The sequence below is a fragment of the Amia ocellicauda genome, chromosome 5 (assembly GCF_036373705.1).
Source record: "Amia ocellicauda isolate fAmiCal2 chromosome 5, fAmiCal2.hap1, whole genome shotgun sequence".
NCBI lineage: Eukaryota > Metazoa > Chordata > Actinopteri > Amiiformes > Amiidae > Amia > Amia ocellicauda.
This window is the reverse complement of record NC_089854.1, coordinates 19,495,464-19,599,985: the sequence shown is the minus strand read 5'-3', so window position 1 is coordinate 19,599,985 and position 104,522 is coordinate 19,495,464. Positions and strand designations below refer to the sequence as shown.

At 50.8% G+C, this 104,522-nt stretch overlaps 9 protein-coding genes across 17 annotated transcripts; 3 read left to right on the top strand and 6 right to left on the bottom strand.

The window, feature by feature from the left end:
- Positions 1-17,051: 17,051 nt before the first annotated feature.
- On the bottom strand, positions 17,052-26,112 carry slc25a10a (solute carrier family 25 member 10a). Of its 2 annotated transcripts, none has more exons than XM_066704158.1 (11): positions 25,773-26,112; positions 23,271-23,390; positions 21,771-21,885; positions 21,514-21,562; positions 20,942-20,983; positions 20,783-20,826; positions 20,514-20,584; positions 20,102-20,194; positions 19,921-19,998; positions 19,297-19,353; positions 17,052-19,191 (listed from the first exon to the last, which is right to left on the bottom strand). In XM_066704158.1, the coding sequence occupies exons 1-11, from the start codon at positions 25,860-25,862 to the stop codon at positions 19,090-19,092; spliced, it is 861 nt and encodes a 286-aa protein (XP_066560255.1). In that variant the 5' UTR covers positions 25,863-26,112; the 3' UTR covers positions 17,052-19,089. The 2 variants fall into 2 exon arrangements, with proteins under 2 accessions (XP_066560255.1, XP_066560256.1); XM_066704159.1 differs by having other exon boundaries at positions 25,837-26,111.
- Positions 26,113-27,924: 1,812 nt separating this feature from the next.
- Positions 27,925-30,233, bottom strand: mrpl12 (mitochondrial ribosomal protein L12). Its single transcript, XM_066704156.1, has 5 exons — positions 30,027-30,233; positions 29,035-29,224; positions 28,855-28,929; positions 28,586-28,720; positions 27,925-28,470 (listed from the first exon to the last, which is right to left on the bottom strand). Exons 1-5 carry the CDS (start codon positions 30,083-30,085, stop codon positions 28,354-28,356), a joined length of 576 nt encoding a protein of 191 aa, XP_066560253.1. The 5' UTR covers positions 30,086-30,233; the 3' UTR covers positions 27,925-28,353.
- A 2,836-nt stretch (positions 30,234-33,069) lies between these two features.
- LOC136749671 (methyltransferase-like 26 B) lies at positions 33,070-36,472 on the top strand. Its single transcript, XM_066704154.1, has 6 exons — positions 33,070-33,271; positions 34,579-34,741; positions 34,838-34,897; positions 35,029-35,096; positions 35,553-35,631; positions 36,277-36,472. The coding sequence occupies exons 1-6, from the start codon at positions 33,072-33,074 to the stop codon at positions 36,322-36,324; spliced, it is 618 nt and encodes a 205-aa protein (XP_066560251.1). The 5' UTR covers positions 33,070-33,071; the 3' UTR covers positions 36,325-36,472.
- A 281-nt stretch (positions 36,473-36,753) lies between these two features.
- Positions 36,754-48,699, bottom strand: hgs (hepatocyte growth factor-regulated tyrosine kinase substrate). 6 transcript variants are annotated; one of them, XM_066704147.1, is made up of 21 exons: positions 48,564-48,699; positions 47,053-47,137; positions 46,813-46,888; positions 46,598-46,690; positions 45,643-45,766; positions 45,507-45,559; positions 45,134-45,202; positions 44,802-44,926; positions 44,598-44,694; positions 43,733-43,831; positions 42,736-42,831; positions 42,560-42,598; positions 42,293-42,448; positions 41,883-42,096; positions 41,456-41,628; positions 40,948-41,088; positions 40,512-40,692; positions 40,272-40,405; positions 38,747-38,863; positions 37,969-38,064; positions 36,754-37,859 (listed from the first exon to the last, which is right to left on the bottom strand). In XM_066704147.1, the coding sequence occupies exons 1-21, from the start codon at positions 48,598-48,600 to the stop codon at positions 37,752-37,754; spliced, it is 2,313 nt and encodes a 770-aa protein (XP_066560244.1). In that variant the 5' UTR covers positions 48,601-48,699; the 3' UTR covers positions 36,754-37,751. The 6 variants fall into 6 exon arrangements, with proteins under 6 accessions (XP_066560244.1, XP_066560245.1, XP_066560247.1 ...); XM_066704148.1 differs by having other exon boundaries at positions 41,883-42,093; XM_066704150.1 differs by having other exon boundaries at positions 44,616-44,694.
- A 3,054-nt stretch (positions 48,700-51,753) lies between these two features.
- arl16 (ADP-ribosylation factor-like 16) lies at positions 51,754-58,058 on the top strand. Its single transcript, XM_066704146.1, has 5 exons — positions 51,754-52,046; positions 52,355-52,412; positions 52,601-52,717; positions 56,777-56,892; positions 57,010-58,058. The coding sequence occupies exons 1-5, from the start codon at positions 51,985-51,987 to the stop codon at positions 57,173-57,175; spliced, it is 519 nt and encodes a 172-aa protein (XP_066560243.1). The 5' UTR covers positions 51,754-51,984; the 3' UTR covers positions 57,176-58,058.
- Positions 58,059-73,066, bottom strand: epn3a (epsin 3a). Of its 2 annotated transcripts, none has more exons than XM_066704145.1 (11): positions 72,523-73,066; positions 68,928-69,779; positions 67,394-67,512; positions 66,788-66,868; positions 66,108-66,185; positions 65,526-65,612; positions 65,184-65,361; positions 62,476-62,640; positions 60,654-60,737; positions 59,930-60,163; positions 58,059-59,522 (listed from the first exon to the last, which is right to left on the bottom strand). In XM_066704145.1, exons 2-11 carry the CDS (start codon positions 69,526-69,528, stop codon positions 59,194-59,196), a joined length of 1,956 nt encoding a protein of 651 aa, XP_066560242.1. In that variant the 5' UTR covers positions 69,529-69,779; positions 72,523-73,066; the 3' UTR covers positions 58,059-59,193. The 2 variants fall into 2 exon arrangements, with proteins under 2 accessions (XP_066560242.1, XP_066560241.1); XM_066704144.1 differs by having other exon boundaries at positions 62,476-62,643; positions 72,523-73,065.
- A 2,684-nt stretch (positions 73,067-75,750) lies between these two features.
- On the bottom strand, positions 75,751-94,119 carry mycbpap (mycbp associated protein). 2 transcript variants are annotated; one of them, XM_066704143.1, is made up of 19 exons: positions 93,953-94,119; positions 86,363-86,478; positions 85,833-85,995; positions 85,477-85,583; positions 85,114-85,297; positions 84,115-84,230; positions 83,820-83,970; positions 83,370-83,488; positions 82,643-82,767; positions 82,180-82,315; positions 81,905-82,097; positions 81,488-81,675; positions 81,113-81,259; positions 80,738-80,845; positions 80,382-80,512; positions 78,841-78,956; positions 78,295-78,452; positions 77,368-77,547; positions 75,751-75,998 (listed from the first exon to the last, which is right to left on the bottom strand). In XM_066704143.1, the coding sequence occupies exons 3-19, from the start codon at positions 85,948-85,950 to the stop codon at positions 75,915-75,917; spliced, it is 2,361 nt and encodes a 786-aa protein (XP_066560240.1). In that variant the 5' UTR covers positions 85,951-85,995; positions 86,363-86,478; positions 93,953-94,119; the 3' UTR covers positions 75,751-75,914. The 2 variants fall into 2 exon arrangements, with proteins under 2 accessions (XP_066560240.1, XP_066560239.1); XM_066704142.1 differs by lacking the exon at positions 93,953-94,119 and adding an exon at positions 92,332-93,520.
- Positions 94,120-95,165: 1,046 nt separating this feature from the next.
- LOC136749665 (GTP-binding protein Rhes) lies at positions 95,166-97,277 on the top strand. The gene is made up of 2 exons (XM_066704141.1): positions 95,166-95,905; positions 96,477-97,277. The coding sequence occupies exons 1-2, from the start codon at positions 95,206-95,208 to the stop codon at positions 96,995-96,997; spliced, it is 1,221 nt and encodes a 406-aa protein (XP_066560238.1). The 5' UTR covers positions 95,166-95,205; the 3' UTR covers positions 96,998-97,277.
- A 206-nt stretch (positions 97,278-97,483) lies between these two features.
- rsad1 (radical S-adenosyl methionine domain containing 1) lies at positions 97,484-103,670 on the bottom strand. Its single transcript, XM_066704140.1, has 9 exons — positions 103,214-103,670; positions 102,726-102,877; positions 102,351-102,555; positions 101,736-102,101; positions 101,386-101,449; positions 100,915-101,062; positions 100,710-100,764; positions 100,450-100,553; positions 97,484-99,459 (listed from the first exon to the last, which is right to left on the bottom strand). Exons 1-9 carry the CDS (start codon positions 103,376-103,378, stop codon positions 99,318-99,320), a joined length of 1,401 nt encoding a protein of 466 aa, XP_066560237.1. The 5' UTR covers positions 103,379-103,670; the 3' UTR covers positions 97,484-99,317.
- Positions 103,671-104,522: the final 852 nt, after the last annotated feature.

Sequence of the window (104,522 nt, the reverse complement as noted above, 5' to 3'; positions counted from 1 at the left end):
TGACTAAAAATAGATAAATGCAGCACAATGGCATGGAATATATCTGTGCTGTTGGACCTGCAGGCTGCGCTGTGTGCATCTGAAAGGGCAGTGGTGTGTGTGATAGCCGGAAGCGCAGGGCTGACAGCACCAGGGCCAGGGGGGGGATGCTGAGAAAAGGTGCCCTGGATCAGGTGTTCCTACAGCCCAATCGGACTCCCCCTCCCTGGGCTCGGCACCGTGGCTCCTTCTGCAGGGTAATATTCACCCCCCCTATCCTGGCAGCTAGGGGTACGCTCACACATACACACAAACATGCATACACACACACTTGCTGGAGGAGGAGAGGGAGAAAGGAGTTGGCAAGAGTCCTGGCAGTGATTGTTGAAGATGATGGTGATGTGAATCGTGCCTGTTTGAAACCGCTGACAGCCCCTCCACACACAACCGACCCTGCGCTGCCGTCTGCACAGCTTTGATCTGTGCTCCAGTCCGGTGAGAGACGTTGCACAGGCCCCCCGTTTTCTCATAAACCTCCAGTTCTTGGCAGTGATGTGTCTGCCTCTTCAGACTAGCTCCCGACTGCCTCCACTTTGAAGGCTGACCAGCAGCCCTTGCCACCCAGTCGAGAGGAGAGCAAAGTACTGCGTCTCCCATTGCAGCTGGAGCGTCTCCGCCAATAACTGGAGAGACACGTCGAAGACCCTCTCGAGACACGGCCGGGACACATCAATACATCTAGCACAAGTGAAGGGAAATCACGGTCGGCCCCTCAGTTACTCATCGCGGTCCCTTCTCTGTCACAATGCATCAAGCGGCATCTTTGTTTTCATGAATAAACCCAGATCTGAATTCACAGATAAGAGTCCCCCTCTTCGCCGCAGAGGGCTTCACACCACGTCTCTCGTTTTTCAATACCCACAGAGATTCACTTCTTTAAATGGCCCTGAATCAAGGAGCTCTCTGGCACCGGCAGTGTAGAAAATCAGAGCCTGAGATCGTTTAAGAAAGATAATAATCCCACAGTGTTCTGCAGCGAGCGAAACCATGAGTCTCCGCCAGCACTGGGTCTGAGGACGCCGTTCCGGCCAGACTTGGAGCTCATTCTTGAGTCAGTGATCGATTTATCAATAGTATGAGTTCACAGGCGCTCAGGTAAGCACCGTCACGCACACCAGAGATCATTCAGAGCGATAACCCCAGCATCCTTCAGCCCCTCGGGAACCACACTTCCCTTCACTGAATGAGGGACCGTCTCAGTTATTCAGTCTGATTCAGTCTGATTCAGTAAAGACAGGGGTCTTTACAGCGGCTGATTCAGGGTGAGCTGTAAAGTACACCTGATTGGGGACCGGCCAGAACCAGGGCTGGGGACGTTCTGCCACTGCAGTCCACTTCTCCATCCGAGCTGAACTCAGTCGATACACGAACAGTCTGTGTTGCCCTGTATACTCTGGACAACAACACACACTTCACAGCCCTTGTCCGGGTAAGAGCGCACAGTGTACGTGAACAACCGCATGGGAATTGATTCCTCTCTGCTGGGTTAGACGCTGTGCTGAAATGAGTGGAAATATCCCAGTTAACGCCTGTTTCTGTGACAGAGGAACGCGCAGCGAGAGGAGAGAGGGTGAGATCTGGGCGAAGCAGGAGAGCAGGCCTACAGCCAGCCCACACAGGAGACTGCAATACCGGACACACCAACAGATGGAGCCAGCGCCTCCATCTCCTCAGTGACAACAGCTCAGCTCAGTATAGTATGAATGAAATGGCATTCATTTATTAATATCGGCGGGAACACATCTCCCTCAGAACAGATGAGAAACGCCAACTTGTTTGTTTTCTTTGCATTTCTAAAAACAACCTTATCGGCCTTGTTCTGACTTGACTGATTGAACAAGTCAAGCAATTAATAATAATAATGAAAAACACCCATCACAAACAGAACCTCATCCTCCAGCGTTCAGAAACCTAATGTAATTAGTATCGAACTAATTACTGAAAACCTGTTGGAATTGATTAAATGGAAACCTCCTCATCAAATGCAATGAATGTGTCTGGGATCCATTTAAGTGTCGGGATGATGTATTGTCTGTTTACAGCAGTAGCAGCACTAGCACAAAATTTCACATACACTCTGCAATCTGACTAAGACAACAATGACACACACACTCACACACACATACACTCACACACACACATACAGACACACACTCACACTTACACACACATGCAGACACACGCACACTCACACACACACAGACACACACGCGCACCTAAATCACCTCCTTCAGTTTGATTTTGGGGAATTTGACAGTTGTGTAGAACCACGCAAAACCGATTACCCCTCGTGAAAAAAATTGAAAGAATGAAACCAAGAACTCTAAGAAATGAAGGATATCGAGTTTTACTGCAGCTTCATCCTCCTCCTGTAACTCAATCATCGGGACGCAATTCATCAGCCAGGGTCTCACTGGAGGAAAGAAGGCAGTCAATGATAATGAAGTGGAATAAGAGCAGGACACGTCCCACCTGGCAGTGCCACATGCTGTCTTCACTGGGGGACCAGCGCCCCCTCCTGGCGGCATTGTAGCAAAGAGACCCCTGGCATGCACTGTGGCCCTGGGGACACCGCTGGGTCCTCCAACAGCCCCAGTTCATGATGTCACCCCTGCAGTGTGTGTGTGTGCGACAGCAGGCCCGCTGTGTGCCCTTAACCTTGCCTGGGGACAAAGGAGCTTTCAAAACAACTTGAAACAAAAGAAAAAAACTAAACCGGAGACAGATATAAAAATAGCCTGGGAGCAGCTAAGGACAAGCTCTCAAATAGTCCAACTCTGCATGGCAGGGTAGGGGAGCCAGTGGAGCCAGTGGTCTGCGTTTAACTGGGGAATTATAGACCCTCGAGTGACCACAGTCCATGGACCCCCACCCCCCCCGGCGCAGGGAAATCCCAAATGGGTCAAATGATGGCAGCTCCCTGTTATTCTGTTTCAAGGCCTTGACTCAGGGAAAGTCCAGTGTCTAATACAGGGTTTGGTTTCCACAGCTGGCCTGGGGAGTGGGGGGGTCAGGGTGCAGGTTTAAGCCAGGCCCTGGCCTACTGATATAGCCCCCTGTGGTGCCGGACTATCAGTGGGCATGTTTCTGATCACACTTATTGATCAGAGGAAAGCGCAGTGTGCAGTGCTTGGTGCTCACCCTGACTCGGACACAATAAAGTGGCTGATTGACTGACTGGCTGGAAGACGGCTCTCTGCTCCTACCCCCCGCCCACGTGTCCCTCTGCATCAATCACAGTTACCCTGACTGAATGGTGCCAATTAACCCAAGCCAAACTGGTCCAGAGGCACCACATTCACGTCACTTAATCCAATCACTGCGCTTCCCAAGCGGCTTACAGAGACTTAATGGGAAATACAGATGGTTTCCACTGAGCATCAGTTACATTAGGGCTCCTGTGGCCCCCGGGCAGACAGCGGGGCGACCTCCCTGACCAGCCCGGTCGCACCTCAGCCCTGGAGAGGAGATCCACAGCATTGTGTTCAAGCGTCCTCACTGGTCAACTTACATTTTGTTGATACACCCCGTGGGCGCCACGGCACTGTAGGGAGGTCCCTGTGTGCCGACTTGCTCTTACATCACTATTGATGCTTTCCCACAGCACAGAGTTGTACTTTCACAGGGCCAACATCTACAGCTGGACTTCCAACGCAGTCTGTCTCCAGGGCACTGCGGCTGAACCGTCCCACTGCCCAACTGTCCTCTGCACCAGGGGACATGGGGACACTGAGACATGGGAAAAGGGGATATGGGGACATGGAGACACTGGAACGAGGGAGCCATCTGTGGACCAGAGCTGCAGCTGCCGTTAAACACACTCTGGCTGCTCTTACTGTCACAGTATCGCCACACACTGGAAAGAGAAGTATTTTATTGCCAGGGACCCCCGGGGAGTCACACAGTGTTGGGCTGTGTGTGAGTGTGTATGTGAGTGTGTGAGTGTGTGTGTGTGTGGGGGGGGGGGGTCGTGTGTACATCATGGTAATGAGAGCTGTCAGCACCGCCATGATCGCACTGCGAGCCTGTGTGCCCTTCAGGGCATCTCCACACTGCGGTACCCCTGCCAAGACCCCCGCCAGCCTCAGCTTTCATAAGAGGCAATTCTCTACACACAAGCAGATTTCAATCATGATTAACAGATTAATAAATACAGACAGACAGACAGGCAGGCTGGCAGGCAGACAGACAGACATCACTGAAGGCTTTTTCATGGATTTATCGTGGATGAGACCGAGTCTCCCATCTCCAGTGCACTCCCGAGTCACCCTCTCCCCACCTCGCTGCCCACAACCCACCAGTGTCGTCTTACCTGCCGATGACACTTGCCACACAGCTCGATGTGTCGGAGGCATTGCACGCCAGTGTGTGACCCCTGTGGACACAGCAGGTGCAGATGAGAAGTGCATTAATGCCAGTGTGACACTCACAAATCTGGGTCATGGCTTAAATAAATATATATATATCCTGACTATCTTCTCATTCTCTGTGTCTGTATGTGTGCATATGCGTCATTGTGTGTGTGTGTGTGTGTGTTTAAATTCATCATTGTGTGTGTGCGTGTGTGTGGGGGGTCAGCGCCGTGTCTTCAGTCAGATTTACACTGCAGTCTCAGATTACCCTGTAAGAGGAGAAGCTCAACATGGTTTGTTCAGTTCATACATCCAGTTTATTCCGGAGCTACAGGACAATAAAACACAATCAAATCAAACCCATCTTAATCTCCAGAAATCCTACAGACTCCCTCCCTACAGAGGTGAGTCACGGAGGACTTCAGAGACGGCAGACTGGGAGCTCGGTGTGCCGGACAGCTCTCATACAGGTGTCTGCGGCACTGAGCTGGGGGAGATACAGCCCTGCAAGGGTAATAGGGGAGTTAAACAACCAACAGGGAAGATGAACGTGTACTAACCAGGGCAATTACTGTCAGTTCCTGGAAAAGAAACAACCGAATAAAACAGACGTCCCTGATCTGAGAATCTCCGACAGCACCTCTCTGTGCCTTGTTAATATGATTAAAAACACTTGTGGAAGAACAGCAATTCTTGTGGTGGTTTGACACTTTTCACTGCACATGTGTTTTCTTGCTTCTACCATCATAGCCCTCGTACACGTGTACTGTATTGTAACACGGTAAATCCCCCCCTCGCAGCCCAGGGCTCCGTCAACAGATGTGACGTGGCCACCAGCAGCCTTCCCGATTAATAAGAGCTATTAAGTCAGTCGGTATAAATGGTTTTGTCTTGCAGGTGGGAGACGAAGTGCGGAAAGAACAATTTCTGACAGCCAATTTGCCTAACAATCACCTTCCGGCATGTAATGAGAGCGCTGGCAGTGTTTGTAATGAGGGAGTTAGCCGCCTGCTTTGCCATGAGGGCCCTGATAAACTGCCATCTCCCGGTCTGCTGTCAGAGGAGCCCCTGGAAGGAGATAGGGCAGGTTTGATTGTTATAGATTGATTTTGTCCTCCAATTATTATAAACACTGTTTTAAAAATATACACATGCTGTTGGCATTATTTTAAAATTGTGCTCACTTCCATCACAAACACTTGCCTTGGCAACGCCAGGCCGCACAAGGAGCACAAATGAACCGCTTGGCTCCTAATGGCACGGCTCACTGGCAGGAGGCCGCAGACCGGGCCACGGGCACCGCAGGGTTAATCACAAGGCAGAAAATGCACAGCGAAGCAACGGGGACGGAGCAGGAGGTCCAGCAATTAAGACGGATCCTCACTGAGATCAGGAATGAGGACAACCTGGAAAACCACACTGGCGGATCGATGAAGTGCAATCAATACTACATATCATGATCTACTCCCCACACACTCTCACACACGCGCAGACTCTCACTCACACACACACACACACACACTCTCTCAGGGAGAAGCCGCCACTCAAACTCAACGCTGACCACCTCCTCCCACTTCTTTCGTACAAGCGCTCCGTCGCCCACAGCAGTAATGCACAGCTAAGCATGTGGGATTAGTTTAAAAAACAGCAACACAAATAAACACTAAAACAAACAGAAAAGAAAAGATGTTATAAAAGCACAGAGCACGTCATTTTGTGAAAGATCAGATGCCTAAAGTAAACACAGACATTTTCATCCCATAATCCCATTTACTTCCAATTGCCATACTGACATGAGCACTTCACAAACAGCGGCATGGAAAACACAATCCCCGGAGCAGCCAGAGACAGAGAGGTTCAGAGACAACAGGAGGAAAGGTGGGCGAGTGTGGACTGCTCTGGAGCAGGATGTACCCAGGGGGAAGGTGTATTGTGTGACACCAGTGCAGTCCAGAGTTTAACCAGGCCGGGCCCTGGCTCTCAGCCACCCACAGATGTGACCCCTGGCCGAGGGAGAGGGAGAGGCGCAGACAGCTGTCCATTCCTCCCAGTGCCACAGAAACGGCCTCACAGGACACCCTCCTGCGTCATGTGTTGTCATGGGATAGTTCCACTCCCCTTGGGCGCTAGGTAACACCAATTCTCCCAACTTCAGTGTCGCAGTAAAGCCACAGTAACAGGGACAGCCGTCAGTCGGCCCCTGACATGTTCGTTAATTGCCTGTCCCTGGAGAGGATAAGAGAGGGGTCAACCAGCAGAGGCAGGAGCACACCACCACCAAGATTGGCAGCTCCTGTTCTTCTTACTATTATTATTTCTGTTTTGCTCTAAAGAAAGAAAAGTCCATTATTTGTTCGCTTTGTTTGCTTTGAGCTGGACTGACTGCCATTGAAATGTTCAGCCAGGAACAGTGTCTATCCTTCCAGAGAGACCCTCCCCTCAACCTGACTGAGCCCCCCCGATCGCTGGCGTCTAAATGACTGTTTTCCAGTCGGCTCCTGTCAGCTGTGCCTCTGAAGCCCGGTGAACGTATCCGGCCTCAGCATCGCGTCCATAAGCTTGAGAATGAACACACTTCACACTTGCGTTTCCCATCTCCCTGATCCTTCCCCACATGTCTGTTTGAGTGCATTTGACTGCACTGCTTTAGAAGACACAGAACCCAGGCTGGGTGTAAGAAAAAAAAAGATTGATTAATCCATGAATTAAACAAGTCCCAAAGCGCTCGTCTCCTCAGCTCTCGTCTCCTCGTCCATCTTGTTCCTGCCGCGCAGCCAACGTCTCTGCTTCTCTTCAGAGAGTGAATGTTGTGACTTTAATTATAATCACATCGAGAGGATCCCCAGTCAACACACTCCGGGTTTCGCCCCTGGCCTGTTTGCACACAGACCTGCACTGGGGGGTTCACAGGGGCCTCGTGCCTTGCAGCCACTAGAGTTGTAACGGCGGGACCCCGATCAAAGGAAGAGCAAAGCCATTACCCTGGTAAACCCAACAAGGTGACGAGACTCCGGATGGCCCCTCACAAGCATCCAGCTCTCAGTTAGCTGGGATTGTTTTGCGGTTTGATAGTTTGTTTGAATTGCCTTTGGGGGGGGGCCATGACTTAAAGGTCAGTGAGAACCAAGAGCCAGACGGCGCCGGGCACCACACCACACTGCCCACACAGTGTCTGCCTCGGGACATCCTGATTGCAGGCCACTGCCGCCTCTTCTTCTTCCTGTTCATTACTATTATTATTAGTATTGTAATAATCATTATTATTATTTACTGGTCTTAATGAGTCTCTGTGTGAGGGCAATGTGAGAGCCGATTGGTCTGCCTGCCTGTGATAGAAACACCAACACAAGAGCCGCATCACACCGATCTGGGCTGCAGGGAGCCACAGTGTCACCGCTCTCCCCACGATGCTTCAGACACAGAGACACTCCCTGCAGTGTGGCACACTGGCACCAAGTGCTAGCATCTGCCTGCACGGGCCCCTGGCACGGGTCCTGGGAGGAGCTGTATGCTCTCGGGAAGACGGAGGATGGAAGCGCAGTGCACAGATGTCCCAAGTCTCTCTGCCATATCGACGTGCTGCCAGAAGCAATCAGTGTGTCCTCAGCTCGAGGGCTATATGTCTGCATTCACGGTGAATTAGCCCTCTGATACAGCACGGCCCGGCAGGAGGGAGTAGGGCACTCTGTGCAAAGGTTATGGCGTAAATAAACGCGGTGACGCCTACTTCTCAGGCTCTGCAATGGGTGTGAACGTGGGGGCCGAGCCGACGGGGGGTGATTCCCTCTGGGTGAGCGGGGCTGTCAGCGGAGGGCAGGAGCAAGCAGCGGGTTGGAGAGGGGCGGCAACCTGCTCACTGTGCCCAGCATCCCTTGCTGCTGCCATACAGCTGCCAACATCGCACCGTGCCAGTCTGAGCATATCGCGCTGGATACGGATCGTGTTATATTCCTGTAAACCTTGGATAAAGTCACACTGGATACAGGTCTCAGTCTAATGGAGCAGTCATAATCATAAAGATGATAATGTAAAGCGAAGAGAAAATTCTGAAGCTAAAATCCCATCCTGTGTGAAATCAACTCTCTTTCAAAACTTCGGAGCAGGTTTCCTCCTGGTTTACCCATCGAAGGTGCCTCTTGCATGCTTTATGTCATGAAGGGAGCTTCATTTTCCCAAAGATAAATATTTTCAAACGCTACACAGCGCTGTGAAAGACAGATTAATTCAGTCCGCGGGCAGCCAGGCTCAGATAACATTCCCCTGCTGTCTGAGCCGACACCTGGGATGACAAAACAACTCGGTGATGAGGTGTCACAGATCCCCCAGGACTTCGATGGGGGAAGCACCTCTGCCTGCAGCCTGATTAAAAGACCAGATCTGGTTTTGTAACATGCAGAGTTTGTTTCTCCTTTATGAAAAATAAATACATTCAATTCAGTAAGGTGGCAGAAGAGGGCTCCTTTGGTGTGTGTCTGAGCCTCCGAAGAGAAGCATATCATGAAGCAAGACCGAGTCGAGCCCAGACCAGCCCAGTGCAGTCAACAGCCCAGCCCAGCCCTGCCCAGCCAAGCTCTGCATGGCTCTGTGTGACCGAGAGTTGTTGTTCCAGGTTCTCACTGCTCCCTGGCCGCTCTGCCTCCGAGGTCAGGGAACATGACGCAGAACCAGCGCCAGGCACGAGCACATGGCCAGGAGAGCCTCAGTCTGCATCTCTTAAGACAATAAAGCAGCAGCAGAACACAGGACGGGAAGTTAACAAGTGCTAACGAGAGTGACGTCAAGAGCTGCGGGACATATGTCATCCCTGTCCCAAATGCTGAGGTGTGCATATCGTCTCTTCCCCCGTCCTCCGCTCCCCTTTCAATCTCTGCGCTCCTCTCTCCTCTCCCCTCCCCTCCCCTCCTCTCCTCTCCTCTTTTGCTGCTGCTTTCCTGTCCAGCAAGGACGTTGTCTCTAGTCCTTCTCTAACATCCCTTGCACTGGCCAATTGAGACGCACTGCTTGGAAAGCATCCCAATCCTCTTCTGTCAGTCAACCCATCAATCCATCAATCTCAACTTAATTCACTGAGGGAACGCCTGCCCTGGCACTGAAGCACAGGAGATGGATAAACTACTTGGCAGGGAGGAGAGGAGAAGCAGAACCCCCTGCAGAAAAAGACAAGCACACAGTTTCTGACCCACTTTTTTAGCAAACATGGGTTCAGATTGTCATGAGTGTGAAAGCAAGCTCAGGTAGAAACTGGGTCAAGAGGGTGGTTAGGCTGCCAGCACTGACACGGACATTGCAGTGCAGGACCTAGAGGCAGATAGCCCTCTCGCAGCCTAAATAGCAATGTGGCACAGCTGCAGTGCCCCCTAATGGCCAAGAAGAAGCCCCCAGCCCAATCCCAGGATGATGTGAAAGGAGGAGGCATCTGGGCTCAAGAGAGGGATCTCAGCCGGCCAAGAGACTCTCGAGAGGCACTCCATGAACACAGAGCGTCACAGGCTGCTGCTTCGAGATCATAAGAAATACTGAGGTTTCTCTTTTTCCTTGATAATAAGCGTTTTCTCTGTCCCAAAACACTCACATATTGAATTACACACCTGCTGGCAGTCTTGACTTTATGAGGAACACAAAGACATTTTTCTAATAGCGTTTTATCTCCCCCACTGATTTTAATCTGTGGGCGGATAATGTCAAGCGGTACAGGATGGAGCGCCGCAGAAACAAGCAGTGGGCTTTCGCTCACGCTACGAGATGTTTCCGTTTGAAATAAAAATGTAAAAAATCATTTTAATATATGAAGATTGTTTCCCTAAAACGATCACTCTCTCCCCCACAGAATGACCTTAATTGCACTCCACCGGCACTGCTTTACCGTATTAAACTAAATAAATGAAATTACAATAGATGTGAAGCAGGCGAGGACAATCGCATCACATGGGCCGAGGAACCCGGGCGCCCTTGGGGGGCGAGTCAGCTGCAGCTCACAGAGAAATCCTTATATGGCTCAGTCCCGCGCTGGGAGGGGGGTGTCCAGCAGAGTCTAACGGCCTCTTTAAACCACGGGCACGTGTGTGTGATAAGAGCGTGGGAGAGGCTGTTAAATCACTCCTGCTGAGCCGATAATGATCTGGATTAGATGAAACCATGAGCACAAAGACACGGTGCACGCCGGCGCTCTGACCGGGAGCCCCCTCGTTGCCCAGCACAGTTTCCGGTCTCCCTGGTGCATTGATGTTGGCGAGATAGAGACAGAGACCGCAGGGGGCAGATGGAGCACTGCAGCCACACGTCACTCCCAAACAGGCGTTCAGGGGGACAGGCGAGCACACGCTGGGTGCGTTGGATGAGAACAGGCTGCTCAATGCATTGTGGGTAAATTCAACGACAGAGAGAAACATGGATCCCAGTGATGCCAAACGCTGCACTTTCCTGCTTCCTCAGAGCAACGTGGCCCAGAGCCACAAGCTCACACACGCTGGCGACTTCGGACACAGTAGCTCGACCCACGATGACAACTTCACCCTCAGATCCTCCCCTGCTACCTCAGGAGCTCATGGTCAAAACAACACCGCAAATGGACAGACAAATTACAGCACTGATTTCTTCCCTTGCAAATAATCCCAATAATACCCTCCTTACTGGCCGAATTACAGGAGATTAGTGGTCAGGCCTCTTAAACCTCAGGCCCATTACTCCCGATAATTCCCCTGCGTTTCTGATTAGCGCCGTCTTATATAAGGCTGTTGTCACCAATTACCTACACCCCAGTTTCTGCTCATTGCTCTCCTCCCGAAACACTGTCAATTTAATAATTATGATCAGTTAATTCATTAGTGCTTCCCTTATTACCAGCGAGAAACGGGGGCACTTCCAAAGCCGAGGCCCAGAGCTCTCCGAGGAGCGTCTCTGTCAATCACCACAGAGAGCTTGCAGATTGAACTCATCGCACAGAGAGAGGCTGTCTGTTTGAAAGGGAAACATCTCCAGCGCACCCCCTCCGGACCTCACCCGCGGTCCAGAACAATGACTCTGATTGAGAGAACAGATTATGCCAGCCTTCACCCACACACACCAGAAATATCATCATGCACGTCCTCCTGTCTTTACATGGCACCCCGAGATCATCTTCCATTTAATTCCACTTACAATAATATCACATTGAACACACTCCATCTGTGCCGATTAGACTTGATCTGCGATGGCCCAGGAAGAGATCTCAAAATGGGATTTTATCCGGATCTGTGATTACTCTGACTCAGACCTCCCTGAAGAGTAGTGTTTGAAGCAGACAGATGGGGGGAACTGGGGCAGGCTGGGGAGCTTGCATCACACCTTGGAGCCCCCGGGCCCCCCAGCACCAGGACTGCAGACAGGAGAGTGTGTGTCACTCACCTACAGACGTGCAGAAGTGTGTTTCAGTCTAGTGTGACTTGCCAGCATCCTGTCACTGAGAGCGGCTGCCTGTTTCACAACTCAACACCGTGTGAACAATACCTGTCACCGCCTCTCAGCCCCCCAACCTTGGACAGCTTCGGGGGGGGCGGGGGCAGCTCCTATTCAGCAGTGAATGGGTTCCTGGATGAGGTGCGCAGATCTCAAGGCCAAGATCGTTTCAATGAAGCTTGGCAGCACTGGCACTCCGCCAGCACAATAGCTTTCATTGTGTGAATAAAAATCTGCCTGTCACCCTGAACCCCGATTACGCAGATCACGGAGGGCGGATTGCATTGATGGAGAGTGGCTGAATGGGATGAATTAATACACGTACACACACTCACACATGCAAACACGTACACACACGAACCCACAAAGACAAATGCAAACACGTACACACACACACACACACACACAGATCCTACCCAGATCCCATTCACCCACTCGCACGGGCGCTCTCTATGGGCACTGCCTGCTTTATTTAAAGTCTGTGTGTGATGGACTATATTTATCCACAGGAGGGTCTACCTGTACTGGGTTACATCACTCCTGATGTCTGGGAGGTCAAGAGGTAGCCGTGAACTGGCTTGCTGGTCTCCTGTAGGGGGTCCGACTCTCTGCGTACACACACACACTCGCTCGGTCAAGTGTGGGCAGCTCCGTGGGCTCTGGAGACGCGGCTGGCACGAGCCAAGGTGAGCAGAAAGTTAAACAGCAGCGACCGATCAGGTGCTTGTTGTCACTGAAAGTCAGGGGGTGGCGCTGAGTGTGGGAGGAAGATGAGCCAAGGTTGCTCTCGCCAGCAGCCCGAAGCACGCCTGGTACACGAGCCACTGTGAAGACGGTCCAGCGCTGTGATAGTCAGGGCGCTGTCCGCCCTTAGGGGTCGAAGCCCATTCCTCACCTGGACGGACAGCAGAGGTTCCTGCAGCTGAGAGGGGGGAGAGGAGAGAGAGAGAGAGAGGATAAAGGAGAGAGGGGAGAGGATCAGCAGGGCGGTCTTGACGGGCAGTGCCAGCTCAGCTTCTCTCTGTTGATCCTCCCACAGAATGAAAAGGTCAGGCTGTGCGAAATTAAAGCCGTCAATAACCGCACTGGCAGCATGAACTTTGCCTGAAAGACACAGGAGCCAAACCGCAGCGCAGCGCGTCCCTGGGATAATGACAGAGGCGGGAGGAGGACATCAAATACACACATACATCAGGCTCCGATGCCCCCCACCACCCTCTTCCTCCTGCAGACTTCACTTTGCAGCTCCAGGGGCAGCCAGGCGCAGAACCCCACAGAAGCGGGGCAGGTGCTGGCAGTCCTATCAGGAGGCTTTTTCAATGTTTGTTTTGTCGGGGTCGAGGTCGGGGGTTTCCAGGGGAGCAGTGGTCAACCGGTGGGTGACTGGCCCCCTTACACATCCTGCTGCATTCACCCTCCCCTGCATGTCCCAATAGACACCACAAACTGCCCCCCCCCACCCCCGGCCACACGCTCCTATCAGCGCAGGCCCAGCTGTGCACATAGTCTGTCTTGGAAAGCAAATGTTTTCCCAAGAAAGAGATGGTGGCTGGGGGGGGGGCAGAAGGATGACAAAGAAGTTAAGAACAGCTGATGAGTTACGAGTAAAGTAGCTGCAAGAAACCCCAGCCGGGAGCTATAGGAACGGTCCAGGACGGCATGTCTGGTTCTGTCCGGCTCTGTGGGGACTGATGGGCAGCTCACTCATGTCCCATCGCACCTCCCAGAACCCGCCCCCCATTCCGCAGCGCAGTGTCGTGCCACACAGAGCATCACAGCTGCACCGAGACAGATACAGTGACAGAGGCACGGTGCAGGCTTCAATCATGATCAGATCTGTTGTGCCGTTTTAATTACAGCTGGAGCTGGAAAACAAACTCCCACACTGGGTCTAAAAATTCATTATTATAATAATGAAATTAAATTAATGCTCAGCTTGCTGCTCCTCTTCACGACCCCCACCCCCCCACCCACACACGCACTCACCCACACTCACACACACACAACACGCACACATGCACGCACAGACACATACACACTCACACACACACACACATACCATCTTGCCGCCTGGAAATTAGATGGCATGTGTAGATCACTCACTGCCTGAACAGGCACACACACATGCGCACTGCCCTGGGGGGCAACATGCCCCTGGGGGGCACACCCTATTCTGCCCGGAGGAGTGGTCAGCCGTAAGTGTGACCACTCAGACACCCTGGGCGTGTTCATCTCATCGCTCGGCCACAGTGTTGTGTGTAACCCTTGTGTGTTGTGGACCGTGGTGCAATAATGAAGATGTATTTATCTATTTCTGTAATGGTTTATCAGCCATCAACTCCAACCCAGAGGCCCACTCACCTACTGGCACTTTCCCACCGGATTTTACCACACCTGCACGCCGACACGCCCATCATCCAAGGGATACAGCGCCGCAGCCTTCACACGATGCTGGAGAGGCCAATAGGGCAGGGGCAGGTCCAGCTTCCTGCACCTGAGAGAGAGAGAGAGAGAGAGAGAGCAAGGACAGGGCAGGCCTGGGGATCTTCACCAGCTCGGGGACGCTCGGACACCAGTATCTTATGCTGCTGTTTGGGTCGTTTACAGAGACAGCAAGAGGGGTACGAGGAAGGGGCTCTGACCGCACCACTGCAATGTTCATACACATCACACGCACACATTAACGTCATCCCCGAAAGGCCAGGGCAGTGGGGCACACACAGCGTGTCTCCGGAGACGTTGAACATATCACAGATATGAATCCCCCCTCATCGTCAGAAGTGATTTGGGCTGAATGGCTGGTCTCGTTGGGTTTGTGAGAGCAGAGATCAGGGGTGGAAGGGAGTATTGGGGGGCAGAGGGGTGCGTCATGTCAGCCTGTTTTTGAGTCTCCAGCTGACAGGACGCACGCACCCAGCCCAATACACAATAATGTGTGTGTGTGTGTATGTGTAGGTTCACACTAAATGTGATACAATGACAAGCAATTGTCTGACTTCTCTTCTCTGTTCTACACACACACACACACGGCCAGCCGCACTACGCTGCTTGACTGTTCTTGCGTTTTGTGCCTTCAGGACGTCACTTAGTTTATTCTGGACTGACAGGTGTCCAAAAAGCAGATCATCCAATCAGAGGCTGTAAACAAGAGCAGTCTGTCTACACAAAGCAGAGAGCTCAGCCGCAGTGTCTCGGGAGTAGAAAATAAAAAAGTCAGTTAAACAGTGTGATCTGGACACAGATGCTTTAAGCGCAGCTGTACGATTCCCTATGCGCTGTTTATTTTCACAAGATTGGAAAAAAAAGAATAGAATATGAATAAATATAGAATAAGCATCAGAGTCTCAAGGGCTTAAAAGATTGAGTGTTGTGCAAAAGAAGCCCGGGCCCTCAGTGCGGGGAGGACAGCTGGAGCTCTGTGTGGGGTGGGGGGCAGAGGAGATGGGGGCCAGGAGCCACAGGGAGCCAAGGACCAGCCAGGGAGCACAGGGATCCACTGTGAGGGCCGTCCACATTACAGATTGCACAATGTATTCCTGCCCACGATCCTTTACTCACCATCTCCCATAGAACTGCCCTGGGCGCCCTCACCACATCACAGACCGGCCAGACTCCGCCAGCCACCAGATCAGGGGTGGTCCGTGGTTCTCTTGGCCGCCGATGCGCTCTTATCTGAGGCCTGTTCGATCCGGCTCCCTGTCTTCGGTCTAGAGATTGTTTTCGTTGCGATAGTGTGGCTTTTCAACTGGACGTCTGTTTGATCGAGCCGCACTGGGGGGATTAACGGCACAAGCACAATCCTTTAAGCTCGCTACTGGAGGAAAGATATGAAAATATGAAGATGAGAGTCCAAAAAAGAGAGACAAAACAGCCGAGGCAGAGAGGGGGAGCCTAGTCTTTGGTGGATGGAGAGAGAGAAAAAAAAATGTGTTTCTTGACGTACTGTCAACAAGTACTGTAATGTTATAATATAAATAAATACGTACATACAGACATACTTACAAAAATACATAGAAGAGCACAGTGCAGGACAGTAAAGGACACCAGAGCAGCACAACACACAGACTCCAGATCAACACAATTTACAGCCGGAGCTAAAAGCCTGGGAGAGAAAATGGCTTTTCAAAGTACTTAATAGAGGAGTGAATTTATGAACTTCTCTCTGAGACAGAAGGCAGTGAAGTGCATAACTTAGGATCTCTGTAAGTGTGGAGTCTAACCATTCCCCGACACACACACTGACACACACACGCATGTGCCTCGTCCTCTGCACTAGAGGAGGAGAACACATCAGTCAACAACGCGTCTGAAATCAGACCTGAAAGAAACAGGAAGATGACAATCCAGTCAACAATAGTGTGTGTGTGTGAAGGGGGAAGGGGGTTGTTTTATAACGAACCTTTCAGTCTCAGCATACGTGGAACAGGATGCAAAAGAAAAGCACACAAACCCAAACACAACAGCGTGACAACAATCATAACCAAACCAAGAACCACCCAGCAGTATTCATCCCATTAGGTACCTTGAACTCCCGGAATCGAACTCTGTTTAATATGAGTCTGCCCACTTATTTATGCCCTGTGGACTATTTCCATGGGAGGACCAGCAGAGTTTTGGTGCTGGGCTGGACTGCATTGGGCATTTAAAAAAATAAACACTTGGCTGCTCTATTGTCTATTATGTTTTATTATGTTTTTTTTGGGAGGTTTATGTACTTCTGCAAGTGTCTCACATGGCAGCAATATATAAAGCGGTGATTATATGGCACTGTGCCCTCAGAGCCTGCCCAGGTTTATTTTGCATCTCCTCCGTCTTTAAGTGGTCCTCATAAAACTTTATCTGCGCCATTAAATCTCGTCTGGCAGCCGGAGAGTCTCGGGGGGCAGCGGGGAGACAGCGCGGGTGTTTCAGCGCAGGAACTGGTCGCCTGGCAGGGTCTCTGGCACGGCGTCTTCTCTCACACCGCTGGCACAGTGTCTCCTCTCATACTGATGGTACGACAGTATGAGAGGAGACACCGTGAAAGGAGACAGTCCCAACCAATGACCTTGGAATTAGACGCATCGCTGTTTTCTTAATTTGTATGGATTAGCCGCCCAGTGAACTGGAGGTGTGGGGGTGTGATGGCTGTTGTAAGAGCTGGTGTTGATAAACATATGTAGGAGAGGTCAACGCCACCTCCTGACCCCAGGGTCGGACAACCGAAATGAGACACCTGCGCACATGTTCGTATTAAGTGTTCACTTTTATTTCCAAAAAGTGTTGATTTATTTATTAGTCTATTTATTTATGGATTTATTTGTTCTAGCTAGAAAATAAAATGACAACAAAAATACAGTTTATAATTCAATTATAAAAAGAAAAAGAAAAACAAAGAAACGGCTGCATTTTTTGACTTGCCTACTTGGGTCCCAAATGACAGCCGCCTCTGGAATCATAGTATCGTTGATAAAGACTCAATCAATCACTTTATGCTCACCTCCAAGATCACGGAGCTTGCACATACTGGCTCATAGGGTACCACCCGTGACACACACACAAACACAGACACTCTCTCTCTCTCTCTCTCTCCTGGGCTCTGATGAAGGCATCTCCTTGACTCTCACTGTCCACATTCTTGGTTTCACAATAAACACACACTTGATTTGCCCCTGCTGTTGTATATTGACTGTTTTCTCTTCATGCTGTGATATTAATTAACCGATGAAGTTTAAACTAATAAGATGACACTCATTTCTCTGTCCGCAGCAGGTTTGTAAAATGCTTTTCTTTTGTAAAGCATGCTCTGGCTGATGCACGTTGTTCTACACCAGTCTAGCCCCTTGCCACCTCACGCTTTTCCCAAATGTTTCCTAAATATCTTCAAACTGATTCCCTAACAGTCTGTTTAAGTGCTTCATTCAGAACCATCAAAACAGATGGACATTAAGATAAAATAGGAATACAGTAGCAAAGTACATAAATAGTAGTAATCCTGCACACATTGCACACCTCCGCTCAGTGTTTTACTGGCAGTGTTTCTCAGAGATCACAGTCCTTGACACGCACATGGATGCACATTCACACGTACACACACACCCACACATGCATATGAAGACACTTTCACACTCACCTCCCACTGAGACAGCTGCTGGACAATGGCAGATAAGGCAGCGAGACAAATGCGTAAAGGACAAGGGGACGGAACACAGCAGAGGAAATTATTTCAAAACGAGGGGGTTGGGGGAACTTTGACACTCTGATCCCTACAGACACTGAAGCACAGAGCAGCCAAGTGCATGATGGGACAATCAAGTGCTCTCGACAACTGCAGTCCTGCCTGACACTCAGAGCAGTATCTGCCCATGCTCAGTCACACCGAGCGCCCTTCCCCCGCTGCAGCCAGCCAGGGACAGACCTGGGTTCGAGTCAGACATAGTGAGAGAGAGAGAGCACTGGCAAATCACCACAACCTACAGCAAGTGGGCTCCACTGTAAAGCAATGGGCCGCTTTACTGCATGGGTGTAATTAATTATGTCATTCACTGTGATTGTGCATTTAAATTCATTGCCAATGAGTGTATAAGTCATGTGAATTACTGAAGCAACTCCTCTGACAGCCTGCAGTGACTCTGTGGTTTTCTTCCACTGTGGCAGTCAAGGTACAAGTTCTATTGATCGATCGCTCTCTCCCTCCCCCTCTCTCATTATCAGTTCGTGGCAGATTTATTGGTATCTTCAGGAATAAAACAAAACTTTGACCCCCCCCTAATAACAGAAAAGTACAAACCTGGACTCGGCAGCGGCCCTGCGATTGATCTGTTCTCCTCCACTCATTAATCTAGCTGCTGCCGAGTGCAGGTCAGTAGTTTGCCGTCAGCCTGCGAAGGGGGGAGGGGGTTCTGACTCGCACCAGGCATGTCGAGCCGCTGAGGACAGACAGGACAGCCCCCCACCCGACCCTGTGACTGACCTCATCCGCTGCACTGCGCTCCTTATCTGTGTAAACTGCCATCTTACCCAGCTACAGCAATATTTTCTTTTTAAATATATATTAATACACATTAGTTTCATTTTATCAAAAAACTAAATAAAACCAACACAATCCAGTTGGCGGACGTCTACCAGAGACACAGACGATCCTAGGATCTTTGTTTTCGGTCCCTAAATGATCTTTTCCAGTGAGCCCAGTGCTCCCAGTGCACTGATAGTGGGGTGGGGGGGGGGGGGGTCTCTCCTGCAGGGACAGGGGCAGCTCAGCAGGGGGTCAGGGGTCAGGGGTCACTCAGGCGATGACGATGATGCCGAAGTTCTTGCGCAGCTGCTCCAGGAAGATGAAGGTGAGGATGGTGTGGGGGACCAATCTGATCGCAGCTGGAACAAAGCCCTGCGATAGGATTGGACAGCGAGAGTGAGCAGACTCGGACCTCCGTCTTGTCATTATCAGTATTAATAATATTATTATAATTAATAATATCTTTATTATCATCACCTTATAGAAAGCCAGCGGCCCCAGCTTGGCCGTCTCCATCAGGCAGTGCGTCACACCCTGAAACACAGAGCCGGGTCAGTGGATGGACAGAGGGGTGGTGATGAGACAAAAAGGAGGAAGAGAGAGAGAGGGATAGAGAGCAGGACAGAGGTGGAGAAAGAGGGAGGGGGGGCAGAGAGAGAGGGAGAGAGAGAGGCTCATTATCCCACTCCATCAGCTCATGGTCTCTCCACAGGCTCTCCAGCCCCTGAAAGCCTCCTCTCACGCTCCTCTCGGCCTGGGGGAGGTAAAAGGCTGGCCGGCACTTTAGAGCACTTTACAGCACCGCACTTTAGAGCACTTTACCCCCTCTGTCAATTTAAGAACCATTACCCAGACACCCCCGGGCTGCTCCACTCAACACACTGAACTCCCTGACACTGACCAGCAGCCTGCCACTCACAACAATTAACCCACTCTCACACTGAAACACAGTCAAAAACAACTGACCCTCAATTGACACTAACACCCAGGCAATCACAGCTGCCCTGATTCTCATAGTCGATCACAGCTGCCCCGACTCTCACTGCAACACAGCCAATCATTTGATATTTTTCCTCTGTGGGTGGACGGGTCCTTCCTCACCTTGTACTCCCCCTTGGAGCTCATCAGCCTCGTCTTCATCACATCGAGAGGCTGACACAGGAACGTCGCACAGCCACCCTGGCGAGAGAGAGAGACACTCAGTCACATGTCCACACGTGTGCTCAGAGACAGAATCAGTGTTCGAGGCCCGTGTACACAGTCAATCCCACCACACACTCACTGCGATGAAGCTGGAGAGGAAGTGTGTGAAGATGTTGTCGGACATCACGCCTGTGCTCAGGACCAGCTGCTTGGCCTGGTCATAGCAGGCCAGCTGGACACACGAACAGACACAGGGACACAGGGACCGAAACAGACAGGATAGAGACAGGGAGGAAAACATTAGCTACACAAGATCGTTATATTCATCCCTAGTGTAGACTCAGCTCTGGGTCCTTTATCTGTCTTTCAAGCATGTGAGTGTCAGGGTGTGCACCAAGTTTGTGTGTCATTTTTTGTGTTGTATTTCAGCATGTGGCAGTGTGTGTGGTGTTGTGTAGTGTGTGTGTCTCACCTGTCCCACCGTGAGCAGCGCTCCCCTGCAGTGTGTGTTGTGTTGTGTGGGGTTGGGTTACAGTGTGTGCGTCTCTCACCTGTCCCACAGTGACCAGCGCTCCGCGGCTTGAGGCCATAGTAGCTCCAGAAAACAGCTTCCTCAGACCCTCTGCAGAGACGGGACACAGCGCTGCTGAGACACACTGCACAACACACTCACACACATTCACACTGCGCAAGTCTCACTCACACACACTGCACAACTCACTCGCACACATTCACAATGCACAACACACTGCAATCAGGCTGCACTTACTCCATCCCTCTCAGTCTCTCTCACAACCCACCCGCTGTGCTGCACTCTTACCTTCCCTCCACACTCTGAACATCCCGTCCAGCGCGTGGGCGTAGCTGTGAGACAGACAGACACACAGAGAGACAGACGTCTCATTAGAGCAGGTGACACAGAGAGACACATACTAACACACACATACACACTCTTACACACGCACTCACACACACTTACTTCCTCCGCATATGCACGGGGAGTTTCACATCGTTCTGCATCCTGGAACAAAGAGGAGACGGACACGTATGACCCAATTGTCATCCCATGCAGACACACAGAGAGCAGAGAGGCACAACGCTGACACCTTGTGGAGCTGGGCTGTATTACATTTTGTTTTAGTATTTAGTGGTTTGTTTTACAGTCACAAGAAACACTTTTTTTTAAAACCTTAACAAATATGGAAAATAAGCACAAAATACAGTCAGACAGGCACCTGTTCTGCTCAAACAAGCACCCAGTACAGCTCAGATACGATACAGGGGTTGCTTTACTAATGAGGAACTATTCTTCTCCCTGGGGGGTCATGAGGGATGAACTCAGAGCCGCCGCTGGCCAAACAGTGGACCCCCCACCCCTCGGTCCAATACAGAGGAGACACTTATATTGCAGCACAGGGCTGAATCTAGCGTTGGTGTGTAAGTGTGTGTGTGTGTGTGTGTGTGTGTGCGCGCGCACACGCATATAAGCATGTATGTGCATGTGTGAGGGAGTATGTGTGTGTCTGTCTGTGCAGGGGGAGGGGGTCTTACCTGACATTGACCATGTCTGCAGGGGTACCAATGAAGCCTCCAGTGAATCCTGCAGGGAGAGAGAGGGGAAAGAGATGCAGAGGGAGGGGGGAGGAGAGGGAGAAAGTGGTGGGAGAGTGTTTTATGGTTGGACAATGGCAGTAGCTGTCACCAATCTGACCGTTCTGCCCCAGTCTAAGACCCAAGACTCGATGGGGCAGCTGACCTCAGCACAGTCATCATTAATTCAAGCCACAGCCCTGTTGACCAGACCGTACCTCCGAACGCCCCCAGCAGCACCTTCTGGTAGAAAGGCATGGGGCCCTGATTGCTGCTGCCCAGCCAGTCACGCACCGTCTCATAGATCGCAAACCGTGTAAGGGAGTATGTCATCTGGAGCGGGGGAGTGAGAGAGAGAGCATGCATACAAGTTCTGTAAAAATATAGTATAGAGAAATATACCAAACAATGCGTGCAAACATTCAAAAAGGAGCACTGAAATATTGGATTAACCTAAAACAGAGCGACTCTAACTCAGTCCATTTCAAAGCCTTGCAATACCAGGAGCTCAGCCAAGAGAAGAGTCCCCTCAGCCAGCTGGTCCTGAGGCTCTCTGAGCAGAGACACACTGCGCTCAGTCAGCTGCAGGACAGCACTGCACTAACAATGCCAATCCAACTGAACCAACCAAACAACACCTCAGACACTCTTATTTGGCCCATTGGGAAACCAACACTAAAACACAAAACAAACTTGAGTGCTATCGGACCCTCAATAGAAACTACAGCCTGGCAGAATACCTGGTGGCTGTCAGAAACACAAAGCAGAGGCAGATCCTGACCAAGTACTGGCTCAGTGAACACAGCCTGGCCATAGAGACAGGCCGATACAGGCAGAGCTGGCTGGCCAGGGAGAACAGGCTCTGTGGTCACTGTGAGACAGGAGAGGTCGAGACAGAGACGCACTTTCTCATGACCTGTGAAAAATACTCCCAAACACGGGACAATTATATTAATAAAATTACTCTCTTCATCCCACAATTCCCACAAATGACAGAGACAGAAAAACTGTCAGTCATGCTGGGAGAGGGACACACAGCCCCACTGGCTGCCCAATATGTGTCCACCTGTCACAGCCTGAGGGACAGTGCGTGACACCAGCCTGAAGGACAGTACAGTATACAGACACCATGCCTGCTAGAGAGAGGGAGAGGGGGAAGGAACCTGTTCTGTTTGTATTTGTATTGTATGAGGGTGAGTTCTGTATTGTTTAAATATTGTTATATTTGTTATACAATTATATATATATATATAATGCTTTGGCAATACTAATGTCATGCCAATAAAGCAATTTGAAATTTGACAGAGAGAGGGATGTTTGTATGTAAGCTGTACAGATGAAAGCTATTACACAAAACAGAAAATCTACACCTGGCTAAAAAAAAAACAACCTACACCGCTGTGCCTAAGGTCATGTCTCCTTACAGCCACCAGAGGGCGACATCATACAGGGAACTCAGACATCCAGCTGTGAAGCAGGTAGGGTCTGTAAGTGTACAGATGTGCAGCCCTAGCCACTGACAGAAGCACAGCTGTACCGCAGAGATGGCCACTGCCGGCACAGACTCACACAGTACAGCACTCGCCCAGGACTCACAAACTCTATCTATACACACACACACACACAGGCAGGCAGAGACATCAGAGACGAGACGAGGCCAGAGAGGAGGAGAGGGGGCTGTTGGGGCCCAGACGGCAAACAGCGGGCAGGAGGCTCACCTGCCGGCAGAGGGAGGCACTGAGGCCGCTGTAGAGCGCCAGCACACCATCGCTGCGGATCACGTGCAGCGCCATCCCTGTCATCCGCATCTTCACCTCCTGCTGCGTCTGCAGGTGCACCTGGGGGACAGAGAGAGAGAGAGAGAGAGAGTTACTGGGTTGTGTGGGACTTGGCTGGGCTGGACTGGGCTGGGCTGTGCGGTGCGGTGTGGAGCAGGACTTGGCCAGGCTGGGAAGTCTGCAGGCTGAGGCCCTTTAAGAGGGGGCGGTTCTGGGCCCTGGCCAGGCCAGGAGCGACAGCGAATCAGCAGCCTCCCTCACAGCCGGCCTCAATGGAGCAAAGTTCACTCTTAGCACTGCTCCCAGGTGGCTGGGTGCTGGTGTGTCTCCTAGCCAAAGTCCAACTCCTGCAGCACCTCATCATCTCCAGGGGCAATGCTCTCACCATGCTTTTAAAACCTCGCTCTCTGGGCAGAGGGAGGGGTACAATCTGAACATCTGGTGTGTAAAAACAAGAAGGCCGACACTGCTCTCACGCAGAGGCCCAGAGACCTCATGACCCACTGTCTTCTGCTTTCCAGCTGCCCTCTTAATAGTTAAGTGACTGGATTACTTAATTCACTGATCCAGCACCCCCATGTCTGATGCTGCCGTGTGGCTCAATAATAAAGGAGTGCTGCCCTGAAGCCCTGTGATGTCACTATGGGTGGCACTGCTTCACAGTGGGTGCAGGCAGTTGCGGGTTGCAGGGTTTGCACTGCACTGCACTGTATTCCCATATTACTGAGAGTCAGCTGTGGGAGACATGCCGGTGCAGTCGAGGCCGAGGAGCGTCCACCTCCCGTCTCGTCAAGGGCGCCCTAACAACAGGCCAGTGCTGCAGTGGAGAGGAACAGGTTGGGGCTGCCGGTGCTGATGTGGCTCCAGCGCAGACAAATTTCAGCTGCTTCGCTCATCTCTCATTTGACTGTTTTTACATGCAGGCTACAGCCAGCGGAGAGGAAACATCTCTGAAGTGGAGTATGGCAGGGAGCTGCTGCCCCGGGGCAGGGCAGCAGGGATGAGCAGCAGGTCTGGGCAGCGTGGCAGGCCCTGGCATGCAGCACACCACCTCCCCACCACAGTCACCTCTTGCTTTCTGCGGCAGAAGAGTTCAGACTTGGGAAACGAGCAACTAGAAGAAACACCCGGCACAGAGCCATGCAAGGCCTCACACAGACGCTGGGCACACGCTCGCGGTACACCTGTCAGAGGACCCTGTGTTACAATAACAGGGCTGCGGGCCTCAGGCACAGCGACACGGAGCTCAGTGTGGAGCTGCGGGGCGCTGATACACTGATGCCTACAGACAAGCACAGCGCACAACAGTCAGCTCATTGCTCCAGGTGCGGCTCAGGTCTGCAGAGTCACGGCAGTGTCAACAGGACAGAAACCTATTGCACAACTGAGAGCTGCTGCGGTGCCTCTTACCCGGAATATAACAAAGGCTTTGCGACACCCAAGGGAACTGTTACAAAAGCACTTGCAAGTCACCATAGCTGCGGTTAAAGAAGGATTTACCATCAGGCCCACAGCACAGCAGCCAAGAAGCTGCCAATTCGACACAAATTAAAATATATATATAGAAAAAATACACAACCGTGACAGTTATTCAGGCATTTGTGTGGCAGCACGAGTGCCGCTAACACTGCGCGAGACACTGGAGCTGTGTGTGTGTGTGTGTGAGTGTGTGTGTGAGTGTGTGTGTGTGTGTGTGTGTGTGTGTGAGTGTGTGTGTGAGTGTGTGTGTGTGTGTGTGTGTGTGTGTGTGAGTGTGAGTGAGTGTATGTGTGTGTGTGTGTGTGTGTGTGTGTGTGTGAGTGAGTGTGTGTGTGTGAGTGTGTGTGTGTGTGAGTGTGTGTGTGTGTGTGTGTGAGTGAGTGTGTGTGTGTGAGTGAGTGTGTGTGTGTGTGTGTGAGTGTGTGTGTGTGTGTGTGTGTGAGTGTGAGTGAGTGTGTGTGTGTGTGTGTGTGAGTGTGTGTGTGTGTGTGTGTGTGTGTGTGTGAGTGTGTGTGTGTGTGAGTGAGTGTATGTGTGTGAGTGAGTGTGTGCGTATGTGCGTGAGTGTGAGTGTGTGTGTGTGTGTGAGAGAGAGGTTCGTACATGTATGTAGATTAACGTGTATATATGTTTGACATCTGTCACTATTGCGTTAGCAATGCTTAATACCGGCCCTGCCAATAAAGCACTTTGAATTTGAATTTGAGACAGAAGGGTCGCGTTCGTGTAGCTGTGCAGAGTTCCAGCGATCCCATTGGCGCAGCAGGGCAGATCTGCGCAGAACTGCCGACACAGGCGCTGCAGAACGCGGTCGACGTCGCAAAGCAGCGGCGCACAGCTGTACAACACGGGCACAACCAGCAGCGCCAACAGCGAGCTGTCCGGCACACTTCCCGTCTAGTGCTCCCGCCACTGTGACCTCAGCTCCGCTGCAGACCCCGGTGCACACTGCCAGGCCCCTACCTTGAGCAGGTCCAGGGGGTGCGTGCAGCACGCCGCCCCGCAGGAGGCCAGCCCCCCAAAATACCAGCGCGACACCTTCCTCTCCGTCATGTCGAGTCGTGCGGTTCAGTCGCAGGTCAGCACCCCGTCTCTCTCTCGGTCTCTGTTCTCCGCGCAGCCGCGTCAGTTCAACCCGAGACCCGGACACACGCAGCGTCGGTCCCTCCCCCTGGTTAGTCTTCACTCCTGCGTGACTGGCATGGCTGCGGGACGCTCCCGAGCTGCTGCTTATGTGTTACTCTGGCTGGGAACGCATCCAGGGGGAGAAGTGAGAGAGAGAGGAGGAACAGCGCAGTGAACAGCCAATCTGCAGCTGCAGCGGCGGCCCCGGGCCCGGCCTCCCTCACGCCGAGCGCCGCCCCTGCGCCCCTGCGCCCCGGCGCCCGTCTATACACACATCGCTGCACATCCGAGCCGCGCATGTCTTTGTAAGAGACGCGTCCTGCGCCGGAGTGACGCCACGTCTGTGCGCAGCCGCTGCCAAGGGTGACCGAGTTCAAGTCCTGCAAACACTGCAGCAGTTTCTCGCCGGCCTCCCATTCATCTTTTTGTAGCATAGTTTTAACATATAAAAGATATAAATGCAACAATGTCACAGTTCATATAAGGGAACGAGTCAAAGTAAATAAATGCATCAGGCTCTTTTAAAAGACTGCATGCCAACTGCACACTCCCCCAAAACCTGAGTCACCTGTGGCATTGTGCAACAAACCCGCACATTTGCGTGTCCTTTCATTGTCCCAGCACAAAGTGCACCTGTGTCATGGTCATGCTGCTTAATCCGCTCCCTCATATGCCACAGCTGTCCGGTGGAGAGATTATCTTGAAAAAGGAGAAATGCTCCCTAACAGGGATGTCAACAAATTTGTGCACAAAATGAGAAATAAGATTATTGTGCGAATGGAACATTTCTGGGATCTTTCATTTCAGCTCATGAAACATGGGGGCATAAATGTGCGTATAAATGTGCCCCCGTCCCTGTGGGAAATAGCAGTTTACATTACAGTCATGGGCGACTCTGCTGTTCTCAGCTTTTTTTAATCCTGCCCACATCGTGCACTTCACACACACACACACACTCAGCACAGAACTGGTTTTCAGCAGTATGTAACTGTTCCTGCCACTACAGTAACTTGCAGAGCACCTGCCTCATGAAGGGTGACAAAGAACACACCGGCCGCACTGCTGTCTGGGGTCAGTCCAGGTCAGGGTCTCTCCAGGCACAGGAATGCCTGCCGCCAGGGCTGCACCAGGGCTGCGAGTACGTGAGGGGGTAAGAATAGCAGCTCTTCTACAGGCCGTATTTATCAGCACAGGAGTGGGGAGGGCAAGCTGGGGCAACACTGATACTTCTGTGCTGCTGGGTTTACAGAATAGACTAATGGTCCTGGAAAGTTTTGTCGGTCACGCCAAATCGCTAATTGCAACAGACTGGGACTGCATGGAAGTTATCGATCAATTAAGGGAATTCTGGTCATTGACGGCTTGGAAAAGGTGGTTCATTTTCTTTATACCAAGTGTCCACAGCACTTCATTTCACAACTCACCATCTTAATTGGTCACATTGAAATGGCTGCAGTCGTTAAGAAATTGATAATTAAAGGTTACCTATACACCCTGTTTGATCGGGACCCTGGTGAATGGGGTTTGGGCAGCACTGATTTAGACCCTTCCAGTGAGCCAGGGCTGAGGGGCACCGCAATAAGGAAACGATGCCAGACCCGACCACGGCATCGTTTACTCCAGGGAAACAGTCCACAGGCGCTGCTCACGTTCTGCGCTTTATCTTAAGTTCCTAAATCAAGTGAACCAAGTGCCAAATCCCTGATGAGAGGATAGGAATGAAGGAGGGAGAGAAAAAAAACATCACCTCCAGGTGGAAAGCTGAAGGAACTACACCCAGTGAAGAGCACAGCTACCTGCATCCGCACTGAAAAGAAAACAGGAAACACACTTCGGCTCCCAGGAGGGACAGGGACACAGATTGACAGATCAGAGGGAGTTGTGTAGCAGGAAAGCCCTCATGATCGCAGTCTCTGTGTGTGTGTGTGAGAGAGAGAGAGAGAGAGAGAGAGAAAATCAACACCACCAGGCCTCCAACACATCTGCTTGATTTTCTTTTTTTTTTATTTAATATCATGATACACAATTACACTAGATTCAAGAACACATTACAGAGGCTTCCTGAACCCCGTCAATCCCTCTGCTGTCCACCAGCGCTCACCCCACTGTCCAGGGCATCCCACAGCACCGGTCCCGCCCTCCCACAGACAGACGGACAGGTGGACGGAAGAAGGGACAGACAGAGGGAGCCCAGTCCAGGTCAAACGCTGGTCCCACTGGGAACCCGGGCTGTCTCCGCACCCCGGCCCTCCGCACACAGAGACACTTCATTTTCCTCATTTGTTTTGTTATTTTGTACAAAAAAAAAAAAAAAAATCACAGAGAAAGATGGAGCTGGCGGAGGTGGAGGGCGTGGTGCGGGGCAGGAGTCGACACGTGAAGAGGAGGAGGCGGGTTGAAGAGGGGCAGAGGCCACACGCTACTCCAGCACGACGGTGCCACCCGCCGCCTCCAGCGCCGCCTTGAGCTTCTCGGCCTCGGCCTTCGACACGTTCGCCCGGATCTCCTGTGGCAGCGACTCCACCAGCTTCTTCGCCTGAGAGAGAGGGACAGGGAGGGTGCGAGGAGAGAGAGGGAGACATCAGGGAGGGGAGTGATCACAGGGGATGAGAAAGAGTGGGGGGTGACTGAAGGAGGACAGGGAGACTTACCTGTACCAAGTTGAGGCCCTGGATGCAGTTCTTCACCTCCTTGATCAGTTTCACCTTGTCTGCCGCCTGCAGCTCCGTCAGCTTCACCGTGAAGTGCGTCTTCTCCTTCACGGGCACCGCCTCCTCCTCCGCGGCCTGCGCGCACACGGACACGGGGACAGACAGGGACAGGACATACACCGTCAATCAAAACACACTGCCGACACACATGGACAAATACAGGTCAGAAGCACCGAGAACAGACAGGCGCTACAGACACAGACTGGTACCTGAGCTGCAGGCTGTGCTGCTGTTGCCATGCTGCCCATGGGCATCATGCCCACATCCTGGATGTTCAGCGTTTTCTGCAGAGACAGACAGACAGTAATTAGTGGGCGAATGTGTTGAACTATGAATGTACCCGTCTGTAGAAGTGTTGCAGGGCAAACTCTTCTCCTCCCTCCTCGTACCTTGAGCAGCTCGTTGAGGTCGGACACCTCGAGCAGCGTGAGCCCGGCGATGTCGCTGACCAGCTGCTGTATTTTGGGGGAGTACTCTTTGGGGGCGCCGTCCAGCAGGGGGGCGGCCAGGGCATCGGAGCTGCTGGGGGGGGTGGTCTTCAGCCGCCGCAGAGCGCAGAACGTGGGCAGCGCCTGTCGCCTGTCAACAACATCATCTTCATCATCATCAAAGAGGGGCGAGAGCAGCAGCAGCAGTCAGAGCAGCCTGAATGCCCAGCTCCCCTGCCCTGCCCTGCCCTTGGAAGCTCGGCTGCAGTTTTAACCGCTCCAGGAGCGATCCTGTGCATCACATTTGAGCAGTGTCTTGCCGGTTACCTTTACAGAACCATCTACCTGCCCCATGTCCGTGTCTACTACTGAACACACCACACACAGCTCTGGTCTGGCTCTGATCTTGAACTTCTGCATCCTGACCTGACACGACTCATACAACACCCTACTCTCTCACACTATCTATATATATATATATATATATATATATATATGCTTATAGTCTCTCTCACACAAATTATATACATACACATAGTGTGTATATATAATTTGTGTGTGAGAGAGAGAGAGACTGTCTCACACTCCTGGCGGCGCTGGGGCTGAACAGGTTTGATTGACCTTGACTCCCATCCCGAGTCCCCTGCTGTCGTTATTGTAATGATCTCCTCACACACAGCTGATGCGCCCCGTGTCGCCGCCGCCACAGACAGACAGTGGACAGAGGTGGACAGACGTGGACAGACCTACTCCCACCCCGGGACCCGACATCAGCGCTGCTCTGCGGATTCAGAGTGACGCCCGGCTCTGCGCTGCGCTGCGCTGCCCTGTAACCGCGACCCGACCCGACCCGACCCGACCCGACCCGACCCGGCTGTGTGTCCCCTCGCCCGCCCCGCTCCCCCGGCAGTGCGGGATGAATCCCCGCTGGCCGGCTCCGTCGCGGTACTGACCCGTGCGTGTGAGCGGCGGCCCGCAGAGCGGCCCGGATACAGGGTCTAGTGCAGAACATGGCGGTCCAGTCCGGCGAACAGCTGAGCTTCTCGGCGTCGTGCAGAAAAAGGCGCACCCGGTTCCAATTGTCCCCGTCTCTCTCTGTCCCGGGTGTTAAAAGCACATGGCGTCCTCCTCTCTGCCTGACCTACCCGCAATGCAGTGCGCCGCGGCTCTCCGCCTTCAAAACAAAACTTTATTGACAGTGACGCGCAAACACACTAGTCTTAAAGGGATATTGGAAACGTGAACCGATAGATATGCCGGTTTTATTTAAAGGTATTATTCACTGGTGGAAACAATATAAAATGTACAACAGTTGGAAGAGAAAGAAATAAACTATTATAATAATAATAATAATTGAAGGTATCTGAAGATACTATTTCTGTTTGTGACCGTACTTTTTGCATGACATATGATTGGATATGTATTATTGTATGGTCGTATGCAGATTAATATCAGTGATAGTTTGCAGTCGAAGTAGTGGTAGTGCTGTATAATTGAGGTCAGCTGTCCTGTGCATCAGGAATAGTGTGTCAAATAAAGTACATTAGTGGCTGTAGTATAATAGCAGGTATGTTCATGTTTATGATAGTATGTTAGTTAGTGTAAGTGTTAGTGTATATGTAAGTATTGATCGTGCAATGGAATTAGCCCCAAGAGTAATTCAGCTGTAACATCATAAACCCTCTATAATATGCAAATACGAGTACAATTAAATACACAATGTGGTAGAAAGCACCTTAAAAAGTGAAGTAAGGGAATAAAAAATGTCCTACAGTGCTGTGAGCCCAGTATGAGATTGTGACACTTGTGTCCCCTACAATAGGGCTTCCCAACCTTTTCCATTCCAAGGCCCACTTGATCAACATCATAAATCTTTGAGGCCCACTACCCACAAAATCCATTCAAAAACTCATTTTTAAATACATTAAATACATTTGTCAATGACGTCACATGAGCTAGTAAGTGTATAGAATTGAATGAAATCCTTTTTTTTTTTTTTTTTACAATTAATCCATATAACAAAATAAAACATCCCCTTGTAGTTAAAAAGTTTTATGTCGAACAGTAATCGTGTTTTAATTTCTTTTTACAAGCACAAGGTTTATATATAGGTAGGCTATTGATTTAACTTGCATGAAACATGTTAACCTTCCAGTAAAAGCACTTTACTCTTAATAAACTGTATGTGTGGTGACATATGCATGTTATCTTTAATTTGTATTTTATTCAATAGAGAAAATAGTGTCGGAAATAACGAATCGGTATTAAAACGGTGTAAAACCCTTGATGAATAAACCCCGGTGTTCAGTAACATTAAAAAAGACAACTAAACTGAAAGTAGTAAATACGAAAGACACTAGAACACAGTAACCTTAATAGTTGGGTTAACTAAAGAAAAAGACTCCCTTCTACAGTTTGTGTCAACATTATTATTATATATTTTCAGTATATAATAATAATAATAATAATAATAATAATAATAATAATAATAATAATGGGTCAATTGCAATTAGTACGGAGTTGCTTACTAACCACGGGATCATCTGCAGTTAGTGCGCTGCTTTCAGTTCGTTGCAATAGACCCATTAATCCTAATAAATTATGCATATTAATTTAAATTTACATTGATTAAATGATCCCGGAGATTGGTAGTTCCTCCGTGATATACCAATTTTCATTTGTACAGCTTACATTCAACTTTTTGGGTGTCATCTGTGTATTTAGCAAAAGATCCCAAACAGCAGATGTTTTTCGAGACATTTGTTTCGTTTTTCACGTTTGCATTATATTGCACAACACTTTCCACGATGGCAGATAAAGAAACAATAATGCAGAATAACACAGAGTGGTCCACATGTATGCTGATAGATGGGGGATAGTACTCTTTCAGAAGAAAAACAGTTCAATTATCAGTGTAATCGTACAAAATACATTGTTTAAATTTAATCTGGTCCAATACCTGCTGACACAACAGTTTTTAACTTTGTTATATTCCACAACTTTTATTTAAGTAATGGGCATTATACAAATCAAATGTTTTAATGTAGATAGACTACGAGTGACATCTGAAGTCAATGTCTGTATTTGAAACCGCATACTACTCAGTAATGTTGAAATGTTGGTATGTAGTACGTGTAGTATGGGTAGTATGCGGTTTCAAACAGCCAATTTCTATCAACAAGAGAAAAAAAATGATGTGATGTGACAAGCCTTCAAAACCTCCGAAGGTCTGGACTGAACGAACCTTCGAACCTTCCAAGACAGGCCTAATTATTATATTTTTTTTAACAAAAAATGTATTCCTATTTTAAAAGCATTCAAAAATATATGTACCTCTACTGCCCACAGGTTGGGAATCACTGCCCTTCAAGATTGTGGTGTGGTGTGCTGTGGTAAAAACACAGTAAGGGTTAGTGTGGTGTACCATGTATACTAAAGTGAAGACTTCAAACTCTTCGGTTATGGTTGACCCTGGCATGCACACAGTCTGCTATTCTATGTGTGTCCCTTCTGAGCAGGACACAGGGTACATAAGAACATAAGAAAGTTTACAAACCAGAGGAGGCCATTCGACCCATTGTTTGGTGTCCATTAATTACGAATTGATCCAAGGATCCTATCCAGTCTATTTTTAAATGTTCCCACATTTTCAGCTTCAACCACATCACTGGGTAGTTTGTTCAGATTGTGACGACTCTCTGTGTGAAGAAGTGTCTCCTGTTTTCCGTCTTGAATGCCTTGAAGCCCAATTTCCATTTGTGTCCCTGGGTCCATGTGTCCAGTGTAATGCTGAGCAGGGCACAGGGTAGTGTAGGGCTAAGCAGCGAAATCAGACCCTGTCACTGATTATACGCTCTTATTTACAGAGCACTGTGCGCACAGTGCATGTGAGCTGTCCATCACAACAGCATTGCAGGTAATCCTCTTAGCCTGGTAATCCCTGGGGCCCATCTGCAGCTCAGGACCCGAGGTGCTCAGAGCTGTGCTGCCCTCTGATCATGCTACTGTCTCCGGCGGCCGAGCGCAACAAGGACGCGCTGCTCGCGGTGCTGCGGGCGCTGCTGGAGCCACAGTCCTACCACAAGCTGTTCGCCCTGGAACTGGGCTCCGGCTCTGGCCAGCACGTAGTGCACTTCGCAGAGGACCTACCCTTCATTACCTGGCAACCATCAGACCCCAGCGAGGAGGCACGACAGAGGTACGGCACTGCTGCCATCGCAACACAACTACTCTTCTTCTTCTTCTTCTTCTTCTTAGTAGTAGTAGTAGTAGAAGCAGGAGATAGTAATGTGTCTCTCTGAGTACATTTGTGTCTCTGCAATATCTGTGTCTCTGCCATACCTGTGTAAATATGCAGTATTATTATTATTATTATTATTATTATTATGTATTTCTTAGCAGATGCCCTTGTCCAGGGCGACTTACAAAATATAAAAGCAATACAAAATGTAATAATACAGTGCAATTCAAGGCAAAATACATTTTACAAATTCCAATTTACACAAGTGTATATGAGATATACAGTAAATAATATTGGAGGTCTTACATCCTAGATTGTAAAAGCTGGTAAGTGCAGACAAGATGTTAAGTCACAGTCAAGGACCAAGGAAAAGGGAGCATAGGGGAAATCAAAATAATACGAGTACGCAAGAAGCATGTTAAAACGTAAAGTGCTATCCTACAGCAGAGTAAATGACTAAATTACAAGTAGAGTCTTAAAAGATGTGTCTTGAGTAAGCGCCGGTAGGAGGTCAAGGACTCTGCTGTTATGACTTCAGTGGGAAGGTCTTTCCACCACTTAGGAGCCAGGGATGAGAAGGAGCGGCTCTGGAGGAAGGGGAGTGGAGAGGAGGTAGAGTTAGTTTTCTGGCACCGGAAGAGCGCAGTGGTCTGGAGGGGATGTTTGGTGAGACGAGTGTCTGAAGGTAGCTTGGTGCAGTGTGGTCCAGACAGCAGTAGGTGAGGGTCAGTGTCTTGAACTGAATGCGTGCCGGTATCGGGAGCCAGTGGAGGGAGTGGAGCAGTGGAGTAGCGTGTGTGAATCGGGGCAGAGAGAATATCAGACGAGCCAGAGTTCTGGATGAGCTGGATCAGCGGGTAGTGGATGCAGGCAGGCCGGCCAGGAGGGAGTTGCAGTAGTCCAGGTGGAAGAGGACCAGTGACTGGACGAGCAGCTGAGTCGAGTAGTCGGTGAGGAAGGGACGAATTCTGCATATGTTGCTCAGGAAGAATCTGCAGGTGCATGTCAGCTGGGTGTGGGAGAGCGCAGGATCGAGGGTGACTCATAGGTTCTTAGTGGAAGAAGAGGATGAGAGTGTCGTAGATTCCAAGGGGATTGAGATGCAGAGATCAGCAGAAGGTGAGGAAGAGGGGGGAAAAAAGAGGAGATCAGATTTGGAGAGGTTGAGTATGAGTGTGTCCCTCTGCAGTATATCTGCTTGTTTGTAGTAGCTGTGTATCTCTGCAGTATCTGGGTATTTTTGCAGTATCTGTGTGTCTCTGCAGTATCTGCTCCTACATCACTGCAGTGCAGGTGAAGAATGTGCTGCCGCCGGTGCCGCTGGACGCAGGGGAGCCGTGGCAGTGCTGGGGGGGGCTGCCCCAGAGCGCTTGTGACCTCGTCCTCTCCATCAACATGCTGCATTTCTGCCCCTTCAGCACCATTGAGGTACACCTGGACCGGCCCATCTGTGGGCCTCTCTGTGGGGCCAATGACCGCGTCTCTGTTTCTCTCTGCGTTTCTGACGACTCTGTCTCTGTACAGGGGGTGTTCAAAGGGTCAGGACAGCTGCTGAAGACCGGTGGCCTGCTGGTGACATACGGGGTGAGTGAGCTGGGTACAGTCGTTGTCACCTGCAAGCCACCCTGGGTAAAGGAGTGAGACACCTAATAAAACGAATGAACTGAACAAACAATCAAATTAAAAGCTGACACCCTGTGCGCTCTTCCTCACAGCCCTACGCCATCAACGGGATCATCAGCCCTGACAGCAACGTGCAGCTGGACAGCAGTCTGCGGGAGAGGTCAGTACAGCACAGGGCCATCGGCCCCGCAGTCTGAGGAGAGGTCAGTACAACACAGGGCCTCAGATTCAATGGAGGCCTGTGGACACTGTGACCCTCCAGGTCCAGAGCTGCACTCAGCTGAGGGGCCACAGTATCCACAGGCCTCTTTCAGACGCCCGCCTGCCCACAACCAGGAAGCAAATCCTAACTGGTGCAGGAAAAAACAGCAGGCAGTTATGCTCTGTGCAGGTGTCATCAGTCCTGGTGCTGGAGGGGCCACATGGCCCCGGGTCTCCCAGCTCTCTGTAAAACCCCTAACTCTTCCAGAGCTGCGCAGAGCCACACACTGGTTCGATTAAGATGAGAATGAGCTCTGTAAAGCAGCAGAGACTGAGGCCCCCTGCTGCCCAGAGGCAGTGCTGTGTGCCGGGAGCCCCAGTGACAGCGCTGTGCCGTGCTCTGCTCTCCACACAGGGACCCGGCCTGGGGGCTGCCGGACATCGACGTGCTGCGGCAGCTGGCCTACGGGAACAGCCTGCGCCTGGAGAGGATGGTGAGTCAGGCCGTTAGGCCCATGTCTAATGGTTTATTTCATTTTATAAATTGTTCAAGGTTTCTATTCATATTCATCTATTTATTTAGTATTTATGTAGTATGCTTTTCACTGTGTAAAGCGCTTTGTGGTGCTATACAAATAAAATAGATTGATTATTGCCACCCCTGAGTCTGCAGCCTGCCCAGCCCACGAGTGCACCGGGGTCAGAGCAATAACAGCCCCTTCACTGTCAATCCCCCTCAGCCCCTGAGCCACTCTGATTGAAGTCCCCCCTCCCTCACCCAGGCTGTGCAGCAGGGAGGGCCTCTCAGCAGATTCTGCAGGCCTCCTGGTGTTGTCACTTCTTGGGTTCGATCTGAAACAAATGTCATGACACAGGTGGTGGGGGGGGTGGTTTGATGCTGCAGAGATGATCATCTGTGAAACTACACTGCGAGCCTGGCTGTAGGGGTGGGACTACTGTGCTCCCTGCACTGAAGAGGGACGCTGGGACAGGAGGGTGTCGATGCATGCCGGGGGAAACGGAGGGGGGGGGCACACCTGATCGTTTAGGATGTTTGATTCAAAACCCCATTGACAACCCAGGAATAGCATTAGTCAAGATATCCTCGGGACTGTGGGTGCTGTGTCTGTGCTTTTCAGATCGAGATGCCGGAGAGCTGCAAATGCCTGGTATTCAGGAAGATCTGACGAGGATGACTGACAGCCCGGGGAGAGACCAGGCCTCAGGCAGCACAGTCCCTCACCTGTAGCTGTCAGTCACATGTCTTTGGAGCCGGGGGGGCGGTAATGGGACAGGTCTGCCACTTGTGTCCTCCTCAGTTTCTGAAAGTTTTTTTCCTTTAAAAAAAAAAAATTCAAAATAAACCTTTGAAGGAAAATTCAGTTGCTTTCTCATTGAACTTGTACAAGGGTTATACAGGGGTTAAAACTGGACACGGAGGAGAGGTTCTGGACCCAGGCTGGTCCGGTATACAGAGGAAATGGGCCCCTGCCAGAGGGTTTGGATAAAATAAATAATCATAATTCTGTAATTGTGATTGCGAAGTGCGAGTCACTATCTGCCATAATTGAAAGCATGGCAGGGTGGAGGGGGACACAACTGAAGACCACAGCAAAAACAGAACAGAATAGTTTATTAAATATAATCTTAAAATGACGTTTCGAAGTCGGACAGATCAGAATGAGGGGAGAAGGAAGGAAAGAAAGAAAGAAAACAGAAAAATCCCCAAGAGGTTCACAAATGACAGAGGGTTACAGGAAGTCACTGGGTGTGGGTTTGTTACACACATGCTGCATATACGGCCATTACTACAGAGCAGGACCCCCCCACCCCCACCCCCATCACTGTCTGAGAGAGTTCGACTCCACAACCAGAGAGGGGGGAGGGGGCAGCAGTCAGCCAGAGCAGATCATTCCCCACCAGCAGGGGGCAGCTGCAGGAAACAGCCTCTCAAACAACATGGTTCTCACTCGATCAGCACTCAATCTCTCACGCTGTACGAAGCATGCAGGTCCTCTTAGAAAATCATCATCATCATCATCGTCGTCATCATCAGAGGCAAGGATGCCCCCCCCCCCACCGCCGCATTTTCTTGTTTAGTTCTCTCCTCATTTTAACCCTTTCGCTGACAGACATGATCCACTGATTTCAAATATAATAATTTTCTTACGACAGCTTAACTAGTTGAAACGTCCGCATCTGCATCTCGTTTCATAAGGAAACACTAAAGAATGAAGGAAAGAAGGAAGAGAGAGCGAGAGAGACCGGCTCTGGAAGTGTATCAGCCCCCCCCACCCTCTGAACGAGAGACTGGGAGGCCACCCTGCGCTCCAGGGATCTCGTGACAAGGTGCTGAGCGACATTTCCGATCCGGGTTCGCTCCAGAGCAGCGCACACCCCCCCCATTTGTGTTTTTGGGAATTAATGACGATGTGACACATAGCAGGTTGGGGGTGGTGGGGGCTCCCACAGGGGCTCTGAGATAAAGCACTGGAGTGATGACCTGTGTTGGGGGGGCAGGGGCTGATACACAGGGGGCTGACAGAGCTGGAGACAGGAAGCAGAGTGTAGTGTATGCTGGGTCTCGGGCCGGGGATCCGGGGGGCCGAGGCGGTCAGTCGAAGGAGATGAGCTGCGCCTCCCCGCCACCCTGGGCCACCGGCTGCTGCTGCTGCTGCTGCTGCTGCTGGACCTGCTGCTGTGGACCACCGGGGGGGGGCATCTGCACGGAAACAGAAAGAGAGGTTAGTCAGAACAGAGGGAGGAGAGAGGGATGAGTCTCCACGGGACAAGGAGTGTGAGAGGACAGAGGCAAGAGGGGAGGGACCCACCTGCTGGTACATGGGCTGCTGTCCCGGCAGGTACTGCTGCTGCTGGGGCATCGAGGGGAGGTTGGGGTCCTGGCCGGGCATAGCAGACATCATGTTCTGAGCACAGGGGGGGGGGGAGATAGAGCAGAGTCAATGCATGTCTGAGTCTGAAGGGTCTTTCCCAAAGGGGTAACAGAATTCTGCAGGTGGGCAAAACAAACAACCTAGAACAGACACTCAAGTTTGATTCATATCTTGCCTTCGTGGCAGATTTTCCTGCGTCTGGTCTCTATTGAATACCGTTTTATTGTTTGAAGTATTTTACATTACATAAAAAAACCATACAAAGTTTTAATACTTGTGATTAAAACTTAAAATTCATTTCTAAAATTAATAGAAAATTAGTTTCTAAAATTCAAATCAAAGTGATTTCAAAAGAACTAAGAAAAAGAACAAACCAAAAACAAGTGAGTAAGTGTTTTTCAAAACAATCAGTGCATGTAACTAAATCAAATCAATTAATTAAAAAAAATCTGATGCATTGTGATGCACTAGACAAATCAAAACTAAAACTGAACAAAATGCATTCCTTTTTCTTTTAAAAGATGGTCAATGCACCAGATAACTCAAAAAATACATTTTATAAAATGAGAAGCCAGTGTGTTTAAAAACAGTAATATATTTTTTTTATTTTTCAATAATTAAAAGCAAATACTTTAACAATCAATCAATCCTGGTGCCTATTGAATCTGGCACATTGAAGCAGGGAAGAGAGGCCAGCAGGGGGCAGCAGGCTCACCTGCATGTTGTAGGGCTGGTAGCCCATGGGCACAGGCTGGGAGCCCATGTAGCTCATGCCGCTGTTCTGGGCAGCCTGGGATATCGGAGGAATGCTCTGCGACTGGGACACCACGTTCTGCAGGGAGGGGAATGCAGCATCAAGACAGAGACACATACAGAGAGGGACAGACTTTTTCCACACTCACTCACTCACACAGCAAGTATACTTCACCGCGACAGACACAAACACAGACCCAAGGGCCCGAAAGATATATTGGAGCACCAATATTAATCGGCCGATATTGGCCTTTTACACATATCTGAATTGGCACATATTCCACCGATGTATTTTCTCAAACTATTGGCTAAATATTTTTTTCAAATAAGCATAAAATCCTTCGTCACACTTCAGACAATAAATAAAATAAGTTTATTTGGTTTTACAGTCATTATAAATTATTTACCATTATTTTTTAACAGTTATGGTGTTTTCGTTTTTGCTGGAAGCTTCCGACTCCACAGTGAATCTCATGCGCAGCATGAAACTATCACACCCCCGCTGAGAAACACAGGGCACAAACTAATAAACCTGTTTTACTAAAACCCTCATAACCGATGGAAAGTGTTTTTGAAAGCTGCATTGCATTTGAGTATCCATGGTTTTGATTATTTCCATCATGACTGAAGATTACCATATACTATGTCATGGAAGCGCATTTTTACTGAAAAGTTAATTAAATCGCTTTTCAAAATTCACAATAGCAATTAAAATAAAATAAACAGTAAATGTTCGCTGAAGATTTTGACTGATGTTGATTGATGTCTCCAAATGACAAGCAAGCTTAGATCACACAAACATCTAAAGACAATTAGTGAAAAACACATCTCTCAGACAATGTTGGATAAAACTGAAACTATACATATTTATAAAACTATTTCAAATCCTACATTGTGTTTTGGCTGCAATATTATTGCAATATGTTTAACATACGTATTAAATAAGTTACACTTTCGAGGGCATTTGTAAATACATTTTTTAAAACAAATGCATCTGTGCTGTGCTGTCTGCACTAACCTGTCCCTGTGTGATCGGCAGTGTTGAGCACTGAGCAGGACTTGCGAACCTGACACGTGTAAAATGCTAATATAAGCCAGACCAGCACTTTGTGGTTGTTATTTATTATGAAAATGTATTTATGTATTTATTATGTAAAATGTTAAAATCCTGCCTTCAGTGCATGTGTGACAATTTATCTCTGACAAGAGAGATATGAGGGATCCATGCTAGAAAATGTCTGTTTTGCATGCTAACAAAAAAAAAAAAAAGTGAATATCGGCAGATATATCGGTAATTGGTGAAATTTAGCTTCCCAAATATCGGTATCAGACCCAAAAAATCTGTATCAGTCAGGCTCTAACAGACACCCCTTTTGCCTTCAATCATGGTTAGTTCAACAATCAACAAACCAACACTGAGCCAACAACACCCCCACCCCCCAGAGCACACTCGCCCTCTAACCCCTCTCCCTCCCGCACTGTCTTGCCTGGTAGGCCTGCGTGGGGGTGGGCTGGTAGCTGGAGTAGGCCGGGCTGGTGGTGGGCACGGCTTGTCCGGGGGCGGCGCTCTGCCCTGAGGAGCCGGCCGCCTGGTAGAGATAGGCGTTCACCATGTTGGGGTCTGGACAGAGAGTACAGAGAGAGATGTCACTCAGCATCACCGTCACCTCAAAGGCTGCTACAACATAGCCTAGGCATCCCATCACCGCATCCCCGCCCAGGCTTACCGGTGGCAGAGACGGGCATGGCAGGGTAGGGTGCGGTGCCAGGCTGGCCCGGCTGGTTCATATACACGGTGTGCATGGGGGAGCCCTCCACGGAGCCCGAGGGGCTGAAGGTGGCAGGGTAGTTGGGGGGGCCGGAGGGCTGGTACACTACGCCCCCTGCCACCGGGGGCAGGGACTGCAGCTGCACAGGGGGAGAGAGAGGGAGAGAAAGTCAGTTATTATTAGTCACCATTTCTGACCTTTTCCATTTCAGCACTCTGCACACCTCTCCACTGCTGCCCCACCCCCACACCCCTGCCCTGCCTGCAGACTAGTGGAGTCGCACGCTGCCTCTGAGCCGAGCCTCCAGCGTTCAGCGGACAGGACACACAAGACCCAACACACGGGCCCATGGAGCCACGGATCAGTACCTCCCCCCCCCCCCCACAGTGCTCACCTGTGCGTAGGGCAGCGAAAAGGCTGGCATCTGGGCACGCATCTGGATGGTGTGTTTCTGCTGCTCCAGGCGCATCTGGCGCTCCTTCTCCTGCTCCTGCAGACGCTGGATGGCCAACTGCCTCTGCATCTCCAGGTACTCCTGACAGACAGACAGACACACAGACAGCCGTCAATCAACCAGCCGCTCAGCCAGGTTCAACCATTTATTAGCACCTGGCGTTAACTCAGGACGCCTCGGAGCGCATTTCACACAACATTACCAATTAAACACAATTCTTAGCACACACAGGTCCCAATTAACACAAGTCCTGCTTAAACCAAACGAGAAAATTATAACAACTTGGGAACGTCACGCTGAGCCGTGAGGTCAGAGCAGCTATGATCACCAAACGTAGAGAAGCTCGGACCACAGCACGTGGAACATACACTATATTAATACACAATATTGCATTATGGTATCAATAGATAATAACAGACTATGAGACCCCTGGCATAGACGGACAGACCTGCTTCTTCTGCCTCATGATCTCCAGTTTCTGCGCGAGCTGAATCTGCCGCTGCCTCTCGGCCTCCTCCGCCGCACGGCGCAGCTTCTCCTGGTGCTCGTCCCGCAGGGCGTTCAGGGCAGCCCGCGCATCCCGCACCTGCGCCAGCTTGTCCTGCAGCCCCTCGTAGTACACTGAGCGCCAACGGGGGGAGAGAGAGGAAGATAGACTGTAAAAACAATATCATAGTGAGAGAAACTTTCAACACAGCAAGAACGATGAACACAGACAGGTGGAGATGATATTGGCAGAGTGAGAGATGAAGGGAGGAAGTCAGAAAAAGCGAGAGGTGGACAAAATAGAAAAGTTAGAGAGAGCAAGAGGGAGACAGTGAGGGGCAGAGAGAGCGAGGGGGAGACAGAAGGAGGCCATGGCCCCTGGTACCCACAGCGCCGCTCGTCCAGCTGGTTGAGCAGCTCCAGCAGCTGGGGGTGCATGTTGTTGATGGACTGGAAGAGCGAGAGCACGGCGCTGTCGTTGGTGATGCTGCGCCCGCGCATGTGGTTGCTCTTCATGCGGTTGAGGAAGGTGGTGACGGCGTTCTGCAGCGCCTTCAGGAACTGCTCGTGGTTCTCCTCCGACTCCCCGTTCTGGTACTGCTGCTGGAGGACAGGGCCGGCAGGGTGAGGGACACAACACTCACACTGTACAACTCAGGCACACTACTATTTACCCCCTTCCCCTAATCCTCCCTCAGTCCAGGCCACCCTGTACCCCTGCTTTGCCCTGATGCCCAGTCCTGGTGCTGTACCAATAGGCAGTCTGCACCAAGGACTGGGCTGGGCAGTGCCACTTTACCTCCACAACGTTGATTGGCTGGGCCGGGGGGTGGCTCTCGACGGGCTGGCTGATGGGCAGGGGCTCGGCCAACGGCACGGGCGCAGAAGGGGTGGGGCTCTTGCGCACCTCTTCCTGTTTCTTCTCCCAGTAGTTCCTGTTCAGGTAGCGTGCCAGCTGTGGGCGGCACAAGAGCAGTCCACTTAGCGAGTCAGTCAATTAATCAATTAACACTTGTTTTTATTATTTCAGAAAGCAGCACTCCATCGCACAGACCAGCGCTCTCACCTCGGGGTCGATCTCTTCAGCAGTGGGAGCCGAGGAGTTCTGCAAGAGGGTCAAGCGGTGAGAATAAACAGACGATTAATTAAAACAGATTAACGGGTACAGACGGGAGCAAAACAAATAAACAGCTGAAAGTGCAAGGGTTTCAGTGCTGCCCACAGGAGGACAGGCAGTCTTACCACAGGGGAGGAGTACAGGGTGCTGGCCGGGGGGGCGGAGGAGGTGACAGGCGTGGGCTCGGCCTTGGGGTACACCGAGTACGAGGTCTTCTGTCTCTGCAACACACAAGCACAATGCCGGTCACACACACAGGCCAGCACAGCACACTGGAATACACTGCGAGGGTCTGTGTGTGAGCGAATTTGTCTGTGTGTGAGTGAGTGTGTGCGTGTGCGAGAGTGAGTGTGTGTGTGTGTGTGTGTTTGAATGCATGTATTATTTCTTTCACAGACAAGAAGCAGATGCCCATATCCAGGGCGACTTACAATCGAAACACTTCAAAGTGCAGTAACACAATCAGTACAAAATACAATCAGCACACATCACTTGTTGATTAATTAGTAGGCAGATATAATACAGTCGAGTCCCAGGTGTGCACGGGGGTGGGGTGGGGTGGGGGGCGACACAGAACAAGTCACAGTAAAACAGTAGAAGTGCTGACTGAACAGAAGCACACAGGAGCCAAAGGAAGCAAAGTTTAATAAGAGAGCTGATAAGAGCCACAGAGCTGAGCCGTATCACAGGGACACCCTGAGAGGTGTGTCGAGTAGTCACAGGGAGGCGGTCAGGGACAGTGTTGTCCTGACCTCAGTAGGAAGGGCGTCTCACCCAACTGGGGCCAGGGTGGAAACGTGTGAGAGTGTGTCTGTGTGTTTGTGTGCGCGCGCCAGTGTCTTGCATTTTACGATAGAGGTCTATCCTTCCTTTAATCTGTGTGTGTGTGTCCGTCTGTCTTGAGGATGATGGCGTAGATGTATACTGTTTTTTAGGTCAGTGTGTGCAGTATGTTTAGTGTGTAGACTGTGTGTGTATAGATTGTGTAGTGTAAGGGGGTCCAGCACACTCACCATGCGCTCCTTCTCCTTGGCCACAGTGTGTGTGTGTGTAATGTGTAGACTGTGTGGTGTGTGTGTGTATATGTATATGTGTAGTGTAGGGGGGGTACAGCTCACTCACCATACGCTCCTTCTCCTCGGCCTCAGACTGCGACAGCGCGATGGCCAGCTGCAGCTCCTCCTCCTCCTGCAAGGCGGCCTCGTCTCGCTTGGGGGGCAGCTGGAGAGACAGGGCAGTGACAGGGCACACTGGGGCAAAGATAGGGGGCTACTGGGGTAGTGATGTGCATGAGGGGGCACTGGGGCAGAAGAGACAGGGGGTGGCACAGTACACTTGCCCTGAGCCGTAGATATGAAAGAATGATCACATGTAGGGAACCAGACACGGGGGCCGGTATTGTAGACCCCTGACTTGGCCACAACGGTCTTCTGCACGAGAGCAGATCTTTCTAGGGAGAAGAGTTACAGACACTACCCACAATGCAGCAGGGCAACAGCACTACCTGGAAATGTGTGCCATTTGGCTCTTCCCACCCTGATGAGACTCTACAGCTCCGGCACCGAAAACTTACTGACCAGAACACGATCTGAGCCTCAGGATGTCACGATCACAGCATTCCCATCCACACCCCCTCCCCCGTCACCCTGGGTGGGATTTTAAAATGCCTGACGATCCGACCCCAACACCGCCTCGAGCCAGGCTGCTTCTACTGACCCGAACTGAGCGTGTGGACCGGGACCAACTGCTGACTGCGACAGTCAGTGAGATGAGTCACCCAGGAAGCCACCAGCCCATGTGAACAGCACTGTGTCATATAGTGCCGTGTAACAGATAGTTGTGCAGTGCAGTGTTGTGTAGTGTTGTGTGTGGGGATGTGGTGCCGTGTCGAGGTGATCGTGGCCGTTGGTCAGTGGCACGTGCCCAGGGGAGCCCAGCCCAAGTGTGCACTGGGACACACAGGTGTAGAAGGCAGGGAACTACTTACTGATCCTTCGACCACTACCTGAGACTGCTGCGACAGGGGGCTGGTCAGGTACTCAGGGGGCAGCTCAGAGGAGCCGGCCGCTTTACCTTCCACCTTCCTGCAGAGAGAGCGAGAGTGAGTCTTCCCTGCCGACACCCTGCTGGGGCAGTTCTTTCCAGCGGCGTCCGTACCATGCCCTTTGAGGACAGGCTGGGGGGAACTCACTTGTTGAGCAGCTCGAAGCACGGCTCGCACACGCGCACCTCCTTCTCGATGCCGAACTTGGGGATGGTGGAGTATTTGGAGGAGCACTTCCCACAGAAGATCTGGCCACAGGCACGGCAGTGATGCTGAAGGGAGACACACACAGGGTTACCTCTCACACACACCTATACAAACTGCTTACAAACGATGCAGCAAAACAGCGCTACCAATAATTATAGATACATATGCACCCATACAAAACTAGTTACACACACAAACACACAGAGACAACTACACAAAAGGTACAAAACCAGACAGATTACCACAGAGGTGCCACAACATCGACAGCCTACCTTTCTGGTCATGACCCCAAACTGCACACGGCAGCGATGACACTCCTCCGCATCCACCCAATCAGGGGCCTGGAAGAGACCGATGGGCAGAGGGAAGACAATGAGAAATCACACACACATTTCCCTGGCATTAGATTGTTTAGGTCATTGACAATGAGCCACATAAACCACATGTTCACAGCTATTACAGCTATATACATCAAAATATAGATAGTGTGTGCCTATAAATTATGTATTCATATTGTGTATGTGTGTATGAATGCATATATTCCATACATCCTGAATATGGAGCCTGTGTGCACACGTTTGTGTGTATTAGAGCATTGTGTGGGCTTGTGTAGTGGACAGACGTCTGGACTGACAGGACACTCACCCTCTCAGCTGCGAACATGGCATCGCTCTCCTTAAACTCTGGAAACACGTGGCCTGAGGGAGGAGGGGAACAGGGCTTAGAGCATCAGAGAAAACAGAGACGCACGCACAAGCAGAGAGAGACAGGCTGCACTTACCCTCCACCTTCATGATCTGGTAGGTGTCCTGCACCACCTTGTACTTGGGCTCGTTGCGGAAGGCGTGGGCCCAGGCCTGGATCAGGTACAGGATTTTATTCCTCACATTGGGCTCCGTCTGTTTCTGGTGGAACAGCACTGCGCTCACTACACAACATACAACCCTGTACAGCCCTTTCTACATTGTACACATCACAGCACACCACAGCACTCACTACACTGTAGTGACAATACAGCATTGTAGCGTATGGCTCTTTTAAAAAAGCCTATATAAGGGCAGAGATAGGAACAAGGAATAAAACAAACACACACAAAATAGAGAAGTGCTGCTGAAGCCTAAACCACTCTTTCCTCTCCAAATGAAATATCAATACCAAGTGTAACACTCTGATAAGCCTTTGTAAACACAGCCCTACACACGACCCACACAGGAAACTGCACCAAACTGGTCTAACCCACAACTGCCTGGAGCAGCACAACTCAGACAAGTGCAACACTAACCCACTTACAATAAACAAACAAAGAGCTGACAGTCTTTACCACAGGCGTCACAGGTGTCCGAGTGTTCAGGGATCAGTACGGCAGCCAGAGAGCAGAACTGCCCTCTCAGGACCGGCTGACTATGACTCACAGGAGACCATGACGTCACCAGGAAGTCAGAGCAGTCGGTGCAGCACACTGAGAGGCACATGACTGCTGTTAGAGTCCTCCCCCTACCAGCAGGGGGAGGGCTCTGGAGCAGCAGTCATGTCCCTCCGCCTGCGGCCTGAACCGGAGAACAGCCCCGCTGCTCCCTCACAGCCGAGCCAGGGAGCAGGCTAGCTGGGCTAACACCCTCACACACTGCCCTCTGGGAGTCAGCGATGGGAGGACAGGGACAGGGACAGAGAGAGACAGAGAGAGAGAGAGAGAGAGAGACGGGCGCTATGGAGGGTCCGCAATAAGCGAGTGTCACCTTAAGCAGGTCCTTCAGCTCCTCCATCGTCTGCTTGCTGGCCACCTCATCGTGCACCGTCTGCCCACAGTTCTTCACCACTGACTCCAGCACCTGCACGCACACAGACCCGTCAGCACCCCCGCCGCCACCTCACCCTGGCCCTGTCACCCTCCCCTGGGGCCCCTTCCTCCCAGCCAGTCTCAGCCCCCACCGTGACACTGTTTAGCACTCACCTCCAGAGCATACAGGGCCACGTGGGGGTTCTTGTCGTTCAGCTTCTTCTTGATGGCGGCGATGGCATACTTCGCTCTGTGGGGGGGGGGGGGGGAGACAGGCCACTGTCACTATGAGCTACACACACATTGGGGCTTGGAAGGTGCCTGGAAACACTATAAAAATGGCTGCAATAAAACCACGGACAACAACATGATTAAGACATTATTAATTGGAGACGAGGGCGGAGTCATACTCACTGGGTGTCTCCCTGGCGAATGAGGTCACAGATCTGAAGGATGGACTCCCAGTCAGTCTCCAACAGCAGCTGACTGGTGGCTTTATCTGCAGGGGGGGAAGAAAGAGTCAGTGTAAAGCACAAACGAGTACAGACCCCATGGGCCAGCGTGGGGGTGGGCAGAGAGACGGGGTCGCTGGGCAGCTAGGAACCATCGCAGCTGGCACCGAATTGCATGGCCACACCACTACAGCCTCGGCAAAGGACCCCCAGCCCAGACACACCGGCTATCCGATTGCCCGCATCCCCCTCGGAACCCACTGCCAAGGTTTTGCGCGTCACAGTAACTCAATACAGAGACGTCGATGTGCACCGATCCCAGCTCCCCACAGACAATACGGGAGGCTCCATTTTGATCGAACACAGCCAGGGAAAACCCCTAGCTCAGACTGAACAGATAACCATCGCCCGAGCCCATGCAAAGCAGCCGCCCGGGTGTTGGAGCTGCAGACTGGCACACAGAGAGAGGGCAACCCTGCCACAGTGGGAGCACGGTTGCCCTCTCTCTAGTGAGCATGCAGGCTGCGCAGGGCACTATACCAGGCAGTGCACACAACACTTTGCCAATCACAAGACCGTTCAAAATGAATGCAAAACATAGTAACTCAGAGAAAATACTTTAAACAAAGAGCAGTGGACTGGTGCTGCGCCTGATCCCCACAGTTTCCCGTCAGTCGCCCAACTGTGCCGTTAAACACCGATTATTAGCTCCAAGGACACATGAACCCATACCGGGACAGCGCCTAGGACACAAGGCTGGAAACCATGTCCGCTGCAGTTACACATCGGCATCTAACGGGCCTGCGGGCCTGCGGGGCAGCTACATATGGGTCGTACTGTACAACACGGGTTCCTTTCCCATGTCGAGAAACGGAAAGAAAATTATGACGCAGTGCTTTCGACGTCAATTCAATCAAATACCATAAGCTGAACCGTGTTTTACAGGCTGGTTTGCTGTTAAATGCCTTGAAACTGATATTATTATTATTGTTCTTGTTGAAGTGTCATGTCATTACTAGTGCAGATGTCAATAGTTTGGATGTCAGTTATTTCGTAACAAAAATGACACCATGGCGGTACAGGAAAACTAAGGCTTTTTCCATTTTAGCAGCAGAAATATCGCTACGCTTTACAGGCTGAAACGTCTCCGGTGCGCCGCCGGCTCACTGCGCTGGAAGAGGCACGCAGCGGACAACACGACCCGGCATGATACCAGACCTGCCAATGGACCGTGTATGAGCTGGGGCCCCAGCTCCGATAGGGCGACCACGGGCTGTCCCGGGGCAGAGAGCCGGCCTGCGGGCAGGGAGAGACGGCGAAGGGCGGACCGGAATTGGCAAGGCCCAGACCTGGATCTCGCCGAAAACAATGGGGGCGAAAGCGATTCGCCCGACGACACGAAGCGCCGCGGGTTAGGCGTCAGATCGGCCGTCGCAGACGCGTAACCCGAGCGGGGGAGCGGCGGTGTTTTACCGAGAAGCCGTTCGAAGGTGCCGCCTCCCTTGCCCATGGCTGGCGAGTCGCAGGTTTCGGAGCCGCTGGGATGAGCCGCAGTCTTTCTGCAGCCGACGAGTGTATTATCTTTCTGGCTCTGACGCTCTGTGTCCTTCCGGCTTCCGCTACCGTAGAGGGCGTCGCAAGGCAGAGTTCCCTATACCCTACAGCGCCGCCTGGCGGAGGCTGCGAAACCTCACCCTGAAGTGTGTGTATGTATGTATGTATGTAGCTGTATGTACAGCATTAGTATTATTGTGTACGGTGAAGAAGCTGATCCGTCGTAAAGGGTTAACTGAAATATGAAAGTACACTCTGGCCTCCTTCTCATCCCTGGCCCCCAAATGGTGGAACGACCTTCCCACCGAAGTCAAAACAGCAGAGTCCTTGACCTCCTTCCGGCGCTTACTCAAGACGCATCTTTTCAGACAGTACTTGTAATATTAGTCCTTTTAATCCGCTGTAAGATAGCACTTCACAACATTTTACCATGCTTCTTGTGTTACTGATACTTGTATTATTGATTGATTTTCCTCTTTGCTCCCTTTCCCGTAGCCCTTGACTGTGACCTAACATCTTGACAGCACTTAGCTTTTACTGTCCAGGATGTATGACCTCACTTACTGTACTTACCTGTGTAAATTTGAATTTGTAAAATTTATTATACTTTGAATTGCTTTGTATAATGTAAATTTGAATTTGTAATGTTTGATGCCTTGTACTTAACTGTATTCCTGCACTTTGTATTGCACTTATGTTGTAAGTCGCCCTGGATAAGGGTGTCTGCCAAGAAATAAAAATAATAATAATAATAAAAACTGGGGTGTCGAAACAGAGTCGTTGTGAAGGATGTCTCCATCATTACACCAAGGGAGGTTGTTCCTTGCAGTTACACCACGACCCCATGGCTGACCAGGTGGGCTGAGAACAGGACAGAGACCAATCTGCAGACAGCCAGCAAGATACTGGGACCAGTTGTTCAAAAAGTTTAAGCTGGATCAGAATGATCTGGATTTGGAAATCCCATGTTTTGCTATCCAGGATCAGGTAATCTATTTTACTTTAGTGCCAGTTTTTCAAAGCAACATTGGATTGGATCACCCTGATCCAGATACAAACTTTTCAAGATTACCAAATCCGGATTACCAGTGCTCTAAATGGGACAACATATCACAATGTAGGCTACTAGCTATGTAAAGAACAGCAGGTAGAATAGCCAGCATGGGGTCACTTTAAGTGTTTTTATTTGAAGAGAAAGAAAACAGCACAATAAAACAATACAAACATCCCCTTCCATTTTCAATTTCTTTAAACAGTCAGACCCCTCATCTGATCCACAATAAATACATAAAAACAAACAAATATATATTATTCACAACTACATTGTGGATATTTTGAACATGTTAAAAATCATAAAAAGGCTAAATGTCCAATAGTTAACAAAATAAATAACGTTCAGAGTCCTTGCCTGTATTGTCCTGCACAACATCACTGCCAGGCGCAATGTTCCTCTCTGTGATGGCATTCATGATGCACCTGATCCTGTTGAAGACCCAGACCAGCCGGCGTTCTCTCAGAATGAGGGACTGACTGGACGTGCAATAAAGGATGCAATTGTTAGAGACTACTTTTTGACTGGTTCATCTCTGATGATTGTGTCATTGTAATTAATATACAGTGTTGAATGACAGTAAAAAAAAATATATATATATATATTGACAGCTGTTTGGGGGATTATTTTATGAAGACAAAATAATTTGTTTGTTTTGTACTTTACTGTACTGAAAGGCTTAATTGGTAGCCTAATGTCTACTTTATATACTTTATCACTGTAATGGTTAAACAAATCAAGTGCAAAATATAAATAAAATGTATATATACTACATGATACAAATGTTGTATTATTTTACACATTTTAAAGTTTTATTACATTTTGTTCCTGAAATCCACCCTGAATCCACCCTTCTGCTGCGATCAGGATAATCCTGTTTTTTGGCATCAAAGGTATCCCAATCCTACTAAAAAGTTTGAACACCACATACTGAAGGTTGGATCCAAATCAAAACCAAGACTGGATTATGTGATCTAATCCGATTTCAGAATCCTTTTTTTCTTTTGAACAACCCATTTTCAAGATCTGATCCAATCTGATAGCTGAACTCTGATCAGATTACTTCTGAACAACTCGGCACTGGAGATGTAACATTCAAATATAGAAAGATTTATGTTACTCTGTGTTGCTGAGGCAAGCTTATCCCCTAGCCTAGGAACCGAATGTGTATAAAACTTATGGTAGACTTGTAAACCTTGTCAACCTCTGCCTGTAAAACACGGCTCACTTTATGGTACATTGAATTGACGTTAAAAGGACTGCATCGTAATTTTCTTTGCCGTTTCTTGAGACCTTTGTTCCCCAGATAACAACTCCCCCACATGCTTGTATCAATAACCTAACATCATCACTCAGACCGGACTGTCTGCTTCATCATTGAAAGGACTCATCCTCATTAATGCTCCAGCACCGGCCTTTTACAACGCATTACAAGATGACAATCGTGCCTGGAAAGCAACAGTAATTCTCACTCAGCCCCATAATTTGTTTAAGCCTGTGTTTTTTGTGTGAAAAATAACATTATTATCTACGGGGCTTTAGTACCTATTAATAATATTATTATTATTATTATTATTATTATTATTATTATTATTATTATTATTGTTGTTGTTGTTTCTACAATCATTCCTGTCATAGCTGCACACACACACAAGACTCAGAGAAGTGTAGGTTAGTGTGGTGCACCATGGTAAAAACACAGTGAAGTAGCACTGTGCTGTGCAGCTGCGTGGCCTTATAGAAGAATATCTGTAATGGGAATCTGCATCAATACGTTAAAACGTTAAATTAAACATAATGATCAATACATAATATACAGTATATGATAAGAAAATGTTGTCAAGATATCACTGACAGAAACCCAGGTAAGTCTATTGCCGATCCTCCCAGAACACACATCCTATCCCACAATCCCACAGTACGCTTTGCGATCGGAGGGCGGGTTTTGCAATGTTATTGTGAGCTACAGCGAAGACCCAGGCAGAAGGCCAATCAGCGAGTGGAATGACATGATTGACAGGTATCCAAGCCTATCACAGCTAATTGGCGTCAGCTGTTTGTCTCCTTGGAGTTTGGAGAAGCTGCTGGTTTGAAAGTGTTGTCGTTTTAGGATGTATTTACAAAGTAACATTTCATTTTTTTCTAAAACGACACACCGAGAACAATAATACGAATAATATACAATCTGCCGAGTAGTAAGCTGGCGCTGATATACGTGCAGTTTCTGATCGGATGCTCTGACCCGCTGTGTTTCTCTTGCGGACGGAGCGGCGCTGCGAGGCCGCTGAGATGTGCCTGCTGCTCGGGGCTACGGGCGTGGGCAAGACGCTGCTGCTCAAGCGCCTCCACAATATCCTTTATCCTTCATCACTATCTTTAACAGGCTTTAGATCGGCACTGTCAAGACCGTTAACTAATTGACCTGACTGCTGTAATAGGTGGCGATGTCACTCATGCTGGTTTTAATGTTCTAGGTGCTGACGTCACTCATGCTCGTGTTGGTGTTCTAGATGCTGACGTCACTCATGCTCCTGTTCTTGTTATAAATGGTGACATCACGTGTAATGGTATGGAGTCCCATGCAGTGCTGCACCCCCCCACCACCACCACCACCACCTCCCCTATGTCTGCCACTAATCCTTAACAGGCCCGACTCACAGCTCAGCCTGAAGGATGGCCAGACTGACCTCGGCGAGCCTCCGGCAACGCAGCCCACAGTAAGACCCCCGCTCTGGCCAGGACCACGGACAGGGTCACACACTTTGCCTGCTGCAGGTCCCCTTTAGCCACCTCGCTCCGGGACACTCTGACATGCTTGTCTGTAAAGTGTCCTGCCCATGGAAAGATGAGAATTTGAATGGAGTGTCTTTGCGCTCTCTGTACTACAGCGTCTCTCTCTCTACAGGTGGGCACCAACCTCACAGACCTGACGCTAGGCCGCCGCCGGGTGACGGTGAGGGAGCTGGGCGGCTGCATGGGCCCCATCTGGCCCAGCTACTACCGAGACTGCGGCTCTGTCATTGTGAGTGTGGGCCGGGAAGGCATGGGGGGCTCTTGTACTGTAACTGTACTCAACCTTTAGAGCATCAGTGCCCCGGGCTTCACTCCCAGGGTGCCGCACAAAGCTGTTATTTATTGATCAGTTAGGAACTTGCAGAGTTTACAAGAACCACAACACAGCAATGACATATATTGACATCATTAACCAAGTGCAGTTCCAGAGTTGTGTGTGCAGTGATGTTGCAGTGCAGTTACAGTCTGCAGTGATGTTAGTGTGCAGTGATGTTACAGTGTGCAGTGATATTGCAGTGCAGTTACAGTCTGCAGTGATGTTAGTGTGCAGTTAGTGTGCATTGATGTTAGTGTGCAGTGATGTTGCAGTGCAGTTACAGTCTGCAGTGATGTTAGTGTGCAGTGATGTTACAGTGTGCAGTGATATTGCAGTGCAGTTACAGTCTGCAGTGATATAAGTGTGCAGTGATGTTACAGTGTGCAGTGATATTGCAGTGCAGTTACAGTCTGCAGTGATGTTAGTGTGCATTGATGTTAGTGTGCAGTGATGTTGCAGTGCAGTTACAGTCTGCAGTGATGTTAGTGTGCAGTGATGTTACAGTGTGCAGTTAGTGTGCAGTGATGTTGCAGTGCAGTTACAGTCTGCAGTGATGTTAGTGTGCAGTGATGTTGCAGTGCAGTTAGTCTGCAGTGATATAAGTGTGCAGTGATGTTGCAGTGCAGTTACAGTCTACAGTGATGTTAGTGTGCAGTGATGTTAGTGTGCAGTTACTGTGCAGTTAGTGTGCATTGATGTTAGTGTGCAGTGATGTTGCAGTGCAGTTACAGTCTGCAGTGATATAAGTGTGCAGTGATGTTGCAGTGCAGTTACAGTCTGCAGTGATGTTAGTGTGCAGTGATGTTACAGTGTGCAGTTAGTGTGCAGTGATGTTGCAGTGCAGTTACAGTCTGCAGTGATGTTAGTGTGCAGTGATGTTACAGTGTGCAGTGATGTTGCAGTGCAGTTACAGTCTGCAGTGATATAAGTGTGCAGTGATATTGCAGTGCAGTTACAGTCTGCAGTGATGTTAGTGTGCAGTTAGTGTGCATTGATGTTAGTGTGCAGTGATGTTGCAGTGCAGTTACAGTCTGCAGTGATATAAGTGTGCAGTGATGTTGCAGTGCAGTTACAGTCTGCAGTGATGTTAGTGTGCAGTGATGTTACAGTTTGCAGTTAGTGTGCAGTGATGTTGCAGTGCAGTTAGTCTGCAGTGATGTTGCAGTGCAGTTACAGTCTGCAGTGATATAAGTGTGCAGTGATGTTGCAGTGCAGTTACAGTCTACAGTGATGTTAGTGTGCAGTGATGTTAGTGTGCAGTTAGTGTGCATTGATGTTAGTGTGCAGTGATGTTGCAGTGGTTACAGTCTGCAGTGATGTTAGTGTGCAGTGATGTTACAGTGTGCAGTGATGTTGCAGTGCAGTTACAGTCTGCAGTGATATAAGTGTGCAGTGATGTTGCAGTGCAGTTACAGTCTGCAGTGATGTTAGTGTGCAGTGATGTTACAGTGTGCAGTTAGTGTGCAGTGATGTTGCAGTGCAGTTACAGTCTGCAGTGATATAAGTGTGCAGTGATGTTGCAGTGCAGTTACAGTCTACAGTGATGTTAGTGTGCAGTGATGTTAGTGTGCAGTTACTGTGCAGTTAGTGTGCAGTGATGTTACAGTGTGCAGTGATGTTGCAGTGCAGTTACAGTCTGCAGTGATATAAGTGTGCAGTGATGTTGCAGTGCAGTTACAGTCTGCAGTGATGTTAGTGTGCAGTGATGTTACAGTGTGCAGTTAGTGTGCAGTGATGTTGCAGTGCAGTTACAGTCTGCAGTGATATAAGTGTGCAGTGATGTTGCAGTGCAGTTACAGTCTACAGTGATGTTAGTGTGCAGTTACTGTGCAGTGATGTTGCAGTGCAGTTACAGTCTGCAGTGATGTTAGTGTGCAGTGATGTTACAGTGTGCAGTGATGTTGCAGTGCAGTTACAGTCTGCAGTGATATAAGTGTGCAGTGATGTTGCAGTGCAGTTACAGTCTGCAGTGATGTTAGTGTGCAGTGATGTTACAGTGTGCAGTGATGTTGCAGTGCAGTTACAGTCTGCAGTGATATAAGTGTGCAGTGATGTTGCAGTGCAGTTACAGTCTACAGTGATGTTAGTGTGCAGTGATGTTAGTGTGCAGTTACTGTGCAGTTAGTGTGCATTGATGTTAGTGTGCAGTGATGTTGCAGTGCAGTTACAGTCTGCAGTGATGTTAGTGTGCAGTGATTTTACAGTGTGCAGTGATGTTGCAGTGCAGTTACAGTCTGCAGTGATATAAGTGTGCAGTGATGTTGCAGTGCAGTTACAGTCTACAGTGATGTTAGTGTGCAGTGATGTTAGTGTGCAGTGATGTTGCAGTGCAGTTACAGTCTACAGTGATGTTAGTGTGCAGTGATGTTAGTGTGCAGTGATGTTACAGTGTGCAGTGATGTTGCAGTGCAGTTACAGTCTGCAGTGATATAAGTGTGCAGTGATATTGCAGTGCAGTTACAGTCTGCAGTGATGTTAGTGTGCAGTGATGTTACAGTGTGCAGTTAGTGTGCAGTGATGTTGCAGTGCAGTTACAGTCTACAGTGATGTTAGTGTGCAGTGATGTTAGTGTGCAGTGATGTTACAGTGTGCAGTGATGTTGCAGTGCAGTTACAGTCTGCAGTGATATAAGTGTGCAGTGATGTTGCAGTGCAGTTACAGTCTGCAGTGATGTTAGTGTGCAGTGATGTTACAGTGTGCAGTTAGTGTGCAGTGATGTTGCAGTGCAGTTACAGTCTGCAGTGATAAGTGTGCAGTGATGTTGCAGTGCAGTTACAGTCTACAGTGATGTTAGTGTGCAGAGATGTTAGTGTGCAGTTACTGTGCAGTTAGTGTGCATTGATGTTAGTGTGCAGTGATGTTGCAGTGCAGTTACAGTCTGCAGTGATGTTAGTGTGCAGTGATGTTGCAGTGCAGTTACAGTCTGCAGTGATGTTAGTGTGCAGTGATGTTGCAGTGCAGTTACAGTCTGCAGTGATATAAGTGTGCAGTGATGTTGCAGTGCAGTTACAGTCTGCAGTGATGTTAGTGTGCAGTGATTTTACAGTGTGCAGTTAGTGTGCAGTGATGTTGCAGTGCAGTTACAGTCTGCAGTGATATAAGTGTGCAGTGATGTTGCAGTGCAGTTACAGTCTACAGTGATGTTAGTGTGCAGTGATGTTGCAGTGCAGTTACAGTCTACAGTGATGTTAGTGTGCAGTGATGTTAGTGTGCAGTGATGTTGCAGTGCAGTTACAGTCTGCAGTGATGTTAGTGTGCAGTGATGTTACAGTGTGCAGTTAGTGTGCAGTGATGTTGCAGTGCAGTTACAGTCTGCAGTGATATAAGTGTGCAGTGATGTTGCAGTGCAGTTACAGTCTACAGTGATGTTAGTGTGCAGTGATGTTAGTGTGCAGTTACTGTGCAGTTAGTGTGCATTGATGTTAGTGTGCAATGATGTTGCAGTGCAGTTACAGTCTGCAGTGATGTTAGTGTGCAGTGATGTTGCAGTGCAGTTACAGTCTGCAGTGATATAAGTGTGCAGTGATGTTGCAGTGCAGTTACAGTCTACAGTGATGTTAGTGTGCAGTGATGTTAGTGTGCAGTTACTGTGCAGTTAGTGTGCATTGATGTTAGTGTGCAGTGATGTTGCAGTGCAGTTACAGTCTGCAGTGATGTTAGTGTGCAGTGATGTTGCAGTGCAGTTACAGTCTGCAGTGATATAAGTGTGCAGTGATGTTGCAGTGCAGTTACAGTCTGCAGTGATATAAGTGTGCAGTGATGTTGCAGTGCAGTTACAGTCTACAGTGATGTTAGTGTGCAGTTACTGTGCAGTTAGTGTGCATTGATGTTAGTGTGCAGTGATGTTGCAGTGCAGTTACAGTCTGCAGTGATATAAGTGTGCAGTGATGTTACAGTGTGCAGTGATGTTGCAGTGCAGTTAGTCTGCAGTGCAGTAGTTACCCTCTGATTGTCGCTATGGTTTCCTCTCAGTTCATGGTTGACGCTGCGAACACGTGCCAGGTGTCGTCCTCCTGTGTGCAGCTGCTGTCCATCCTGTCTGCCGAGCTGCTGCAGCACGCTTCCGTGCTCCTCCTGTTCAACAAGATGTGAGTGCTGTCCTGCCCTGGGCTGGGGCCTCCGTCCCTTCCCACACTTACCCCCGTCTCCTCCCATACTGCCCCCCACCCCAGAGTGCAGGACTGACGTGTCTCTGCGCCCCACAGCGACCTGCCCTGCCCCATGACCCTGGTGGAGATGAAGTCCTTGTTCCGGTTGGATGACATCATCACCCACGCCAGCCAGCCAATCACGGTGCTGGAGCTGAGTGCACGCAGTGGACTGGGACTGAGGGAGGCACTGCGCTGGCTGGACTCCACCCTGAAGGAGTAATGGCAGCCCCCCCGTGGCCCCTGGAGGGAGCGCACTGTACTGGATTGAAGGCACAGATCCACATTGGCCATCATGCCGACATGCAGTCCTTGCCAAAGCAACAACAACAAGTCGCCTGCAGGGGGCAGAGATGAAGACGTGTCCAAGTCTGGGGCACACTGAAGACACCCCCATCTCACTCACACACTGAGGACACCCCCGTCTCACTCGCTCACATGCCAAGGACACCCGTCTCACCCTGTCAGCTGCACTGGGCAGCCCTGTATAACAAAAGCCTGTAAAACATAGTGCTGTACCGATACAACGATTTAATGTAGAATCGCAATTCTTTTTTTCACAATATTGTATCGATACTCTGATCTCTAGAATCGATGTTTATTTATTTTGTTATGCTGGTAATATGCGAGAAATAAGGTATGCAGCTGAAGTAACACGAATGTAGTACAAAGCAAATCCTATAGATGGCAGTAAGCAGAGGAGTCGCTTGGAGTTCTGATCCCATTACAACTGAGCAAAGCAGACAGAGTTGACCTAACCTGTGATGCCTGGACATCCAGAGCCACTGAATCGTATGTAACGATTAAATGCAATTATTTAATTAATTATATTTCAGTATCTAGTTTACTTGTTGTTTTAATGTCTCTAAATAATTATAATACAGTGTTTAAAGTTGCTCTATGCAACAATTTAGCATAAGCTTTCAAAATTACACTACTGGTCTTAAGTTATTTTAATTTCTCTTTTATTTATTAAAATAATTATATTAAGTTGCTTAAGGTTTCTCTAAGAATGTATTTTTCTGAATTGTACACTGCTAAAGTCTTTGTTGACTGGTTAAACTGTCCTGAAGGTCAATCCTTAATATTAAATTTAGAAGTTCAAATTAAGTGGTTGTTTTTTTATTAGGGGTTGCTAATGGGGATTAGATCAAGATTGTCCTTTGAAGTATATAGCCTAATAGTATTTTCGGGTTGTGACATCGTGATGAATTGAATCGTATCGTGATATATATCGTAGCGCAAGGTACTTGCCAATACTCACTCCTAGTAAAACAGCTTCACACATTGTATTAAAATAAATATACGACGGGATCAAACGCAATGGTAAGGAAAGGCACTAAATCAGTGCAAATTGTATTTATTTGTTCTTTTATATATTTATATATATATATATATATTTATATTCATATTTATAGCGATCAACATGTCGGTTTCACATTCTCCATTCCACACAGACCACAGTCTTAGTGTTCAGCTGTCTTCTCCCTGAGCTGGGCCGTCCTGAAACCCACTCACCAATGTCTTCTGTCCCGTGTCTCGGACACAAGAGCCCCGATCCGACGGCAGCCCGTTTCCGCTCACCGCTCACGCCCAGCAGGTTTCGATTTGCAGATTTGGTTTCAACAGAGAAATAAAACACCAGGTAAAAAACAAACCAAAAACTGCCCTCCGGTCCTGGAGTCCTGGTGCTGTGCGGCTGCCTGTCCTGGTTGGAGCAGAGAGGAAGTGTGTGTGTGGCGTGTGATGGGGGGCTCAGTCTGTGTCCTGTGCTAGAGGCAGGGACCCACACCGGCCCCCCTGGCCCTCAGAGGGTCTGTGCTGCATGGCCGCCTCACTGCGGAGAGAGTGTGCTGAGAGTGGGAGTCCCGGCCGGAGCTCAGGGCAGTAGCAGCACAAACCGAAGTGTCCCAGGGTGCTTCACTGCCCCACTCTCCTCCTCTTAATTACTCCCACCCTCTCTTTCTCCATCTGTCTCCCTCCCATCACATTCCTCCTGGAGAACGGGGCAGGAAGGGCATTAGCTGGGCACAGGGATGGGGGGGTGGTTAGAGCTCAGCTGAGGAATTAATATTCAGTCCCAAACTCAAATGCAAGACAGAATGGGGGGAAAAATAAATTAAAAAGTCTGAAAAATAATGCAGTTCAGACCCGGAGGAGCCCTTCGACAGCACCCCAGCCGGGGGGGAGGAGACGCCTGGGTCTGCTGGCCTGTCCGTCCGTCTGTCCATCGGTGCATCTTCACAAGAAGGGGTTTCGGCTGAGCGCGTCCTGCTGTGCGCTAGCGGGGGGCGCGACAGAGGAGAGGGGCAGCAGGGGCTGGGGCAGGTTGCCAGGCAGGTCCAGGAGGCCGGGGCCGGCGGTGGAGAAGGCGGGGGCGCCCGACGGGGGCGGCTGGGTGACAGAGGAGGGCAGGGGCACGGGGGAGTGGCTGCTCAGGGGCAGGGGCAGGGAGGCACTGTAGGGCAGGGGGCCAGGCTGGGGCGACCCTGAGGAGGGACGCAGCTGGTTCAGGGTCAGACGGGGCTGGTCGCTGTGGAAGGGGTTGGTGGGGGATGGAGCGCTCAGACCTGGGAGAGGGAGGGAGACAGGAGAGAGGGAGCAGAGGAGAAGGGAGAGAGGGAGGAGAAAGAGGGGAGAGGAAGGAGAGAGGGAGGGAGACAGGGAGACAAAGAAGGAGGGAGATGGAAGAGAGAATGAGGAGAGAACAAGGGAGAGAGGAGGGAAACAGAGAGGCAGGAGCGAAGGAGGGAGATGGGAGAGAATGAGGAGAGAAGGAGGGATCCAGGGGAGAGAGGGAGGTGAGGGAGGTGAGGGAAGAGAGAGAGGAGAGGGAAGTGGAGAGAATCAGTGACACTCAGTAGCTGTGAGTGAACTGCAAGGTATCCCTCTGCGTCCTTCAGTCATCTCTCTCTCTCCCACTCACATCCATCCTTCTACCTACACCTCTCAGTGCCCCCCCCGCCCCCACACACACCTGAGAGGAAGGGGTTCCTGTTCTTGGCAGGGGGGTTGCTGGGAATCAGGGTGTCCAGGTTGACCAGCGAGGCGGCGGTCGGGCCCAGAAAGGCCTCGGGAGTCCGGCAGGTCCGAGGGCTGGGCACCCCCCTCAGGCTCTCCCCCAGGTGGGAGAGGTCAAAGGTGTCCGGGCTGCCCCCTCCCCGGCCATTCAGCTGGCTGCCGGACAGAGGCTCCCCGAACAGGTCCAGCTCTGAGGGGCAGAAGAACACTTTAGTCCTGTAGCTGAACCGTTCAAATACTGTCAGTTTAACATACAACTGTATAACATACGATTGATGGTTTTGTTATGTTTTTGTTTATCCAATGCATTGACCGTTAAGTTTTGCAATGCATCAGATTGTTTTTTTTAATTTGAGATATTCACTTTTTGCACTTGATTTAGTTCTATGTATTTATTGTTCTGTTTGAATGCACTTGATTCACTTGGTTTTGTTTTTAGCTCTGAGTATGATTTATAACAGGATTTGTAATGTTTTTAGAATGAATTTTAACAAAAAATAAAATGTGTATGTTTTTAATTTTGAACATGTAAAATACTCAAATAAAACCATATTTAACATACGACTGTAAAACTCACTCTCACAAACACACAAACTCACACACACTTGCACTGCTCACAGACGCACACAATCCAGATGCTCTGTGACTGCGCTGGGTGCAGAGGGGGTCGGGGGGCTCACCTGCGGGGCTGCTGGACCGGCCAGAGGCAAAGGGTCTCTCGGGGCCGTTGCGCTCTGCGTAGTCAGGTGGTTTAGAGAAGGGATCTGAGGGAACAATAACGAGACTCATATTAATCAAACCGTATTAAGACGTTTTTAAAACACTAATATGGAAAAGAGGCACCAAAAGAGGCTCAAATATCAGAGGGATTAAACCGTTATGATGCAGATCCTAAAATCGTGGTTGTCTGATAAGGGGCAAGAACGTTTATTCGGTGCTCAAGTCTCTCGTCTGTCTGATATGATTGGGTACATTTTATAAAGTTTCCCTTCTTTGAAAAGTAAAGCAGTCTTCAATTCAGGCCAATATAAGAACATAAGAAAGGAGGAGGCCATTTGACCCATTGTGCTCGTTTGGTGTCCATTAATAACTAAGTGATCCAAGGATACTATCCAGTCTGTTCCCAAATTGTCGGCTTCTTCCACATCGCTGGGGAGTTTGTTCCAGATTGTGACAATTCTCTGTGTGAAGAAGTGTCTCCTGTTTTCTGTCTTGAAGCATAAAGTTCCATAACTTTAATCCTTTAGGTAACGGAACAACACCACCAACAACAGACCCTCTCATCCTCTCTCGCATCTCTTCCGGTTTGTCTGCTATTTCCGCCTGGATGCACTCGCACCACCTCAAGCTCAACCTCTCCAAATCGGATCTCCTCTTTTTCCCCCGTTCCTCACCTTCAGCTGATCTCTGCATCTCAATCCCCTTGGAATCTACGACACTCTCTTCCTCTTCTTCCACTAAGAACCTAGGAGTCACCCTCGATCCTGTGCTCTCCTACACCCAGCACATCACCACGCTGACATGCACCTGCAGATTCTTCCTGAGCAACATACGCCGAATCCAACCCTTCCTCACTGACTACTCAGCTGCTCGTCCAGTCGCTGGTCATCTCCCGCCTGGACTACTGCAACTCCCTCCTGGCTGTCCTGCCTGCAACCACTACCCGCCTGATATTCTCTCTGCCCCGATTCACACACGCTACTCCACTGCTCCGCTCCCTCCACTGGCTCCCGATAGCAGCATGCATTCAGTTCAAGACACTGACCCTCACCTACCGCTGTCTCGACCACACTGCACCAAGATACCTTCAGACATTCGTCTCCCCAAACATCCCCTCCAGACCACTGCGCTCTTCTGGTGCCAGAAGACTAACTCGACCTCCTCTCCACTCCCCTTCCTCCAGAGCCGCTCCTTCTCATCCCTGGCTCCTAAGTGGTGGAACGACCTTCCCACCGAAGTCAAAACAGCAGAGTCCTTGACCTCCTACCAGCGCTTACTGAAGACACATCTTTTAAGACTCTACTTGTAATTTTAGTCCTTTACTCTCCTGTAGGATAGCACTTTACGTTTTAACATGCTTCTTGCGTTACTAGTACTTGTTTTATTTTGATTTCCCCCCTTGCTCCCTTTCCTGTAGCCCATGACTGTGACCTCTTGTCCACAGTTAGCTTTTACTATCCAGGATGTATGACCTCATATATTGTATTCACTTGTGTAAATTGGAATTTGTAAAATGTATTATGCTTTGAATTGCTTTGTATTATGTAAATCTGAATTTGTAATGGTTGATGGCTTGTACTGAACTGTATTCTTGCACTTTGTATTGCACTTATCTGTTAAGTTGCCCTGGATAAGGGTGTCTGCCAATAAATAAATAATAATAATAACAACAACAACAATGAGTTACAGGCATGACATCATATGAAGTGAGATTTATTCTGGACCCCTGTGTGCCGGCGGTTCTGATCAGACCCACTCGGACCCTCACACAGTGTGCCGTACCTGAGCTGTGAGCTGGGGAGATCCAGGGATGGCTGGGCGAGGGGCCGGGCGGGAGCTCCCAGGGGTCAGGGGGGCTCAGCTTGGTGCCCCAGGATTGGGACTGGGTGCTGGAGGCCGGTGGGGGAGACCATGGGCTGACTGTCACTGGAGTAGTGGAACGAGCGCCTGCTGTGAGAGAGAGAGAGAGAGAGAGAGAGAAAGAGAGAGAGGTTATGGTTTTAACTTGCTGTGATATGCCTGACCATGAGTGTGCGGAGCACCACCACAGACAAGCAGACTCTGGGGCACCTTGTCAGCTCTGTGCTGCTGATGAAAGTGCTGAACACAGTCAGACATCAGCTCACTAACCCAGCCAGCGATGATTCAGCTAATCTACAGAGGTTTACCTCTCCCAGGCATGGCCTTTCAGCCGGGGCCCACCAACCGTGCTCCCTGTGAAACCGGCTATCAAGGTTCTGGGGATCACGATCGATGGGACCAACACGGGCACCCGGAGCTGGGAGGAAGCTTTAACCAAAGTACAAAAGAAGATCCACGGCTGGTGCTGGTCGCAAAGGCCATTCTCTTCTCTATGTAGGCATGATATTTCCACCAGACAGGCATACCATTAAATTAATTAATAGAATTATATTTCAGTTTGTCTGGGGGAGTGGCTGAAATGAGTGCAGATGGTGAAGGGCGCCCTGGATGGAGGTAGGGGAGTCCCGGACGTTGTGCGGCTCATTAAGGTGCAGGGGCTGGCATATGTGGTAAAGAACATCCCGGCTGCTGGCAAGAAAGTGAGTTTTATGAACCGCTTTTACTTTGCCAGCAGCCTGAGACCACTAGGCCTCTGCGCCACGGATAACACCAGGCCACACTCGAGGGATCCCCTGCTGTTCTACAGGGCCCTCTGAGCCTTTGCACTCGAAGTAGGCCTCCTCAAAGCCGCGCTGGTCAGAACAGAAGATTTTCCTACCGAAACCTGCAGAAACATCTGGGCTAACGCTACACACGTTTGCCTCACAAATACGCAGAAAGATGCATCCTGGATGGCTGTGAGTCGGTGTCTCCCCACTCGAGTGTTAATGTACAGAAGAGGTTTAACCCTGTTTGACACCTGTCCCTACAAGTGCTGCCTGGGAAAGGAGACGGAGGCTCACATTTTTAAGGAATGCCCCTTCACTTGCAGGGTCTGACTCTTGTTTTGTCCGTTCCTCCACAGGTTTGCCGTTCCTGCGCAGACGAGCGCCTGGCAGATCCGTTATGGACCCTAACATCTCACAACATCTACCCTGAGGTGCTGGTGGCGTGTCGTCTGCGCGGTGAAACAGGCCCTGGGAGGGACGGAACATCTGCTTGTTCAATGAGCAGGAGCCGGACCTGGAAGCCATCGCACAGAGGGGCATGAACCTGGTGAATCATCTGGAGATCCATCAGAGGGGCAAGGAGGAAGCCTTCAACAACTGGAAAATCCATGATTTGGGGGAGCTTAAGATCCCATGATGAGACCCCACCTCCGGGGACGGATACTCCCCCTGCTGGAGCCCGCGTCCATGTGCTTTTATCTTCTTATTGATATGATTGTTTTTAAAAACAATTTTAATTGTTTTTAATGAAATTAATTGTTTTAAAACGCACTTGATTTACTGTTGTTTTGAATGTTTGATGTTTTCTAATGCATTGACCGTTATTATTCTTTTAAATGCATCAGATTGTTTTGATTCTGTTCCTTTGTTTTGATCTTTTTTTTATTTATCTGATGCATTTGACCGTTTTTGTAAAATTTTGTTGGTTTTGCAGTTTGCCATTTATTCACAAATTTAATTGTTTTGATTGCTTTAATCCACTTAATTTTCTTGGCACTTGGTTCTCTCTTTAATGTTCATTGTATTGAATTTTTTTTTTTTAAACACTTTAAGGATTTTAAAAGTTTTAAATGTTTTTAGAATTGAATTAAAAAAATAAAAATTAAAGTAAGTTTTTAATTTGTAAATGTAAAATACTTTAACCAATAAAATAGTATTTAATCTACAGAGGCCCCTGACAGCCCCCAGCTGGTCCTGCCATTCATTTCAGATACCCAGAGGCAGTGTGTGTGAGGACCACCCCCATGAAACACAGGTCCATAACACAGGGCTCCTCAGCTCTGTGCGTATGAGGGGGGCTGTAGTGCAGGCGGAGGGCAGTAATTGGCTGCTTGACTTACGTCTGTGACAGCAAGCACTCTGTGCTCACTTGTGAAGGAGGCAAAACAGAATCAAAAGTCATAATTGACTGACTGTATTTTTATGCCCCATCGCCCTGTTCCGGAGCTCTAGCCCTGTCTGTCAGCGCTGTTGCAGCACTGCTGTGACTTAGACATTGCCAATTAAGCTTGTTTTAATTTAATACTGTTTTATTGGTGTAAGTATTTTACATTTCAAAGATAAAAACATTCAAACAAATTTTAATACTTGTGATTAAAATTTTTAAAATCAATTCTTAAAATCACTTACAATTTTTAAAATCTTTGTGATTTGTGATAAACAAAATACTAAACTTCAAATAAACAAGTGCACAAAACAACAAAAAAAACGTGATTAAAGCAAACTGCTACCAACAAAAGGAGTCAAATACATTGAAAATAACTGAAAATGCTTGTTTTAATTTAATGTTGACAGTGTGCTCCCTGGACTGGTGTTGGTCCTGCGTTGGCCCTGTGTTGCCACATGACAGACACTCCTTACCCACAGAGTCCCAGGGGTCGGAGGTGGTGAGGCTGGTATGGGGCTGCGTACAGGGGGGTTCGGTCCAGGGGTGGCTGGAGGGAGCTTGGTCCTCGCCCTCCGTGAGGTCCCAGGGGTCTCCACTGGGATGTACTGCTGACACCGGGCCGAAGATATCCACCAGGTCACTCAGAGCCGACTGAGAGAAGAAGGAGGGGGAGGGAGGGAGAGAGAGAGAGAGAGAGAGAAAAAGAGTGTGTTTCTGTCAGCCAGTGTATCAGTCAGGCAGTCAGTCAGTGTGTCAGTCAGTCAGTCAGCGTGTGTGTCAGTCAGTCAGTGTATCAATTAGTCGGTCAATGTTACCTCCCCATGGCCGCCCACGCTCTCGCGCCGGCTCTCCTCTAGAGCTCTCTGGAGCAGTGTCTCGTCCCCGTGCCGCGACCTCTGCTCCTGCAAGCACACACACGCACAACACACACACACACACACAGTGTGACACATCTGCATTAGCACACACTGGATACAGGCAGCAGGAGCAGAGAGAGAAAGACCCGCATTACACAACCAACCAAGTGACAGAGAGAGAGGCTGCGGTCAGGACAGAAGGCCGGAGGACAGATAGCAAACATGTCAGAGCTGGAAACAGGAAGTCGGCAAAGCGCCCAGGAGGAGAGAGAAATGGAGAGAGAGTGAGAGAGAGAGAGAAAGTGGGAGACGGAGAGAAAGAGCACGAGAGAGAGAGAGAGAGAGAGAGGTAGTTCTGTGCAGGAAGGAGCAGCCCAGGGCAGTTGCTGTGTTATGGACAGGAGAGGAGAGAAGGGCAGTTAGAGTTAGCGCTGGTGAGGACACTGGGGTTAGTTTCCCCGCTGCCCAGCAGGGAGCAGTGCAGGGCCCCCGGGACCCCCGAGCAGGCCTGGCCCTGAGTCCAAGGATGTGGGGGGGTACCTTCTCGTGCTCCTCCCTGCTGAGGCTCATGGCGATCTGCAGCTGCATCTCCTCGTCCATGTCGAGGGCCGGGGCCAGCTGGAAGGCAGGGCAAAGGGTGAGGGCGTTAGGTAACCCCTGGCCAATCAGCAGAGTCGCTGTCTGGTGACCACTCCCACTGCACCTGTGTGTGTGTGTGTGTGTGTGTGTGTGTGTGTGGGGGGGGGGGGGGGGAGGGTGTTAGTGAGGGTTGAGACAACAGCCAATCCACACCCAGGAGAGAGAGATGTTCTATTGGTCAGGAGAGAAGAGGGAGGAGTTAGTGAAGTCAAGCAACGGCCCCGACATCCTCCCAAGACCCCTCGTCTGTGTGCGTTTTCACAGGGTACAAAGTAAGGTAATTAATCACACGCGTCTGCTGTGCGGCTCCTGGCTGCCATCGTTCCCATGGGTGAAAGCAACACTGTCACACTGGGACCAGCGAGCCCTGGACTCCCCTTGAAGGAGCCCCCTCTCCCACCCGCCTCCCCAGGACGTCCTCCTGATCTCTGTCTGCGGCATCCAGGAATGTATAAATGCTCATATCGCCCTATACTGACCACACCGAGACCCCCACAGCAGACCCCCACAGCACACACATACAGGCGTCAGAGAGTGACCCGGGCAGAGCTGTGCCAGTCAGCGGGGCGGGCAGGGTGTACCTGGGGGGGTGTCTCCTGGCTCAGGGTCATGGCGATCTCCAGCTGCGTCTCCACGTCCACTTCCACGGCAGGCTGCGGCGGCTAGAAAGCACGGAGAGGGGGACGGGTTAGAGAGCTGCCAGGCGGAGCGAGGGGAACTCCTCCTCTTCCTCAGCAGAGAGGTCACATGACCGACCCCACCCACTGGCTGATCAGTGAATCCAGGAGGACAGCACAGTGAACACAGCGAGTCATATCGAAAACACGGAGACAGGAGTCAGACAGAGCATTCTCTCAGAGGGTGTTATGAAGCTCGGGGGAGGGAGTCCAGACTGGAATGAAGAATCGGAGAGTTAATTGAGCTTCAGAGCCACCGCACCGCACTGCTGGAGGAGAACATGGAGACGGGAGGGCAGGAATCACACACACTTGAGATGTAGCGTGTGCAGGTCGGAGACCCCCACTCGGGATTCCAAACACGCGGAGCACACGGCTCCTCCCAGTAGAGTAATAATCCCACCATGCCAAAAGACAGATCTCCCAATGCCGGAGTTTTATACACTTGGTTGTCTCTTTATCAACCCCACCCATGAGCCCCTGCTCCCCCACACCGCCAGCCCTGGTTACCTTCTCGCTCTCCTCGCGGCTCATGGCCAGTGCCAGCTGCAGCTGCAGCTCCTCCTCCCCGCTGGTCTGGGGGCGGGCCTGCTCCAGGTCAGAGGCCAGGCGCGGAGAGGAGGACGAGGCTGGAGAGCAGAGCACAGAGCAGCGTTACACAGCACTGCAACACAACACCACAACACACACACAAGAACACTCAACCTCAGCACGAGACCAACCGACAGAATACAACAGCTGTGCCAGTGTGAGGAAAAGCGTGATAAAAACAATGGGTTTCAAATGCTGAGCAGCTGGACGCACTGTTCCTTTAACGCTCACTGCACTGCTTTAGATTCAGATTGTGTCCAGTCCATTCCAGTCCAGCCCAAACTAGTGCAGTCTGCTCTAGTTCAGTCCAGTCTAGTCTAGTCTGGCCCTGGCGAGGGCAGTGTGCCAGCTGGTAATGGCGTCTCTCACTCCCCCACCCTGCGGAACTGACAGGCCAGCACATGGCGTGATAGAGAGGAAGAAATAGGGAAATAGGGGCTAGGTGAGGTCAGGACAGAGGTGCTGACTGATCCTCTCCTGCTCTCCTCCTCTCTTCCTCTTCTCCCTTACAATAGCCAGCAATGTTGGCCGAGGGGATCAGGTACTGTTGCCCATGCCTCATTGTTTCTCCCTGGGAAGACTGCAGTCTGCAGGTTCAGGTGACACACCAGTGAGCCAGTCTGGATGGCAACCTTGCCCGGCCTGTAAATCTGTGCAGCACCAACAGAGCAGCTCTCAGCACCAATCAGTTCCACTGTGCTGCCCCTCAATGCGCTCGGTGGCCTGGAAGGCGCACTGGCACCAAGACCCGTCACTCTGTGTATCTCACCACCCTGTACACTGAGCTCTCCTCCTGGTTAAGGGTGCATTGAGCCCCAGAGTCCAGGGCAGATGGACAGTCTACACACTGTCCAGACACACAGAGAGGGTGGCAGACACAGAGAGAGAACAGATAGAAAGAGCGAGAGGAAGAGAGAGAGATGAAGAAAGCTGGAGAGAGAATAGTGTGTGATAATGAAGATGGCTGTGCTGACAGACAGAGAGCGACAGCAGGGAAACGGATCTGGAAGAACCTTGTGAAGAAATTTGCTGCTACAGCAAATGCAAATGCTTTGTCTGTGTGTGACAGCATGTGGGCATGTCTGCGTGTGACAGCGTGTGACGGAGTGTGGGTGTGTCTCAGTGTGACAATGTGTGGGTGTGTGTGTGACAGCATGTGGGCATGTCTGCGTGTGACAGCGTGTGATGGCGTGTGGGTGCGTCTCAGTGTGACAATGTGTGGGTGTGTGTGTGACAGCATGTGGCTGTGTCTGCGTGTGGGTGTGTCTCAGTATGACGACGTGTGACAGCGTGTGGCTGTGTCTGCGTGTGATAGCGTGTGATGGCGTGTGGGTGCGTCTCAGTGTGACAATGTGTGGGTGTGTGTGTGACAACATGTGGCTGTGTCTGCGTGTGGGTGTGTCTCAGTATGACGACGTGTGACAGCGTGTGGCTGTGTCTGCGTGTGACTCACAGTTGAAGGAGGAGGGCGAGCCCCTGGAGCGGCTGTGCTCCTCCCCATACAGAGAGGCCATGGTGGGCTGGCTGGTGCGCCGGCTGGGGTAGTTGGTGGGCAGGGAGCCGCCACTGCCCAGGCCGGTGGGCACGCCGGCCATGCGCTCCTTGGTCTTGAGGGCGTGGGCGCGCTCCTGCTTCAGCCGGTCCTCGTTGCGCAGCAGCGCCACCAGCTGCTTGGCCTTCTCACGCACATTCACGCCCTGGTCCTTGCCGTCGCGGTCCACGTACTGGAAGTCGCGCAGGGTCTGGACGGTGAAGACGTTCTCGCGGCACTGCTGGGCTACGCGCTCCGAGCCCGTCTTCAGCAGGTAGTCCAGCAGGGTGAGCGCCTTGTACACGTGGCGCCAGTTCTTGCCGTGGTCGTTCAGCCGCTTCCAGAGCATGCCCATGACCTCAGCGAAAGCCACCACGTTGAAGGTGAGGTCGGAGATCTCGGACATCAGTGAGCTGGATGGGCCCCAGGGGTCGTTGGAGGTCGCCTCGCGCACCTTGATCTCCGCCTCCGAGTAGTTGTGCACGATGTTCTTAACCTGCCGGCGCAGCGCCGAGGTCGTCATGGTGACAGGATGGTGTGGGGGGGTGTCAGGTAATTAGGAAATTACTTGAGCACAAGAAAGCAAGAGAAACAGAAAGAGAGAGAGAGAGACTCAGTCCAACCCCTGCTGGTGCAAAGGCAGTGAGCCTTCTGGAGTGGGGGGCCTCTCAGTCCAGGGAGGGTGGGGTCAGTCCAGGAGGTGTGGCCGGGGGGCAGGACCCGGGTTCAAGGGAGCAGCCAGCAAAGACGAGGGGTGTGTGCTGTTCTGTTCGCCTGCAGAGACACAACAAGACAACACACAGTCAGCACAACACCACAGCGCAACGCAGTCCAGAGCAACACAACCACTGTGACTACAGCACTGTGGTGCTGGGGGAGCCGGGCTGAGCAAACCTTGCTGCCCTGCCACAGACACCTGGGGGCCACAGAAAATGCAAAAAACTAAACAAAACTGAAATCGGGAATGTGGAGCGGTGCCTGGAGAGCGAAATCTCTTCATGGCAGCACTGCTCCTAGGGCTGCTCAGCAGGAGACGTTGTTGATCACACACTCTGCGCAACACAGGAAAAACTGCCTTTTGTTGTGAAGCGCTGGGCTGGCATCCTCAGTACAAAAATAAAAAAATGGCCCCTCAGAGAGGGCCCCCTCTGCACGGCCACAAAGGAGCCACAGGGCGCCGAATTCCCCAACCACGACACACAGGCCTGGGTTGAGGACACAAGCCCCGAGAGATGGACACACCTGCCTCACTGTCACCCTCACACACTGTCATCCTGACACACTGTCATCCTCTCACGATGTCACTCTCACACACTGCCACCCACACACACTGTCACTGACATACTCACTGCCTTCTAGACACATTGTCATGCAGACACACCTGCCAAAATGTCACTCTGCCACACAATCACCCTCACAGCCCCCCACACTCACTTCATGTAGACACACCAGCTATACACACTGTCACCTTGACACACTCCCACACCCTCACACAGTCACTCTGACATATAGTCACACACTCCACCTCTCTAGTACAATTATACAGACACTCACACGGCACGGCCCAGTGAATTTGCCAGGTGGTTGTTAAAAATGGTGCTGTGTCAGCCAGTAAGAGACTTGCCACCACAGAACCACTGACAGCTGCAGCTTCACTTTACCCCCTTCCCTCGCTCCCTCCCTCCATCATCCCAAACCACTAGCAAGCCTTTCTGTAAAGCAGCCAGCACTGTCTGTGTGGATTATTAAAAACAACAGCCACACACACCCACTCACACACTCTCACTGCTTCACACCCTCCTCTGATACACACTGAATGCGACAGTTTGTTATGTTGTGTGTGGGGGCTGTAGTGAGTATGTCCTCCCAGGCAGCAGCAGTGCTGTGTGCCGAGGTCTCTGTGTCCCTGGCTGCTCTCAGTGTGGCGGAGGGACAGTGCCCAGGCCCCTCTAGCGCGCCCCATCCCCGGCATGGTCACCTGCCTCTCCTCTGATTGGCTGCAACACAGTGGGGATAAAGCAGTGACATCACGGTCTAAAGTGAGTTCTGACCACATGGCTGCTGGCTTCGGTCTCTCCATCGATATTATCTGGAGCTAAATAACACTGCACACACACCCACCCACACAATGACAGATACATGAAATCATACACACACTGACTATACAAACATATAGCCTAATAATACATGCACTCACACAATCACAGACAGACCCACACAACAAAGGCCTTTCTGTCCCCAGCCTGGCTCTCAGTTCCCTCTCCCTATACATGTCATGAGTTCGTATTGTTACTGAAAACGATAACTTCTTCGAAAAAGTAGAGAGAGGGAAACAGAAGAAGCGCCGCGTCCAATCACAGCCCTTGGCCAGGCTCTCTGCCATGTGACCGTGGTCCCGATCCCCAGCGGAAACACAGCCGCACATCCCGCTCCGCTCCCAGTCGGGCCGGCCGGCGCGGAATGCCCGGCTGCGCTGGAATTCGATGACGCAATGTGGAATGCTGGTGCGGGTCTGACCTTGATGCCGAGAGGCGCAGGGTAAAGGACACAACGCACAGCCGCATCGCATCGACCCCCTCCCCACACATCAGTACAACGAGATGTTCACACCGCATCCGTTACCCTCACAGACAGCAGCGTGGTTGTGGGGCAGGAACACACAGCACTTTTATATATTATACAATCATGATGATAACAACACGAAGGAGGAAACGGCTCTGTCCAGAAAAACGAGTTCTCTGGGGTGGCTAAATAGTGATCCAGGCGCACACTAATTGTGCTGTAATGGGCTGTGCTGGTCCTTCGTGAGCCCGTGTGCAGTAGTGTGCCGAGCTGTATAGTGTGTCCTGTACTTACTGTGCTCTACTGTATTGTCCTGAACTACATTCGGGTTTGCCGCTCTGTACTGTGCTGCACTGGATTTGATTTGAATGTGCTGATCTATACAGATCTGGTTTCATGCGCTCCGCACCTCATTGTTCAACCTGCGACACTGCCCTCCCTACTGCCCCATCGCCCAGCATACCAGCCGTTCCAATCACGCCAATACACGCAATACACCCATTCAAGAAATACAACCCAGAAAAGGGTGGATGAGTGAAGCAACACAATCTCAACACCCCAGAGCAGCACTACTGCGCTGCATACGTGTCCGGAGCAGCCCCGCCGCCTCCCCCTCCCCTGTCCCCGCTGTGAGTGTGTGCAGCCCCGCAGGCTCGGAGCGCCAGGTAGGCTGTGAGCGCTGGCGGCGAGATGGACCTGCCCGCACACTGCTGCTGCTTTGGACTAACCGGTAAATAGATTTCTTAGCCCACGCTTCGGTTTCCTAAATCAACCAATCAATCAGTGAATCAATCACTAAAGGAATAAATGATCAAACGCGAAAATGCCCGCATCGCACGGGACCTTGCGTCAGAAAGAGGAGAACAAGTGCAACAGTCTGCATCCCCACTCCGTGACTCAGCTCCGGCCATGCACCGCGTCGGCCCCCCGGCCCCCCGGCCCCCCGGCCGGTTACCTTTCGCAGCGCCCGTCATTCCTGCTGTAACTTTGCGTCCAGCGCGCCGGCGATGCTGCCCATTGCGGCTCCCGCAGATCCGACACGCAACACCAGCACGGCGAGCCGCAGAACCAGAACTCCGGCGGCTCCGCACAGCCGCCCTGCGGACCCCGGGCCGAGATGAGACGCTGGTGCGGTGCGGTGCGGTGCGGTGCGGTGCGGTGCGGCGCGGTGCGGTCGGGGGAGCTGCCCGTCGTGTCTGTGGGAGTCCGTGCGAACGGCAGGCGCGCGTCCCCGCAGCACGGCAGAGAGGGGGGCACGGGGGCGCGCCGGCTGCCGACTCAGCCTTTAACCCGCTCGCTCCCGACGCCCAGCCACTACCCCGCACTTCACTGGACAGAGAGAGAGAGAGAGGGAAGATGAGGTAGACAGAGAGAGATAGAGAGACACTTACGGCCAAATTTCCAGGCAGTTTATTTCTCTGCTTATTCTGGGTGCTCAGGTCAGTTAAGATTTCTGTAACTGAAGCCTCAGTCAGGCAGCACTGGACCGTTTAGATGAAACATGACCCACTTAAATCCTCTTTCCCTTTCTCTTTCTTTCATTCCCTTTCTCTCTCACACACACTCAACCCAACCCTCTCCACTCCCACTTTTTCCACAGTTTGGCATACAAACACAACACACTGTTTTGTGTTATTTGTTTCCCATTAGTGGATTCTACACACCCTCGTGTTACTGCTTGTTCACCAAGGGGAATGTGTGGGACAGTGTGCTGTCGGCTGTGTAGCGGGAGGCCGTGTGGCTCCCAGCTCTGAAGCACAGGGGCTGGGCTGGGCTGGGCTCAGGGATTCACCAGGGGTTGCCCACTGTGGGTGTCACTCTGTCAATCAGTGTTCACCACAAACTGAAGGCCGGCCACTTCAGTCTCTGTCACTATATAGCCCTGCCCCTCATCCCTCACATGAACTCACTCTGACTGCCTCCCATCCTGTGGCACTTCAGGAATGAGCAGAACCTGCTTATCGTGTGTCTTTTCATCTTGTTGTTTTTGTAAATCAGTGCACAGGAAATGCAGAGCGCAGGGGAACAGACGTCTGTCTGGGCTTGGCGATTGCAGCCGGGCCGATACTCCCCAGCCCTGCGAGGGGCAGGAGGACAAAACTGCTGCCTCTCTGACTGTGTGTAGCCTGATGGACAGGAGTGCACATCCACACACACACACACACACACACAAAAGCATGCACACAGACACATATACACACACACACACGCACGCACATACTCAAGCAGACACACACACTCACGCCTGCACACTTGCTCTGCCTCTTCCTTCCCGCAGTCCCTGTTCCCCCCCAGCTCGCTGTACTCAGCCCAGTTCAATGCCACGGATCAATGAGGGCAGTCAGTGACCCAGATGGCAGCAGGATTGACAGCAGAGTCCCTGCAGTCAGGAGACATCGGATACCATGTCCACAGCGTGCCCTCTCTGCCACAACACGCCTGCCTCTTTTCTTGATCTTTTTTCCCCTTTATTTTGATTGTTTTTAATGACCTGCGTTTGCTCTCCTCACACTCTGAGGAAGGCGTTTGTGCTGGTGACACCACACACAGACGTGCACAGCTAGCGTGGATGTGCGGCTGCAGTTAGGCTGCTGTGTCTGAATCGCAGGAGAGGAAGGTTTCCGATCCCAGGTCACTCTCTCTCTCTCAGGTCCCCCCCCCCCCCACCTCACCTGGTCAGGTTGCTCTCTCCGGTACATTTAGAAACATGAATACAGACTCTCTGACACAAGACATATGACACCCTCTCTCTTCAATCAGTGCTACTGTACAGCACCAGGTTGTTTATATTTACACATTAAAAACACACACATAAAAGCAATAATGACAGATTGTGCGTGTGTGTGTGACGGGGGGGGCGGGTCTAAGGGCTAGGGAATACCTGCAGCTGCGCCCCTCTTTGCTCAGGAGTGGCGGGGCAGGTTTTTCCAGAGAGACGGGCTGCGTTCCTGTGTGTCTCCCAGCTTCCTGCTCTGTGAGGGTGAGGGTGTGTGTAAAGAGAGTGAGAGCTTGGTGCCAGCAGGGCTCAGCTGCACTGTGTCATATCATTGGTCAGGGGTTTCCATAGACCTTCCCACCCATCCCCAGTGCTCTTGCCCTGGACAGGCCAGCTGCCCCACCACACCCTTCCTCCCCCGGGATGGAAGCACCACACAAAGCCAGGACTCGCCCGGCGCTGCCCTGCTGCTGCCGCATAATAAAGCCGCCCCAGGGCCACACAGGTGTGTGAGCAGGCAAACAAAAACACAACAGACAATACAAACCCTGTGAACAGAGCATCAGTGAGAGGAGCACCATGAGAGGAGGAAGAGAGGATGCAACCAATCGGGGCTGAACAGGAATGAGCGCAAAATAACAAACTGGACAACAAAATGAGAGAGGAACGGAGAGAGGGAGAGAAGATGGCGCGGCCTTATCCTGGGCTGGTGATTGATAGGTACCCAGCTGACGGGCAGCAGTTACAGACAGGTGCCCCTCCTCACCCCTCCACACTAAGAGCAGTCTGGGAGCACAGCCAGCTCCCCCCCCCCAGAGAGCAAGCTTCCTGAGGCCACATCACTGAACCTCATAAAGTTTTCATAAGGCTTTTAGCGTGACAAACTGCCCTCCCCCACCCAGCCACGCAGACCTGCACTACTTAACACTACAGCACTAGTCAACACTACAACACTCAGCCCTACACAACATTGTTCAGCTCTACAATACACAGCACCGCACTATACTACACAACACTACACTACTGAGCCCTGCACATCAGGAAAGACAACAATGTATCGCTTATGAAATGAATTTGTGCGACTCTGGGCTGCAATGAAGTGAAACTGTGGCTGGTCTCGCTGGACTGGTTCGGTGAAACATTTCACGGCCTTGTTTTGATCCCCACCCTCTGCCTGCTTCCCGATGGAGGTGATGGGGGACGAGCAAAGGGTTAACCCCTGTACTGCCGATTTCATGAGTGGCGTTTCGTGTTCTTGCACTCGCTTGCTCGACTAGCTGGCAAATACAGAATGTGTGAGAGAGTTGGTTTAATCTGATCCTGCACCTTTTTGGGAGGAGTGTCCGACTGCTGCTGCCGACTCCTGAGACCCCCGGGGTACGAGGCTCCGACACAGGAGACCCCGGCCCCGCTGGCGTTAGACCCCTGTCCCGCCCCTTCGACCCACGCAGTCACCCCAGTGATCAACCTCAGCAGCCCAGCACGGATGCTGCCCTTGCCACCTGTGAGAACAAACCAGCCACGGAGACACAGACAGCAGAACCTGGTCAGAACTTTAATGAGAGTGATGTCATAGCTAGGCCCCCAGGAGAGAGGCTGCTGCTGTGGGGGGTCCAGACGGCCGGTGTGGCTCACAGGAGAGGGGGCTCACTGCTCTTCACCTCCTCACACAGGTCGCTGAGGGACTCCACCATGGCTCCCAGCAGCCCATAGACCTGGGGAGAGCGGGACAGGGGAAGGGTGTCCAACACAGCAGGGTGTCAATAGTATACAGGTGTTGGTCTCATTCATTGCCAAACATATTATAATTATATATATATATATATATATATATAATTACATACACATACATACACACACACACTAAGGAAAAGCCCAAACTGGAGAGTTTGAGAAAGCTCAGCTTAAATTAGGGGTATGGACGCAGGTAGGAATGGTCTGATAGGTGTGTTTATTATAGGGTTTTGAGATATTTAGCTCAATTATACACAAACACAATAAATGTGCAGAGCCCCACCCCTGTGGTGTCACTCAATTGCATCACGTCCTCATTGGCTGTTATTTTTACTGGCTCTCTGTAGCTACAACTTTTGTTCCATTCTCCTTTAAAGATGGTCCAAGTGGGCCGATGGAAACGTCCTTGGCCTTGCAATAGACTGCAGCCTTCAACCAGCCTATTTCCATTAAAAATTAAATTAAATTGATTACATTGCTAAATATGTTTTAGACAAATGTTTAATGGAGATGGTTGAGAAAAAAACGATATATTGACACACAGAAAAGGACAGCGCAGTGAGTACAGCACAGCACACAGAGAGGCGCCGCACTGTGACGCCTGTGTGTTTTCAATGATTCATCAAGTCTCCACACCCGGTCGCTTGCAGTGGAATTTACCTGGCGCTCTGACCCTGCTGAAGTTTGTCGCGTGCACAGGGAGATGGGAGCCGGCCGCCCTGCTTTGTGTGTCAAAGTGCATCAGCACATTCTTGTGGGCTTAATCAGCTTTTCACAGAATCAGACAAAGACTTACAGATATTCATTTATTTATTTGTTGTTGTTGTGGTTATCCCTCGATATCGCATGCCGACTGGCTGTACGAGTGACCGGCGTGCGTCAGGCTGCTTGGGACAGAGCCGCCATGGTGGCAATGGGAGCTGCCCTGCTGGGGCCTCTGGATGGGGGGCCGAGAGCAGATTAGGGACCAGGCTAAACTCACTGTGAAACAGCCCTGTACCAGCCCTGCAGGCCGGGGTCTGTGTGCCTGGCGTTATTAGAAAGGGGCTGGGGGTCGGTGTGCCTGGGGGTATTAGTTGGGGGCTGGGAGGCTGTGTGCCTGGTGTTATTAGCGGGAGGTTAGGGGTCTCAGTGCCTGGCGGTTAAACGCGGGGGGCTGGGGGTCTGTGTGCCTGGTGGTATTAACAGGGGGCTGGGGGAGCAGGTCAGTTGCTGTGGCCTACAAGACTCAGATTTCAGCAACTTTCTCTGAAGGGGGGGCGAGGCGGGGCGAGGCGCAGATGTGTGTGTTTCCTTCTGCCATTGGGGAAAAGTAGGGTGTGTTTGTGTTTGTGTGTGTGAGGGGCTGACCTGGGCATGCAGCTGTTGGCGGTACCGGTCCAGCAGCACTGGGTCCAGTGGCTCGTGTATCTCGGGCAGTTCGCTCTCCAGGCTCTCTGCTGACGACACCAGCTCCTTTGCTGGCCCGGTCGCAGGCTTCCCCACCCTCTTCTCCTCTTGGACCCTCCCCTTCTTACTGGGGGGCCGATCCTGAGGACAGACACAGGCCACATTGAGCACAGCATAGCACTACAGACGGAATATGGCCCGGTGTCAAGTCTGCCCTGCTGTATTGGGCAGGACACTGTGTCAGAACCCCTCGCCGGTCTGTTTACAGCTCTGCTGGGTCTCTCGGTTGTTGTTTTCTCTGCTCCGGTAATGTGGGTAAACAGGGCCCTGACAATGGCCCTTGTTATGCTGCCTAACAAAGCGGGACTGATGTCACCACGGAGTGAATGGCAGGGCCAGGGTCAGGGCCAGGCGGTGACATCACTGTACAGTCACCGGGGGATGGGGGTGCAGTTTTTGTCTCTAGATTGCTGTGAAGTAGGGCACACAAGGTCAGCACATTGCGAACAGTGTGTGTAGCTTCAGCGGCTCTTAAAGGTGTCACTACCAGACCTGGCCTTCTGGCCCCGGTCAAAATTTTTAAACACATAAATTAGGCAGTTTATTCTGTACATATATAATACATTTAAATTGATTGATTGATTGATTGATTGATTCGGAGAGAAATCTGCTGTGCTGTGCATATAATAGCATGTAGACAATAATATGAAATGAACAGTCCCTCTCTATATGACACATGTACACATGAGTGTACAGTCCTATATGCTGGTATAACCCGTATTCTGGCCTGGTGAGAGGAATCTGAGACCAGGCCAGACCCTTTGTTGTGTTGCTCTGTGTGCTGCTGCCCTCTGGTGTCAGTCCACAGTCACTGCAGCCAGCTCTCACCTCCGGCCTGTCCTTGCCTGGCTGCTTCCCAGCTCCTTTCTTCTCCTCCTTGTCCTTCCCAATCCCTCCTTTCTTTTCATCCTTGGACAGCGCTCCTCTCCTGTCCACCTTGTCCTCCCTCTTGGCTTTCCCCGCTCGGCCGGACTCCACTGAGGGCACTGGAGACAGGAATCGAAGCCCGGTAAATTCACTCTTTTACAATACTGACACACAGTGTAGGCCGATGTGTTTTCTAGAGCAGCGTGGGGGGCCATGGGGGATTCGCTCGATTCTGACAGCAGCTTGGTCTCCCACGTCACCCTCCGGCGACACAGAGCTGGAGGGTTTCACTGTGTTTGGCTCCAGCATGAGTCCTGCCATATTAAAAGAAACCCCTCAAAACAGCTGAGCTGTCTGTTTCTGCCCTGTTACCCCTGTCCCAGAGGAGCTCAGCTCTGTCCTGCTGTGCTGTGTGCTGTGTGCTGTGCTTGGTGTTGTGTAGCAGCGGGGCCCTGTGGTGCAGTGAGTAGCATTGTGCATTGTGTGGTGGGGCGGCTCCAGACTCACATGCCTCCTCCTGCAGTTGCTCCCCCCAGGCGTCCCTCTCTGGCAGCCCCAACACCTGCCTTAACAGCGCGGCCTGACTGACCAGCCCGTCCAGCACCTCGCGCCACAGCTGCAGCCTGCAACACACACACACACACATCACTGAGCAATACACACACTCAGCATCACTGAGCAATACACACACAGCATCACTAGGCAACACATAGCAGCACTGAGTAATATCTCACACACACAGAGCAGCACTGAGAAACTGCACACAGCATCACTGAGTAATAATCACGCACACACAGTAATATCACACACATACATACAGCATCACTGAGTAATAATCACGCACACACAGTAATATCACACACATACATACAGCATCACTAAGCAACACACACACAGCAACACTGAGAAACAGCACACACAGTAATATCATTGAGTTATATCACACACACATACAGAGCAGCACTGAGCAATAAACACACGCACACACATACAGAGCAGCACTGAGCAATAAACACACGCACACACATACACATACAGAGCAGCACTGAGCAATAAACACAAACACACACACACAGCAGCACTGAGCAAAAACAGTGGCTACAAGATCAGTATTGCAATACAACAACACACTAAACCACAACACTGAAAAACACTGAAAGCCTGGTGGCTATGGCACGCCGTTGTGACATTTCATCCTTAACCAGATGTTAATAGTATGCATTTTTGATATCAAAAATACAATTGCTGATATTAAGAATTAACTGCCAATTGTTGATATCAACAAATGTATTTTGATATCAGCAATTGTATTTTTGATAACAAAAATGCATACTAATTAACATCTGGTTTCTTTATTTTCAAGGACTGCATAGTAAAAGCCTTGCTGTCAAACAAGCTTTAGAAGTTGAATGTGCAACAAAGAGCTAGAGGAAGTTGGGCTGCTTGCTGCGTTATAGTTGCTCCCCTTCTTCGAAAAAGTCCCACAGTAGATGTTAATAACTCGGAGCACTCAGAATGGCCATCCTCTCGTTGTCAATGTCTGACACTGTTCACTGTTTAACAACCTCAGCAGTAGCCATTCTTTACTGGCATTGTCACTGTTTATTTGTGTGTAGCTCCTTGACAGTTTGTGCCATATGCATTTTATATCAAATGAAAGAACAAATTGTGGCCTTTCATATTGTAAGGGCTAATCGGCTGCCAGAGTAAAAACATAAACTCGAGCATATGTAGTCCTGTACACTTTGAGAAATGGCCGATTTCGAAAGCCTATAGCACGTGTTAAGAAGACCCCACATACGTGAGTAAGACATCGTTTGAAAGCTCCCAGGCTCTAGTTACCGGGTCCGGGTATATTTTGTTGTTTTGATAAACATACAAATTATTTCATACAAGTTGCACATCACCAGATGTTAATTAGTATGCATTTCAGATATCAAAAATACAGTTTTTGATATCAACAACAGCAGATCATTCTTGATATCAGAAATAGTATTTTTTATATCAGAAAATATAAATTTTACGCTCAGATCCCCCCCGTGTCTGACCCGGTGAGGTGCAGCAGGTCAGGCTGGGTGTGTATCGGGGGCTGACACAGCTGCAGGACCAGGGCATTGAGCTGCCCAAGCGCCGCCTCCCGCCGGACCCCCTCCTCGTCGTCAGTCATCGCCAGCATGGCCTGTGGGGAGATAGCCAGTGACACACACATCACACACGGCGCCACAGCCAGCGACACACACGTCACACACAGCAGCACACGTTCAGAAACATGTCAGACATGGCAACACACGTTCAGAAACACATGAATCACAGTAAGACACGTTCAAAAACACATCAGACATGGTGAGTGGCCGCCTGGCTTCACAAGGGTGACTGTGGTGTGAGACACGGAGCTCAGACTGACCTCTCTGAAGTGGGGTATGGACAGGTCCCAGGGCTCAGTGACCTCTGACCCTACACACTCCTCCCACAGCCGGTTCAAGCTCTGCACCACCATGTGGTCATACTGCAGCTTCACGTTAGCACAAAAATACATAAATACATGAATAAACAAACAAACACAAATATGAACCCCCCCACCCACCGCAGTTTAACTGCTCAGTGGTGAAACGACAAGCTCGACTCAACTGGACGACACATCCCCTACCAACAGCACCCCTAACCCCGTGGGCCAGCAGACTCAGTTAGGAAGACAGGGTAGGTATGGTCTGGAGAGTTAATGCTTGTTTAGAGTGCGTGCCGGTGGCGGCTGGTGTCGCAGTGCCGCTGTGCCGGGTACCTGTGGGTTCTGCTGGCAGAAGCTCTGCTCCTCTGTGACGTACAGCTCGGGGGGGGAGCCTGGCCTCTCTGGCGTCCGCACCCCCTGCAGCACCTCCCTCAGGATCTGCTCCGCCACCGTCTCTGCCTCCCGTCTCTGCAGCTCCCTCTGAGACACACAGGGTCAGAGGTCACACTGGCGCACACGCACACGCACATACATACATACATACATACATACCAGACACACACACACACACAAAACACAAACACAGTCATGGAAAATAGAGACACACACATACAATCACAAAATGGACACACACGCATGCAAAAACACGTGACCACACCCACACACCCACACACACACACAGCTGTCCTGGCTCTCTACTGCCCCCACCTGCAGAGCCTCCCTGGCGTCGGCCGTCTTGTCCTGGTGCAGCGCAACGCCCCTCAGGGTGACCTGCAGCACCGCGCCCCCCAGCAGCACAGGGTGGGGGTTCAGGGCCCAGACCTCGCTGAAGACCCCCGGTCGCTGGGACTTGAAGGTGAAGAGGATCTGCTGGGTGTCACCGGGCAGGATGACCCCTGAGACACAGCGCCACAGTGAGTTGGCGCGGTGGGGGGGGCTGTGCACTAGCACTCATCTGCACTGCGTGTGTAGTACTGTACTGTGTGTAGCATCTGTACTGTGCGTGCTGCAGTGGCAGTCACCTACACTGTGTGTGTAGCACTGGCACTCGGCCACGCTGTGTGTGTAGCGCTGGCACTCGGCCAGAGGTGTTAGTCAGTGAGGGGCGGCGCAGGGCGGGCTGACCTGGGCTGGAGTTGAAGTAGAAGTTCTGCTTGTGGACGTCTCTCGGGTTTGGGCGGAAGCTGTGGGGGATGGGGAGGCGCTGCCAGCTGTAGTAGATGGCCGTGCTGCCGTCGTTGCTCAGCTCCAGGTGGGATGAGGCCTGGTCCCCGGCCATCGCCTCAAAGGTCAGCCTGGCCGCCACGCCCACCTCACCCTGCGGAGACAGACGGCATGGTCACCCGGGGAGGCGGGACGGTACGGTCACCCAGAGGGACTGTCAGTACAGGACCGAGTACCTTGTGTGAGGAGCAGCTGCCGATCCAGCGAGCTGGCTGGCCACAGAACTGCAGGGAGGGAAGCAGCAGTGCCTCCATCATCACATCAGGGTAGTCAGCCAGCGGGTCTCTGTCAGGGCTGTCTGCCAGCGGGTCTCTGGAACGACACACCCACATGTCACATGACCACCGCAGCATGTCACTTCAACAGTAAATACAACAGCTTCTCCCTTAACCAGTGGATTTCATGGTATTGTATCGTAATACATTGTACTGTAATGTACTAAACTAAGATAAACTAAGGCAATCCAAAGTAAACACTAAGCGAAGCTGAGGGGAAAAGAAACTGCAGGGGTTACACAGCTGAGCCCCTGAGCGATGAACACGACAAACACCATCAGGACCCCACACTGATTCGTAATGGCTTCCCCGACCCTTCACTGAGAAATGAATGATGGGCGTCGGTGCACAGGGCAGGCCTTACTGGGTCTCCGGTTCCTCTGGACCCTGCGGCCCCTCCTGGGTGACCTGCTCCTGGAGAGGACAGCACTCTGCAGAGACGCAGGTGAACGGCTGACCTGAGCCAATGACCTCCAGCCCATCGATCTCCTGCGCAGAGAGAGAGGGACAGGGAGAGAGAGAGAGGGGGACGGGACAGGGAGGGAGAGGGGGGGACAGGGAGAGAGGGAGAGAAGGAGAGAAGGAGTAGGAGAGAGGGGGGGATAGGGGACAGGGAGGGAGGGAGGGAGAGAGAGAGGGGGACAGGGAGGCGGGGGGCAGGGAGAGAGGATGAGAAGAAGGAGAGAGGGGGATGGGGCACAGGGAGGGAGAGGGGGGGAGCAGGGAGAGAGACAGGGACAGGGGACAGGGAGGGAGAGAGAAAGGGGGACCCCGAAGAAGAAGAGAGGAAGAGGAATAGGAGCTTAGAGTCTTATCCCACAGGAGGTTCAGACTGAAGGATAAGTGAGCTGTTGGATCTTTCTCTGAGCTAAAAAAACAATCAGTCCACTAATCAATCACTAATCAATCCATTTATATTTATATAGATATGTGCAAGTGTGTGTGTGTGTGTGTGTGTGTGTGTGTGTGTGTGTGTGTGTGTGTGTGTGTGTGTGTGTGTGTGTGTGTGTGTGTGTGTGTGTGTGTGTGTGTGTGTGTGTGTGTGTGTGTGTGTGTGTGTGTGTGTGTGTGTGTGTGTGTCCAGGGTGTACCGGCTGGCTGAAGTCCAACTCCTGCAGGACAGCCCGCAGCTCCTGGCGCCGCTGCTGCAGGTACAGGCTCTGGTCCCAGCCCCGGGGGCGCCGGTCCACTTCTCCTGGGAGGATGTTGCCTGGGTAGAACCAGGGGAGCGCACTGGGGTCAGAGGGCACCTCACAGCCAGGTCGGACTGACCTGTGCTGCTTGAGGCCGACTCATTTTAAACCGTGAGCTTCATTTCAGTTCAGAGATTATATATAAATTGTGCTTCCTCTGTTTAGTGTTAAATTTCCCTTATCAGATAAGTTATTTTTAGCTTTTCATATTCTAGAATATCTGTGGTGTGTTGTGTATACCTGTCTCTCTCTCTCTCTCTCTTTATGCATACCTGTCTCTCTCTCTGTGTTGTGTACCTGTGTGTGTCTCTCTCTCTCTCTGTCTGTGTGTGTGTGTGTTGTGCATACCTGTCTCCAGGCGCAGGCTGCGGGGTTGCCCGATGTGTGCAATAGGCTCTAGGTTCCCCCTCTCTCTCTGGCTCAGGGTGGCTGTGATGCCGCTCAGCTCGTCCCCAAGGCGCAGGGGCAAACTCCAGAACTCACTACCCACACGGAGCCCCTGCAGACAACACAGCACAGTGACAACACACAACACAGCACACTGACCCTCCATCAACACACAACACAGCACAACAACCACCCCGTCAAGACAACACAGCGTGCATGTGTATGTGATTGTAGCCCCTTCCCCGCTACTCCCCACCTGGCCGTCCTGCAGAGCTGGGAGCCCACGGCTGATCAGCTCCCTCTGCTCCTGCATTGCCCGGAATCCCCCCGCCTGGTTCATCACCAGCTCCGGCACCGGCTTCTGCAGCAGCCCTGCAACACACAGCACAGAGCGTGAGGGGTGCGCCGGGCACACGGCTGTCACAAAGGTGCTGCTTTAAACACTCAGACACCTTGCTGTCTGGGGATGGCAAGTCAATAATAAGCAAGTGTATCTTGTATTTAGTTGAGATCTGGTTCTTGCCCGCCATGGAACTGCCGTGGCCCCGCTGTGTGTGTGTGTGTGTGTGTGTGTTTGTGTGTATGGTCAGTATTTTGCACTGAGTCGTAGAAGATGGGGGAACTGCGATATTTCCACATATTTGACACTTTTATTCAGTCCTTTATTTTATCATCTATCAGTCAGAGCAGGGTGGTTCATTTTCCTCTCTCTCTTCTCTAGGTTTTACAGATCTTTCCGAGGCGTTTGGTGCAGTGAGAGCAACGTCCCTCCTCCCGAGTCGCGGTGCTGAGAGCTGCCCGTCTGAGAGGCCAGCGTGGGAAGCGCAGTGTTGTTGTGCACTTAATTGCCTAACAGCGCCAGAGTCATGCACACGAGGACCAGGCTACCTGCTGGAGTGGTGACCCGAGGATTACACAACCCGGTGAGCAACACAAACATCGGTGTGTCTCCACCGCTGCCCAGACACAACACGGCGCTCGACCAGAAAAAAGAAAAAGAAAAATGAAGCTAAGTGCCTGTAGTGACACTTGTATGCAAACACTAAATGATGCGGCACTGTGTGCTGGAGAGCAGAGGCTGCTCGCTGGGCTGCGTGGCAAGAGCAGAGCCAAGGGTCTCCTCACACACAAGTGACAAGCAGGGCATAAGAAGCATCACGTGTCCTGCAGTGTGAGCCCTGAAACACAGTGTGAGTGGTGGGGTCCCTGCGGTTCGGCTGGGCAGGCAGGAGGTGCGGTGGCAGGGGGAACTCACGAGACAGGAAGTCCTGCTGGCGGCGGCGCTCGGCCATGTGGCGCTCCCAGTGGCGCAGGGCGTGGCTCTGTGGCTCGGCCGGGCTGGGCGAGTCTGCGAGGGTCGCTTCTGCCCGCTGACTGTCTGACCACATGGCTTCCTCTGGGCCGCGCATTGCTGAGGCTGATGGCACCCGCTTTGCCAACTGAGGGACACACAGATACACAGAAACTGAGGGACACACAGACACACACACACACACTGAGGGACATGCAAAAACACACATTCACATTGAGGGAGACACAAACATACCCACTGAGGGACACACATTGAGGGATATATACACACTGAGGGACACACTCTGGGTAGACAGTACTCCCTCACCTCAGTGTCTCCCCTGGCCTCCGCCTGCCTCTTAAAGTCCACCAGGCTTCCCAGGATGCTGTGTGGCAGCACCATTCCTTGGGCGTCGAAACGAGGTCCCCCAGGACCTACCATAGAAACACAGCAAGCCAGAACGGTCAGGGGTCAGACAGGACAGAGCCCCCACTGAGCCCGAGAGTCAGGGCTCGAAAAGCAAACTTTTACACACAAAAAATACAAAACCTCTCTGTGTCTTCTCACTGCTAATGAGGTCACAGTGATGCAGTGCTGACTTGTCCGTTTCAGTTCAGCGTCATCCCCTTTTTTACATGAGGTTTAATTATTATCAAGTCCCCCAGCCCCCCGGCCTCTTGTACCCGTGTAGTCCAGCAGCTGTACTGGGGCGTCTGGGGGGATGGGTCTGGCCACTGTAACTTTCACCCTCCTCCTCTCATCCAGCACCGGCCGGCTGCGGCGCACCAGCACCCTGGTCATCACAGGGGGCGCGCCGTGGCCCTGGGGTGGGCTGGACTCCCGCAGCTACAGGCAGGACAGCAGCAGAGAGGGGAGGAGCGGGAGAAGGCCGTGGAGACATCAGAGTGCAGGTATGTGTATGTGTGCCTGCTTGAACGTGTGTGTATGTGTGTGCGAGTGTGTCTGCGTGTGAGTGCGTGAGTGAGTCTGTGTGTGAGTGAGTGTGCAGCAGACAACGCTCGCATGACATGGAAGCAAGATGCTGTTTTTCAGCTTTTGTTCTTTTCCTTTTCTCGTGATGTATAAATAAAAGCTCAAGACACATCACCACTATGCCCCCATTTCTGCGTCAACCCTGAGCTGATCACGAGGCTCAACGCTGATGAGAAACAGGGCGTGCAATTCTACACAGAGTTCTCCCACACACACCCACCTTCTCCAGGTCCTCTTCTCGAATGGCCAGAGCCTGGATGTCCTCACCTTTCAAAGTGGCACTCTGGGGTTGCTCCTCTGAGATCGGAGACGCTTCCTCCTTCAGACGCTTCTTCTCTGAAACACACGAGATCAGCGGAGGACTTGTGCGGGGGGTACCAGGAAACAGTGTTTAATCAGTGATCTGAGGGGGAGGGGACTCGGTGGGGGGGGATTGCGATCGATACTGGGATGAAGAAGTATCCCAGTTCACGTCAGGTCAAGCCCCCCCGTTCCCCGGTGTGAGGACTGAGCGTGGTCTCGGACACGCCTGGGTCCCAGAGAGACAGCGGAAATCAGCCAGGCTTCTCCCGACATGGAGGAGAACCTCACACTGGACACGTATGCTACTGAACATGCTGCTACAGCCGGACACCGGAGATGAGGTGTGGATTCCGGATTCCAAATCATGCGTGTTGGGGAATTACGAAAAAAATGCCAACTGCATCATAATGGGAAATCAGAATTGCATAACTGTCAGCCAGACTGACCATCAGCTGATGTTAACCCCCCCCACCACCCCCACCACTGCACTGCGCTCCTCACCAGCTGTCTGCAGGGGAGAGTAACCGGCATCTCCATGGGAAACGCAGGAGTGCTGTTATGCAACGAAGAGTGAAGTTTCATCACTGACACAGGCAGTGGTTTCCATGGGGACGGTACTTTCTTTGCTTTTCATGTTTCTCTTCTCCAATGTACCTTATTTTCCACACCCTTCAGCTGCTGAGAACAGACAGTCCTGCTTGTATCGATCAGGTCTGCATGCTCTGTGACTGAGGGGCTGGCACATGTGCAGTAACGGCGCTGCTCCGGCTCCCATTGTCTGGACCTTCACAGCGACCTTGGTGTTAATGCAGACAGGCAGAGGGAGCAGGGGGGGGGGTGGGGGTAGTGTTCCCGAGTAGACAGTCGCTCTCCACACTAAGTCTGCACATTCACACGAGAACTGTGCGCACTGGCGACGGGGACACAGTGACCAGACCGAGGCAGCCTGTCCCCCAGTCCTGCTGCTGGGCTGTTCCACTACCCCTGTAGCCTCCCCTTGCCTGCCCCCGGGCAAAGCTCGTCCTGGGCCTGGCGTGTGGATGGGGAGGCGGGGGCTGCTATGCCTGGTGCAATACTGAAGAGAAATATGAGCTGCTATTGTATTACACTGCAGCTTCTGAGCTGCTGCTGTTACACTCGATGACTCCCTCCCTAAACTGTACTGCTGCTACTTAGATTACATAAGAAAGTTTACAAACGAGAGGAGGCCATTCGACCCATCGTGCTCGTTTGGTTTCCATTAATAACTAAGTGATCCAAGGATCCTATCCAGTCTATTTTTAAATGTTCCCAAATTTTCAGTTTCAACCACATCGCTGGGGAGTTTGTTCAGATTGTGACAACTCTCTGTGTGAAGAAGTGTCTCCCGTTTTCTGTTTTGAATGCCTTGAAGCATTAGTACCTCATTTATCCTGATCTCTCTTAGGGTTTGACTGGACTGGTTGTTAACCTGTGGCATGTTATCTGTTTTTTCTTTTGTAAAAACCTCTGTGAAATATTCATTCTTGTTCATTTTCCAAGATACTTAAATTTTTGCCCTTTATCTGTTTCACTCCCTCCTTTATTGACCTCTTGCTGTTATAGTATTTAAAAAAGCTCTTAGCATTAGTTTTAGCTCCAAGAGCTGTTTCTTTCTATTTCCCGATCCCTTTCTTAAGATCTTTTTGCAGCTCATCATATTCTTTGTATTTTGTTTAGTCTCTATCCCTTTTTTATGCACTATACAAAGTTTTCTTTCTTTTGATATTTTTTTGCATACTTCTCAAGTAATATATTCTTAAAATATAACCATCCATTTTCAACTGAATCTGTATCCAGTGTGCTCCAGTCTACCTCCTTTAAGTGCCACCTCATACCTTCAAGGTTTGCTTTTCTAAAATTGTAGACCATTGTTTTAGACTTGGTCCTTGTTTTATGAAAGAATGCCTCAAAACTAACCATATTGTGATCACAATTTGCCATTGGTTCTCTGACTAGTGTCCCTCTAACTCTATTTTGGTCATTTGAAAATATCAAGTCAATGCCTGCACTCTCCCTGGTTGATTCCCTGATGAATCGAGTTAGAAAGCAGTCATCTCAACTATTTATATTTCTGCTTCTCTAGTCCCAACCAGGCTTTCCCAGTCTATGTTTGAGAAATTTAATTTAAATCCTTGCTACATGCAGTCCTGATTACACTGTACAATGCAACATCTTGCTGAATATCTGAGTTGGGTGGTCTGTAACATAATCCTACCACTAATCCTCTGTATCTTTTGTTCAAAAGTTTAACCCACAAAGATTCTGTTTCGTTACTAGGATCTAATTTGAGTTGTTCTGCCTCAATGTCATTTTTCACATATAATGCTACCCCACCACCTCTTCGATTATGCCTGTCTCTCCTAAACTGTGTGTATCCTTTCAACTTGTATTCATCTCCATCATTTTCTGTAAGCCATGTTTCTGTCACTCCTACAACATCATAGTCACACGCCAGCACTGTGGCTTCTAGGTCTAACATCTTGTTTCTTATACTCCTGGCATTGAGATACAAACATTTCAGGACTTTCCTACTAGTAGTTTTCTTTTCTTAGTGGAACATCTCCCATTTCAGAGCTCCTTGCACCCCCTTGTCCCTAGTTTAAAAAACAGACAATCACTGATATCAATCTGCACGCGACTATAAAAAATATATACATTATGGTTACACTTTCATAGACTATCTGACATCCTCTCAAAAGATGCCTGCCAATAACAACTACAGTCTTATTATTCCGATCTGAAATCACTCCTGTCACAGCTATAAGAAGATTTGGTGTTTCTCCCTGTAATTTCACAATTATTAACAGGCAGGCCCTGTCATTAACTGTACAAACTCTCTATGAACATAAATATGAGCACAAAATGAGGGGGAAGCGTAATGAGTAATTGACGGCGGGGGTCTGAGGGACCTCCCCCAGACATGCTTGAAAATTGGAGACCTGAAATTCCCGATTTTGACTAATTTCAGAGTCGAAAAACTTAGCTCCATGAAATGAGACAGATTTTTACTCAAACATATCTTTGCTTCAGAGGCACACATCACTATTGGACACATCCAGTGAAAAATCACACATCAACCGACATTAGACAAACTAGACGCGGTTTGTGGTGCTTGTCAATCACAGAGCTCTGTAATTGATGCACAACTTTTGATTTGTGCGCCTGCTACAAATATGCGTCTCCATTGGAAATCAGCTGTTACCGCTGCCGGTGCAGGAGTTTCTAGGTGAATGCAGGTCTCCTGTTGTCATCAATAACATCTCCATGAATTAGTTTGAGGTCCTTATTTAAGTACAGTTGCGCCCGGCACATTAAGTCTTTATTCTGTCATAGTGATGCGCAAATATGTTTTGAGTAGTTTTAGCGCCCTGAATTTTGGTCCCCTGTTGCTGTCCTGACTGGTATGGTATTTGACAACGTTACAGTGAGGAAAAAAAGTATTTGATCCCCTGCTGATTTTGTACGTTTGCCCACTGACAAAGAAATGATCAGTCTATAATTTTAATGGTAGGTGTATTTTAACAGCGAGAGACAGAATAACAACAACAAAATCCAGAAAAACGCATTTCAAAAAAGTTATAAATTGATTTGCATGTTAATGAGGGAAATAAGTATTTGATCCCATATCAATCAGCAAGATTTCTGGCTCCCAGGTGTCTTTTATGCCAACTACAAGAAACGTCTGACCTCTGTGATTGCCAGCAAGGGTTTTGCCACCAAGTACTAAGTCGAAGGGGTCAAATACTTATTTCCGTCATTAACATGCAAATCAATTTATAACTTTTTTGAAATGCGTTTTTCTGGATTTTGTTGTTGTTATTCTGTCTCTCACTGTTAAAATACACCTACCATTAAAATTATAGACTGATCATTTCTTTGTCAGTGGGCAAACATACAAAATCAGCAGGGGATCAAATACTTTATTCCCTCACTGTAAGTGACATAACCCTCCGACAAAATACCGTAAGGGGTGTAATACTGTACTGTGGTACTCTGTGCCCCCCTCCCAAATACGTTATAGTAACCCCAGTGTAACAACAATCCTAAATCAGAGAAGAATTTTAGGTTTACACTTACTTAGCAGGGAAAAACTTGATGATGGGGAATACCTTAAAGAACATGCGCAGTGCAGAACAATGGGCAGTTATACAATACAATACAATACAAGGCATGATTCAGATCTGCAGCCCGTGAGCCGCGGGCAGATAAAGGCTGATTGACAGCCAAGTCTTACACAACCCCGCAGTGTCCGAGGGGATGCGCTGAAACTCCGCTGGCTACACTTCAAACCCTCCCACCGCTTGGCCACACTTGCAACAGTAACACTCGGCAGTTGCAGGCCATTGTTGCGCGGAGGAGTCGCACATTTATAGCTGCTTGAAATGTGTGCTCGTAAGCGGCGCGGGCGGAGACGGGTTTTACTGCAGCAGTCACGATTCGTGATGCTTCACACGGAAGTCCACTCCTGAGCAACAATGGGCATCTCTCCGAGGTGCATTTGCATTTATTATTTCGACAATATTCTTTTAAATAATCACACATATTTGGGTAGGTTATTAACTTCAGAATTAAAATAATAAGGTCTATTAAAACTATGGTTGGACTGCAACAGCTACCCAACCCTGGTCTTGGAGGAGCCCCTATCCTGATGGTTTTTGTTCCAACTGAGCTCTCAATTACTTAACTGAACCCCTAATTGATCTAATAATTTCCTAAGCCTTTTAATTATTTTAAACACTAGGGGGCTTTGAGTTAAGTATAGAATTGAATAAAGAGCTTATGATATAACTTTTGTATTGCAGTTTAAAAAGTCAAATATAAGCAGGTTGTTACTTCAATTAAGTAATAGAGTGCTATTTTGGAACAAAAACAGCTAGAAGCTGCTCCAAGAACAGGGTTGTATATATGTATGTAGCCTACACATAGGCCTACATATATATACAGGGTAGTTTGTATACACATATGTACATATATATTAGTCAGATTAGTCAGTCAGATCTAAAGGGCTCCTCGGACATGAATATCAAAGCATTTCCTTTTTTTTTTTTTTTTTTACGGAATTGAAGCTTTTCGACTGTTTTTAGTTTTCCGACCTAAAATCAGAAACAGTGGGAAACACCAATTCCGACCTTTCGGGAAATATCATGCAAATGATGCGAATGCCTAATTAGCATACAAAGCTGTAAACGGGTAGTTTCCGACAATACAATACCCGCCTGTTTCAAGCTGTCCTAATGGACTGTGTGAAGTGCCCTTGAAACTACAGAGAGGGCTGGGTATCCATTTAAATGATCTAAACATCAGCTCAGGTCCCTGTCCATTTCAAATATATGATTGTTGATTTCAACCACGGTGTCCTCTATGGATTGCACTGTAATGAAATGATAGGTAGTGATTTCTGTGCCTCAGCAGGTCGTGTGCGCATTGCCTCGCCGCTGACTCACTATCCTGCAGACTGGATGAGACGGGTCTGTCTGTCACTGGCACTGCTTTGATGGTGGGAGGACGTTTTGCTGCTTTCTTAAGCCAAGCGTTTCTTTTATTACCATTATTCTTTTGGGGTCTAATTGTTCACCATAAAACTGCTTTGGCTACATTACTGCACTCATTTACTTGTTCGTTTGCTTCCCCTCCATCATCGAAGCACTCCCTCTCTCAAATACATGCATTTCTTATTGGGTTACAATCCTATTCATGTATGTGTTTTAGTAATTGCATTTAAGTGCAAACTTGCACATGTGGCAGAAATGCATTATATCTGAACACTTAACAGAACGACAGTGGTGCACCTGTTCACCTATGTGTACTCGTGTCTCTGTGGACGGTGCGCAGGTGCGGGGGTCTCGGCTCGGGCGCAGGACATACCTGGCGGTGTGCGCGGTCTCGACTCCTTCCTGCCCGGCTTCCCCGCGGGTTTGCCCACGCTGGCCATGCCGTCCCTGTGCTCAGTGTGTTTCCAGTGCGCTCAGTGTGTGTTCAGTGTGTTTCCAGTGCGCTCAGTGTGTGTTCAGTGTGTTCAGTGTGTTCAGTGCGCTCAGTGTGTGTTCAGTGTGTTTCCAGTGCGCTCAGTGTGTGTTCAGTGTGTTCAGTGTGTGTTCAGTGCGCTCAGTGTGTGTTCAGTGTGTTCAGTGTGTTCAGTGTGTGTTCAGTGCGCTCAGTGTGTGTTCAGTGTGTTCAGTGCGCTCAGTGTGTGCTCAGTGTGTTTCCAGTGCGCTCAGTGTGTGTTCAGTGTGTTTCCAGTGCGCTCAGTGTGTGTTCAGTGTGTTTCCAGTGCGCTCAGTGTGTGTTCAGTGTGTTTCCAGTGCGCTCAGTGTGTGTTCAGTGTGTTTCCAGTGCGCTCAGTGTGTGTTCAGTGTGTTCAGTGTGTGTTCAGTGCGCTCAGTGTGTGTTCAGTGTGTTCAGTGCGCTCAGTGTGTGTTCAGTGCGCTCAGTGTGTGTTCAGTGTGTTCAGTGCGCTCAGTGTGTGCTCAGTGTGTTTCCAGTGCGCTCAGTGTGTGTTCAGTGTGTGTTCAGTGCGCTCAGTGTGTGTTCAGTGTGTTTCCAGTGCGCTCAGTGTGTGTTCAGTGTGTTCAGTGCGCTCAGTGTGTGTTCAGTGCGCTCAGTGTGTGTTCAGTGTGTTTCCAGTGCGCTCAGTGTGTGTTCAGTGTGTTCAGTGTGTGTTCAGTGTGTTCAGTGCGCTCAGTGTGTGTTCAGTGTGTTTCCAGTGCGCTCAGTGTGTGTTCAGTGTGTTCAGTGTGTGTTTCCAGTGCGCTCAGTGTGTGTTCAGTGTGTGTTCAGTGCGCTCAGTGTGTGTTCAGTGTGTTTCCAGTGCGCTCAGTGTGTGTTCAGTGTGTTCAGTGCGCTCAGTGTGTGTTCAGTGTGTGTTCAGTGCGCTCAGTGTGTGTTCAGTGTGTTCAGTGCGCTCAGTGTGTGTTCAGTGTGTTCAGTGCGCTCAGTGTGTGTTCAGTGTGTGTTCAGTGCGCTCAGTGTGTGTTCAGTGTGTGTTCAGTGCGCTCAGTGTGTGTTCAGTGTGTTTCCAGTGCGCTCAGTGTGTGTTCAGTGTGTTCAGTGCGCTCAGTGTGTGTTCAGTGTGTTCAGTGCGCTCAGTGTGTGTTCAGTGTGTGTTCAGTGCGCTCAGTGTGTGTTCAGTGTGTTTCCAGTGCGCTCAGTGTGTGTTCAGTGTGTTCAGTGCGCTCAGTGTGTGTTCAGTGTGTGTTCAGTGCGCTCAGTGTGTGTTCAGTGTGTTTCCAGTGCGCTCAGTGTGTGTTCAGTGTGTTCAGTGTGTGTTCAGTGCGCTCAGTGTGTGTTCAGTGTGTTCAGTGCGCTCAGTGTGTGTTCAGTGTGTTTCCAGTGCGCTCAGTGTGTGTTCAGTGTGTTCAGTGCGCTCAGTGTGTGTTCAGTGTGTTTCCTGGGTGCTGTTGTTGTGTAACAGCACTAAATCCCCGACACTCACAGGCCGCAGCACAGCGCGTTATTATTGACAACAACAGTAATCAACACGACTCACGAGCGATGACTGGACACCTCGACCTTATTGCTGAGCTGCTGCTGCTGCTGCTGCTGCTGCTCTCGTTGTTCTGTGTATTTTAAGCCCGGTTGCTCTGTGTTCTCCTACATTTATGTGTTTTAAACTCAAAACACAAACTGTGCGGCGTGTCCGCGTCGCGGTGTCCATGGCAACGCCAGGGCACTTCCGCCAGGGCACTTCCGCCAGGGCCCACGTGTGTCAGAGTGACAGCTGATCTCAGAGACTGATCGTCACTGAAACGGTGTTTGTTATCATTGCTGTAATCCGTTGGCAATGCCAGAGCGCTGGTGTCTCGCCAATAAAGCAACTTGCATGGAACATATCTGTGAGTTCAACACACTGGGGTGTTAGTGCTGTGAGGAGAGGGAAGCCTGTGCACAAGCATGACTAACCATATTACTACTGCTGCTCCGACACCGAGAGACCCGCACAACCGCACTGTACAACTATAATTACATATCAGATACAACGGGCGGATTGTTCTTCCCACGCCAATCCAAGAATAACTCTCCGTGCTGTAAAAATAACATTAATTTTGCGTGGCTCTGTAATTAAATCACATGTTTCCGTGCTATGAATAAGCATGTGCATAGTTCAGAAAACACGGAGAGGGGGACGAGCACACATCCATGATACACAGCACTGGGGAGGAACAGTGTGTGTGCGTGTGCAGTAGACATGATCTAACTATGTCTTTCTTTGCTTTACTTCGAAACACTCAGCAGTGCGTGGGAGGGTGGGGGATGGGAGAGCTTTGAAATGTTTCATTGTTGGCATCTCTTGTGAATTGCTGGCTTTATGGTTTGGTGTATATGTTCATAATGTGTTAACTTTTTTTTTTAATCTGTCAAATAGTTTATTTTAACACTTAAACCTATATATCTATCTATAATAAACACATTTTAAACATATCTATATATCTTGCATTAACGTTTAGACTATTCATTCAATTCAATATATTCCTAAAGGTTTTATTGTGTTGTAAGCCTATGCAATTTATTTCGCTGTAACACAGACATTCACAGTGTCCCGTTGGTTAAATATGAAGTACCCAAGAGGTGTTAGAAGTGTTACACAATTATCCACTCAGAACCGGCTCTCCGGCGCGGGGGGAGTCCTGTCCATGTCGGAGCTGACAGCGGCGAGAACCCGGTGACGTAGCTGCGGGGGGGGTATATAAACCGGCGCAGAAGAGCCGCCGACAGTCACAGAGCTGCGAGCCTCCAGGACTGATGGTACTGATCCAGCAGCCGCAGTGTAGCCTGGCGTCCTATAACCTGCTCTCGGCAGTGGTGAACAGTATGGAGCTGGTAGTGGCGGAGCAGGTGCGCTTCTCGGCGGCAGGCAGGACCGAGGCAGTGTGCTCTTGCACGGAGCCGACTGACCGCTTCATGCAGGAGGTCCCCTGCCCCTGCTTCCCCGGCGGCACGGCGCTGGTCAGTGGCTCCCCGCAGCGGCTTTTGGATTACAGTAACCCATCTCCACACCCGCCTGAGCCGGGACTCAAGGCTCCCAGCCACCTAAGTAGCATTTCCAGGGCTGGCATGGGCATCATCAAGACGGTCACTTCGCAGTGGCGCCTCCAGGAGAGGAAGACGCTGGTGGTGCGGTCGGCAAGCACTGGTGCCCGGTACCCTTCTCCCTACGGGCAGGTGGCGGCCGTGGCTCTGCAGGACCCCCGCCTCGGGCAGGTGCGCTCGGTCAAGCCACAGAACTGCCGCCGCCTGGTGGTGCTGGGTGCCCCGATGGTGGGCAAGAGTTCCCTGGTCCGGAGGTTCCTGAGAGACGGGTTCGATGAGCGGTACCAGCCCACGGCAGAGGACTTCCACAGGAAGCTGTTCCAGATCCGGGGGGAGAGCTACCAGCTGGACATCCTGGACGCGTCCGGGGAGAGAGGCTTCCCTGCCAAGAGGAGGCTGTCCATCCTAACAGGTGCGTGCACTGGTACCCGCCACTACTCGCAGCCCAGGGACTGGGACTATTAATAATCATCATCATTATTATTATTAATAATAATCAATTAGCAATGCTCATGACAGCGGAAACCCATAATGCAATCAATAAACACAATTGTCAAACTTCATAAAAATGTTTTTTTCTTTCAATAACTTAATTTTAATACAGGAGACTGATATTTGCAGATTTAAAGTAAATCCCTATTGGAAAACCCTTGGTTGAAGTGCTTGCTACTGCAACTCAAACTTGAGTCGTATTCACCGATAGCGGGATTACATCACTTGACTCCCAGCGCAGGGCTATAGCACGGTTGGGGAGACCCGTCTGTAACCTGGCGCCTCTCTTTCAAATTCAAATTCAAATTCAAAAAGAGCTTTTTTTTTCATTACAAAGTTACACCGGGTTTGCAAAAGCAAGTACAGGGGGTTCCACTGCAAAACGTAGAACAGTGCAGTGGCAATAATACTGTATACATGCAATACACACAAGTTTACAGACATGAATATACATCGAACACAACATTTACACTTTCTCTCTCTGTGCACAGGTGACCTCTTCCTGCTGGTGTTCAGTCTGGACGACCGGCGCTCCCTGGAGGAGGTGCGCACGCTGCTGCACGAGGTGGCGCTGGCGAAGAGCAAGCTCGCAAAGCCCAAGGAGCAGCTGCGCGTGCCCACCGTCATCTGCGGCAACAAGCTGGACCTGCAGCCGGCCGAGAGGGTCGTCAGCCGGGCAGAGGTGCACCAGGCTCTGGGGGAGGGATGCACCTATTTTGAAACCTCTGCCAAAGAGAACATTAACCTAGAGATGATGTTCCGGGCCCTGGCCCAGAAGGGCGGTCTCCCCACCGAGACCGGACCCTCCCAGCACCGCAAGGTCTCCATCCGCAGCTACCAGGCCCTCCGCCTGGTCCGGCGGGGGGGGAAAGCGAACCGAGCGGTAGCAGGCGAGGCTTCCTACGGGGCGGTGTGCCCCCTGGCTCGCCGACCCAGCTTCAGCACTGACTTACGGCTGATTGTGGGACCCAGGAAGAGAAGCAAACCGCTGGAGAAGTGCAACATTCAGTGAAACCGAAGGGGAAAGAGAAAATGGATGACTATTCACTCTGAGGTGAAGCGAGGAAAGACTCCGGGCTCGCTGTAGTTTGGAAGGTTTTCCCGGTTGCCGTGGACATTATGATTGTCTGCAGACATCCAGCATGTTGGACCGGGCCGCCTCAGTGCACAGACCGCACCGCTGTGACACCCTTTACCTTGGGAACAAAACTCTGTGAACGCAATAAATGTGTATATATGTGAATATTACATTTTCGAGCATTTTAATATTTTAATAAAAGATTACACAATGAGACGCGTCTGGCTGGTGGAAGTTTGTGGGAGATGTGTTGGTTGGGGGTGGGGGGGCTCAGGGCTGGTCTTTCTTCCCCTCTTTTGCAAGGTCAGTCATGTGTTGGCAAAAGGACATAAATCAGTGTATGCTGACTTTTTAAATCATTTTTGTACTCCCCTAATTACATACAGCCTACATTATGACCATACATGAAAATTCACTTGAAAAGATATTCAACTCTTTATTGTACATCAATCGATTCTAAACTGCTTCTTACTCAGACAGGACTGCAGCCCTAGTCCTGTAATTTGACACTGAAGCGCACACACACACGCATATAAACCATAACTCACACTCCTAGCTCAGAACAATTAGCACTGCAAACAGGAGGCACTTTCACAGCCGCATGCCGCACCGCTGTTCCTGTTTACCTGGCAGATGTAGGTCAGCAGCAGGAGAGGGGACACTGTTTATTATCCTGCACTGTAGACACTGACCCAGTTATGAGAGCGCAGATCCCTCTGGGAAGGGACAGCAAAGAGGCAAGAGTGAGAGGTAAGGTGATGGGGGTTAAACTCCCCTTCAAAGGAAGCTTAGAGGTGGCTGAGAGCTCGAGAGCAGTTCTATAACAGGCACAGGGATGTGGAAAACCTGCTCCGTTTTTTTGGCCAGGGCCCTGTGTGCATGGACAGAGGAGTCAGACGTAAAACCTTTAAATTGGTTTTTGGTTATTAAAATCAATTAAAAACATAAAACCACAGAAACACGAGCAGCCAGCCAGCGAGAGGATCTTAAGGTAAACTGCTCTCATCCATTGGCACGGATGGGTACCTCCAAGCTGCGCTAACCGTCCCGGTCCCGGGAGAGACCACCCACCATACTCGGGCCTCACACCCTCTAAATTTAAAGTATCCAGTTAATTGATCTGCAGTGCACTGGACAGGAGGGCGAAGACACACACCAAGAGGTGCAACAGGGAACAAAGTAAATAGGATTCAATTAATGAAGGTGAAAACGAGCAGTGGGCTGAGAGCACTACTCACACACACGGACCGGTCCCCGGGTCAATGGAGCCGCACGTACGAGTCACACCTATAAAGATGTTCAGGTCGAGCTGCACTGGAGATTTGCAGTGTTTCCTCAGAGATGTGAGTGAACATCACGTGAAGCCCAGAGAGAGAGAGGGAGAGGGCGAGTAATGCAGTAATTCTGCCCATTAGCTGTAAACTCAAAGGCCGGCACATTGCAGAGCGAGGAAGAGACATGTGACAACTGCAGGAGGGCACTCAACACACCTACACCATCCTCTCTCCATTATCCACACACACACACACACACACACACACAAACATGCATATACTTAGCCCACACAAACAGACAACTGGACAGTCGATCGTGATGGGCTGCAGGTCCGAGCTCTCGCCCCGCTGCTTTACACACAGAGCTCAGCAGAGTGACGTGAAAAACTAAAATAGAACAGAAAAGATAAGACGACCGCGGCTCCCATGTCACGCAGGGCATCGGCTGCAGGTGTGAGCGAGCGAGGGGCATCGCGTGACGGCGGGAGCGTGGTGAAGGGGTTGAGGGAGGGAGAGAGAGGAGAGGAGATCGTGACTTTGGTTCAGTTCAATGTCTGAAAGAGTCTCTATCATCAAAAAGGAAAAACAAACAAACAGAGGCTCCTCTACTACACGCGATGCCGTGTGCCAGGAGGTGCTTCTGTGTCCACAGCCTGTGCCGGAGCAGCACCCAGCCCCGCCACCACACACCTGCCATCTTCACCAGTCACGTCACCCCCCCCACCCGCCCGCCCGTGCAGCTGCGGCGCTCTCACGGCAGGGGGTGACAGCTGACGGGTCACACGGTCCGGCCCTGCCCCCCCAGTCTCCCCACCTCCCATCCAGCCAATCCCTGACGGCGGTGTGTCGCTCAGCCTGGTGGCAGAGGTGTCAACAGCGAGGACACGGCCCAGAGCACTTGCAATAGTGCCTTCTCACGCCAAGTCCACCACACGGCACGGCAGGGGGGGCACAGGCTGCGGCAGATGGGGGGCGTGGACCTACACGGGTGGGACATCAGGCCCGTCCAAAGAACAGCGTCGGGGTTCCGATGCCATGGCACTGTGTCCATGGAGCTGGTGCAGCAGGACGGGCAGCAGACTGTCCAGGACAGCCAGCCCCTCCCAGGAGCAGCGCAGCCCCCTGGAGAGAGAGAGAGAGGGAGAGAGTTATTATTATTTTATTTATTTTCCATACATGTATGTAATGTTCAATTGCTTTGGCAACACAAATTTAATTGTATTGCCAATAAAGCTCCTTAAATTGAAATTCAATTGAGAGAGGGGCAGAGATAGAGGGAGCACACAGGCAGCACTGCACACTGTCCTGTTTATTGGGATTGACTCAAAACGAGGCCACCAGCACTCAACATCCTGTACAATGCGCTGGCCCGATTACTAAACTAAATGCTAAATGCTGAGAGGTTTGGGCTGCTGAGCACAGTGGGAGTCTCAGTGCTGTAACCCCCCCCATCCCAGTCCTGCCCCACAGCTCCCTGCCGCCGTGACAAGCCGTCACGTTGGCATTCAGTTCACGGGACCACGTCGGACTTCCTGTTTATCACAGCGGGGTGGCCTCCCCGGAGCGGCCATCTCCAGCCCCCCGCTGTCTGTGTTCCTCCTCACAAACAAACCCTCAGAGCCCCTGTGCGTGAGAGACAGAGAGAGAGAGAGAGAAAGAGGGTGGGGGGGGGCTGACACTTATTTTTTTCTTTTATTGAATCGAGTCCATATATTCCTTTTGTCCTCTTTGCACCTGCCAGGCAATCACACAATCACAACAGCCTCTCCACACTCACTGGCTCGGTGTGTCATTAGCGGACGTTTCTCTCTCACCACGCCCCCCCGCTGCTCGCAGAGCCGCTGCTCCACACACTGGGGGCCTCGATCGCTCCTTCTTTCTGTCTGTCTGACCCAGGGAGACGTGCCAGGGGCAGCAGGCAGGTGTCTGTCTGTCTCCTGGCAGGCTATGAAAGGTGACTGAACAGCAGGGGACACGTGCAGCCCCCCGCCCCCTAGCTCTGTCCCTCTGTGTGTCAGACCACCCTGCCCTGACGGGCCCTGTGGAGCTGCAGCCACCCTGAGAGGAGACCCACCACCCCACCCAGCACCGCCGCCCTCCCAGGTGTGTTACCTGCGGTCCAGGATGAGCAGACCCCTCTCCAGCAGCTCCCGTACCTCTGAGGACCCCTCCATCACCTCCCCCAGGCTCCCCCACGGGCAGAATTGCAGCCAGCGCTGGAACCCCAAGGACACATGGTCAGTCTGGCAGCAGGACGGGTTTGCTACGCAGCGAGGCTGGCCAGGGTTTGGGGTGGGGGGGTTGTGCTGTGTGTGTATGGAGGGCAGTGGGGCTCGCTGTTTGTATTTGAGGGGGCCGGGGGGTCTTCTTACCTCATGAGGGATCCCTTCTGTCATCCGCAGCCCCATCACCAGCACCTCCTCCAGCCTGTAATGACACCGTCAGCGGGTCACTGTGGGTCAGCGTGTCAGTTTGGTTGGCATGTCAGGGTGTCAAGGTTTCATGGTGGTTGGTGGGTTGGTATGTCAGAGCGTCAGTGTGGTCAGTGGGTCACAGTCCCCCAGGCGGCCCACTCACAGCTCCAGGGTGTCCAGCTCCAGTCTCCGCCGAGTGCCGTGGCCACAGCGCCGCACCTCCCTCATCCACACCTCGGGCTCCAGGGTCTGTGTGCGCGCTTCCCTCCGCTGCCCCCCAGCCCCCCGAGGGCTGAACCGGCTGTGGGCCCCTGTAGGGAACAGAGTCCCGGTCACTGGAGGAGCAGAGCCAGTGCTGTCCAGCAGGTCAGTCTGAACACACCCGGGACACCAGTGCCACCACAGTGCACTTGGCTGCTGAAACTCATTATAGAGGCAGAGCTCGATGCTAACTGGTTAAAAATGATCATTCAAGTGAATGAACTCAGAGCTGATTGGCCGATCAGAATGAGTGCGGGTGGTGATTGACCGATCAGACTGGTTAGTGTGAAGAAGCGCAGTGCTGACTGGCTGTGAGTGGGAGAGCAGAAAATACTGGCTGTGACTCCATGTGGCCAACGGGGGGCGTCCTCACCTGGCCCCACGCCAATGTACTGCCGGGCCCTCCAGTAACCCTGGTTATGCACACTGATGGCCCCCTGCAGAGACACAACAACGCACACATGAACACACACAGCAGCACAAACGACACCTCTCACATCAGCACATGCAGCAACAAAGCCTCCACACACACGGTCCCCTGCAAACACACAACAGCCACAACCACTGACTGTCCCCAATAACTGGCAACACACACACACACACACCTCTCTTATGGCCACAGTGTATAGTAGTAGTCTTTGTCTTTGTCCTGTAACAGCAATGCTGCGCTGGACCAAAGAGACACTGATTGATTGATTAACTGATTGATTGATTCGGACTCACATTCCTGGCGAAGTTGGACACCTCATACTGCCGGAAGCCCGCATGTCCCAGCAGGCCCCTTGCCACCTCGTACATGCGTGCAGTGTCGTCCTCGCCGGGCACACTGAGCTCGCCCCGCCGCACCTGCGAGAAGAGGGCGGTGCCGCGCTCCAGGGTCAGCTGGTACAGGGACACGTGGTCATCGCATAGAGCCAGCAGCCGGCCCAGTTCGCTCTCCCAGGACAGCACGCTCTGGCCCGGGCGCCCGAAGATGACATCGACGGACACGCGCCCCGGACACAGCCGCCGCGCCTCGGCCAGGGCCTGCAGTGCATGCTGGGAGCTGTGGTCTCGGCCCAGCAGCTGCAGGTCGGCGTCATTCAGGCACTGTTGGGACAGGCCAGCCACTGAGAGGTCAGAGAGGACGGCCCCTTGGACACAGCAGTCAGATCACATGTGCGCAAGCAATCCCGTGTGCGTTTTTAACTGTGTATGTATACATGCATGCATACATGTGTGTGTGAGACAGTGTCCGTTACTATGCGTGTCAACGTGCGATGTCAGCATGTCAGTGTGTGTGTGTGTGTCAGTGTCACAGTGTATGTCAGTGTATGTCAGTGTGCACTCGTGTCTGACCTGCACCCCAATGGAGAACCGGTTCACTCCGGCTCGGTGGAATTCGCTCAGCCTGGCCACGCCCACAGGGGTGGGGTTCACCTCCAGGGTTACCTCCACATTGCTGGGGAGGTGGGCATGCTTAGCAAGTGTCTCTAAGACAGCCGCAATGGTGGCCGGGCTGGCGAGGCTGGGGGTCCCCCCGCCGAAGAACACCGAGGTAATCCTGAGAGAGAGAGAGAAAGAGAAAAAGAATAACAGTCAATGATAGTGTGAGCTACAAATGGTTGCTGGGCTGTGGATCGGCCGGTTCATGAGCTGCTGTGCGAGTTTAGGATCTTTTTATGTTTAAGGAGAGAGACAGGGGGCCCAGCGAGGTGCTTTGCTCTGGCACACCTGGACACCTGGCTGAGTTGCAGCAGTGTCTCCGCCTCGCGCTGCAGGCAGCCCCGCATGTCCTCCTCACTGCCCCGCAGGTCCTCACTGCCACCTCGCCACACGTACTTATTGAAGTTGCAGTAGGTGCAGCGGCGCAGGCAGTACGGCCACTGGAGAGAGAGAGAGAGACAGAGAGACGAGTGTGAATGCAATCACAAGAGATGGTGTACACTACATATGAACTTATACTGTTCTGTGTCTTAAGGAATTGTAAATATCTTAAGTGCTTCAGATTGTACTTATTACTTCAAAGTTGTTATAATTATTATTGTTGTTGCAGTGTTTCAGCCCTCCCTTGTGTTCTGGCAACACAGCGAAGACACCCACAGCGAGGAGGAGGAGGAGGACCCCCAGCACTGACACAAGATCTGTTTCCAGCACAGTGTAGACCCCGGCCGCCTCTCTCTGCCAGGCCGGGTACATCTGCAGGAGAGGCCTGCACTCACATGGACATACAGCCCCGCCTCGTCGCTCAGAGAGGGGGCGGCAGTGTCGGCCCCACCGCTGCCGGTCTCCCTCTTCGACACCAGGGGTCTCAACCTGTCCACCACCCGAACCAGGAGCCTCAGTTTGTCCGCAGCCAGAGCCCACACACGCCACCCAGAGGACATTCCCCACTCCGCGCTGCGTAAATACAGGTACTATAGTGTCTGCCGAGGCGGTGTCTTATACACACAGACCGCAGCTGCCTGTCCTGGAACTGATCATCAATGGAGGTCATTAGAAGCAAAGGCACCGAGTGTGTGTGGAAGTGGACGCAGACTCGCTCGGTAGGTCCACTGGGTATCCGCGGGCTGGACTCGGGTCGGTCTGTGTGGATGTCCGCCGTGTGGGCATTTTCACTAGTGATGTTCACTTGTAATGACTCCCGGTCGCTGCAGTATCCGAAGCGTGTGAAGCACATGGCCACATAGCGGAAGTAAACACGACAGTTTCCGGCATCTTTTCCGGTGTGATGCGCAAAGCGGCCACCAGGCGCCAGTCTTTACCAGTTTAAACACCGAACACATGAAACTGCGCGGACAGACTTGCGTTATTATTGCTTGTCTCAGAGGACATGCGGAGTCTTGTCTGTTATTATTATACCGCTAACTGTTATACTTACAAAGACTAACTTACATCATAACATAGGATGCCTGCTATTAGCTACCAGCCACTAACTACTGACCTGCTTAGTGTTACACAGCACACTGCTTCCCAACCTAAACACTACTACTACTATTACTACTACTACTGCTATTTGGATTAATATAGTGAGTGTAATTTTGTAATTAATAGTATTTATTACTACTCTAACTCTGTTACTACTAACACTACAAATACTATTGTTATAAATGCAGTATCAGTGGTGGCGGTCAGGCTGCCAGGCAGAGAGGGACCCGGGAGCGCAGCACAGGGCAGCAGTCTGCCCGGGTGTGAAGTGGGAAACAGCTGAACTGAGCAGAAAGAAAAGTATTTTCACAATAGGGTTGCATTTAGGGATGGATCTGCAGTCTTTTATCTGTCAGGCCTCCCTGAGATCAATAGGCTCTCAAGAGGACAAATATTGGGACAGGATGGGTGACCTCAGCGGCCGGGCTGAAAGGCTCTGTGTGTTTGTTGATGTGTGTTTAGGGCTGAAAGGCTCTGTGTGTTTGTTGATGTGTGTTTAATGATGTTTGCTCAGGCTGAGTCACAGTGGATGGGAGGGGATGTGTTGGCATGTGAACGCCGTGTGCCATCACTGCCTGGGCTACCTGGACACCTGGCCATTGC

Coding starts and splice junctions, on each gene's coding strand:
- LOC136749671 (XM_066704154.1), top strand. CDS start 33,072: ATGCTACTGTCTCCGGCGGCCGAGCGCAACAAGGACGCGCTGCTCGCG. Junction 34,742..34,837: donor GCCCCTTCAGCACCATTGAG/GTACACCTGGAC, acceptor GTCTCTGTACAG/GGGGTGTTCAAAGGGTCAGG. Junction 35,097..35,552: donor GACAGCAGTCTGCGGGAGAG/GTCAGTACAGCA, acceptor CTCTCCACACAG/GGACCCGGCCTGGGGGCTGC.
- rsad1 (XM_066704140.1), bottom strand. CDS start 103,378: ATGTCCTCTGGGTGGCGTGTGTGGGCTCTGGCTGCGGACAAACTGAGG. Junction 102,556..102,725: donor CAACTCAGCCAGGTGTCCAG/GTGTGCCAGAGC, acceptor TCTCTCTCTCAG/GATTACCTCGGTGTTCTTCG. Junction 100,765..100,914: donor GAGCTGGACACCCTGGAGCT/GTGAGTGGGCCG, acceptor GTGTCATTACAG/GCTGGAGGAGGTGCTGGTGA.
- epn3a (XM_066704144.1), bottom strand. CDS start 69,528: ATGACGACCTCGGCGCTGCGCCGGCAGGTTAAGAACATCGTGCACAAC. Junction 66,869..67,393: donor GCCGCGAGGAGAGCGAGAAG/GTAACCAGGGCT, acceptor CGTGCTTTCTAG/CCGCCGCAGCCTGCCGTGGA. Junction 60,738..62,475: donor CTCCCCAGCTCACAGCTCAG/GTACGGCACACT, acceptor TTGTTCCCTCAG/ATCCCTTCTCTAAACCACCT.
- arl16 (XM_066704146.1), top strand. CDS start 51,985: ATGTGCCTGCTGCTCGGGGCTACGGGCGTGGGCAAGACGCTGCTGCTC. Junction 52,718..56,776: donor GAGACTGCGGCTCTGTCATT/GTGAGTGTGGGC, acceptor GTTTCCTCTCAG/TTCATGGTTGACGCTGCGAA. Junction 56,893..57,009: donor CTCCTCCTGTTCAACAAGAT/GTGAGTGCTGTC, acceptor TGCGCCCCACAG/CGACCTGCCCTGCCCCATGA.
- hgs (XM_066704147.1), bottom strand. CDS start 48,600: ATGGGCAAGGGAGGCGGCACCTTCGAACGGCTTCTCG. Junction 45,560..45,642: donor CCAGATCATGAAGGTGGAGG/GTAAGTGCAGCC, acceptor CTCCTCCCTCAG/GCCACGTGTTTCCAGAGTTT. Junction 44,695..44,801: donor TGCTTCGAGCTGCTCAACAA/GTGAGTTCCCCC, acceptor CTCTCTCTGCAG/GAAGGTGGAAGGTAAAGCGG.
- mrpl12 (XM_066704156.1), bottom strand. CDS start 30,085: ATGTTCTGCACTAGACCCTGTATCCGGGCCGCTCTGCGGGCCGCCGCT. Junction 29,225..30,026: donor GCCGCCGCTCACACGCACGG/GTCAGTACCGCG, acceptor TGTTGTTGACAG/GCGACAGGCGCTGCCCACGT. Junction 28,471..28,585: donor AGGGCCTCAACTTGGTACAG/GTAAGTCTCCCT, acceptor CCTCTCTCTCAG/GCGAAGAAGCTGGTGGAGTC.
- LOC136749665 (XM_066704141.1), top strand. CDS start 95,206: ATGGTACTGATCCAGCAGCCGCAGTGTAGCCTGGCGTCCTATAACCTG. Junction 95,906..96,476: donor GAGGCTGTCCATCCTAACAG/GTGCGTGCACTG, acceptor CTCTGTGCACAG/GTGACCTCTTCCTGCTGGTG.
- slc25a10a (XM_066704158.1), bottom strand. CDS start 25,862: ATGACGGAGAGGAAGGTGTCGCGCTGGTATTTTGGGGGGCTGGCCTCC. Junction 23,391..25,772: donor ACCCCCTGGACCTGCTCAAG/GTAGGGGCCTGG, acceptor TCTGTCCCCCAG/GTGCACCTGCAGACGCAGCA. Junction 21,886..23,270: donor GTGCCTCCCTCTGCCGGCAG/GTGAGCCTCCTG, acceptor CCCCCGCTCCAG/ATGACATACTCCCTTACACG.
- mycbpap (XM_066704142.1), bottom strand. CDS start 92,398: ATGGCCAGCGTGGGCAAACCCGCGGGGAAGCCGGGCAGGAAGGAGTCG. Junction 85,996..86,362: donor GAGAAGAGGACCTGGAGAAG/GTGGGTGTGTGT, acceptor TCCTGCCTGTAG/CTGCGGGAGTCCAGCCCACC. Junction 75,999..77,367: donor GCCAACAGCTGCATGCCCAG/GTCAGCCCCTCA, acceptor CGCTCTCCCCAG/GTCTATGGGCTGCTGGGAGC.